Raw genomic sequence first — 144,179 nt, 5'->3', positions numbered from 1 at the left:
CCCACAAACTCCATTTCTAGCAAAACCAGGAGAGAGTTATAATCCATAGACTTCAGAGTATGTGTGAAATTTTCCAAAAGCAGCTTTGAAATAGGGCAGAAGTCATACAGGAGGTGGTGAGTGGGTTCAGTGGCGGCAAATCTCAGAAAACATCAGCAGAAATGTACTTTCTGGGGATGAGTCTTGCCCTGAGGTGAAAAGCTGCATTCCTTATTTATAAAAGTGAACGTAGGAACTGGGGTGAGTAGCAGAAGCCCTCTGGGATCTGGTTTGATTCTGAGAAACAGAGATGGTGTAACAAAGAATGAGAGAGAAGACATATTTGCAGGGAACAGTCTGTCTTTTTGGCAGAGAGGAGAGAACCTTTTAGTTACGAAGTCTAAGAAAATACCCTCTTTCTTCCCAGCACCCACAAGAACAATCAGCAAATAGCTGACACAGGAAAATCAAGCCCTTCCAATGACAAGTTTTTTAAAATAAGTGTAGGGACTTCCCTGGTGGCGCAGTGGATAAGGCACCGTGCTCCCAATGCAGGGGGCCCGGGTTTGATCCCCGGGGAGATCCCACACGCTGTGGAGCAACTAAGCCCGTGCGCCACAACTAGTGAGCCTGCGCACTAGAGCCCGCAAGCCACAACTACTGAGCTCACGTGCCACAACTACTGAAGCCTGCACGCCTAGAGCCCGTGCTCCACAACAAAGAGAAACCACCGCAATGAGAAGCCCGAGCACTGCAACGAAGAGTAGCCCCCACCCGCCGCAACTAGAGAAAGCCCGCACAGCAACGAAGACCCAACGCAGACAAAAATAAATTAATTAATTTTTTTTTAAAAAACCTATCTTACCTAGTTTTGTAGGCAAATCCTATGAAACTTTTAAAGACTAGATCATTCTAAGGTAGTTAAGTTGTTTGAGAGCAAGGCAAAGAAAGAAAACGTTACAATTATTTTTATGAAGCAAGTATTATGTTGATACTGAAGCCTGACAAGAATTGTACAAAGAAAGTAACAAACTTCGCTTGTAAGTATCAATGCAAAAAGTCTAAATAAAATGTTAGTAAACACAACCGTAAGCACAATAGAAAGAATAATACATCATGACCAAGTGGGTTTTATTCCAGGAAAGCAAAGCTAGTTCAATGTTAGAAAATCTATTAATGTAATTTATGAGGAGAAAGGTCATATGATTCTGTTTAGGGCTAAAAAGACATTTGAGAAAGTCCAACATGCATTCTTGATAAAAACTCACGCACATGTATTCAATAAGAATCATGAATACTCAGTAAAATAGAAATAGATATTTACCTCTTTAACGTGGTAAAATATATTGTGGAGTACATCATGCTTATTGAAAAAACCCTAGGGGCATTTCCACTAAAGGATGGAGACCAAAGTTTCCAGTTTAACACAGAGCTGGACATTTAAGATAGTACTGGGGGACTTCCCTGGTGGCTCAGTGGTTAAGAATCCGCCTGCCAATGCAGGGGACACAGGTTCAATCCCTGGTCCAGGAAGATCCCACATGCCACAGAGCAAGTAAGCCTGTGCACCGCAACTATTGAGCCCACACACTGCAACTACTGAAGCCCACGCGCCTAGAGCCTGTGCTCCGCAACGAAGAGCAGCCCCCGCTCACCACTAGAGACAGCCCTCACACAGCAATGAACACCCAACACAGCCAAAAGTATACATAAAATTTTTTAAAAATGTATTTAAAAAAAGATAGTATTGGAAGTACTAGTCAGTACAATTGGTTGGCAAAAGAGAAAAAGAGATACAAAAACTGAATAAGTGAAAGTAAAATTGCCAGTGTTACACATATGAAATGATTCTGTGTGTAGGAAACCCAAGATAATTCAGTAAGGTATCAAGATACAAATTTAGCATGCATAAATCAGTAGCTTTCCTATATTCAAGCAATCATCAGTTGGAAGATATATTGAAAGAAGTTTCCACTTAAAATAACAAAATTAAGATTACATATCTGGCAATAAAATTAAACAAAAGATGTGTAAGACCTACATGAAGAAAACCTGAATTCACTATGGAAGGATACAAAAAACTACTTGAACTGAAAAGGTACATGGTAATTTTGTAAAGTTTTTTATTTATTTATTTATTTTTAATTTAGTTATTTTTGGCAGCGTTGGGTCTTTGTCGCTGCGCGCGGGCTTTCTCTAGTTGCGGCTAGTGGGGGCTACTCTTCGTTGCGGTGTGTGGACTTATCGTTGTGGCTTCTCTTGTTGCCGAGCACGGGCTCTAGGCACGCGGGCTTCAGTAGTTGTGGCTCGCGGGCTCTAGAGCGCAGGCTCAGTAGTTGTGGCGCACGGGCTTAGTTGCTCCGTGGCATGCGGGATCTTCCCAGACCAGGGCTCGAACCCACGTCCCCGGCATTGGCAGGTAGATTTTTAACCACTGCGCCACCAGGGAAGCCCTACACTGTGATTTTGGATGGCAAGTTTCATCATGAAAACAATGTCTGTTATTCCTAAATTGATTTATACGTTCCTTGTTACTATAATAAAAGTACCATCAGCCTTTTAACAAGAGAAAATAATTTTAAAATTAATCCTGTGAAAAATTAAACAAGCAAAAATATCCAAGAAATCTCTGGAAGAGAGGGAAACAACATTATCAAATGTTAAACCATGTCATAAAATCTCAATAATTCAAACATTGTAGTACTCGGCTATATCAATAGACAGATTGATGAACAAAACTGAAAGCCCAGTCATAGATCCAAATCCATTCAGGAATTCAGGATGTAATAAAGTTAATGTGGAAGGTTGTATTTTCTAAAAATATTTGGAGGGCTTCCCTGGTGGCGCAGTGGTTGAGAGTCCGCCTGCTGATGCAGGGGACGCGGGTTCCTGCCCCAGTCCAGGAAGATCCCACATGCCGCGGAGCGGCTAGGCCTATGAGCCATGGCCGCTGAGCCTGCGCGTTCGGAGACTGTGCCCCGCAACAGGAGAGGCCACAACAGTGAGAGGCCCGCGTAATGCAAAAAAATAATAATAATAATAAATAAAATAAAAATAAAAATATTTGGAAAGGATAGTAACAGATCAGCTCCAGGGACTTGAGAAGCAGAGAGAATAGGAGCCACAGGATGGGGTCTTCGGGGTACCAACTATTTCTCTTCTTAGCGTTAGTTCCCCTTGAGTTTCTGGTTCTCCCAAGAGAGAGTCGGATTCACTGAATTTGGGTCATATGCCCACCCACTGATCTGGATGGACAGTCAAACAAGATGGTAGTCCCCAAAGGAGGACCAGAAAGTGGGGTGGGAAGGTTAAAATTTGGACAGGGATGGCCATATGCCCATTTTACAGATGAGGAAAGGGAAGCCGAGAAAAGGACAGGGATCGGCAAGGCCACAGAGCCCAGGGACAGTGGATTCTGGAATCCAACCAGAGGCCCCAGCTGCCTTTCCCCTCCTGGGCTCCAGGCTGGCAGGGGAACAAGAGGACACTGTGCTGCTGGCAGGGATGAATGGCTGGCTCCTGGGGACGCACCCTGACCCAGATGAGGCCTCCATGGTTCAGGAAACCACCTCAGACTGAGCTGCATTCAGGAGTCGAGGTCTCCTCTTCTGGCTCCTCCTACGGTGAACAGACCCCCCCCCTTCAAATGCGGCCCTGCCCCTCAACTCCAGCCCTAGGGTTTTTAGGAGAAGCCAGCGAAAAAAGCCTATTTTTCCAATATGTAAAGCACTGCATGGACCAAATAAAACATGTCCAGGTTGGAGGCAGCCCAAGGATGGCTAGTTTGTAAGTCCTGGAATGCTCCTTTCTGCACACAAAAATTAAAGCTCTGTTTAAATAGATACTACTAGGGTTGCACCAGGGTTGCAAACTTTCTCACTTTGAATTCGGATATGCGAAGAAAAATCTAGTGCCATGATTAGGAGTGAGGGATTTTCTGGAGCCAGAGGACCTGGGTTCAAGTTCCAGCTCTGCCACTTACCGTGTGGCATCAGGCAAGTCATTTAACCTCTCTGGGCCACAGTTTCCCTTGGGGGGACACATGTAATCAGTGTCTGGCATATAGTGAATACCACAAAAAAACTCTGCTACTGTCCTTGGTCCTCGGTCTGATCTTTTCATGAGCTTCACGTGGTAAAAGATACAAAACCTTAAACCAGGCTAATCATTTAAACTGTTCAGGGTAGACCAGCTTCACTCGGGTGTTTCAGGGACAAGTGTGGCTGTTCAGTTCCCCTCCCTCCTTGCTCCTCTCCAAGATGGCATCTGCCCGCACCTTATCCGAGGAGAAAGGTCAGGTTCAGAAGTGACATTTAATGAGTGTCCCCTCTGCACTAGCAGATGCAGATGCCCGAGCTCTGGGAATCCTCATAACCACTCCTGAGCAGGAGGAATTGAGACTCCCTGAACCAGTGCTGGGGAGCTTGCAAGCAATGGAAGCACATGAGACTTCACGATGTCCGACTCCGAAGCCCGGCTTTTCTCTGCTCCTATCAACTCTGTTCCCATTCCCAGGCATGGGACAAGATTCAGAAGCTTGTATGCGCCAAGTGACCCATATCACTTAATCTCTAAAGGAAAAACTTTCTCTACCTAAGCACAAAGTGTGATCATTTGTCTACATTTCTCTTTGCAAATGATAGGAACTCAACTCAAATTGGCTTGAGGCAAAAAAAAAAAAAAAAAAAAAGTAATTTATTGGCTCAAACAGGGAAAGTCCAGGGTTGGAATCCTGGCTTCAGGGAGTTGGGGATCAGGGGGTGGGGGTGGGCAGACAGCTTCAGGTAAAGCAGGATCCAGGAACTCCAAGGATGTTAGGAGTTGTTTCGCTCCATCTTTCAGTTCTCTTTCCTCTGTGTTGGCTTCACCCATAGACAGCCTGTCCCTGTGTTGTATCATGATGGCTCTTAGCAGCCCTTATATCCTGCCAGCTCAGCAATCCCGGTGGGAGGAGGGTCTCTTTGTCAAGTAGTTTTAGTGAAAGTCTGAGACTGATTCAGTTGGTCTTATTTAAGTCAGATGCAAATCCCTTTAGTAATCCCTGAAGCCGTATGGGATGCTCACATGGGCCAGGCCCCGATCTCCTGCCAACTTCTGGAGGTGGAGCTGGAGACTGGAGTAGTTTCACTACAATGTTGAGTAATTAACGGCCTCCCTGGACTCAAGTGTGCAACATGAGCTTATTCCACATGTTCTGGCTTTGAGACTTGCTCTGACCGATGGAATGCAGGGAAGCGATGCTGTACCTGTTCCCAGCCTTGGCCTCGAGAGTACTTGCAGTTTCTACTCTCTCTTGGAACCACCGTGAGAACAAGCCGGCCTATGCTGGAGGATGAGAAGCCACATGAAAGAGAGCCCAGTCCCCCACAGAGGCTGTCCTAGAACAGCAGACAGCCAGCTGACCTCCCAGAATGTGAGCAGGCCCAGCCAAAGTCAGCAGAGCTGCCTACCCAATCCGAAGCTGACCCCAGACGCATGAGACCAGCTGAGACCCAAACTGCCCTGTGGATCTATTCACTTGTGGGCAACAATAAATACTTATTATTTTAAGACACTGAGTTTTAGGACAATTTATGTACCCAAAACTGACAGATACAGGAGTTGGTCCAGCAGAACCATGTGGATTGAGTGGAGGAGGACTGCTTTTTAAAAGGAGACATGGGTTCTAGTATCAGAAAGGCAGGATGAATCTTGGGGAATCTATTATTTATTGCTCTACAACTATCATCCCCATTTTGCAAGTAAGGAAACTGAAGCTCAGAGAGTCTCCTCAACTGGTAAGTGAGAGAGAGATGAATTTGAGCCTTGGCCTAATCTACCAAGTCTCCCAGAATAAGTGCAAACATTAAGTGATGAACCCAGATTCAGTGGAGCATGGACACAAATGTGACCATGCACCTGAGATGAATCAGTCGTGGCAGTTGAATACTGATTTTAGTTGAGTTTCCTGGCAGCCAAGGTGAAAAGGGAAATGTATTGAGTTGCTTCAGTCTGTTCACCTGATATTTAATGAAGGAGGAAGTGGGGAGGAGAAGGAAAGAAAGAAAAAAAGAGACTGTATACAAGGTTGTCTAAAGACAAATGTTTTTCTAGCCTTGACTCCAAGATGGCAGTGAGGGCTCCTTACATAAGGAATCTAACAGAAAAGAAAAAAGGTTCTTAAGGTAGAAGCTGCTCATTTTATTCCCCATAAAAGTTAAAGGCAGTCTGTGAATTCACAGGCATTTCTGGGAGGAACTCAGGTAATGAGGTCCTTTCCCTTTCTCTCTTTTTCTTGCTTTCCTCTCTCCTCCCTCCTTTCTTTCTTCCTTTATTTCTTTCTCTCTTTCTTTATTTCTGACAACATAGAAGTTTATTTCCGTCTCTAGTGTGACAATTTAGAGATCACTGATCCAGGGCTGGTGAGTTGGCTCAGCCGTTCGTCCCATGCGGCTTCAATCTCTGCGTTCAAGGTGGCTGCTCTAGTTCCTGCCTTTAAGCCGCTTTCCAACAAGCAGAAAATGGGAAAAAGCAAGAGTTTGCTTCTGAGTAATCTTATTTACATTCTGGCAGGACTGGGACTGACAGAAGCCAAGGGAAAAGAGGTCAAGTGCATTTGTAAAGATGAAAATGGAAAGGTTGCCAAGGTTCAAATGCTGCCTTGGCCATTTACTAGCTGTATTAGTTTCCTGTGGCTTGGTGACTTACAACAACAGAAACTCATTCTCTCACAGTTCTGGATACTAGAAGATCAACATCAGTTTCACGGGGTCAAAACCCCATTGCCAGGAGTTGGCTGGGCAGAGCTCCCTCTGGTGGCTGCTGGCATTCCTTTGCTTGTTGCCACATCACTGCAACCTCTTCCTGTCTTCACGTCACCCTCTCCTCTGCATGTTCATCTACTCTTCCTCTGCCTTGCTCTTATATTGACACATGTAGTGGCACTTACAGCCCTCCTGGATAATCCAGAATAATCTCCTCATCTCAAAATCCTTAATTTAATCACAAATGCAAAGACTTTACCACAACATTCATAGGTTCCGGGGATTATGACCTGATAACTTGGAGGCCCACCGTTTAGCCCACTGCACCAGCTGTGTGAGCTCGGGCAAGTGTCTTAACCTTCCTGTGCTTCAGTTTCCTTACTGTAAAATGACAGTAGCCACCTCTGTAGGTTATTATGAGGATTAAATAAACTAATCACGTAAAGCACTCCAAAGGGCGACCAGCACATGACAAGAGCTTTGTGTCAGCTTTTAATACGATCAAGACGCTTCTGCCGTGACTAAAATCCCCGTAAGGACAGTTCCCATCTTTGTCCTGTTCACCACTGTCTTCGCAGCACCTGCCACAGGGACTTACACACTGTAGGCGCTCAGTAAATACTTAATGCACACGTGCAACTGGCTGGCTGCGTGGCTTTAAGGAAGTTGTTTTTCCTCTCTGGGCCTTGGTTTCCTCATGCCTCCATGAGCGCTGCTGTTGGGGAAAGTACATTTCTCTGTCTGGAAGGGTGTGTCCCTGTCGGGGGTAGAGGGTTTGGGGGTCAGGGGACGGCTGCAGCTGCTTTCTCTCTGAGTCACCGGATTTCTCAATTTGAAACCGACTGTCTAAATATTATGAGCAAGCTGGTTGTAGATAAGGTGGGGAAACACTGATTTAGCCAAAGCTGTAGCCAAGGTGCTTGGTCTGGACTTCCCCGAAACTTTTCAGCAGCGTGGCTTGGAGCTTAGCACCTGCCAGGAAAACAGGCCGCTGACCCACAACCAAGAGGGACGGCCCAGATGCCTGGCTTTAGAGTCTGCTCTGGCCGTCTCTGTTCACAGAGCCAGCATCTACTCAAATCCTTGTGGCTCAAGTGGAGAAACTGAGACCAAAAAGAGTGAAGACCTTGTCCAAAGTTATGCTGCCCAATGAGGCTAAGATGCAGGATCCAGCCAGCATCTGCAGGAACCAACCAGGCAAAGGAAGGGGGAAAGCTGCAGTCATGTGCAAATGACCAGGGGTGAGAGACGGGACTTAGAGTCAGAAGCTAGGGTAGAGGAGAGAGAGGGGGCTACAGTACATGCCCAGGACTTTGGACTCAATTCTGAGGAGAAAGGGGAACCATTGATGGTTTTAGGAAGAGGAGCAACTAGATCTGAGAGTCTTTTTTTTTTTTTAATAAATTTATTTATTTATTTTTGGCTGCATTGGGTCTTTGTTGCTGCACGCAGGCTTTCTCTAGTTGCGGCAAGCGGGGGCTACTCTTCGTTGCAGTGCATGGGCTTCTCACTGCGGTGGCTTCTCTTGTTGCGGAGCACGGGCTCTAGGTGCGCAGGCTTCAGTAGTTGCAGCACGTGGACTCAGTAGTTGTGGCTCGTGGGCTCTAGAGCACAGGCTCAGTAGTTGTGGCGCGTGGGCTTAGTTGCTCCCCGGCATGTGGGATCTTCCCGGCCCAGGGATCGAACCCGTGTCCCATGCACTGGTAGGCGGATTCTTAACCACTGCGCCACCAGGGAAGCCCTGAGAGTCTTTTTCCAAGTGTGGTACACAGACCATCAGCATCAAAATCACCTCCAGTGGGGACAAGGAGGAGGCTGTCAAAACACAGACCTCTGGGGTCCCCCAGAATGGGCTCTTCATTTTAACAGACCCTTCTCCAACAGACCCTTCTCCAACAGACCCTTCTCCAGACCCTGAAGCACACCCACTGTTTTAATGAGTCCAAAGATGCTGGGTAACATTCCAGTTTAAAGATCTCGACTCTGCCAGACCTGGTTTCAAATCCCAGCTCTGCCACTCACTTGCTGTGTGACTTTAGGCCAGTTACTGCACCTTTCTGAGCCTCAGTTTCCCCTTCTCTGAAATGGAGACAATCTTAGTCTTTGCCTCTCAGGGTTCTTCTAAGGACCAAGTAACATAATGTGCAAAAAGTGCTCAACACAGGTCTAGAACCTTCTTAGTGCTCAAAAAACACTAAGTGATGTGGTGATTAGGGATTCACCGTGGTGGCCATGTGGAGGAGGGGACAGAAGGGAGCAAGCGTGGAGGCAGGGAGACCAGTGAGAGGGTGGCTGCAGGATGTGCCTGTGGTTGGGATGTGGAAACAGCTTGGATGGGGTCCTCTTTGCATAGCACCAGGTGGTGCTTTCAGCTACACTGCACTGTGAACGGTGCCGCCCGGCATCCTGCTAGGAGATGGTCTGGGGCTGGAGAGAAGAGTGGGGAGTGAACAGAGGAGAGTAATAATAACTACATTCGAAGCCACAGACTCGGCGCTTAGCATGTGCCAGACCCCATGTGAGCTGGTTCGGGTACGTCATCTTCACAACGACCCTATGATGTGAGGATGGCTTTATCCAGGGGTTTTTCAACCTCCACACTGCTGACATTCGTACTGGGTCACTCTGCGGTGTGGTGCCAGGTTTGCACTGTGGGATGTTCTAGCAACATCCCTGGCTTCTACCCACTAGATGCCCATAGCACCCTTTGCGATGTCTCCAGACTTTGCCAAATGTTTCCCAGGTGGCAGAATCACCCCCAGTTAAGTCCCAGTGCATCATCCTCATTGCACAAGGAGGAGACAAAGGCTCAGAGCCAAAGCATCTTGCCCGCAGTCACTCAGCTAAGAAGCAGCAGGATTCGAATTCTGGCTCAGAGCCCTGAGTGTTGACCTCTGCTGTGAAGGAGGTCAACTCTTTGCAGTGGCAGACCCAGGTTGTATATATGGAAGCGGCTGGGGGGTGGCGGTCTGGTCCAAAGGGGCAGCCTGCTAGGGATGTGAGTTGCATTAACTTAGATTGTATGTTTATTGGTGGTGGCTTTGGGAGTGGTGACGGAGATTATGGGGGAGCCAGATTCACCCATCGCCACCGAGCACCCTCTAGGTGCCACCACTGACGGCCCTGGACGGTGGGGCTGAGGGAGATGGGCGTTGAAGGGGCAGAAAGGACCAAGATGATGCCTCTGGGAGAAGCTGTGAGGTCATTGGGGCCTGGAACCTTGCTGCCAGGAGCCTCCCAAAACTCTGTCTCAGACCTTCAGGCTAAATATTTATACTGTGAGCTCTCTTTTCCTTCCTGCATGGGCAGATGGACGCTTAGAGATGGGTCCAGGAGATATGGGGAGACAGAATCCAGGGAAAGGGAAAGAGTCGAGGCTAGAGGCCAGGAGATTGGAGACCAGAAATAAACGTCCGTTCCCCAGCTTGACATCCAACGCCGTCCAGAGCAGGACCCGGTGCCAACAGTCTTCTCCCTCAGGGAGGCGTGGAATTCAAATGTGTTTTTGTTTTCTTAAGAGATGTGGAAGAAAATGATATGTTTCTTTGGCCCAGTCTTGATCTTTTTAAGCATGGGAGTTGGAGATGAGGGGACAATTAAGTCAAAAAATTATGCCCAGAGAAGAACCACTTTTCTAGACCCCAAAATACTTTGTTTATACAGATGGTTGCTGTCAAAGGCCTGACTGTGAGCACTTGAAGAAGGTGGATTTATGTTGCAGGGGCCTCTGGGTGAGCTGGGCAATCATAGTCAAGGTCCTGGCACTTTAAGCCACGGTGGGCTCTGCTCTCCATCGGAGATGACAGGCCCCACCAATGGGTTCTTCTTCCAGGCGGTGGAGACCGATAAGGGCCCTCATGCTGTCAGTTTAAATAAATCAGAAAGAGAAAAACAAATACCATATGCTAACGCGCATGTATAGAATCTAAAGAAACGGTACTGATGAACCTAGTGGCAGGGCAGGCATAAAGACACAGACGTAGAGAACGGACTTGAGGACACAGTGGGGGAAGGGGAAGGTGGGATGAAGTGAGAGAGTGGCACTGACACATATACACCACCAAGTGTAAAATGGACGGCTAGTGGGAAGCTGCTGCATAGCAGAGAGATCAGCTCCATGCTTTGTGATGACCTAGCGGGGTGGCATGGGGAGGGTGGGAGGGAGGCTCAAGAGGGAGAGCATATGAGGATATATGTATACATACAGCTGATTCACTTTGTTGTACAGCAGAAACTAACACAACATTGTAAAGCAATTATACTCCAATGAAGACATTAAAAAAAAAAAAAAAAAAAAGCAGATCTGACTCAGTAGGTCTGGGGCAGGGCGTGAGAGTCTGCTTTTCCAGTAGGCTCCCCGGTAAGGCTGATGCTACATTTAGAGAGGCGGGTCCTTAGCACACGCTTGACGCTTGAGGTCATTGCCAGGGGCGAGCTTTACCATTGTTTACCAAGTGTGCTGTGTGTGCCCCTGCCACTAGACCTTTGCTCCCACTGTCCCTGCCACCTGGCACGCCCTCCCTCTCTCTGCTAAGCTTCTCCATAAGACAGAGCACCTCCTCCAGCTGGTACGTGCTCCACTTAAGGATTCAGGAAATGTCTAAGCTCGAAGGATCTTTGAAATAATCTCCTTCAACTCTCTTTGGAGTTCCAGGTGATTTTGTGGTAAGAGCTAAAACCCCAGCTCAACCCGGCCAAAGCAGAAAAAAATTTTTAAAATAATGACTTACTGCCTCATGTAAATGAGAAACCAAAAATATTTCTTGAAGCAATGTTTGTCATAATCCCAAACTGGAAACAATCTACATGTGTCCTGCTGTTTAAAAGGTTGGGGAGGTTTGCGTATGCCGACCTGAAAAATCTCCAAGATGTATTATTAAGAGAGAAAAGCAAGCACAGAATGATATATACAATAGTATATCACTTATTTTAAAACACCAAAAAAACCCTTGGTATCTTCTACAAATCTGTATAAATTTGTGTGGCTGCATAGAATAAGAATCAGACAAGGTTTCTCAACCTGGCCACCACTTGGGGCGGGATAATTCTCTGCTGTGGAGGCCATCCTGTGCTTTCAGAATGTTTAGCAGCACCCCTGGCCTCCACCCACTAGATGCTGACAGCATCACTCCCCCAGGTGTGACACCAAAATGTCACCAGGCATTGCCAAATGTGCCCTGGGGGGGGCAAAAGCACCCCTGGTTTAGAACCACTGGAATAAGATCTGGAAGAGCCCATTTCAAAGAAATAAGATCAGTTACCTGTAGGGGTGTGGGAAGGACTGGGATGGAGATGGAGGTTTTTCATTCATGACTGATTCATTCATTCATCTATTTCATACATTCTGTCTCTTTGGTGGAACCTGACTAATTCAGGAAGGTTAAATGAAATAATACTTAGAAAGTCTGGCACAAAGTAAATGCTCAAGAAATACCAGCACCATTGTGGTTGCTTCTGTCACTCCTCTTCCCTCACCTAAAAGGGCAGATCTCGTTTTGAGGTCATTCTGAGACCAGCAGACATGGCTGAAAAAGCACTGACCTGGGAGCCAGAGGACATCAGCTCAGGCTCACGCCCGCTCCCTTCCTAGCGAGATCTCCTCTGAGCCTCAACATCCTCCATCCGTAGAATGTCAGTAATCTTACCCCTCACAGGCTTGCTGTGATTAGATGCCACCCTGACTGTATAAGCACCTGGGACACCAGAGATGGCTGATGAAGCTTCGTGGTCTCCAGATGAGTGTATTTACTTGGCATGTCACAGGCACGAATGCATTGTACTAGGTATTGTGGGTGATTATAACCCACACAGAAGCCGGGGCGTCACATGGCTCAGTCTCTGAAGGAAGACACATCTTCACCCTGGACATGCTTGGACTTGAGGGAGCCAGGAGGGAGGGGAGTTGCAATGGGCCTGGATGAGTCCGTGGTGGGGATCATGATGGCCCAGTAACTTTCCTCCGAGATCAGTGTTCTTAGGATTAAGTCCTAACCATCCATCCGCCCACCCACCCACTCTCCTTCCCTCCTTCTCATCCATCCATGCATTGAACATTTATTGAAGACCTACTACTGTCTACACTGTGTGAATGAGGGACAAAGTGGGGACCAGACAGGCCTTTCTCAGCCCCATCCTCCCTCATTCCTGCTTCTTTCCTCTCCTTCTCCGGAAAATCCCTGTCCTGGGAGACCCAGGGATGGGGAGGGCCTGAGGGGGCTGCATCAGGGCTTCACGGTGTCTCTCTCAGAAGTCCTGGCCCCTCTCACCACGTGGAAAAAGTGAAAACCTGTGGTTTTCCTCCCAGGACTGAGGCCAGTGGGGCTGGGCTCCTGAAGCATTGAAAGTGAAAACATGCATGGTTGGGACTTCCCTGGAGGCCCAGTGGTTAAGACTCCGTGCTTGCACTGCGGGGGGATGCAGGTTGGATCCCTGGTCAGGGAACTAAATCCCGCATGCTGCGTGGAGCTGGAGCGGCCAAAAATAACCCGAAAATAAACAAACAAACAAAACATGGATGGTGAAAACATTTCCTCAGGGAGCTTCCGGGTGGGAGTGCGGGGAGAGACAGCAGAGAGCCTCGCACCGACCCCAGCCTCCTGTCTGCCCAAGGGGCTGCCTGGGCCCCCCTGCTGTGTTGGGAAATTCCTGCGGGTACAGTCGATGATGGGTTCCAATCCCGCCATTGTGCATGGGCTCCCCCAGCGATGTGTCCCACATTCCCCCTTCCTCCTGCTGCCCCGTCCTCCAGGGATAGGATACTCTAGTCTATTCAGCCTCTGGACTCTCCCCAGTGGAAGGACATTCTGGTCACACATCCCCGTGACTGAGCCCCAGCTATGCCCCAGGCGACTATAATTCATCATTCATTTCATGTCACCACCAACGCCCTTGGGTGGTAGACACCCATGTTGTCTCCATTTTACAGACTTGGAAACTGAGGCAAGTCCCTTGTCCAAGGTCACACAGCAGGTAAGCAGCAGTGCTGGGACTCCAGAGCCACAGGTCACCATTATCTTAGTGGAAAGTCAGCTCATAGAGTAGGACAGGTCTCAGCAAAGTGTCCACGATGGACACGAGAGGAGGAAGGGGGACTTTGGGGCTCTGGCTTCAAACCCTCACTCCGTGGGAGACAGCTACAGCTTCACCTCCTCCCTCCCATGTCCCTGGCCTATCACCACCCTGTTCATCTACGTCTCTCCCGAAAGCCCAGGTTTTCCTTGTTGCTCACTGTGGCTCCAGGAACGACATCAGCCCATGAAGGCAGGACCTGGTCTGTCCAGTTCAGGGCCATGGCCCAGGCCCACGTCAGGATTCAATACATTTTGGGCAAAGACCTTTGGGATCAGTTGTCAGTTGATCAGTCGCTTGCGGCTCAGAGACAGCCCCAGTGCTGACTCTGTGAGCCTAGTAAACTACATTCCCCCACCCCACCCCTGCGAGCCTCCCTTCCCTCATCTGTAGAATGCGCAGTGTAAAGCTTATCTCTTAGGTCCTACAAATACTAAATGCTCAAGCAATGAGCTGGAAGGGCCATAGGGTCGAGGGGTGTGAACTCAGACATCCCAGCATCCCAAGACACAAGTGAGAAATGATGGAGTGGGCTGGCCGCAGACTGTGATAGCCCCTAGGCAGCTCCAGTCACCAGCTGCCAGATCGTCTCATTTCTTGAGAGAAGAAGAAATCTAAAGTTTACGAGAAGTTTACAAGAAGAAATCTAGAGTTTACGAGAAGTTTCCCAACTCTTGAGTGCTGGCAGCTAATCTAAAACATTTAAACACTTCTGCGGGAAGGATGTGACTGCAGGCTGTCAATCTGAGACCCCTGATTAATCCAATGTGCCTCAGATGTGGAGATTGAGGCCCAGAGAGGGTGAGCCCCCAGCCCCAGGTCACAGAGCACAGGAAGTAGAGGGGAAATGGCGACCTTTATCCCCCAGCTGCAGCCCAGCTGCCCAAGCCTAGGGTATAGGCGGGCCCGCTCACCACGATCCCAAGGGAGGCACCGCAACCTTCACCTCCCAGGCCTGGCAGTTCTGGGGTGAGAGAGAGAGGTCACGGTATCTCTGCCCAACCTGCCTAGACCAGGCTGTATCAGGCTATGAGGTCCAGAGAATAATTCCAAGCAACAGGCTGGCCTAGGAAGCAAGACCTGGGGTGGGATTGGGGGTGGAGGGGAGTATGCTCCTCCCTCACTTCAGTGACTTGGAAACCATGTCAGCAGGCCTGGGCAGAGCTGGGCAAGGGGCAGATCTTGGTTCAACTCCTGTCTGGAGAAGCATGTGGACCTTCAGCCTAGCACTGCCCGTAGAGGTCTTGCTGACAGGCCAACAACACGTGCCAGGCCCATCTCACCAGAACTCACCTGACACCCCACGATCTCCCTGAGCCCCCCTCCCTCCAGCCTCCCACCACAGTGGCTGCCCTGCTGTGCCTGCAACATACCAGGCATGCTCTCACCTCAGGGTCTTGGCACTTGTGGGTCCCTCCACCTGGTACACTTTCCCCCATTATCCATATGGCTCATGTCCTCACCTCTTTCAGGCCTCTGTTGAATGTGACCTTCTCAGGGAAGGTCACATTTTAAGCGGGGTGAACCTGCCTGTTCACTGTGCTTAAAATCACAAGCCATCCCTACATTCCTTATCCTCCATCTGGCTTTATTTTTCCCCACAGCACTTATCACCACCTAACATATTATATGTTTCATTTCTTTATCATGTATTAGTTTCCTCTTGCAGCTGTAACAAATCACAATTTGGTTGCTTAAAACAATACTAATTTATTATCTTACAGTGCCGGAGGTCAGAAGTTCAAACTGGATCTCCTTAGGCCAAAATCAAGGGGCAGGGTTGACTTCCTTGGGGAGATTCAGAGAGAGAATCTGCTCCCTTCCTTTTCCAGCTTCTACAGGCTGCCTGCATCCCTTGGCTCGTGGTCCTAGCCTCCAGCTTCAAAGCCAGCAGAGGCAGGTCTAGTCTGTCTGCTGCTGCATCCCTCTGGCTCTGACTCTCCTGCTTCCCTCTTGTACTTACAAGGACCCTTGCAATTAAATTGGGCCCACTGGATAATCCGGGACCATCTCCCAGCTCAAGGTCAGCTGCTCAGCAACCGTAATTCCACTGCCACCTTAACTCCCTATGTAACTAGCATATTCACTGGTTCCAGGGGTTAAATGGACGTGGATGGGGGTGGGGGGGGGCATTATTCTACCCACTACACACACATACACACGCGCGCACACACACACACACACACACACGCGCGCGCGCGCGCGCGCGCCAACAGAGCTCCAGGAGGGCCCGGATTGCTGTCCGTCTGGTTTACTACTTTATGCCTAGTGCCTGGTGCTTCATCAGTGCTCAATCACATTTGGTGACCGGGTGGGTGGATGGAGCAGAATGCGGTGACTGACAGAAAGGGAGGCCCGGGAGGGGGGCTCAGACACCCCAGGGGTCCTCCCCATCTCACTCATGGGACCTTGGCTCAGAGGAACCCAACACGCCTAGGGCTGGGGCACTGTGACTTAGCCCCTAAGTCTGTCACTTTCTACTCTGTCATCCTGAGCCCACAGAAAGAGGACGGATGTGGGTGGTCTCACTCCCTCACCACTTAGCTCATCCCCTTCCTGGACTGAGCTTTCATTTCTCTGACAGGCCCTGGGCTGCACGTGGGAGGCCCAGAGAAAAGGCCTGAGCTCTGAGTGGCTCCAAGAGGGGTAGTCCCGGCCGTGACCCCCTCTCTGCCGGCGCCCCCCACCCTCAAGAGCTCTCCTCCCAAGGCCGTGCCAGGCGGCGTATGCAGACAGCTGCCCAGCGCCAGCCTGTCCATGGCGGGGGGGGGGGGGGGGGTGTGCCCAGCAGGACCCAATTAGTCACGTAGCAGCTGGAGCTCTCTCCTCCTTCCAGCGGTGCAGGCCCTCCTGCCTTCAAAGGAGACAGGCTCAGGGCCCAGGTTTTCTCATGACAAAAAAATGTTCTGCCCCCAAAGGACATGAGCAAACAGCCTGCTAGGAAGGCAGTGGAGATAACGGTGTTTCACCGTAGCAGGAGACACTCGTCCCCAGCAACAGGCAGAGAATTTGGAAACAGAATGTTGAGTGAAAGGAGTGAGAAACAGAAGAAGAACTTGTCTGTAAACTAAAAGCACCCACGTGGAAAATAATAATACTTGTTTCACGAAGACACATACACACCCAGAGACAGATGTCACAGGCTTGGGCATTAAGGATGAAGGGAAAAAATACGACAAAATACAACAAAGTGAAACCATGGCGTTCCCTGACACAAACCAACTGATAGCATGCTTAACGCAACAAATAAGAGGTGTCTGCTTCACTCTCAATTTAAGAAGAGAGGTTTAAACTATACTAAGATATCTGCTTTCATCTATTAGAGTGACCAAAAAATCCAAAAGTTCATAACACACGGTATTGGCAAGTTTGTGGGGAAAGAGGAAGCCTCACATTTCATTGGTGGGAGAATAAATTGGTACCATCTCTGCCAAGTGCAATTTGATCATACAGATCAAAATGTAAAATGCACAAATGTGTCATAAAATCTCACACACAAAGAAAGATATTAAGGAGAAAGACACTTACTACAGTATTATCTGCTAAGAGCAAAAAGCTAGAAATAACCTGAGGGCCCAGCAATAAGTGAATGATTAAGTAAAATACAGTCCAGCCACATAATGGAATACTACGCACCTGTGGAAAAGGATGATGCAAGACATCATCATCCTATTTGATGAATTAGGAAGATCAACAAGGTATGTCAAGAGGAAAAAGCAAGATGTGAGACATGGGTTGTATTATGCTTCTATTTGTGTAAATAAAAAGTGCCTGTGGTCGTGTCATGGTCAGACTTTCCCTGGAGGAGCCCACGTGAGACTGGAAACAGGGCTGCCTTGGGAAAGACAACTGGGAGAGCTGGGAGTCAGGGTGGGGAAAAGACTTAATTTTCACTGCTTACCTTTATGCGCCATTTGAATTTTTATCATTTACATGTCTTGCCTATGTTTTGAATGTAATTTTTTTAAATGGAAAAGCAACACTCAATTGATCACAAAATTTAAACAATGAAATACAACCAGTATGAACCAATTGTTCCTAACTCTTCCCCTGAAACCACTACTATTACCCACTTTCCAGATTTAATATACGATCTTAAATTTTGACATGCTTCTGTATTGTTTGAATTTGTACGACAGGCTGCATGACTTGAAATTAAACATGAAACTGCTTTCTTTTTAACACAAGAGACCAGCAAGGAAGCAGTTGTAGTTGTAAAGGTGAGAAAAGATGGTGACCTGGACAGGCTGTTAAACAGTGAAGTGGCCGGTTTCCGGAGACAAGTATAAGAGCCAGATGTGAGGGCAGGTAGGGACAGGAGGGAGGATGTGCCACGATCTCATGTCCAAGTGGACACCAGTGTGTCGGTCCCAGACAGGACTGGGAGACTGGAGCCAGGGTCAGAAATTCAGTGATGGGGGTCACGGAGTACCAGGAGTGGGTACAAGGGTCCCAGATTTTAGGGGCTGGGACTCTTGAGGTCAGAGCAAGATGCCTGGATAATGGACTCAGTTTCTAAGAGTTAAACTCCAGATTTACTTGGAGTTCTTGGGACTTCCCTGGCGGTCCAGTGGTTAGGACTCCGTGCTTCCACTGCAAGGGGCACAGGTTCAATCCCTGGTCGGGGAACTAAGATCCCACATGCCTCGTGGCCAAAAAACAGAAAAACAGATTTACATGGAGCTCTGGAGTCTGGATTCACTGCTGGGAAGTTTGGAGGGAAGTGATGATCCCAACAATAAGAGTAACAGAGGCCAATACTTTGTAGCACTTACTAGAAGCCACATGCTTTACACGTGTTAACTCCTTTAATCCCACAGCCACCCTCTAGAGAGGTGCTGTCGTCCCCATTTCACAGATGGGAAGACTAAGACACAGAGAGGTGAAGTAACTTGCCCAAGTCACACGGCTTATGGGCAATGGAGAAGGGCAGGGTGCACCACTGAGCCAAAAGGAGGTCCCTTCCCCCCAGAGTCCCAAATTCAACCTTCCTCAGTCCCTCCATCTCTCCTGCCACCACTGCATGGACAACTGCCACAAGCCCCTCCTCAGCCTCCCTGCTTCTGCCCTCATCCCCCAGCCCCTCTTCCACCAACTGATCGAATTTAACATCACCGATAAATGATAATGACAATCAATAATTATTTCAATAACTGGCCTGTACTCCTCAAAAATTATAAAGATTAAGGACAGAATCTGTCAGATTAAAAGAGACGAAAGAAACAACAAAGTCCTATTATATAGCACAGGGAACTATATTCGATACCCTGTGATTAACCATAATAAAAAAGAATATGAAAAAGAATATATGTGTATAACCGAATCACTTTGCTGTGATTAACATAACATTGTAAATCAACTATATGTCAATAAAAAAATTTTTTTTTAAAGAGAGAGACAGGGCTTCCCTGGTGGCGCAGTGGTTGAGAGTCCGCCTGCCGATGCAGGGGACACGGGTTCGTGCCCCAGTCCGGGAAGATCCCACATGCCGTGGAGCGGCTGGGCCCGTGAGCCATGGCCGCTGAGCCTGCGCGTCCGGAGCCTGTGCTCCGCAACGGGAGAGACCACAGCAGTGAGAGGCCTGCGTACCGGAAAAAAAAAAAGAGAGAGAGAGAGAGAGAGAGAGAGACAGAAGAGACATGACGACTAAGTATGACGCACAATCCAAATTAGACTCTGGATGGAGGGGGGCGAGGAATTGCTATGAAGGACACCACTGGGACAGTTGGCAAAATGGTTATGGGCTTTGGGTAGCATCTCTAGTAAAGCTGCTGAATCTGATGGCTACAGGGCTGGATAAGGGAATGCCATTGTTCGTAGGAAATACACACTAAAATATTTAGGGGTAAAGGACCATCATGTCTGCAATGTATTCTCAAATGATTCAGGGAAAAAAAAAAAAAAGATTTCTCCAGAAGAGAGAGAGAAAGAGCGAATGATAAAACAAATGTAGCAAAATGTGGTTAACAATTGGTAAATCTGGGTAAAGGGGTTTTTAGAGTTCATTATACCATTCTTGCAACTTTCATTTCTTTCAAAATTAAAAATCTTTTCCAAAGTCCTCAGCATCCCCCTGTGGTGGGTAAACCCTCCACGTCATGAGCTCAGGCTACACTGTTCAATTCCTCTCTGCTTGTAGCCCCTGAAGGTTTATTTCCCTTCAATTCTGCAAGCCCAGCCGTCCCTTTAAAGGGCTCCTTGCCATGTTTTATCCAGAATCCCTAGGTGTCCTGGGGGGAGGGGGTCCCCATCCCTGACCTGTCCCAATGCCCAGCCTCTCAGCACTGTGAGGGCAGGAATGCGTCTCTCTCACTCCCAGGCCCCTGGCACAGACCACGGGCTTGGCAAATATATGGTGAATAAACAAGCTTCGGGTTATAGGCTGGGCTCAAATCACAGCTCTCTACTCACCCATGGGGAAGCCACTTCACTCCACCAAACCTCCCTTCCTTCATCTGCATGGGGACATGTCCGTGGTTTTTTTTGTTTTGTTTTGTTTTATTTTTTTTAATAAAACACAAATACAGAAAGCCACACAGTACAGACATATACCTTAATGATTTATGATAAGGCAACTAAACTTCCTTGTGGCCACCTCCAGGTGAGGAAACAGAACTTGGCCAGTTACCCCAGAAGCCCCTGCAGTAGCCCTGTCCTACTCCGGGACAGCCCCACCCTCCTTCCAAAAGGAACCACGACCCTGACTTTTAGAGTTAACTCTTGTGTTTCTTTATAGTTTTATCACTTCTGTTTGTATCCCTAGGCTATATTTTTTCTTGCCCATTTAAAAAAAAAAAAATTGATTGAGAATTCCCTGGCAGTCCAGTGGTTAGGACTCCGCACTTTCACTGCTGAGGGCCTGGGTTCAATCCCTGGCCGGGGAACTAAGATTCTACAAACCGCATGCAGCATGGCCACTCCCCCCCCGCCCCCCCCCCCCCGCCAAATTGATATGTTTTCAGTCTTTTAATTTCTGTTTCCCCTACCATTTGTTTCTTTTCCTTACAGTTCACCTGTTGCAAAACCTGGGTTGTCTGACCTGTTGATTGCCCTGGGGCTGATTGTAACACAGCACACTCTAGCCTTGGCGTTTCCTGCAAAATGGCAGAAAGATTCAGATGCCTGATCAGGGATATTTGTGAGGAATGAGGATGGGAGAGGAGCCTGGCACCAGGGGGCAGCCCCTGAATGCAGGAGCCTAGAAGGTTCAGGTGCCCATGTAACCTGACCGCAGCTCAGCCAGGCGAGACATCCAGTCTCAACAATCCATCTTGGCTTCTCTCCCCAACTCAGACCAAGCTTCCCCACCTCAGGAAAGTTTCAGGACCGAGGCTGGCTCGTCCCAGTGGGAGCTGGCAGCAGAATGGCCCATAATTTTAGCAGTTCCTCTTCCCTAAAATTATTTCCAATCTGGAAATGGATTCCAAACCCCGCCCAGGAAAGAGTTGGTGGTGCAGGGAACATTTTTCTATTAAAAACAACAAAATGAGATCAGACACCGAACGTTGAGTTATTGTAGGCCAGGCTCTGGAGGCCTGGCTGAGTGCCAGCTGTATACCCTCCTTGAGGGGCTCTGCCAGGGAGGAGCAGAAGGTGACAGGGACAGTCAGGCTCTGTTCCCAGGATCCCCCATCCCACCCTGGGCACAGACTCTGCATGCAGGGCCTGGGAGGGCCTGGATGACCAGAGGAGAAGAGTTTGGGCTGGGATCGAGCTGTGGGCTGTTCTAGGTCACATGGGACATCAGGTCCCAGAGAGGAAGGCGGTTTTCCCCACAGGGATTCTCTTGCTCTGAGCACCTCAAGGAAAATGCTTCTTGCTGCTAACAGCTCCTTATCATCTAGCTAACCCTCCCATCCCTTCTAACAAAGTTCCAGCAGGCTCTGTTTCCAGACTGGGCGAGGAAGCATCTGGCAAGGATGCAATGGTGTTGTTTAGCTCTCATTGTGTTTATTTTCATCATTATCTTCAATTCATTACACAGGTTTTCCATTTCTGCTAATGATATATAGTTTCCTTTGTACAGAAACAGGTTTAGTTTAGAAGAAAGGTGGGTGGGCAGTCCCTTTAAAATATAGATTAAGGAAGGCAGGGAGCACATATAACACAAAACTCAGAGCCGACCAGAGTTTGGGAGACTCTGGTGCCACGGTTAAGAGGGCAGACTCCAGAGCCTGAGGGCCTGGACTTGAATCCTGGTTCTGACGCTTGTGGGCTGTGTGATCTCGGGAAAATCACTTGCCCTCTCTGAGCTCTGGGGTTTTTAATCTGTAAAAGAAAGGAAAATAATAGCACTTCCATCACAGTTCTTTCTTTTTTTTTTTTTTTTGAGGAAACTTTTAGTTTATTTTAGTAATTTTTATTGGAGCACAGTTGCTTTATAATGTTGTGTTAATTTCTGCTGTACAGCAAAGTGAATATATAAAACCTTCCCATTTAGGTCACCACAGAGCATTGAGTAGAGTTCCCTGTGCTATACAGTAGGTTCGCATTAGTATCACAGTTATTTCTGAGGATTCAATAAGACATTGCTGGGAAAACACTCAGCAGGCACACGAAGGACCCATTCTATTCATTCAGCCAAAATTCATTGAACGTTGCTCCTGAGTTCATGATGTTTCCTGAAAAAGCAGGTTCAAATCCCAGCCCTCGGCTTACTGGCTGGCTGAGCAAGCTGCCCTGCCTCTCTGAGCCTCAGCTTCCCCATCTGTAAGAGGGGGACATTGATAGTCCTTTGAGGTTCCCGCAGGAGGTGGAGGGTGGCCTTCTGAGACCCCATGGCACACTGCGTGTCCTGTGTCTGTCCCTGCCTCTCAGTCACAGTGAATTGAGCCCCAACATCTACCTCATCCTGACTCCCTGCCGATCTTTTTAAAAATTATTTATTTATTTTATTTTTGGTTGCATTGGGTCTTCGTTGCTGCCCGGGGGCTTTTCTCTAGTTGTGGCGAGCGGGAGCTACTCTTCGTTCCGATGTGCGGGCTTCTCATTGCAGTGGCTTCTCTTGTTGCGGAGCACAGGTTCTAGGCATACGGGCTTCAGTAGTTATGGCACGTGGGCTCAGTAGTTGTGGTGCACGGGCTTAGTTGTTCCGTAGCATGTGGGATCTTCCCCGACCAGGGCTCAAACCCGGGTCCCCTACATTGGCAGGCGGATTCTTAACCACTGCGCCACCAGGGAAGTCCCCCCCTACCCCGCCCCATCTTTTTGATGTTATTTTAGACAGACTTGGCTACTGAGGTTCCTTGAGCCACCCCGGGGCCTTTGTATACACTGCCGCTTCCGTCTGAAATATCCTCCTGCTTCCAGATGGGTAACTATTGCTCCTCCGGAAAAATCAGGTAGGCTTCTTGCCCTCCCCTGAAGCATCCCCTGAGGCTTCCCCTCTCTGGGCCATCCCAGCTCCCCAGTCTTCCCATAGTTTCTGATTCTCTGATATGGAGGGTCCATGAATATTTTAAACAAATAATTATGCTCTTGGCACAATGTCTGCCTCCCTTTTTTCACTGTGTGGATACACTCACTCCCTCCCCAAAGGAGACCACGCAAATGTCTAATGAGTACGATCATAGCTTATGATCCCAAGGTGCGCGATCTGCCTCCATACACTGAAGACGCATTGTGGAACAGCATCGCCTCTGCTAGCGACCTCAGCTGTCCAGCCTCAGTTACCACCTCTGAATAATGTGGCAATAACAGTGCCCGCCTCATTCGGGCTGTCCCAAGGGCTGTTAACCTATGTGGGAAGCCCTGAGCACAGCGCTCGATGCAGGGGAGGAGAAAGACATCTCTTTGGTAGGACAGGACCTCGCAGACCAGGGCTGGGACTAGGGTGAAGCAAGCGAGGTGCCTAGGGTGCGAAATGTAAGGAGGTGCTCACTCTCAGAGCCACGAAGACCCAGTTCCCAGGAGCCTCAGAGGAGGCCCAGATCTCTGCTGCCCCCTGCTGGTCACTCTGCAGAATGACACTCCTTCCCTCTGCTCCCAAAGGTCCCTGATCCTCATCCTCAGAGCTGGACGGGAGGAGGGCACCTTGCCAGCTTCGAGGGACAGGTCCTGCTTCTGCACCTGTGGGAGCCTCAGTTTCTTCACCTATAAAATGGGGTAGGAGAGCCTCACAGTGCATGGCAAACAGGAGGCACTCAATCATCTATGCCCTTCCTTCAACACCAGCATTTAAGGAGCACCTACTATGTGCAAAGGACAAAGAAGGAGACTGAAATTCAAGTCCTTCCCTTCGGGGGCTGAAGGGGTGGAGGGGGAGGATGAAGGAGGCCGGGAATGGCGACTGAAGTACAGGACTGTCCCCATTAAGCACCCACTGGGCACCACACACTGTTCTAAACACTTGTGGAGGAACACATTTAATGCTCTCAGAATGCAATGAGGAGGGTACTGTTTTTACTCGTTAGGAAACTGAGGTCCAGAGAGGTTAAGGAGCCTGTCCAAGGTCACACAACCTTGGTTGTGGAAGTGATACTAAACCCCACAAAGTTCTAGTGCAAGGTGGGAAGGGTTGTGCAGATTCATCCATTCATTCATTCTACAAATATTTGTTGCACACTTACTGGGTACCAGGCACGAAGCTGGATGCTGGAGAGAGAACAGTGACCAAACAGACAGCCTCTGCCCCCAGGGAGCTGTTCACATAGAGGAGATGGGCAAAATAAATATATATCACTTGGTGATTCTTGCTGTATATAAAAAATGGAGTGAGAAGGGAGGGAAAGCAGGCTGGAGTGTCTTTTGATTTTAAACAGAAGGGCAGGGGCCTTTGGGGCCATTTAGGGACTTTGGATTTCTTTGTGAAGGAGAAGTGGGAACCATGGAAGGTTCTGAGCAGGAGAGGGACATGGGGGTGACAGACAGAGAGAAGTCAGAGACAACTGATTCCCTGAGTGTTTGGGGGAAGAGTTCAGTTTCAGATGTGTCCGTTCAAGTTGCCTGTTAGTGTGGATGTGAAGTTTGGGCTCATCTGAATAAAACATCTTGCATTGACCTGGCACACCGTGAGCCATGGGCAAGCGCTTGCTCGATACTATTGGCATTATTATTACAGGAATGCTGGAGGGATCATTTCTGAAGTCTTGGTTCCTCCGGGAGCTGCTGCAGTGTCTCACGAGGCCACCAGGTGGCACCAGCGCACAGTAGGCAGGCCTGAGGCTGCTTACCCGGGGACACAGCATCCCAGGCCAGCATCTCTCAACCAGCCAGGCTTGGACAGGCTCATTCTGTGGTGACAGCTGTCCTGTGCACTGCGGCATCTTTGGCCTCCGATCACTCGATGTCAGCAGCACACCCCGATGCTCCGGGGGACCAGCAAATGCACCAAAATTGTCTTCAGACATTGCCAGGTCATCTCCTAGAGGGAAAAATCTACCCCTGCTCTTCTCTCAACCACTCTGTGCCAGATACATTGGCCTCCTCGAAGCTCCTCCCACTCATCTGCATATTCCTGCTGCAGGACCTTTGCACTTGCTGTTCCCTCTGTCTGGAACTCTATTCCCCCAAGATATTGTCATGGCTCCTCCATTTCATCCAGGTCTCTGATCAGATATCACCACGTCAGGGACTTCCCTGGTGGTCCAGTGGTTGGGACTTTGCCTTCCAATGCAGGGGGTGCGGGTTCGATCCCTGGTCAGGGAGCTAAGATCCCACATGCCTGGCAGCCAAAAAACCAAAACATAAAATAGAAGCAATATTGTAACAAATTCAATAAAGACTTAAAAATATACATATATCACCACCTCAAAGGCCCCCTGTCCCAGACGCTCTCTACCCAATTACCTGAATATTTTTACAGCGCATTATCACTAGCAGAAAGGATACTGTTAAAATGTTAATTCCTTTACTGTGGATCTCCCCCACACAACAGACACACCCCTGCCCTCTTAGAGCTCAAGTTCTGGTGAGCCAGATGGTCAGGAAGGGCCTCTTTGAAGTGGTGACATTTGAGTTGTGACTTGAAGGATGAGAAGGGACTGGTTGCGGGAGAAACTGAGGAAACGTCTCTCCTGACAGAAGGAATAGCAAGTGCAAAGGCCCGGGGGCTGATGAACCCCTAGAGCCTGCCTTGGAGCAGGCCTGTCTGCTCACTGGGTGGTGAGCTCCCAGGCCACGCACAACTGACAGCACTTGAGTCATCAGGAAGCCTGATGGTGTGGACAGGGACTGGGCTACACCTGGTCACACAAAGGCTAATTCACGGCCAGATGGGAACGACACAGGGCAGCCCAAATGGTTGGCTCCCTCTTGTCAGCTCCCAGGAAGCTCTGGCTGGAAACAATTGAAAGTCTGGAGCTTCCCAGGAGACTCAAGTTTCCCTGGGTCGGGGAGAGAAACACGGGCAGCCTGGTCACTTGGACACACTGGGCAGCTGTGTAAAGGCTTTGAGGTCCCACGGCCCCATTCTAAGTCCAGCCCCCCACCCCTCGCCAGCTGAGCGACCTTGGCCACATCATCCCACTCTCTGGGCTTCAGTTCCCTCACCTCTAAAATGGGGTGAAAAACAGGACAGTGTGAGGCCACGTGGGAACCAGGTGTTATGCGGTAGGAGCTTGATAGCAGGTGGCCGGCCGTGGCGGTTGGCTATGGTGGTACTAAGTATGAAGACCAGCAGGGGAGCATGGCATGGGTTTCCGGTTCAGAGAGCCCGGGTTTGACCCAGCTCTCCTGCTTTCCAGCCTGGGGCAGGTGTGATCTCCCTGCTCCTTGCCTCGGTTAAGGGATAATGAGAGCCAGACACAGGACGATGGCTATAAAGACCCCAGCATGGGGGCCTGTGGTTATAGATGTGGGGTCCAGGGCTTCAGAGGGCAGCCTCAGGAGGGCAGGTGGGAAGTGTAAGGGCATGTTCCCTACAAGCTGACAACAGGAACGGTTTCTGGAAAGGCCCGGCTAAATGGCTGATATGGCAGAAGAATGATGCATCTGGGTCAGCCTGCTGGGTTCAAGTCCCCCGTACTAGCTGTGTGTCCTCGGGCAAGTTACGAAACCTCTCTGTGCCTTGGTGCCTTCTTCTGTGAAACAGGGGTAAGATCATCCCCACTAGGCCATGGGGTGGGTGTAAGGTCCTGATGGGAGAAGGTTCATACAAAGAATGGCTGACAGGCTAAGGGTCCGCTTTGATGACCCATCACTGAGGAGGCGTCAAGGCTCCAAGGAGCTGGGAGGGGAACGGGGAAGCGAGCAGGACCTGGAAGGGCCATGGGGCAGAGGAGGCAACACCCGCGTGTTGTGTGAACACATTGAGAGCTCGGCCGCGGACCAGGGTGAGAAGGCATATCTCAGGCCGGGGAGCAGCAAGAGAAGAGAACCTGAGGCTGGAAAACTACACAGTGGCCATGGATGCTTCAGGTCCTACTAGAAAAGCTGGCTGCACCCAAAGAAAGGAGAGCGGACATGTGGAGATAAGGGGTGTGGACTCGGCCTGGGGCACTAGGGAGCCATGGAAGGTTTGGGAATTGAGGGCCCAACTGCTCTTTGCATGAGACTTGACGTAGTTAGGATCCTCCGCTTCAGAGCTTCAGCCCCTGCACCCAGCTTGGAGCCTGCCACCGGTGGGTGCCCAGGGAAATGGTTTTGAATGAATAAACGAAATAATGAGCACATGGAACGCAGCCACTTGACAGCTGCCCTTATTCTGCCTTTCCCCACCCACACAGCACTACATACCTCGAGGGACTTAGATATAGCTCTAGAAAAGATTATAGTAGCTAACACATGCAGGGCATCTATTATTGGGTTTTAGGAAGAGCCGAGAACTAAACAGGTCTAGTCACTGCGTTTGTGGAGCTCACATTTCGGTGACACACCAGGAACAGGTAAACAAATAAATGTGCGTCTGACGTGATGTGCTCTGGAGTGGATGAAACAGGAGTGAGACAGAGTGATCAGGTGAGGGTCAGGCCGGCCTCTCTGAAGAGGTGGCTCTGAGGGGATAGTTGAAGGAACAGCCATGGGAGCAGCTGAGGGAAGGGCATGCCAGGCCGGGGGACCAGCAAGTGCAAATGTCCTGAGGTGGGAATGAGCTCAGTGAGAGGGAGTCGCAGCGAGGAGGCCCTAATGGCTCAGGAGGGAAAATGAAGGGGACAGGAGGGCCTGCAGGGCCTGTGGGGCGAGGAGACAGGGCTTCCCTCCGTATGCAGCGGGTGCCCTGGAGGGCTGTGAGCAGGGAACTGGCTTGGTCTCCTTCACCTTTTATATCCTCCTAGTCAAAGGGCTCCACCATTATCATCATCCCCATTTTACAGATGAGGAGACCGAGGCTCCACAGTTTGCATGATTTACCTTAGGTAATATGGCCAATAAGAGGCAGAGCCAGGGCTCAACGCCCCCCTCCCCACTCCCCACCCCGTCTGTCTCTGGGGCCTGCAGGGCTGGAGGCGGATTGAAAGACACCTGCTGGACCCAACACAGGTCTCCTGAGTCACCAGGTTGGGCCCAGAGCTAATTTCTAGCAGCCAAGAGCTGCCCCGGGGAGGTGTCCCTCACAGGGTCACTCCTTGGTGGCCTGCCCCAGTGGCTGTGAAGTGCATCCACACCCTTTTGATTCCCCGGCAGTTCCGGCTACACTACCTCAGCCCTCAGCGCGCGTGTTGTCCTGTGTGGAGTCCTGGCCCATTGCTGATACTGGGCCCAGGCCTGAGGGCAGAGGGCAGGACAGATAAATGCAGGCAGTGGGAAGCCCCTGTGGGCCCCACTAGGCCAGACTCCTGTGGATGAAGCAGAGGCCAAGGCTACCTCATCAGAAGCTCAGGGGCCCAGGTCCCACACAGATAACATGACCCAAGAAGAGGGAGACTCCTGTGGCAGAACTTGGCTTCTATAAGCGAAAGAGGGAAGGAAGAGAGAAGGGGAGGGAGTGAGGGAAGAAAGGAAGGAGAGAAGGAGAGAAGGGATGAAAGAAGCGATGGAGGGAGGAAGGAAGGATTCTAGTGCTATCATCTCATTTAATCCTCATAACAACCAATGATGATGATGATACCCATTTTACTGATGAGAAAATTAAAACCCAAAGAGGAAAAGTTTTCTCTCAAAGTCCCAGAGCCAGGAAGGGGGAGAGCCAGCATCAAATCCAGGCCTTTCTCCTTCCAGAGCCCCTTTGACTGGGCCTGGTAGCCCCTCAGACTCTTAAGCTTTCATTTTCTTCCCCACAAAGTACAGCACTCTGGACTGAGCCTCCAGGGGCCAGCCAGGCCTGGCTGTGGACCTTGGAGCAGGGCAGGGTTGGTCAGTGCAAGGTGGGCCTGGGGGAGCCTGGTGGCCTCCCTGGGGTTGTTGGCCATCATGCTGGAGGCCACTCTGTCCGTGGGACCCAACCCACCCAGAAGGAGCTCATCTCAACATAGGAGTCATCTGGGGCCTGTGTGGCCCATTTTGGGGTGGGAGGCCCAGAAGTTGCCTGTAACTTGCCCAGGGTCACACCAGGGGAGAGCAGACACAGCCAGGGAACAGGGGGTACAGGTCCTTTCTTCCTGCCCACTCAGGATAGTCTTCCAACAATTGCCTCTTTTGTGCAGCCTCAGTTTTCCCCACTCCCAGGACCTCATGTTAAAAAACATAAAATGCCTTCCCTTGACCCCATCACCTTACCATGAGCTCCCCTCCCTCCACTCCCCCACATACCTGGTGAGAGTCCACACTCCCTGGCCCACTTCCACACCCTACCCCCTCCTCAGTGTCCCCCAACCAGGCTTCCACCCTCTGTGCCACCAAATGGCTCTCAATGTCACAATCCCTGTTGCCAAGTCCAATCGTGGCATCCGTGCTCAGCAATATCATTTCTCAGCAACATCATTTCTCAGCAATGTCCTCCCAGAGTCCTGTGTTTGGACCCCTGCCGGCGGCGCTCCTCTCCCTCCCTTGGTGACCTCACCCATTCTGCTGCCTGAAATAAACATGCGTGATGAATCTCACATTCCTATCAGCATCCTGATCTCTCCTGGGCTCTGGACTGGAATATCGAATTGCCGACTTGAAACATCCTAAGAAGACATCTTGCGTTTCTCCAAACACTTATTCCTCCCCCATCCCCACTCCAAACCTCCAGTCTTTGCTCCTGGTGACACCACCCAGTGGCTCAGGCTCCAAAGGCATCACTATTTTTTTGTTTTTAACTGGGGTAGAGTTGCTTTACAATGCTGTGTTAGTTCCTGTTGTACAACGAACTGAATCAGCCGTATGTATACACATATCCCCTCCCTCTTGGACCTCCCTCCCACCCCACCCCCCAGGCATCACTCTCGATTCCTCTGTGCCCCTCACTGCTACCTCCAAAATGTGTCCTGAATCGTCCGCTTCCGCTGCCACCACCTCGCTCCAAGCCACCGCCATCCTCACCTACAACCTCCTTGCTTGCTTCTCCGCTGCCACAGAGCTCCCTACAGCAGCCAGAGGGAACTTTATTTTTTAAATTGTTTTGGCCACGTCGCGCGGCTTGTGGGATCTTAGTTCCCCGACCTGGGCCCTCGGCAGTGAAAGCGCCGGGTCCTAACCACTGGACAGCCAGGGAGCTCCCAAGAGGGAACTTTTGGAAACGTAAATCCAAACATGTCACTCGCCTGCTGAAACCTTCCAGTGGCTCCTGGCTGCCCTTCCGCAATCACCAAAGTTCTCACCACGGTCCGCAAGGCCCCGTCTTTGCCTCCTCCTCTCCCCTTCAGCTGCTCTGGCTTCCTTCTACTTCTTCCAACAAGCCAAGTTCTCTCCTGCCTCAGGACGTTTGCACTTCCTCTTTCCCATTCCCCTGTTCTTGTCATAACTGCCCTTCTTTTAAACCTCAGCTGAACTGTCACCTTCCCAGGGGTCTCTTCCCCGACCATCCAATTGAAGGAGCCCCACCCTGTGTCCTGGTCATTCTCGACCCCATCTCCGTTTATTTCCTTCACAGTTCTAAGCACATCTGGAACTCAGTCATTTATTTGTTTACTTGTTTATTGTCCATCCACCCTTCCTCCCCAGAAAGTTGGTTCCACGAAGGCAGGGATTTATATCTGTCTTGTTCGCTGCTATAGACAGAAGCCAGGTACCCAGCACAGTGTGTAGCACAGAGCAGATGCTCAGTAAACATCTGTTGGATGGATGGATGAATTCATACGCAACCAGAAAAATGAACCTAAACTACACATTTAATCTTGCCACTCTCCCACTCAAGAACCTTCCTTGGCTCCCCACTGTCTACAGAGTAGACGGCAAACCCTTCTTTGTGACATTCAAAGCTTTCTGAACTGGTCCCACATTGGGTACTCACTGCACCCCCAGAAGATAAATCATTCATAGTGGCCTGTTAGGAAGTGGATCGGTTAGGTGTCCGTCTCCCCACACCCTGCCCAGAGCCATCTGAGAGCGGGGTCTTGGCGGTCTTCATCTTGGCCTATTGGCATTTAGCCCTTTGTCAGCAGCATCAGAGACGTTTGATGAATAAATACAAGAATTAGTGAGTGAGTGAGAGAAAGTGGCCTCACTGTGACTTGGGGAGCCAGCAAGGGAGAAGGCTCAGATGCAGGAAGCTTCAGACTCAGAGAGCGGCACTTTCCAAATTTAGAATATGGGAGTAGTTTCACTGTTTCAGGTCACTGCTCCTGGTCAGGGTTTCAAAAGTATGTAGAGGTGGGGCTTTGTGGTAACAGGGAAATTTTGAAAACTACCAGCAATCAGCCCAGCAGTTTCTCTCAGGAAGGGATGATTTGTTTTTTTCTTCTTTTTTTTTCCCCTAAATTATTTATTTTTGGTTGTTTTGGGTCTTCGTTGCTATGCGTGGGCTTTCTCTAGTTGTGGTGGGCGGGGGCTACTCTGTTGTGGTGCATGGGCTTCTCATTGCAGTGGCTTCTCTTGTTGCAGAGCACGGGCTCTAGGCGTGCAGGCTTCAGTAGTTGTGGCACGCGGGCTCAGTAGTTGTGGCGCACGGGCTTAGTTGGCCCGCAGTATGAGGGATCTTCCTGACCAGGGCTCGAACCTGCGTCCCCTGCATTGGCAGGCAGATTCTTAACCACTGCACCACCAGGGAAGTCCCAGGAAGGGATGATTTGAATGATAATTATCAGATCCTCCAATTCTAAGAGCTGTGCAGCATCAGATTAGTAAAAACACACTCTCATGTGATTTTGACCAAAACCATGAAGACCCACAGCCCTGGCAGTGAAGGTTGTTGGGACTTACGGTCTTGCTGGCAAGACCCTTTCAAATCTCTTGATTTGCAGGTGGGATGGGAGCAGAGCTGGGATGGAGGAGAAGCAGCTATGCGAACCCACTGTGGCTTAGCAAACTGGTCTTATGGTGCGTGTGTATCTGGAGTGGCTTTGGAGGCATTGAAATTACGGGGAAGAGACAAAGGCACTTCCCACAGCCCTTGATGCCAGCCCTTGACACTACCACTGACCATGATAACACCCCAGGCCTGACGTGACAGATGCCAACGCTCCCTCCTAACCTGGCCCCAGGACCCCACGCTACAGTGGGGGGTGAGCTGTTCCTTTAACGATCATGATGGCTGATTAACGATTCATATTTACCATCACCTGTGAATTAGCTTCAAGGGAAACTTGTTAAGGGTAATTTATGCCACTTGTGAAATGAATTCTGCTCCCCATTCTGGCAGAAAACTTCCTTGGGAGGTTATGAGCTGTGCAGCTCAAGAGAGCACAGCTCTGCGACCTTCTCTCCCTCCCTAACACCTTGCCCTGCCCCCCTCAGCTGCCCACTACTACTGCATGTGGCACTGACAGGCGCTGTGTGATTAATCTCCGGGACAATGGTGGGTGGCTTGGTGAAGTAGCCAAATGGGAAAGAGGTCCCTGCTTTGCGGGGGAAAGGAATAGGGGAGAGGGAGATGTAAATCTTCTGCTCTTAATTCTAGAAAGAAGAGGGACTGGGAAAGATGCTCTATAGCTGGATTCCACTTCTACAACTAGCTCCATAGCTAGAACTCCACAGCCTGGGGAAGTCATTTCACGTCTCGGGGGCTCCATTTCCTTAGCAGTGGTTCAGATTTTTGTAAGAAGGACAAATTGAAAAGCCAAGAAGCCTGGGTAGCTGGGTAGGCATCTCTCTCTCTCTCTGTCTCTCTCTCTCTCTCTCATTCAACAAATATTTTAAGACCATCTACTGTCACACCCTACCCTGGATGGCAAGGAGACCTGAGATTCTTGCCCTCCAGAAGTTTACAATGTAGAGGGGGAAGAAAGATAATAAACCAGTGAACACATAAATGAACAAGCAGATTCATCTAGTGAAGAGGTATAAAGAAAAATAACACACAACTGGGACAGTCGGCTGCTCCAAACTGGGTGTTTAGGGAAGACACCTGAAATTGATGGAGTGCTCCCAGCAGAGGGAGGAAAAAGAGAAAATCTTCCCCAAAGCTAACGTCTCCAGCGTCACCTTTAAATGCACTCCAATTCTTGACTTACTACCCTACCTAAGATATGCCAGATATACCTACAAAATTTAATCTTTTAAACTGAATTAATTAGCCAAGTATCTCTCATCTTCTATGATTTTGTCTACTCTAGGAAGCTCATATAAATGGAATCGTAGAGTATTTGTCTTTTTGTGAGTGGCTTATTTTACTTAGCATAATAGCCTCAAGGTTCATCCATTTTATAGCATGTGTCAGAATTTCTGTTCAAGGCTGAATAATATTCCATTATATGTACCACATTTTACTAATCCATTCCTCTGTTGATGGACACTTGGGTTGCTTCCACCTTTTGGCTATTGTGAACAACACTGCTATGAACATGGGAGTACAACTATCTCTCTGAGGCTTTCAATTCTTTTGGATATATACCCAGAAGTGGAATTGCTGGGTCATGTGGTAATTCTATTTTAAATTTTCAAAGAAAGACTGTTTTCCATACCATTTGCACCATTTTACATTCCCATCAACAGTGCACAAGGGACGCAATTTCTCCACATCCTTGTCAACACTTATTGGAGGCAAAACAATTTAGAACTGAAACCTTAGCTGTACCCTGTCACTCCCTAACATGATATATTGATAGATACTATGAAGTGGGTTTTGTTTGTTTGTCTTTCTTCCCAACTGGATTGGAGAATATGGACTCTGTTTTGCTCACTGCTCAATCCCCAGCACCCAGTCCAGGACTTGTATACAGCAGGACCTAAGGTATCATGTAGGTGCTCAAAAATTTCCTGAATGAACAAAAGAATGAACCATCTCAATTTGACATGGAAAAAATCAGATGAGATAAGGTGAATGTAGAAAGAGCCAGACACACCCATCTCTGAATCCCACTCAGGAGCTTGGGGCCTTAAGTGAAGTCACATTTCTCCGGTCCTGATTTCTCTTTTGCAAAAGGGAGGTCACAATACTTTCCATATGATGTCATTGTGAAGGGTAAGTGCAAAGACATGTGAGTTACTTAGCACAATGCTTGACGCATAATAGGTGGTCAGCCAACGGAGCGTCCTTCATCATGGCAGCTTCACCATGAAGCGCGGTATATAAATCTAAGGTGTTCTTACTATTAGTAAATCCTAATTCTTAAGACCAACTTACCCACAGAAGTAACTTGGAGCCAAGATTTCTAGCTGGTGACAAGACCACAGACATATCTGTCAAAAGAAAAATTGTAATGGAATGAAATACAAAATAATACAACAAAATAGAAAGATGCCATCAGATTTGTTTGCCTATCATTTAGGGATTTTTCTTTTCTCATAGTATTTTTGCTGTGAAGCCACTGACTAATAAAAACATAGTTGCAGGGCTTCCCTGGTGGCACAGTGGTTGGGAGTCTGCCTGCCGATGCAGGGGACGCCGGTTCGTGCCCCGGTCTGGGAAGATCCCACATGCCGCGGAGCGGCTGGGCCCATGAGACATGGCCGCTGGGCCTGCGCGTCCGGAGCCTGTGCTCCGCAACGGGAGAGGCCACAACAGTGAGAGGCCCGCGTACCGCAAAAAAAAACCAAAAAACAAAAAAAACCCATAGTTTTAGGATCATGAGTTGGTCACAGCTAGAGGGAATGGTTCATGTTTTCTCTGAGCAAAAGGATTTGGTAATTCTGGAGATTAGAATTAATACTGTAAAGATACTAAGACTTCCCAAATTAATACTTCAATGTCATGTCAATCATAATCCTATATCGATTTTTTAATAGAACTTGACAAAATGAATCTAAATTTCACTGGATTAAGAAAATACATAAAAATAGCCAAGAAATTTTTAATAATAAACAATCATGAGGTTATATGGATATGTTCACTCTAACAATTCAAAGAGCTATTCACTTATGATTTATGGATTCTTCCGTATGTAAACTCCACTTCTAGGAAACTCCACTTCAAGAGATACTTGTCTTTTGAAAATATACTATAGGGATAAATATGAACTATGTAAAGCAGAATGAGACAAAGAACTTGGTGGAATGCAAGAATCTTGCTAAAGGGGACTTCTCTGGTGGTGCAGTGGTTAAGACTCCAAGCTCCCAATGCAGGGGGCCCGGGTTCGATTCCTGGTCAGGGAATTAGATCCCACATGCATGCCGCAGCTAAGAGTTTGCATGCCACAACTAAGGAGCCAGTGAGCTGCAACTAAGGAGCCCATGAGCCGCAACTAAGGAGCCTGCCTGCTGCAAATAAGACCCGGTGCAACCAAATTAATTAACTAAAAAAAAAAAGAATCTTGTTAAAGAATTTAATGTATGAGACATAGTATTTCAAAAACAATGAGGAAATTACATATTATGATAAACAATATTGGGACAATTAGCAGTCCATTCAGAAAAAAAATTTGGACCCTCCCCCCTACCTCATCTCATACACAAAATCAATTACAGGGGATTAAAGATATAAAGGGCATGGTCATTCATAGATGGTAGAAGGGTTAATTCAGACTTCCTTTTTGTAGGACAAATTGGTGTATTCCATCAACATTTAAAATGTGCAAATTCTTCGCCCCAGTAATTCCACTTTTTGGACTCTCTCAAGTTGACCTGCTTACATATATGCACCCGAATTTATGGGGAGCTGTGTTCACTGTGGTGCATATCATGTGATAGTGGAAAATTGGAAACAGCCTCCATGTCCCTCAGGAGTAGAATAGGTAAATAAATTACATCCATCCATACTACATGTGACCATTCACAGGAATAATATAGGTTTGCTCATTCATTCATTCAACAAATATTCATTGAGCACCTACTATGTGCCAGGACTGGTTCTTGGCACTGGGGATAGAGCAGGGAATAAAACAGTCTCTACCTTCATGGGGATTACATTTGGGTGGGGCCAACAGTCAGTGAACAAAGAACGAATAACCATAGAGCAGGATTCAGAGTAAGAGATCTTGTGAAGCAAAAGAAAGGTGAATGAGGGCTGACGCACAGTAGACTGGGTGCCCATGGAATGCTTCCCGGAGGGAGTGACATTTGAACTCTGAGACAGCTCTTCATTCACAGAGAAGAGGTCACCAAGAAATAGTAATATACAAAGTCAAAAGTAATACAATTTAAGTTTCTTTAAAAGTATACATGTCTTAAGCGAGAGAGAGGCATGGACATATATACACTGCCAAACGTAAGGTAGATAGCTAGTGGGAAGCAGCCACATAGCACAGGGAGATCAGCTCGGTGCTTTGTGACCACCTAGAGGGGTGGGATAGGGAGGGTGGGAGGGAGGGAGACACAAGAGGGAAGAGATATGGGAACATATGTATATGTATAACTGATTCACTTTGTTATAAAGCAGAAACTAACACACCACTGTAAAGCAATTATACTCCAATAAAGAAAAAAAAAGTATACATGTCTTTATCTCCCTATACATGCACGTAGGCATATAGGTACATACAGACACCAGCTAAACTGCTAAAATTAAAGGGAGAATTGAAACATTTTTTTCAGCAAGCATGTGCTCATGTATTACTTTTATAATAAAAATATTTGTGAGTTGTGTTTGTGAACAAAAGCTAGTAAGAGCACATATGCAGAAAAAGAAGTTGCATCACAAGTAGCCTAGGGGTTAAGAGCATTTACCTTGGGGTAAAAATGACCTGGTGTTGAAATCCTGGCTGGCTCCATCTACTAGTTTTGTCACCTCAGGCAAGTGGTGGCTTGGTGGCTGCCGTTCCCCACCTCTAGCGCAATGGTTCCCAATTGGGGATTTTGCTCTCCCCAGGGTCACGTGGTAATGCCTGGTGACATTTTTGGTTGTTACAACTGGGAGGAGGGAGTGCTATGCTACCAGCATCTAAAGGGTAGAGGCCAAGGGTGCAGCTAAATAGCCTACATTGCAAAGAGGATGCCAACCCTCCCCTCTCCATCCCGTACAAAGAATTATCCGCCCCCAAGTGTCAAGAGGCAAGACTTGAGAAACCCCACTTTAGAGAAAGGGGCAGAGCCTACCTTGCAGGGCTGAGGATTAAGAGTGCACAATGCACTTAATTAGCACAGCACCTGACCCAGAAGCAGCACTCAATAAATGGAAACTACTATTTTTATCACTGGACTTCCCCCAAATTAAAAAAATTTTTGAGTGGGGAGGAAGTGGTAGAACCAGAGATCAATTCGGCCAAATTCCGATTCTCGTGACTTACTAGAAAGGATCCTGGATCTTTTAACAGCAACATGGGTCTTCACGGGCTGTTTGCCAATTAGAGATGGCATAGGAAGGGCTCCTAATTCCTCCTGGTGTTTGCTTTGATCTCACCCCCTGCTACTAGTTCGGGAGCATTCCTGATGGAGTATTCCTTGTCTCACGTATATTCAGCCATCTTTCTCTGGTGGGCATCTCCCTGGGGTTCAAAAACACACTGAAGTTTCTCCTGTTGGAAAGCCAAAATCAAAACCTGCCCTGAGCCTCACACACTTCCTCCAGGTACCAGCCTTCTTTTTTCATCCCTTTATAGGAAATTCAAGAAACGCCTGCACTCGCTGCTACTCCACCCCCTCCTTTCTTGGTCTTCTCCAGTGTGGTTCCCCTTGCACCTCCACTTCAGCAGAATGGCTCTAGCCTCGACCAATGTCCTCCCCGCTGCTAATCCTTAATTTTCACGCCTCATCTTGCATCACTTCTTTGCTGCATTCAGTGCTATTGACCACCCCCTTGAACATGTCTCCTCCCTTGACCTTCCTGTCCTATCCACTCCTGTCTTCCTCCTATCGCTCTTCCTGTCTGCCCCACTGGCTAATCCTCTTCTTCCCAACTGTTATTAATGGAGATCTTAGAGTCTTGGGTCAAGACCACCTTCTGTTCTCCCTCTATGCGTCCTGTTCTACTCCGTCCCTAAACAATCTCATCCACTCCTAGATTTTCACTAATCTCCTACCCCAGAGACTCACAAATCCATCTGTGGTCCCGACTATTCCTTTGAGTCCCCGAGCCAGCATACGCAGAACGGCCTGTTTGCTGTTTCGGCTTGGTTGTCTCAAAACCCCCTGAACTCAGCACACTCATGACTGATCTCATGACCTTCCCCGTGAACCTGGTCCAATGCCATCCAGTGCCCTCATCTCATGAAAATGGCCTTGCCATCCATACAAGTGGCAAAGCCAGCTTAGTGGATTCCTCCATCCCAACAGCAATCCATGTCCAGGTCTTGTGAGTATTACGTCAGCATCCCTCCATCTCCTCTCCTCCGTCCTGCACACCACGCCCCACCACGACCGCATTCACCTACCTGGTCCTCCTCCTTCTTTCTCTACAATCCGCCATTCTCCCTGTGGCCAGAGGCCTCTGTTCAAATTACTCTCAACTCACATCACACACAGCCCTACCTACTGGAAGCGCTTGAATCCACTGCTCTAAACATAAAACCTGAAAGCTTTACCTTGGCTCACAGGGCCCTGCACTGCATGGTCCAGCCCCGTCCACCTCCCCAGTCTAACACTGCCCGCTGCGCCCCTTTGCCCTTTCTGCTCCCGCCTTACCGGCTTTCTGTTCTTGCAGCTCCCGGGGTACCCTGTTCATCTCCCCTCAGCTCACCCACCGCACCTCAGGGACGCCTTCCCTACCGTGCACTCATGGTCCGGAGTTACCTCCTTTATAGCACTTACCGTGGTTGTAGTTAAATCATACCCTCCATCTGGGAGTGCAGGAGGAGAAAAGGATAGTAAACTTTATGAAGCCACTGACCCTTTATTATTTTGCTAATCATTATATCCCTAGCACCTGGGCACAGAACTTTCCACGCAATAAATATTAGTGAGTGGTAAACATTCAACAAAAAGAAGCTACGATTATACTCCACGCAGTATCAGGCAGACGGCAAACTGTGGACTGGCCCCAGAGGACCTCCTGGAGGCAAACTCCATCGACCCTCACCCCACCCCTTGCCCAGGTGTCTTATTCGACTTGATGGGCATCGCCTGGGCCAGTTCTTGAACGAAAACCCAAGTGTGGGCGGATGCCTGGTAGCACAGTGGGGTTCGATGCTTTGGCGACATGGGCAGAGTTTTTCACTCAAGTGGTCTGACTGCAGGGCTCGGGCTGGCAGTATTTCTCTCAGGACTACCTGTAGGTCAGCCCGGCAAAGTGGAAGCCAAGGCTCTAAGAAGTCAAACTGTCCCAGACAAAGACAGACAACCACCAAGGTTTGGTTCTTGAATATGTATTTTTTACTGAAAAAATCATTCATAAATTAACATACAAAAATGTACAAACACATGAGTAAATAATGTAATGACAAAGGACTATTTTCTGTGAAAAGTGTTTTTTAAAACATCTTTAGATTTCAGTGCAAAAATGTACCCCTGGCACCTCTTAAAACATAAGAGCAAGCTCAAAAAACTCGTAGTGATGGAAGTAAGCGAGCTACGTTCAATGTAATGGTCATTGGTGAGTGGATACAATCAGTACGTGTGCTGCTGCTTAGCTCTTAATGTCTGTGGTAGAGAGGCTCTCACAAGAGGCCCTGTAATGTCAGAATGAATAGTTTTGCTGATAACCCCCCCCAAAACAAAACAGCGTGAAAGGAAAACTTCTTCCTATACGCAGCAATCAAAAGACAAGACTGATTTAAGGGGTCATTCATTGGTAGCCTTAAAGAATTTCAGCTGTCAAAATATATGCAAGGTCACATTTGGTTCTTATTGTTCTTTTTTTCTTAACGTGAGAATTTCACACTATTAACAGCACACAGGCCTGGCTGTGTTTTTAACTTTTACCTTTCCCCACACGATACTCAGCTTGGTGGATAAATGACTTACAGTGCACAGCAAGAGATTTCACATGAATAAAACAAACTCACACATGACTGCAAGATGATTTAAATGACCCTACTTTGAGCAGTGGAAAGAGACTTTTCCTTTTGTCCTCAAATCAGCATTTTCTTTTTCAAATCAGGTGTTAGCCTTTTGCCAACATTTTGTTCTTGATGGTAAATGTGTTAATGAAAGGCTTCAAACAATATCATTTTACAATGCTGCCGAGTGTACACGAGCCATTCTTGACCAAGAATCAGTCTGTCCTGGCAAATTCTTCCAAATGACATCATAATTTTGTCACACTGAAAGCAGCTCACAGCCCTCAGAGAGAAGAGGCCAGGCTAGCCCAGAGGCCTGGGGGTGCTCAAAGGAAGGGGGGAAAGAAATCTTTATTGCTATTTGCACCATACATCAAAGGAAAGCCAAAAGAACGTCTGTGTGTCATGTTCCTCGTGAAGGTCTTTTAAAGCAAGAAATGCTCAAAAAAAAAACAAAAAAAAAACTCTTTTAAAACATTATGATACAACTTACCAGCGTGTTCAAGGGCAGGAGTCTGCTCTCTCATATGAGCTGGTAAGAGGTTTGCAATGCAGTTTATTTTCTAAATAGCATTCTCCTCTTTGAAGGAACAAAAACACAACAAAAAAAACAAGGCCTGGCCAATCACTCCCACAGCGTGTGGGGATCATACGTCCATGGAACCAACACATGCAATGGAATAAACCCCCAACCCATGTGTATATAAACAAATACAGCCTCTACACACACCCATGTAAACCATGAAAATTAAGGAAGTTGAAGGCAAACAAGGCAATTAAAAAAAAACATGAAGTACTCTTCAGAAAGTACTCCTAATAATGATATATAAATATGTTTTATGGAAAAGGAGGGGAAAAACCTGGCATTTTTCAGAATTCTGCAGAAGCCAAAGGGGACTATGAGGTGAGGGATTCGGCTCAGGCGAAAACACAAAGGCACAACTTCAAATGTGATTGAGAATCTGCCTTCAGAAAGCACATGGGGGTGTGAATGGAGCACTTGGGCTCCTGCGGCCGCCGTCCGGCAGCTTTGTTAGTCTAATCCCAAAGCTTGGATTTGGTCTAACCTGGATCCCAGCTGACCCATAGCACACGAGTGTCACCTGCTCCCTGGCTGAATTCTTCATAATTCAGTTGCTCATCATTCTATGTCCTAGTTAATAGTGTTAACGACAAAGCTTTCCAGAAACCAAAATGGGAAATATTCAAAGGAATCGCTGAAGCTGGTTGGTAATTTAGGCACAGACTTCAGAAACTGTGGCCAAGTTCCATAAGAGCAAGCGAAAGAAGGAGAGAGAGAGAGAAAGAGAGAGAGAGAGACGGAAGTAGGGAAAACCAACACCCACACTCTCTCTTTACGATGATGGAATGACAAGACAGGAAGTCCAGAGATCCAGGGGTGTGTGCACAGTGGGCCCACCTGACGGGTTTGCTTCAAGCGGGAGAGCAGTGTTCTAACACAGCAGCTTCGTGTTCAGCACAAGACTGGGATGAGAGTGGACGTGCCCAGCAGGGCAGAGACTCCAGAGCCAAAGTCGGGAGCAAGACTTTTGGAAAAGGGGACAGGGGTGGGGGCACAAGAAGTTAGCTACCGGTGATAAAGATTGGACTGTTTTGCTCTCTTGTGACATGCCCTATAACCACTCCCTTCCAGAGTGACAGCAATTTGGGAGACAATGTTATTCCACTTGAGCTGAGTTCCTGCATCTGCCAAACAAATACGGGATCTAATTTATAAACCCTCGGTTTGAATTGGAGCCAGCTAGAAAATTAAATTTAAAAAAGGCATTTTACATGGCTTATTTACAATTATACTTCTTCAAGAAGTGATTGTTATATGTCTATTTATCTTCCCCAATCCCTCCCCCACTCCCCCCTCATCCCCACCCAAAGCAGGTAATTTTTTTTTTTTTTTAATGAAACCAAAGAGAACACCAGAGATGTAGAAGAATGGTTGTGTGGAGTTGCCTTTGCTCTTCCTAAAACACAGCTGCCCTGTGGTGGGTCTGCCTCTTTGCTCTGAAGGGCAAGAAGCTCCCAAGGCCATTCGTGGCGGGATGGTGGCGGATCACAGTTCCGGTTCTGCAGATTGTGGAGGAGATGGGACGTCAGGGCAGAAGATGAGGGAGAAGAGCAGCAGGACAGACGTCTGTCTTGTGAAAAGAGCAAGTCAGTTCCCGGCTGACTCCCTCAAGTCCAGTGGGTCCAAACGGTGAAGGCGTTATGTGCGTGTGCTCTGTTCACATTTTTTCCTTGAACCCTGTGATCCCTCATGGATCCACACTGGATTTCTGTTTTCTTCCTCTGCGGAGCCCCGAGACATGTCGTCAGGCTGCTTTCTTGGGGGCGGTGGGTGAAGCAAACATATATTCTCCCCTCGTCTCAGTACTCAGTCACCTGAGCCAGCTCGGGTGTCAAATTGACAGTAATGTTTTTATACAAGGCGTCATATGTGATGTTTGCAAAGTAGTTCAAGTTGTTGAGGCCATCCAGCCCTTGCCGTTCTTTGGACTTCCTCAGCAACGCATACCTGTTAAGCAGAGAACAGAGGGGTGGCTCTGAGCGAGGGTCCAAGCTCCTCACGACACGGACGGGGCAGGGCAGACCACAGGAGGCGGCACAACCCAAAACGATGTTCCTGCCCCACATGGCGGTGACTGGCCGTTCAGCTCCTCCAGGCTACACGTCATCATTAGAATTAGAAACATGTCCTATTTCATGCGAGGTGTTTTACTTACAGCATTATTTCATTTAATGTGCCTGCCCCTTTGCAGATGAGGAAACCAAGGCTCTCAATATTAACTGGCTTTCCCAAAACCACAGAGTGGGGAAGTGGGAGGTAAGCTGCTAAACACATGGGATGAGAAAGTTCAGTCTGTATTCAGTGCCTGCTTACTCCCATGAAAACAGAGTTCACGCAGCCAGATCGACTGTCTAGAGAATAGTGCTCCCCACTACTAACAAAAGACACAAAGAGCCACTCCTGAGGACGCAGAGACGTACTCCACCCACATGCCCCGCTCAGTCCGATCAGGAATTTCTTTATTGAACGTACAGAGGGTAATAAAGCAGCTGCAACCACACAAACAGAAGCTGAGGGACACCCTTCCAGAACCAGAGCTTGCAAAGAGGGTGCCAAACTTTTTGTCATGTGACTGTGAGTTACACAGAAACCTTTACCGGAGTGGATTCTTCCCCAACTCCCTGAAGGCTACAGAGGAGACGACAAAGCTTAAGACACAGAATGAGTGATTTCCTTAAAAGATCTTACTGTCAAAAATTTTCACCAATGGTATGATTTTGCCCCCAAACGCCTGCCTCACACTTAAATTAAAATATATATAGGAACTCTAAAAGAGCTGTCTGAACAAGACCCTGGAGAGGGGTGGGGAGCAAGACAGGGGCTGCAGTGCTCGGGGACACCTGGAAATGCGAAGTATACAGGATATTTGTACAAGGAATAAATAAACTGCACCAACCTTCCAAGAAACTGGACTTCTCCGCGGTGGTGATGAGGAATGGACTTGTACTTCCCCGCGTCACCTTCTGGCCGACTCACAGAATAGCCTGCATTCTGCACTCTGTCCAAGACAAAGAGGGTGGGCTTTTGGGTAAAACGATCAAGTCCCATAGGTGACCAAACCTATCCCGAGGCTGAAGGACCCCAAGCTGAACAACAGAACTTCTGCATCTAAATATTCATGTTGCTTCCCCTCTGGATAAGTTCACAGTTTTAGAAAAGAAGTCTACAATACAAAAACGTTTTGAAGAAGGAAAGAAATTTGAAATTCAAAAAGAAATTCAAAATTCTTGAGGTGTGACACAGGGTCTCCGTGACAGGTACAACCACTCTCCCTCTGGGCCGGCTTGTTTGGGTCCTATCAGAAACATGTTCTGCCCGGTGGGCACACCTGTCTTCCATGACCTACCACAGAGCAAGTCAGCAAAGTCAGAGTCACTGTGTGTCCCCCCTAGAGAGACCTTATGTCTCCGCCCACCTCCCCCATCACCAGGGAGATGAGCTAATTTATATGTCCTCCGATATAGATGTAAAACTTCACAATTTATGAAAAGTCACCATGAGGGAAGAAGAATTTAGAGGAGGTGTTCAGGATATTTATTCTTAACATGATAAATATAAGATTTCCCAGGCTGGGTTTACTGGAAACTTGACAGGACTCCAAGAAATACGCAATACATGGGGTAGACTTTGGATATCTATGCGATATTTATGATCATTTTCATATTTCAACATCCTCCTCGACTCCAAATTATACTCTCATTTTGATATATAGTCAGCCCTCAGTCTCTGGGTGGGGGACTGATTCCAGCACTGGGCCCACAGATATTAAAATCTGTGGATGCTCGAGTCCCTTATGTAACATGGCATAGTATTTGCATATAATCCACTCACATCCTCCAGGATACCTTAAACCAAACCTAGCTAACTTATCACACCTAATACAATGCTATGAGAATAGGTGCCAGCATGTGGCAAATCCAGGGTTTGCGATTTGGAACTTCCTAGAATTTTTTTTTTTAATATTTTCATTCCGTAGTTGGTTGAATCCTCAACTTCAGAACCCATGGGTACGGAGGGCCGCCTGTGTGAAGATGTGTTCTCACTCTCACTTGATAAATATATATGAAATGCCTACTGTGTGTTTGGAATTGTGTGGGGCGCTGGGGAAAATCAGCTGTAGGTTCCTGCACTGAGGGGCTCCTTGCTGAGCTGAGGAAAGAGCAAGACGAGAGTTATGGCAGATATCCTGGGGGAGCTCAACTGGATTCAAAAACCAGTCAAACTTAGTTAAATGTCTGGAAAAGCTGTTCATCCTCACTAGGTTCCTAAGAAACCCAAGTTAAAAGGATGAGATGCCACTTCTACCTAACAGACGGAGAAAGAACTGTCTGGAGCTGCTTTGCCTAACAGCAGCCACAAGCCACACGGAGCTACTACAGAGCTGAAACACGGCACACATTTAAAAGGTTGCTTACATCCAATGTTGCTGGTGGTGTAAGAAAACTTGTACGCTAATGTGCTGTTGGTCAGAATATTTTTGCAATCTTTTCTGGAGGAAAATGTGACAATAACTATCAAAATTTAAAAGTGCATTTACTTCTTGGGACTTCCCTGGTGGCGCAGTGGTTAAGAATCTGCCTGCCAATGCAGTGGACACGGGTTCGAGCCCTGGTCCGGGAAGATCCCCCATGCCGCGGAGCAACTAAGCCCGTGTGCCACAGCTACTGAGCCTGCGCTCTATAGCCCGCAAGCCACAAGTACTGAGCCCGCATGCCACAACTACTGAAGCCCGTGTGCCTAGAGCCCATGCTCCACAACAAGAGAAGCCACCGCAGTGAGAAGTCCTCGCACTGCGTCAAAGAGTAGTTCCTGCTCACTGCAACTAGAGAAAGCCCACGCACAGCAACAAAGACCCAACACAGCCAAAAATAAATTAATTAATAAAAAAAAATTTTTTTTTAAAAGTGCATTTACTTCTTGACTCTGCAGTTCTGCAACTAGGAATTTAATCTAAAGATATATTTGCACATGTGAACAAAACATGTTCAAAATTAAACAATGTTCATCAACAAGAGAGGATTAAAATAAATTGTTGTCTATCTACATAAAGTAATACCATGCAATTGTTAAAAATAATGAAGTGGCTCTCTAACATGGTTGGAAGGGGAGAAGGGATGTGTCTGGGTTGTTTATGTATGAATAGAAAGAAGTCTATAGAAAGAAACAGCTTGTTCAAATGGCTACTTCCTGGGAAGGAAACAGGGTAACAATGGGGATTAAGACTTATACTCCCTGGCTTAGACACATCTGTATCATCTGAATTTTTACCCGAAAATATTATTTTGTATTAACAACCAACACACCCTTTCTTTTTTTAAAGCTGAGATAGAAAGTGGATACAAGGTAGAAATTCTTTTGGTTATTTGTTCCTTATTAGGTTACTATTTACTTACTCTGTAAAAATACTACTTTACACTAATCACACACAGGATTGTTCATACAAACTTACATAATACAAGCCTTATCTGATGGCATGGACAAATCTGTGTACACATAACAAACATCTGACCTCTGGTTTGGGGAGGTTTCAGTAAAATGTGCTGTGAGTGTAAAGTACACACCAGATTTCTATGATTTAGTCAGAAAAAAATGAATGTAAAATATCTCATTAATAGTTTATATTGATTACATGTTGAAATGGTATTATTTTGGATATGATAAATATAATTTTAAAAATATTTTTATTAATATAATAAATTAATTTCACCTTTTTCTTTTTTAACCTTTTTAAATGTAGCTACTAGAACACTGAAATTTACATACGTGGCTTAGTACATCATATTCCTATTAGACAGTGACAGTCTGGAGAGTCTAAGGTAGCATTTCTAGAAGACATCGAAGAAGGTAGTACCTGTTCCACAGGTCGTCATCTTCTCCACCCCAACCCCAGAAAGCATTAGGAAAGCCATTGATTTTCCGAAACTGTTCCACTGTTAAGCCGCTCACTCCACCAAAGAACTCAGTATAAGGAAGCCTAAAAGGAGATGTATGGTATCAATCATCTGTGCATTAAAGGGTGAGTTTTTTCCCCTAGAACAGGCCATCTCACTGGAGAACTAAGTCTTAAGTAAAACAATACTCTCTGTGCTACTGCCCTGAACCACCTGAAACTGTTTCCTCAGGACGAGACGCATCAATCTGAGTAGCTAATTGAACTTTTTCCTAATTGATTGTTTTAATAACAGCTTTATTGACGCAGAATTGACATACCATATAATTCACCCATTAAAAGTGTATAATTCAATGGTTTTTAGTATATTCATGGAGCTGTGCAACCATGGCCACCAACAATTTTAATTAATTTCATCACCCTCCTGAAAGAAGGCTTGTACCCACCATCAACAGTCACTCATTTCCCCCTATTCCCCTCAACCCTATGCAACCACTATTCTCCTTTCTGTCTCTACAGATTTGCCTATTCTGGACATTTCATATAAATGGAAGCATATAACATGCAGTCTTTAGTAGTTGGCTTCTTTCACTGAGCATAATGTTTTCTAGGTTCGTCATGTTGTCTCATATATCAGTACTTCATTCCTTCTTATTGCCAAATAGCGTTCCACTGTATGGATGGATATACTACATTGTGTTTATCCATTCATCAGTTGATTGCCATTCGGGTTGGAGCTAATTGGATTTTGTCATCTTTGCATCTCTCACCATCCTTTTAGATTTAACCTCTTTAATTAAGGGGAAATGATACTCACAGATACATATACTTATCCAGTTTAGTTGCAAAGTGCCTTGGCATCTGTCCACATCCATAATAGTTACGATCGCTCTCTGGTATATGATCCACATCATGAAAAATAAGACAGTCCCAGTCCAGGTCCTTCATTGCTTCTTGAAAACCCACATTAAAAAGCATGGCTCGATTAAAGGGCTGGGTGCCAACCTAAAAGAAGCAGACCTTTATTTTTAAAAGGACTCTTGAAGCACAATCTTTGCTGCCTCAGCCCCGCCTAAGGGAGAGCTTATTGAGAGATCCTGGGCCAGAAGGGAGGTGGGTCCTGCCCAGCTCATCACTGACTCACAATCACTTGACCTCTGGCCTTGACTTCCTCGGAAATAAAAAGGGGTGATAAAGATAAACCCAAGCTCCTCTCTCCCAAGGCTGTTGTAAAGGCAGACAGTCAGCCATGTAACAGCATTTAGAAGGGTACCCAGCCCCATATACGGAAGGAAGGACAACACTGCCATTTCGACCTGTGGCTCCTTATCTTAAGGGGAATTTCCTGGGTCTGGGGCCTAAAGACAACACTTAAAGCAGCTCTAGCAAAACCAGCCCACAAGAGGCCTTTGTTCAGGGTAAACAAGTTCCAGGCTGCACTCAAATCTGCTGATATTGAGCAACATCTCAAACCAGAAGCAGGACTGCTCTCTGCTCCCCTTCCTGCCGCAGGGCGACTCAGTCGACTGTGAGCTTTCAGCTTTACTGGATCTTTCCACCAAGGATGCATTAGCTTGAAGCTCTCTAAACTGCTGTCTCAGAAGAGAAAGAAGAGAGAAGAAAGGACCACTTACTTGCTCCACCACATAAAATGCAAACTGTAGGCGCTGGCGTTGGAGCATGGGAATCAGGTGTCGGAGCAGGACCGGGAGGTGCTCATGGCGGTTCCGGAAGGGGATAAGGATTGCCACCTGCAATGGGTCACAGCAAAAGAGGCCGCCCTGTTAGTCCCCTCATCTGTTGCTTTGCAGCAGGGCACTTCTGCAGAATCGGGGACCAGCTCTTGGGGAGTTCTGGGAGCTGTCTTATCCTCAGCTTCTCTAAATGAAGACCTATGGTGGCAAGTCGACCCTTGGAAGTAAGTGGACCTCGTTCTTACATGTGCCATACCATGTACACAGTGGGCCTGCAAATGAATTCGAGACCACAACCCAGAGAAAGACATTCATTCATATGAAATATGAAATATGAAAGACATACATTCATATTCACTGTGACCCAGTACACAAATATAGAGACATACAACTAAAACACACTTCACAGAACAGTACTTCCCCTTAAAACATGCAATGCACTTTTATATATATACATAAATTTTTTTAAATGCTGCTCATTAAATTGATTTTACAACCCAGTGATGGGCTGGAAACACTGATCTGTTCCAGACGTGCTTTGATCACTGCTGCACCACAGCATCTCATAGGGCTGGCACAGAACAGGCACTTTACTAAATACTTGTTGGAAGAATGGACTTAAGCCAGTGCCATAAGCTTGATCCACACTACCGATGTCTCCTGATTAGAGTCACGCAGAAAAAAACTAAACAATTCTCAGTGTCAGGCTAGATAACTCCACTTTTTATTCCACTAGACTCACGGCAACAATGCCAAATAAGGCATGAAGCACTGAATTTGTGAAGATGGCTTCTGCAAATGTGTCACAAGAGACCTACCACCCCCTACCCCCTGCTTAGCCAATATTCCTGTAAGGAAGAAAAAGGGTCCTGGCTCAGTCATCAGAACAATGTGAATTTCTGTGGCTACAGAAGAGTCCTCAGGGAAATCCATTCCTCCAGTATGTTCCCATCAAATGCAAATATTTTGCATTAAGTAGTAAGTAGGGTGCAAATTACAAAAGGTCAGAGTGAAACCCATGGTGATTCAGATGATGGCAGGTAGGCTTCCAGCACTTGGGGTCTGACCTCACCCCCTACCTTCCATCGAGGAATGCAATCCGATGGCTTCCAGTGACCTCCGAGCTTGATGGTTGGGTCTTTAGAGAAGAGTTCATGGATGGCATCCATTCCAATTTCACTCATGTTTATGGCTATGGGGCCCTCTGAACAGAGGAGGGAAAAAAATAATAATTAAGAGGCCAGAAAATGGTATTCTTATTCCTATGTTCAGGGTTGTAATCTCTGGAGCAGTTCAGTGCTTTTTCAGTGGGTGGTGTTTTTAACAGGGATGGGGGTCCCTTCCTCTGCTTTCCAACTCATTGCATTTCAGCAAATCACTATTACTATTACTGTGTAAAGCAGCAAATCAAGAAATTGAGCCTTTGAGTTCTGCTTCTGCCAAGGGTGTACAGCAGCTGAACTTCTGAAAATGGAAGGAGGAAAGTAGCTGAGCTTGGCACCGTCGCTGTGTGCTCCTGAGGCATGTATAGACACGCTATCCCAATTCATTGATCAGTGACCCCGACTGGTCACGTCCAAACTCAGAACTCTCATCGTCTCGGACTCAAGTCCAGAAGAGGACTGTCCAAGAAGCCCCAAAGTACAGAAAAGGTGTAACAGTACATTGTCATTGTTTCAGATTATACATGAGATTCTAAGAAGGAAAGGAAAGGAAAGGGGAAGAGGAAGGGGAGAGGAAGAAGAAAAAGGAAGAGAAAGAAAAGATCCAAGAATTTCCTAAACTAGCACTTTGTTAAGAAAATAACTTCCCTCATAGCGAGCAAGTCATATAATCAGTGTGAGATTTATACTAAAAGACAAAGCTGGTTGCCTACACTTTCTCTAGGACATCTTAACAGACCCCGAGTTACAAAGGAGGGGGGCATGTGTAAAGCAGAGAGTGAAAAATGTGGTAGAAAATGGCACCAGGAACACAGGCCACCCTACAGAAGTGCTGAAGAGGAGCCAGGGCACAAGTAACTTTCAGAATCCCCGTTCCCAACATCCGGGAGGCGTTTACAATCTCTGTGTAAGTAGACATCGACAGCTCAAGAACACTCTCCCTTTTAGTTTACTCAAATAAGAAGGCATCAGTTTTAAAAGCAGAGGAAGATAAGCAAGAGCTCTACTCACTCATGGAAGGGAGCCTTTCGGGGCAGGTATGGTTTGCAAAGTAGGTGAAGTCTTCAGGAAGAAAAGTTGTGGTTTGTAGGAAGGTTTCGCTGTGGTTCAAGTCAAGAGGATAATCTAGAGAGGTAAGAAAAAAAGGCAACTCAGACTGGTACATGTCATCACTCCTACAACTCTTCGATGCCTACCAAAGGAGTATTTTTCTTAGATATCATCTTTTGGGGAGGCAGGCCGCTGGCCTAGCTCTTCAGCTAAAATCTGAACCTGTCAATAAAAATGTTAACCAGATGATACTAGTTTACCAGTATTTCTATTCTTACTGTTGTTATAGCTTTATATGCAGGTAGTTCACAGTCAAATAACCTTACAACGTAATTAAAAACAACAACACAGGGCCCCCTCGCATGTCTTTCTCTAAAGGAGCCGCTCTCACTTCCTCGCCTACCACCTCAGTATTTATCTCCGTCAGCCTGCACACCCAACCTCGATGCTTCGGTTTTAGGTCCATCTGTTGACTTCTCACTGCGGGAGCTGAAGACTGCGCTCCCTCCCTCCCCTGCCCCCGCCACACACATACGCTTTCCATCCTCCAGTCTCCCTCCAGTCAAATATGATAATCGTGGTTAGGACAACCTTCAGTATTTATATTATGACGATTCGATAAATACTCGCTGTAGCTGAGAAATGTGGAAAGTTACGATTACTTTTCCTTTCCTGCATAATTATTTTTTCCTGGGGCGACTGTCTTGTTTTCCTGTTTGCTTAGTTTTATGTGAAATGATGACAACTTGACGTCATGCCCTTTGCCACTTCATTTCCCCTGAAGACACAGGCATCAGGTCTTCCCTCAATTTCCTCTTCCTTAAGAAGGTCCAGCACCTCCTGATCCACTCCAGTTTGGACAGGCTTTCCTGTGAGCCTGATGTGCACCTGCTACTCTGGGATCTCCCTTCCTCAGCGTCCTGGGGAGTCCCTTCATCTTCCTATAGTATCGAACCTCAGTTTTCCTAAGTTCAGCTTCTCCCTTGTTCTCACTTGATAGAGCACATTCTTCCAGTGGCTTCCTAAGAAGGGGGAAAGGGCAGTGATTTTGAAACCCTGTATCGCTGATTATTTTCATTCTTCCTCACTTGATACACGGTTGGTTGGTTTTATAGAATTCAAGGCTGGAAATAATTGTAAAGGTGCTTTCCCACTGCCTTCTAGATTCCCCTGTGCCTGTTAAGTCCGAAGCCATTCCCATTCTTTATCTTTGTAAAAGGTGAAGTAATTTCTTTCTGGAAGTGTGAAGAACTTTCTCTTCAGGAAATTTCATACTGGTGTGCCTAGCCCACCGTGTTGACCTTTTGGTGGGCTTTTAAAGTTTGGAAATTCATTTTCTGTTCTCAAATTTTGGGGTGAGGAGGAGGTATTACTGTGATGATGATTTCCTCCCTTCTGTATTGTGCTATCTTTCTGGAGAACAGAAAATAGGACTCAGATGTTGGACTTCCTGGCCCTACAATTTTCTCATCTTTTCTAACTGACTTTCCATCTTGCTATTCTACTGCTCTACCTTGAGAGATTTCCTCAAGTTTACCCAGTCCTACTTTTAATTATCATTTTCTGCTGTTAGAGTTTTTATTTCAGTGTCCCTTTAATTTTCTGAATGTTCATTTTTTTTCCAATGTCTTGTTCCATGTTTGCAATCCTTTTCCTCTGACCCTTGAGAACATACGTGATAGTTAAGTTTTTTCCTCCCAGTATATTCTGTTTCTTTCAATTTGCTGCTTCTTATTTGTTTTGGTCTCTAGCACAGTGATCCCTGGCCATCTGCTAATATTTAGGAGTGGGGAACGAAAGCTAACTGGAAGGGTCTGGACTGAGGTTCTTCATTGGAGGGTGTTCTGGCCAAAAGTTTGGTTTGGAAACCTCCAGTGTCAATATCTTTGGGTCTTTCCTCTCGGTCCAGTCAGGTTCCCCAGAGAAGTCCATTCTAATCTCCTGCCAGAATCATATGCTCTTTGCTGCAAGCACCCTAAAACTGAGGAAGAGGAAAAGGCTAGGGTACCCTAAACCAAGCCAGGTCCCCCAGATGAAGGACCCTCTATTTTGCCATCTCTGGAGGTTATCAAGTCTCTAGTACTTTGCCAGGACGGGGGAAGGAATCTGGGTATCTGACTGCTTTCTAAACAGCTTTCAACCAACCTTTATCTTAGTTGCCTCCTTTATTCTTATCTCCAAAAGTACTTGATGTTGCTGATTCCTGAGCTTCTGAGGGATTCTGGGGTATAAACTGCAGTGGTTGCTGGCTTTCCTTGCTGCCACATTAGCAGTCAGTTTTCTTGGGTCCATTAAGTCCTTTATCATTGGTCCATCTGCTTTCCAACTTGCAAAATTTTTTGCTGTGGTCTCCTTTCTTGTTCTCATTTTCAGGGGTTTACGCCATTAAACACACACACACACACACACACAAAATCTACTGTCATTTTAGTGATGTGTTAAAGAGTAAAGCAGAGGCCTTTTTCCTAGGGGTAGGTATGAAGGGGGTCCTCCAACCTCTTTATCTTTTGACAGATAAAGAAAGTGAGGCACCGTATACACAACTCGTACAAGGAGACCTGGCTAGTGCATAACAGAGACCCGACTGAACTCTTTCCATTACACTGCACTATTTTTTCAGAGTATGAAAATCTCTTTCTCCAGTCCTTTTGGATTCATGCTGATTCTATGAAAATTAAAACTTCCTATTCACATTCACTTTGCACCCTGGAATTCTAGAATCTTCAACATGGATAGTTTTTAAAAAGCACTATGAAAAGGCTTCCAAGAATCAAATGGCTAATACAGTGAGTCCTTTTATACAGACACATGGCTGCCTATTCTACAAGTACTCGGAGGACGAAACTCAATGAGAGGCAACTTGAAGAGAATTTGAAGTCTCTTTTTTTTTTATATTATGAGTATTTATTATAAATATGGCTGAATACAAGGATTCATATATATATAATAGGTTTCATATCATCTCGTAAATACAATAATATTTAAGTCTCTTAACAGGGCAGGAAAGGACAGAATGCTTTCTGTCCTTTTTAGTTGCAGCTTTCCTGAAAAACAATAAGCTTGCATTTATATAAAGACATAAACCAAGTCAGCATGAACACTAAAGGTAAAATTACATTTACACAGAAATTAGCCCAAAGTCCTCAGTTCACACATGCAAATCCATCCTAAGTCCAGCCCTTTCTGAAGGTATTAACATTTCAAAAAGCTACATCAAGAACCTCCAATGCTAATCATTACTCTGGGTGATTCTCATTTTGCTTAATTGTATACATATATATACACACATATTTTTTTGTACATAAAATGATTCTTTTTAAGAAAAAAAATTAGCAGTTTTCATGTGTTCTAGAAAACGTGTATGTCTGTGATGTGTGCATGTGTGGAGGGAGAAGCTGGTTAGAAACGTCATCACAAAAATTATAGTCATCCTCATCAGTTCACTCAGTCCCATGTCAAATATACAAATCAATTTTCACTGCAAAGTAAAGGCGCTGTTATTGTGGAGGATTCCTGGACTGAATGTCAATATTATGACATAGTGTGAGTGTGTTTCGTGTTTGGTAATTGCAATCATTTTTGCTTCTGTTGTGGTCATCCATTTACAATGCTTGGTGTCAGTTTATTTATCTCTTGTAAAAATAAAATACAGTGTGTGTGTGTGTGTGTGTGTGTGTGTGTGTGTGTGTATGTGTGAAATAAATACATACATAAATACTTTTTAAGGGAAAAAAAAAGAAACGGCATCACAGTAATTAGGCAAAGAAATTCCCAGAAGTATTACAACAGGCATTTTCATAAGCAAATCAACAAAAACAGAATAATAATTCTGGGCAAAGGCAGAACCAAGCCTTAGAGCTACAACCTAAGTAGGGAACAAGAAGTTAAAAAAACATGTGGGAGAGGAGACAAGACACCGTCTAACCTTAATGATCCTACTTTGGGGGTCTGTTTGGGGACACAGATAAATTCCTTTCTACTTCCTTCCAACACTGATATATATATAATAGGCCTGGTAGTGAAACTGTACAACCCAGACTGGGACTTGAACCCACTGTCTTTTGTCTTTTTTTTTTTGGCCACTCCCATAGCATGTGGGATCTTAGTTCCCTGACCAGGGATCGAACCCGCACCCCCTGCATTGGAAGCGTGGAGTCTTAACCACTGGACCACCAGGAAGTCCCATGAACCTACTGTCTTTTAACAGAGATCACACACCTGGTCTCAGGACTTACTGAAGCTCAGGTTATGTCTCAGCACAGAAATTCAAATTCGGTGACAGACAAAGTGATAGGTAAGAAGTGGATTTGTTTAGAGATACACATTCCATAGGCAGAAGAATGCAGTCCATTGCAAAAGGCGAGAATGGCCTTGGAAGAAACACACACCACAGACAGAGTGTGGACCATCTCAGAAGGTGCGAGGCCTCGAAATACGGGGTTGTTGTTAGTCTTTCTGAGCCGGGTAACTTCATAGGCTAACTAGTGGGAGGATAATTCCAACTTTTGGGGGGAAGGGGCAGAATTTCCAGGAATTGGGCCACCGCCTAATTTTTGACCTTTTACGGTCAGCCTCGGAACTGTCATGCGCCTGTGGGTGTGTCATTTAGCTAATGTATTACGGAGAGTATATTATGAGGCTCAAGGTCTACTGGAAGTCGAATCTTCCGCCATCTTGGACCTAGTTGGTTCTAACCAGTTTATGTCATATCCCAAGGGCTATGTCATTCTTTTAAAGGTTGTGCCCTGCCCCCTTCCCTCCTGTTTCGTTAGCAGCTAGCATGAAACAAAACACCACTTATTCTTTTCTTCTGGTTACTAAATTAATAATGTCATTTTAAAAAAAGAAAACCTGAAACACACAACTCCTAAGTGAAAGTCCTCCATAACCTTGCCCTACACCGTGGAGAACACCCACCCCCAACAAACACAAATTTCCTCATTTCTAATTTTAAATTCTTTACATAAAAATTTAAACAAAATCTACCTTTCCACTAGTAGTAGAAGCCTTTTAAACTGGAAGAGGCAGAGGAAATTAATTGCTTACAACCTGGTAAAACTGTGCCTGGTTATTGTGGAGTCCTAGCTCTCCTCCAGCCGCCTAGAAATGGGAGGACTATACTGCATACTCTCTTCAGGGGTTCCAAACACCCATTTCTTTTTTTTTTTTTTTTTTCAGTACGTGGGCCTCTCACTGCTGTGGCCTCTCCCGTCGTGGAGCACAGGCTCCGGACGTGCAGGCCCAGCGGCCATGGCTCACGGGCCCAGCCGCTCCGCGGCATGTGGGATCCTCCCAGACCGGGGCACGAACCCGCGTCCCCTGCATCGGCAGGCGGACTCCCAACCACTGCACCACCAGGGAAGCCCCAAACACCCATTTCTTAGTCTTCTAAAGCACAACCCTACTGAATGAGGGAACTGCTGAGAGAAAAAGCCAGCCTGCTGAATTTCTATGGTCACGGTTTTACTCTTTAATTTAAATCTAATCCATTTCGAATCAGGACATGTTCTTCCAGCAAGGGAGGTAGACGGCAAAGAAGGCAGCTGCTTTTACATTTATAACATGGGACCACAACAGACATCCTTCCTACCTGCAGATCCAAATGGCCTGCTCGGTCAACTTTGCTTTACATCAGCGGTTCAGCAGCCTTGGCTGCATACTTGAATCATCTAGGAAGCTTTTTAAAAATCCTTATGCCCAGGATATACCCCAGACTAATTAAATAAGACCCTCTGGGGGTCGGGGGTGGGGGCAGGCATCAGCATCTTGTAAAGCTGCCCAGGGGAGTCCAGTGTGCTTCCAGGTTGACACGGCTACCCCAGTCCACGGTGGTGGGAAAATTCTGCTTTCTCCCTCAAATTACCAAATCCAGCTGAGCGGGGACTGAAAAGTGCTGAGTAACAGATGCCAGGAAGAATCACTACTTTCTCCTCCCATTTGAGAAAAGGCCAAACCCTTGCCTCTCTTGACTGAAAAAAAGTGGAAATATATATATATTAGAAAGATGCCATCAGGACAAGCATTTGTAAAATATAAAGAATTTGCATTCTTCGAGAGTTAGCTCGCTTAAGGCTGACCACCTGCTGGGAGAGGAGACGAAAAGACAACTATGGGCTGAGCAGGCAAAAACCAGAGAGAAAGAGGTTAAGAAAGAACATCGACCTCACGGAATAAAGTATGAAACATACTGGCAGTGACTCAGTTCATTTTATTTGTCTACCACAACAGACCTGTTTTGAAGGATGTGGGCAACAGGATACTTTCCTGAGTATGTGACCAGAAGGGGACTGAGGCCATCAGCACGGGAAGGTTTGTGTGCATATGCACGTGAATACAGAGGGAAGAAATCTCCCTCTGGGTAAAAGTGACTGCATAGAATGACACCTGGAAATTCGTACTTAGGAATGAGAAACACCAGGCCACCCAACCACTCACCTCAAATATACAACTAAGTGGCTGGACTGGATGAACCCAGGGATTCTCTTCTGATGCCAATATTCTCTTGAGCGTCTCCCCCCGGTGCTCTGGGTAAATTTTACAGGACTCACAATTTCACATACCAAAGGCTTTCAGTGACAAGAAGCTTCTCCAGGTCATTATTTCAGGCTTAATTCCAGGTCACAGTCCTGGTCCCTCAAAGTACTTTCTTTTTAGGCAGTAGCCATTTTAGCTTTCAAGGATAAAGAAAGCTAGCATTACTTAAACGACACACTAGCTTTTTAGCTACCCTTGGCCTCCTGAAGGCCTTTGAACATGGGTGTGTGCCACAGCACTTTTTTTCCAGAGCGGGGCAACACAGTTCATGAACTACCTCAGTCCAGGCTACTCTTACCAAACCCACGGTGCTCCTGGCGGGAGTGGCCGGGGTCAGCGGTGGTGGTCATCTGGCTATCTCAGCAGCTTTAGGCCCCAAATGCTCTTTCTGACTGTGCTAGGCAGAAAATTACTTTGAAATGAATAAAAATAGTTGGTTTTTACTGGATAACTTCCAATGAAATGATGTTTCCTCTTCAACACTTACTCACCAAGGATGTGCCAATAAAATAAAAGCCAATCAAGATGGTAATCTCAGAACTAGGTTACAACACTTAAAATGTGTTTTCCTGTTAAATCTATCCACTCACACACTCAAAAATCATTTACTCTATGCCTCCTATGTGCTAGGCAGTGTACCAGGTACCAGGGGTAGTACAAAGGCAACACAGGCAATGAGGAGCGCTGCTGGGGTTCAGAGGTCAGCAAGTCCCAACCCCACTGCTGCAGAGAATCCTATAACTCCGAGCCCTTCATCCCTGAAAGGGGGACACAGTCATTATCTTACTGAGTTCTTGTGAGGAGCCTATGAGATAATGCAAGCAAATCATCTACCCCAGGGCGTTTATGCTGACGGACCGGAGCCAGCAGCGCCAGGATGGTGCCGCTGGAGAGCGAGCAGATGATGATAGAACTAATAAAGCCGTTCCAAGGAAGGGTTCTGTGGAGGGCTTTGAGTCCTCAGATGACAAGTGTCCGTTAAGAGCTACTGATGGGAAAAGGAAGATCAGCACTGTGGTGAGCTCCGAAGAAATGATTCAGTTTCAGATGGCTTGTTCAAGCCTACTGAGAGCTAACATGGGTGGGCTGGAGAAGGGGGACAAAAAGAGTAAGAAGAGCAAAGCAGCGCAGTGAAGGGCACCAGATCTCCCATTTTCACCAGCTAGCCACTGAATCGCTATTTTTCCTTTGGTTTTTACTTTGGGCCACAAAGCTGGGTTTCTGGTTCCCCTACAGTAACTGTTTTCATGTGAGATTAGGGTCATTTTTGGATGGAAGAAGGGCTGTAGTATTTACAAGAAGCCAGTTTATTTTAGATCTGGCTAAGTGATCTGTGTTGTATGGTTGTAAGTTTCTGGATAATAGTTTATAGTCTCTGTAGCTGTCTGTGGAGAGCACTGTATCATTAAACCTGTATTTATCAGCACTGACCATCTTTTATTCCTTTTCCCACCCCATAAAAAGTTTCTGGCAATAGCCCCTCATTCTGGAATGATGTGACTATGAATTGGCTTTAGGCCCTGTCTTATGGGTTACTGGAATTGAAACCTGACAATTTTATAAAAAGTTGTGTTATTTCACGGGTATTTTTCCCAACTTGTTGTATAATTTTATCATCATAGTTCCTTTAGCAAATTTGAAAGAGTTCTCATAGCCAAATTAGAGTTTGCTTAACCAAACTAAGGATAAGCTATTACAAAATCATAAAGAATAAAGATTCCAAGTTAAAAAAAAAAAAAAATCATCTACCCCATCATAAGCAGGCCCCGACAGCAAAGACTTCCGATTTATGAGGAAGAGAGACACATTAAACACAAAATGGATGATCAAGTAGTCCAACCAGAGGGATGCTGGGAAGAATTATTTTAGTGTATGATAATTTGAGGATAAACACATGCAAATTCAAGTAACAATGGGTCCCTGGATAGGACTTCCAAGGGTGCAACTCACTCTCTGCTCAACTTCCAGGGACAATAACCCCTCAGGGAATTAGCATGACCTGTGTTGCAAGACCAGCAGTGGTGCAGGGATGGAGACCTGCTGCGCACCCTCTAACTTTGAGAGAAAACAGGCTACCTCGCCAATGGCTCAGAGAGAAGCCCCAGCAACCTCTAACCTTGGAGAGGCATGAACACATGGACTGGGTAAAGGTCACGACAGCACACATGCTCCTTTATCTGGAGTGATACAGGGGAAAGAGCTCTGAATGGCGGTCAAAGTATTCCCGAGTTTTATCACCCAACTAGAAGCAGGTTCGGGCGGGGTTTAGGGAAAGTCACATGACCAAGCCACTCCAACACCCCCAAGATTACCTGTACATGTGAAAAACGGAAGTAACAAAATCCTGCCTACCCGATGGAGCCATATCCGAGTCCAGTGAGACAATGTGTGTGGGATCATCTGTTAAAACTGAACACCACACAGGATGAATTAGGAAACAAAAATCTGCTTGGCCTCCTCCCTTGACTTCAGGAGCTGCAGGGACTCCTCTTCCAGGTACGGTACAGAGCTCAGGCAGTTTGTCCCGTGAGGCCACAATTTGGCTGAAAAGCTCTGAAAAGTTGATCGTTCGCTCTTTGCGAACAAGAAGAAAGGAAGTAAGTACCAAAGCTTATGGGTTTGCTAACTGTAGTGCTTGGTTGCTGCTAAACTGGCCAGCAGGACAGACTGATAAATTAGGGCGTGGTCAGTTCCTCTCAGGATTTAACTTCCCTTTCAGAGGCAATGCTTTCTCTTGATATCCCAACACCCCAGAATAATTCTCACTTGCAACGGTTGCAAAGCAATTTCACATTCTACGGTGAGCTCTGGACAATCTTAGAACTTACTCGAGAAGAAAAAAGGATTGATTTGGAGGAAAGAATATTTTTAAAAATATACATATTTTATAATACTAGGCTTGAGTGAAATCACTAAGAAGCCACAGGGGAAGCACATTAGTCCTCAGTTAAAGCAATAAGTGGCAAATCATGAATGCGAAGCAAAATGAAATCTCAGAATCTGTTTTCTAAATAAAAACCATCCCTGGCTGGAGACTGGAGAGGCTTCACAACAGACCCATTTAACCATCTGGAAATACTTCCTCTGTTCAACTTTTGGAAGAGTTAAAAAGAGAGACATAAAAAAGACAGCCTCCTCTCAAAGGTGAAGAACTTGCTATGTACAGTCTTTTGTAAAAGTAGTTAAAGTGAAAACTACGATTCGGGAACAAGTTCTTACAATATAATGTCGGGCAAAGCCATCTAACCTCGATGTTCTTTTCCCCTCTTTATATACTTAGTGCTTATAAGATAATAAAAGTTACAGGTAAAAGCTCCAAAGACTGAGGCAGAAATGTTCACTCCTGGGTCCATCATTACCGCTTAGCTGAACTCCTGGGAGGAGGCCCTCTGAGCAGACCACCTCTTTACTAAAAATATACCTGAGTCATTCACGCTGCTGTTCCTCTTGGCATAAGCGCTCCGAACCACCTGCTCGTAAACCTGAGCGCCGATCGTCCTCATGTTGTCCCGGATGAGAATGCCTTGAGCCTGCATCATGAAGAGGTAGGTGTTCACTGCAGGAAACAGACGGGGAGGGAAAAGAGGTTAATTCAAAAGCAATCAGTAATGTAAAACACACAGAAAACCCCACATAACTTTGGGTTTCTTTCTTTTTTATCCCCTTTTCTTTTTGAAACCTCTTTCAGTTCTAAAACCCTACAAATGCTGTAACTTCTATTTTCCATACTGGGTTCTATGTTTTCAGGACACCAATATTCCTTGGGTAGCTAGTAGAACTTAGGGGTATTTCTGTCCATATTCAGCAGTTTTAGAAAAACCATAAATGAAAAAAAAATTATATTCTACCTGGTCTTCAAATACCCAAGCTGTATTCTAGCACCGTTATGATCAGAAAGACCTTTATGGATCAGTTAAAACATTCTGAAAAAGATCTCCGCTCTCTTTAAGTTCACATTCTCAATACTCAATCACTATTCTCAGAGAAAGGAAACCACCAATTGCCCTGCCTTCTGGAAACACTTAGATGTAGGTCTGGTCCTGGCTATCTTTCGAAAGTGGTGATGAAGTTCCAGCTCTTTTTCTTTGCTTTATTTGGAGAGAAGAAGAAAATAACGAAAGAATGTTAGCAGTCCTCACTACCCACCCACCTCAGCCCCCAAGTTCAAAGCAATGGGAAAGGAGCAGGGGGCTTGGTCCAGGTGTCAGTTAAAACATATTCCCTTCATGATACATACAAATATCCAATCATTATGTTGTGCACCTGAAACTAAAATAATGTTATATGCAAGTTATATCTCAATAAAAACAAAGCGAAACAAAAAAAAACCCATATTCTTAACCATATTAACTGCCCAATCATCGTCATCTTTGGAAAGCAATCTCAGGGGTGGCACATTTATAAGTCTAAACTCTGGCGTGTGCTAGGGATCATCTGAACACTTGACTGACCTCTAACCAGGCCCCAGGCAGGTATGCAGCAGAGAGGCTGGGCCACTCCTCCAGACTCAATACACACAGCCTCGGGCGGTCCTGGTTCTTCAGCAAGACATATTTTGTGGACACTGTCTCATCATTATTATCACAGTGTCCTGCACATAATGGGCAGTAAATAACGACTAAATGGATGAAGCTTAGAAGTCTATTTACTTTATTTCAAGGTATTGTGTGTGGTGCTTGTACTTGTGATGGGGGTGGGGACAGGGACAAATCAAATGGCACAATTCTCAATGTGGAAAACATCAGGTGGCCCACATTAAACGGGGACATAAACTCTTTCAAAAGATTTCTAATCATCTCTAAGATAAATCCAGAGCCGTAAAATAATTAACAAAAGAAATCAATGTTCAGAATGCTTTTAGAAATGAGGGAGCAGTTTCAGATTAGGCCAGCTGTGACTGGAAGACAACTGCATGCTTAACTCCTGGCACTGGCTGAGAATAGATCAGATACAGTGTTTACTCTCTGTAGCAAGAAAAAGTTACAGGAAAAAAAATTAGCTTCAAATCCTTAAAGAAAGTACCATGCTGTGAAGCCTCTGAAAACAACAGTAGCATCTCATTTTCTATTTACAGCAGAGAGCACTGTACCCGGTCATAGTAGGTAGGTAGGTAGTTAAGCCTAAGATTTAAACTTCTTCCAATATCGTATTTCTAATATGGTTCTGTACTATATTTTTTAATCACTTAGACTTATGTATATTATACATATTATATTAAATCTTCCTTCTATCCCCAACATACTACTTAAACCAGTTGTCTTCAATAACATAGAAACAAATATTTATTGAACATTGTGTGTAAAGCTGTCAGGCACTGCAAAAAATACACTACCTCTTTTCTCCCGAATTTCATCTTCTCTGAGCTTTTTATCTTCTACACTGTAAAGGGCAATGTTGTTAGCCCCTCTTTTAAAAATTCCCTCCCTTTCTTAGTTCTGTAGGATTCCTCTAGGGCAGTTCTCAAACCTTTCCCTGCCTATTGCCTGGAGAGCTTTCTGAAGCCTGCTTCTACGCCTCCCACCCCCAGAGACCCTGATTCAGTACGTCTGAGTGGGGCCCATGAATTTGCACTTGTAACAAGCTCACAGGTGATACCAGTGTGGCTGGTCAGAGGACCACACTTCCAGAACCAAGGCTCTAGGGAGACTTCAGCTACCTAATAAATAATAGTGAGTAACATTTATTGAGCACTTAATTACCTAATTCTTTATCTTGTTTAATCCTCATAACCTAAGAGGCAAGTAATACCATCCAACTTAGAGTCAACTTCTAGGCTTCAGTTTCTCCACCTTGCTTCACCAAGGTCACTGAGGGATGGATTTGAACCAGGTGGACCTACGCTCTAACCACTGAACTTAAGAACTTGCTCATCCATATTCTAGCCACAACCTGTCCCTCAAAGATTTCACACACCTACATGACTTAAATGATTGCTCTTAAGGAGATTTTTTTTTTTTTTTTTTTTGCGGTACGTGGGCCTCTCACTGTTGTGGCCTCTCCCGTTGCGGAGCACAGGCTCCGGACGCACAGGCTCAGCGGCCATGGCTCACAGGCCTAGCCACTCCGCGGCAGGTGGGATCTTCCCGGACCGGGGCACGAACCCGCGTCCCCTGCATCGGCAGGCAGACTCTGCGCCACCAGGGAAGCCCGGTGGATCTTTCTTAATTACAGATTTAGCCACACTGCTCCTCAAAAGCCTTCTACGTCTCTTGCCTGCATGCCTGGGCTTCTGTTGATCTGCAATGCTTCTGCTCTCCTTTCTGCCATCCAAATCTCATTAATCCTTCAAACCCCAGTTTATATAATTCTCCAGTCTTCCCCTTCTAGAATGTCTGTGGTAATGTTAAAGATTGTCAAAATTTTGCCTTTTGTTTACATTTTGTCTTAGTTTGCTAACTGTCTCGTGTGTTAGTCTTGTCATTCAATTAACAAATTTACACAAACCATGTATTATCAATGCTTTTTCTAATTATCCACAGGAATTAGCACAAGGCTGAAAAAACAAAAGGCTGAAGACATAAATTTTGCCAAACAAAAGAAAATAATCAGAAATTCACAGACTCAGGGTTGGATGGGATTTTAAAGAACACTTTTCAATACCTAAAAACTATGAAAAAAAACTATGCCTTCCAAGAACACAGAATCATAAGTAAAATAAAGCCATCTTCAAAGAAAATTCTACTTTGGGTTGGGTCCAAAATGTTTTCCAGCCACTTTTACCCACTGGTTCTCATCCTGCCCCTTGACAGAACAGTAAAGTCCCTTTCCCACACTTCAGATATTGGAAGACAGGCATTTTCAACCTCCCCCCACCCTCACCTCTACCCCACCTAACCTCCTCCTGCAACCCCATGCTAGATAGCCCCACTTCCTCTGTGAGCCCCCTGCCCTTGCCATCACCACACCTTCCCTCCCCATCCTGGCTGCTGTCCTCTGAATACCCGCCCAGTGGTCTACACTTTGACAAAGAGTGGTGCCCAGGCTGACAGTGGTCCAGGTGCAGTCTGATGGGCCCAGAAACAAGCAGAACTACCAGCAGCCCTATTCCATCTGTTACCAAAGCGCTGTCAACTAAAGCCTCCTCTTGGAGATGCAAATGCACAATAACTCAAGGCCAAAGAAATCCTACAGGGGAGAGGCTGAATAATCTAATCCACCATTTCCCAAACCAGCCCCTTTTCCCCCACATAATATAACTAGTAGCATCAAGTGATTCTCTGCAGAATTCACTTTGGGCAATTCTGTTTTGGGTATTTTTATTAATAGAATTTAAAACTTCCATTACATGGTAGATAATCGATCGATAATTGCTGAGTGTTGTTAGTAAATAGCAGTCACACCATATTACTGATTCACATTAAGCTTGCTAGAGGCAAAGTACTCAATCTTTTTAGCTGCTAAGCTACACTTCCTCTGTTCTGTGCTCATGCAGTTGGTTATAGAGATCAAACTGTAGGACCTTTACAAGTGTCCCTATTAAAAGCCTTGTTACTAAATTTAGCCCATGGTTCCGGCCTAAACTAGGAAGTGTATATGTGCGCTGCTTTCAATCTAAATGATCTCATTTAAAAGTCACATCTTTGTGAAGCAGATATCATCTTGATTTCCTATTTAAGATAAAGATGTAAAGTCCTCCAGAAGTCATTTACCTAAGGTCACACGGTTAGTGAAGTCAAAAACAGAGAGAGGTGAGGTTAGGTGTTCCATACCACTTTGCTGAACGTTTCTTTGAAAAATGGTACTTTCCAATAATGTGTTCCTGATCAACTGTAGCTGAATCACAGAAAAAAAAAATTTTAATTGGCACATGGTTGTTAAATCCTTAATTGTGTCAACAAGTTACCTACTGAGCCCCTACTTTCCTGTGTGCTTTTTATTTTTTTACACACAATTCTAGGCCACTGTGGGCCAAGGATGAGCAGGACAACACAGAATAAGGTACAGACACAATTAAATAAGAAGGTATAATGCAGTGTGATAAATGTTAAAATAACATTTACTACCAATTCAGGCTTTACCAGTAGCTTTTTTACACTTTCACGAGAAATGGTAATTATTATCCAGCCCCTGTTTCTAGATTGAGGCATCTCTTATGATCATAACTTAGCTGAGAAAAATAAGCCCCATTCAGGTTTACATAATTGGAAATTTCCGTCCAGATGCCAATGTAAGCAGCCTTGGGCCATGGCTTTAACTGGAGAGTTTCCGGGAGCAAAGCACCGGGCCTCCTAACAGGAAGGCAACCATCTCCTCTCTCCATCAGAATTCCAGTCAGCCTCCATATCCCTATGAATCAAGTAACACGATTTTCACTTGAACACACACATTAATAAATGACTCTGACTCATAAAAAATTCCTCACTAGATAATGAAATCTGACATTCCCGATAAGGAGCAGAATCATTTGACACAACTGAACCCAGGAGGAAATGACAATTAGAAGATTCTATATACTTGAGAGTTCACAATTTGTTTTAACCTAAACATGTGTATCCTTAATGTTTGTTACATCTGGCTTGGTAAGCTAAAACAGCATTAAGAAGTAGAAAAAGAAAGCCATTCCTTTCCTGAGCACTGTCTAAAATCTGTCTTAACACCAACACCCAGACACTCCCGGCTTTATTTTTCTATTACACCTTTTCTTATTTGTCTTGTTATCACCCTCTAGAATGTGAGCTCCATGAGGGCAAGGATCTATGCCCCTGGTGGCTAGAACAGTGTGTCTGGAACACAGAAGATGCACAGTGAACACTCGAATAAATGAGGATCTAAGTCAGGACAATGAACAGTGGAGACCTCCAAACTCAGCTGTGCCCAAGAAGGCGTGGATATGGGATTTCAAGCCTTTCTCTCTCCTTTATGAGAGGAACTCAAAATGCTTTGAGTAAACCAGCTTCATTGCACGAAACTGTTCTTAAGAAAAGTTCAGCAATTCCTTTTCACCAACCGAGCAGAGCTGCCAAATAGATTAGCTTTTCCCTAAAAATGTTCTCTGGTACTCTCACTCGTCACGAAGTTGTTTGTTTTTTTAATGTTCCTTAATATAACGCACAAGTTTATTCAAAACCTTGTGCAATATTATTTGTAATAGGAAAACAATAGGGAAAAAAACTAAATGTCACCCAAAGGAGACTGGTTGAATAAATTACTGTACATCCACATGGATGGAGTACCGTGAAGCTACACAAAAGAATGAGGAACCATTCAAAATAGCTCCAAACTGGCAAGAACCCAGACGTCCATCTATAGTAGAACAGATTAAAAATGTGTAGCCTATTTGAATCTTGGAAAACTATACAGCAACCGGAAGAGACAAACTGCAACTATATGCAACTACATGGATGAGTCTCATACATCACATGGAACAAAGACACCAAAGGGCACAGATGGCGTAATTCTATGTACACAGGGCCCCAGAAGAGGCACGACTAACCTGTAGTGTCAGAAGCCAGGGAAGAGTTATCTGTGGGGCAGGGGAGGAGGGTTGGAAAGGGGGCTTCTGGTCATCTTTTATTTCTTGACCTGGATACTGGTTTCATAGGTATATTCATTTTGGAAAAAGTCATCAAGCTGCTCACTGACTTGTGCACATTTTAATATGTATGCTATACTTCCATAACATTTACCAAAAAAAAAAAAAAAAGAATGAGGAAAATCTATGAACTAATTCCCAGGATATATTGTTAACTGGAAAAAAGCAAAGATCAATAGTATGTGTGTGTGTGTGTGTGTGTGTGTGTGTGTGTGTGTGTGTGTGTGTGTGTGTGTGTGTGTGTGTGTGTGTGTGTGTGTGTGTGTTATGCTGGCTGTTCAAGACATAAGGTGAAATTTTATACACATATTTTTATAGGAAGAAACGGGAAAGGCAAACCAGGTAAACATTCATTATACACCTATTGTGTGCCAGGAACTGCCCTTCACTCTGTGAATAAAATGATAATTATAAATAAGATACAGATCTTGTCACTATCTTCAGTCAAAGAGCCAGACAAGGAGACTGTAGCCAGTGCTGTCTGTAAGGGGGAACAGGAGAGTGGCTGTAACTCATATAGTGACGCGGGGGATCAGAAAATACTCTCAAGAAGAGGTGACTCTAGGATATGGTCTTGAAAGAAGAGCGCTGAAATAGGAAAGGGAAGAGCAAATGAAGGGGCACAAAGGGAGAAAATACATTTGAGGAACTAAAAGCAGTCGGGTATGGCTGGAATGAAGGGTATGTATGGCCAAAATGCGAGGACGCGGTGGGGTGGGGATGGAGTTAGAAAAGCAGAGGGGCGCAGGAACACAAAAGGCTTTATGTGCTATACTTAGGGGCGTGACATGGAAGAAACAGTCCAGGATCAGATTTCAGGTGGGCCAACTAGTAGGAATCAATCAAAACAAGTGAATACACCCCTACTCAATTTCAGGGCTCCAGATAAAAGACTGAGCGTTTTAGTATCCAGACCCAAGTTCCTTAAAGGGAGAAACTTCTTTGGATGAACTGAATAAGGTGCTGTACGTAGAATCCCATTTGGTTACTACAAGCTGGGTGCCAAATCTTACCAAAGACTGTATTTTCGCTCTACATGAAGCAGCAGGAGGAATGCCCTGTCTGCCAAATCTTGAAGCAAGCAGATGGAGTGAAAGACATCAAGATATAAAGCCAGTACTACTGATACACAGCCGGGGAGAGCTGGGGCAGGGGCGGGCAAAGGTGGGCCTGGCATTCAGTGGGCCCATCAGAGTAGGTGTTCTTTCCTGGGATTGACTCACATCTGGTATCTTTGTTCTGAACACCCCCTACAGGCCAAACAATGTATGATTTCTAACAGGGTCAAGTACATTCCAGGAAAACAATGGAACAAATCAATGGACCAAGGATTATACACCATTCACATTCATATGATTTCAAAATAAAATAAAGGATGGGGAAAGGGAGAGCATATAAAAGGAACAGAAGTAGAAAAGGAATAAATAGAAGAAAACAGGAAGGCTGCTCACTCTCTCCTCCTGCCCCCATATATAAAATACACCAATGAGATATAATAAAAATCAAGGGGAAACAACGAACAGCATATGTCATAGGAATGTTGAAGTTTGATTTCTGCCATGCTAGAATATCTGAAAAACCTGCATGGCTTTTTTGGACCAATATTTTCTGAGAAATACCAGAACCTGAAAAATAACTGATCTCTACTCCCCAAATCAGAGATTATCAGTGTTCACTGTTCCGCACAATAGGTGTTCTGTAAAGAATGAACCCACTTATTCTGCTTATAAAGAGACAGATTCCTGTAAAAAGCAATGCATTTCTTGAGTCCCCTATGTGCCAGTGCCTTTCTAAATACCTTCTGCGTTATCCCATTTCATCCTCACAATAAACCGAGAGGTAGGTCATTACTCTCATTTTATAGATGAGGGGACTGAGGTCTGGATATAAGTAACTTCACTATTTGGAGCCAAGATTTCCCAACAGGTCTTTGTTTCCAGAGTCCAGGTTTTTAACAAATATGTTCTATCATCTCCCTGGTTCTGGATGCCCAGGAGTCCTGTGAACCCACAGCTGTCATCACCACACTCTGCTCGCTGATTCCTTTCATCTAAATCTTTACCTTGAACTCATACATGATTGGCCTCCAATATTCCACTTCAGTGGTGGTGCCAATGATCATGGTATAGTCTGGTACATCCCTAGAATTTTATTAAAATTTTATCAGTTTGAAGCTTTAGTATGAATCACAAATTTCTGCATTTCAGATCTACTTAAAATGTTGGATACTCATACTATACAGAGAGAGATGAAGACCCAAGGTGTGGGTACACAGTGACAAACATTGAAGAAAAAAAGAAAGCTGTTTGGGTTTTTTTTTTAAGATGCAAGGAATTTTTTGACAATAAATTTACACCCTTCGGCACATCTATTTTAACGTTCTGGAGCAACTGTGTGACAATTTTCACACTCCTCTGTACGAATGCTTTCTGGTGACACCTGTTCATACTAAGCTTTAATGGCTCTTTTCACGGCTTTTCCTGATATCATCCCACCCCCAAGATTAGAACTGTCTTGACTCCTTCCCAGCTGATAAACTCTTACCATGACCCCTATAAATGTGAGCCTATCTCGTCCAGCAGGCTGTAAACTCCTCACGAGTACAGACTGTCTTACTCTTTTTTTCATCTACAATATCTGATAAACAGTAGACACTTAGCTACTTATTAAATTACTGAATTACAGCTCAGCACACAGCATGCTGTTATGGCCATTTGGTGGAGGTGAGCCTTGTTTTCTCAAATGAGAAGTAGACTATTTTTTCTGCAACCATACAAGAAAGATTCTATAAGCCAGAAGACAGCATAGTGAAACTGATACTTGACTAACTTTTCTGGTGTAAGTGTAAAGTATAACCTTTTGGGGAAACTATTTGCAAATTCAACAAAGAGCCATAAAAATACCCGTATCCTCTGGTCTAGCAATTTCAAGGAAATTATCCTAAATATGAGGACATTCTATGCACGAAGTTTTTAATTAAATTATTCCTAAAAACAAAAACTTGGGAAACAACTCAAAAGCAACAATTAAAGAACAGATAGGTTAACAGTAATACATTTTCCTGGTAGAATCTTATACAACTTTAAAAGCAAAAGCCATGAAACCTTATAAACAGAATAAATGTGGAACACCTAGCATAGACTATCATACTCTTAAGAATATGAAAAAAAGTTCTGTTATATTATGGTAATTATTGCTAAAGAATAAGCACATGCATAAGGCAAAAAATGACTAGAAGCAAATTTACTAATATGCTTAGATGGTAGGGGGTAACATTGATATGAATTGACTTTTCCTTCTTCTGTTTTTCCTATTTTCTCTGTAACAGCTTTTTGTTGTTGTTGTTAATATACAGTAGGGAAAAATAAAGGATTCCTCCAGCCAGACTGAATTTATCTAACATGACATTTATAAACAAGATATTCACAATTCCGTTCTTTGCTTCTCAGGCTAATGGGAGAGGGGGTAGGTGGGTGTATAAAGTGCGCAGCTGCCACACTTGAACTATCTCCACATCCACATTCTGTTTTAGAAAGGTTGCCAATAACGGCTGCCACATTCTCCTTAAGTCCTCCCTACCTTGAAGGCCAGGAGAGCTTCTTAGACTAGAATTGCCTACAGAAACCAAGAATTTACGCATGGACAAGGTGTTCTAGTTTTCTCTCTTGGGAGTAGAGTATATCTACACTGCACAAACAACAGACCTGAGGGGAAGGAGAAGAAACCCCTCATATTCTAAGGGAAAAAGGTAGAGGTTCGAGTCCTGTCCCTGGCTGGCTCTGTGGTCCTCTCCGGACCTTGACCACCCCATCTGTACGATGGCATTACTGAACTGGATACAGTTTCCTTATCCTTTTCTACCAAGCCTGACCCCCATCATTGATATACATAGGAGATCTTCTGCAAATAAAAATGTTTATATTTACACTGAATATCTTCAAGACATAAACTTATATAATATTGAATGTGCTTTTGCAAATCACACAAACCCCTGTAAATTCTGATTCTTCTCCCTTCCCTTTGGATCTTGAGAATCACTAGACTGCAAAGTCTCTTTCAGCTCAAAATACCACAATTATAAACTCACTGTCTTCTCCTCTCTTCATTTGGGAAAAACTGACTTACAAACACCTCAGATTTACATTTGTCTACCTTCTCGCTCCTTCTTTTCCATAGGGAGTAGGGTTTGGCTGTCCTTACACCCCGGTCTTCCTTTCCAGAACAACGGCGCTTTAGCCCTCTTCATGATAAAGCTGGGAGTGGAGCCTGAATGAGATGGGAAAGCACATTCCCAGAGCCACTGCCTTCTCCATACACACTGGAGTGATCTAGAGGGAACATGGGTCCACACAGGGCTTCTAATTCCCTATATTTCCTCTCTTCCTCCCTGACCACGTTGAAAAATTGCATTTTCATGATGATTTAAAAGAAAACAATTCTATAGTAAAGAGCTGAATTTCTTTAACTCAAATGCTATCTGCCTACAACTCAGTTTCTTCGATCCCTTTGCAAATATATAACATAAGATTTTAGGATCAGGCAAAAGTTGCTTGTCTAAAGGATTCAAAAGACTGACAATAATGAATGTTGGTGAGGATGTGGCAGAATAGGTGTCTCCTACCTTGCTGAAGGGAACATCAATTGATATAACCCATAGAGGGCAACCTGGCGATGTACTATGTCAAAGTGAAATGATCACTCTCTTTAAACCCACTTTCAGGTATTCATCCTAAAGAAATAACTTGACAAATATGAAGTATGTCCAAGGATGTTTATCTCAGTATTATTTATAAAAGCAAAACACAAACCTACCTAAATGAGCAACAAAAGGACTAGAGGAAAAAACTGTGGCAGAGTCATACCATGGAAAACTAAGCAATCATTACTTCATGAAAAGAAATCATATTGTGTAACAATGTATACGGGACATCACATTTGTGTTAAAGTAAAAGACACAGAGGAAAATACATGCATAAAACAATTTTGGAAATTGTACATCAAGAAGTTCACAGTGTCATTTCTGCTCAGTAGAATTATGGGTCTTCTATAGTTCCTTTGCTGCTACGAGGCAGCATTTCCATGACAGTCAGAAAACCCTTGTATGATAAAGAGAGTCTCTGTTCCAGCAGTGGAAATTCTTGCAGTAACCAAATCTGTTTGAGTTGATCCAAAATTTCAAAGTTTCCAGAATTACTAAGAATGCCTTTTTCACACAGCACCTATTTTTAATATCTAGGAACAAACTCTAGAAATGCTGCCTTAGGACATGGTCTTTTTCTTTTCATTTTTTTAAACAATGATATTTTCATCTTTTTAAACAATGATCATACATTTTTATATGGGGGAGGGACACAAAAACACATCCAAGCTTTTGCCTTCTTAAGGATCCCCCCCTCTTTACTGCTCCAGACCCAAATAATTTCCCCAACCCCAAACCATTATTCTACTTGCGCCTACCCCCATATGATTCATAATTATCCTAAAACTTCTGGTGCTTCTAGTTGTAACTTCATCAAGCAAGTTTTCTCCATCCATCCCACGATCCCAAAGTATTTTTCCGTAGACAGCTCTTTGGTCTCCCTCCTGATCCTCTTTTGGAAAGGAGATTATTCTCCATGTCCTATGGGGATAATATATGATAATCATATTATTTTTACCCTAGAAGATTGTAACAGACTAATAGGGTTATCTACTCTTTAGGAAGTTAAGTGTTTCCAGAAGGCATCATTCTAGCTGAAATTAGCAACCCAGTTGTCAAACACATGAAATCAGAGCCATGATTTCTACAGAAAGACAAAAATTACTAAAGAAAGCACTTGAAAATGTCTTGACTCTGAGGCATAAACACTCAGCAAAACAAGGTCTTCCCTTAACACCCTGTGGGTATGAAACCCTCCCTCCAGACCAGATGGCTTGTCTTTAGCAAACATCAAACTGTAGTCCTAGAAAGGGGTCTTCTGAGCCACTCATTTGCTGTCATCTATAATATCGCTTTGCCTTTCACTTGATCCAGAATGATCAGACAATAACTCTTCTTTCTTCAGCTAAGTGATGCTCACATGTTACAGCAATGCAAGGCCCACCAAGTCCACAGAAACAGAAGGGCCAACCTACTCTACAAGGGAATGCTGTAAAGTGTAAATCGTATTCAAAACTTATAAGACTACTCTGGAACATTAAAAACAAATTCTTCCCACAGATTACTTGATTGCCAAGGGCAAAGTACACATTTACAATGGGGAGATTAGACAGGCATCCTTGACCAAGGGATCAAACTGGGCATTGCTAACATTAAAACAAGGTAACATTACCTTCAAGAGAATTCCTGCCAAAAAACTTTTAACCTACATCTAATCAAGATTTTAGATCTCTGGTTTACAAAAAATACAGGGGATTAAGGAAGACATCAAACTCAAACCAGGCAATTCCACATTGTAGGACAGTCTATGAAACAATTGGCCTGGACTCTTCAGAAAGTTACTGGGGGGTTGGAGGACCGGGCAAGCAGCTACAGACTGAGACCAAAAAGACATAGTCAAATATAATGATATAATAATGTGAGTTGGGGGGAGGAAAGCTATAAGTAACATTTTCAGCACCACTGGGGAAATTGGGATATGGACTGGATATTAGAAGATATTATGAAAGTACAGTTAATTTTGTTAGTTGCAATAACAGTATTGTGGTTATACAGGAGAATATCCTTATATTTTAAAGAGATGCCTGCTGAGGTATTTAGAGTTAAATATCTTGATGCTGGGAATTCCCTGGCAGTCCAATGGTTAGCATGCCACACTTTCACTGCCAAGGGCGCAGGTTCCATCCAGGAACTAAGATCCCGCAAGCCGCACGGCATGGCAAAACAAACAAACCAAAAAAACTTGATGTCTACTTACAATTTAATTGTACATGGCTCAGAGGAAAAAGAAAAAAGAAAGCCAGAGTTAAAATAAATAAAGCGAAGTGGTAATAACTGTTGACTCTAGATGGAGGGTAATGTGTTCACTGTGTTATTCTGTATACTTTTCTGTATGTCTGAATTTTTTCATAATAAAAATTTGGGGGCGAAGTCTGATTTTGGATGTATCTCAACTGCCAACTACATCTAAATTAAAGTATACTAATGCTATACTAAGATTCTGTAAGTGGGTCAAAAATTATAATACAGGGAGTAAATACCCTTAGTGATGGTCACATAAAAACTTAAAGCATTCATTGGCTATTCTTTTTTTTAAATTTATTTTATTTATTTATTTATTTTTGGCTGCATGTGGGCTTTCTCTAGTTGCGGTGAGTGGGGGCCACTCTCCGTTGCGGTGCAGGGGCTTCTCACTGCAGTGCCTTCTCTTGTTGCGGAGCACAGGCTCTAGGCTTGCGGGCTTCAGTAGTTGTGGCTCGTGGGCGCTAGAGCACAGGCTCAGTAGTTGTGGCGCACGGGCTTAGCTGCTCTGCATCATGTGGGATCTTCCCGGACCAGGGGTCGAACCCGTGTCCCCTGCATTGGCAGGTGGATTCTTAACCACTGCACCACCAGGGAAGCCCCTCGGTGGCTATTCTATGCCCCCCTCCTTAATTCTTTACTTTCTTTTTGGAAACAAAAGTTGCATTTACTCTTTTCCTCAGGAAAGCTGAAGAGAAATTATAAATAAATCTTCCTGCTCCCTCACTTAATCTTTGAATGGCTTTCTACCACCTTCAAGGTCAAGTTCAAATTCCTCATGCTTAGCATGACTTTTGAGTCCATAAAACCTCTCCCCTGTCTCTGCAATTTCAGATCTTGCCACTCCCCAATTCCAGCCACAATGGACGTCAGCAGTTCTCCAGGATCTCAGACAACTCTGCTCCTACTGCCTGGATCTTAAAGGCACGAAAACAAGGAAGGCTTCCCAGGAGAAATCAACTATCACAGAAAAAGCATGTGCTTGGGATGAAAATAGAGGGGAGGAGAAAAGATTCCAGCGAAGACCAAACCCAGCTGTGCCTCCCTCTCCCTTCACATATTCCTTAGGTTGGCTTGTTTGCAGTTCTCTTCAATTACAGTTGTAGGGTGGCCAAAAGAAAAATGGCTAATTCCTGAGATTGGATTTATTAACAGACAAAAGACAATTCCTAGGCCTGCACACCCCACAATCAAAAACACTACAGTACGTCCAAAGACCTTATGACACTGACCCTCTGCCGGCAACCATACAGCACTGAAATGTCAAAAAATTAAATTACGGTCCTTTGTAATAGATTTAGCACTTTATTTTTAAGTATTAACAAGACTGCCAGAGGGAGTAAGTTTATCAAGGGATAAGAATCCTATCAGAGGCCAATTAACATTTCTCACCACGCCCAACAACTCTGCTCTCCAGGGTTCAAAGTTGCTTACAACCCTGTGGGTTTGTCAGCAGGTGCCTCTGACCAATAACCTATTACGATGAATGTACTAGGGGCTCAGTGTACAGGGAGGAAAACCTGAACTATTAGAAGTAACTACCTGAGCAAATTTAGAATTGCCCAGATTTTGTTTTTTGTCTTTTGCTGACAATCCACAATCTAACGCAGCCATTTGATTTTTAGTCTCTCTTCTCACCTTGGTTTTCCCTTCTCACAGTTATTTTTAAAATCAGCAAATGCCGGGACTTCCTGGTGGTCCAGTGATTAAAAATCTGCCTTCCAATGCAGGGGACACGGGTTCGATCCCTGGTCAGGGAACTAAGATCCCACATGCTGTGAGGCAACTAAGCCCGTGCACCACAACTAGAGAGAAGCCCGTGCGCCACAACAGAAGATCCCACATGTTGCAACGAACATCCCGCGTGCCGCAACTAAGACCTAATGCAGCCAAATAAATAAATATTCAAAAAATAAAATAAAATAAAATCAGCAAACGCGTAACATTCATAAACTGTCGGTGGCCATCTGTGCTTTTCACAATTAGATCACTATTAAAGAGGAGCAAAATTTTCAGCTCTAGACTTTACTTCGACGATCGAGCAAATCATTAAAGGGGTGAGTGAGTGACTCATCTTTAGAGTAGGGTTGCTGTACTCTGAGGCCACCCTAAAACAAACCTAGTTCTTGAACTCAACTGTAGGCCCTGAGGCTTCTGGCTAGAGTTTTATTACTGCCTCTCCCCCGCACCCCAACTCTAGCTCCTCAAACAAAGCCTGGCACTTTCTGGATCCCTGCTCATAAAATGACTCAGTCTACTGATGGGGTCATTGGCAAATTTTTAAGGAACTGAAATATTATCAGGTTAAAAAGTGAGTTAAAAAGAAAAAAACTGTTCTAGGAGAGCTGTGAAGTACATAAGAATAATAGAAAAATTCACCTAAAAGAAAAAAAAAAGATCAGGCAGCACCAACCATAACCTTCTACCCACATGACCCCTCTAAGTGGATCCACAGAAGACTGTCTTGAAGTGTCTTTTGCTAATTTGTGGTTAGAGCACAACACAAGAAAATGATGCTCACAGCAGGACACTGATACTAAGTAATTTTATGAGATTATGCCTGTGTTTGTGCTAAATAATTTATGCTGGGAGCAGTAATAAAAGCGGAGATGAAGTTAAGCTATTAATTGAAGACTGTGCCAACCTCATTCTTCCCCCCAACCAAAAAGAGAGAGAAGGATGAATGAGTCCCTTCAAGACCCTGTGCAAATGTACCTGCCAACTGATCTCTTCCTTCTTTAAAAAGCCCTGCTGCTCTTCTGGGCACACTTTTTGCACTTGGCAGTTGTGCAGTGGCTGTGAAGTCTGTGAAGGCCTCCTGGTACTAGGACTAGAGCTGGCACACATAAAACTAGTAGGAAGCCAGCTGAAGGCAGGGGAGGCACAAGGGACAGAAGACTGTGAACGGCCTGTCCTGGCCCATCTCGAGGGAAGGACAGAGAAAAAACCAAACAATAGTTTTCACTCTTTAAAAGAATAAGGTTCAATGACATTCATCCTCTGTGTTTAACATGACTAGCTGCTGCTGCTTTCTGGTGAGTAAGGAAGGGGAGTCATCCTGAGAAACAAAGAGTTACTTCTGTGTTCCTCTACAACATAAAAGCCATCATCATTCTAATTATGGGACTCCGGTATCCTAAAAGCACCCTATGAGGTGTGTGCCTAGCTTTTAAAAGTTGCTACAGTGTTGATAACTTCTTTGTTCCTGGAGGCATTTCTGCAATCTTTTCAGAAGAACCTTAAGAGTATTAGCCAGAAAGTGCTACAACTTTCTGATGTCAGTCAGGGAGCATGGGCTAGAAGGGGAACCACAAGGCTTCATGGATAACCACAGCCTCACCACCTATCATGCAAAGATGATCCACACTCAAGTACAAGTTCACCCTGAGTATGAGAAGTCTTAAAGTAATCTCCCTCCCCAAAGTCTGGCCCTAAGATCACACCTTAGACACTGAATAGGGTAAAATGCTCACAATCTCCTTCTACCCCACCTCCCCCCACCTGCTCAGCACCACACCTCCACTCCAGTTTCCCCAAAGCAGCATTTCCAGGACAGCACGATCTTGAATCCACTGAAACTTCAACACTGGCTAAAGTGTACTATTATTTCTTTTTTTTTTTTTAATTCCCTTTCACACCATTTAGACTGTAAACACACAAATCTCTAATCCCAAATGCTAGGTGCAAACCCTTGGTGATTATGTTAAAGTCAGGCTTTTTAAATTCTATTTGATCTTTATCTGATTTCTGAAGTGGAATTCTCTGCAGAGGAAAAGAGTTGAAACTGCTTTTTTTATGATGCAGCTGAACAGATAAAACAAAAATTAAATATAACCAGAACACAATACAAGAGTCATACTCTCCAAAATTACATATGGATTTGGCTAACGTGGTAGGTGAAATATCTTTTAAATCAAATGTTAGCATATGCTCTAAAGACATTTTCCATCTTAGGACTCAGGGTAAACAAATTTTATTTCTTCAGAGCAGAGGAGAATGGCAAGGTGGAGAATCAGATGACATTGGAAGAGAGCCTAGATCTCACCCCTCCTCAGATGCCAATCAGATACAGCCTAGGGCTCCTGGGCTAAATTAGAAGATGAAGGTCAACTTGGTTACTAATCTCCCAGAGACAGCCCAAGGGAAGCAAGACAGAAAAGCAGAACCAACCCTGGGACTCAAATAGGATTAAATGCATATCATAGCATTATTTATAGCCCAGGACAGGTGGGTAATAATTTGGCTGGACAAGAGTTTAGGCCCTTTCCTGAGTTATTCATCTACTGTTCAAAGAATGCAAATGCCTTCCTATTGTAGCCACAAGCTAGACACCAGCCAGGAGTCCTTAAGTGGATACACCCTCTGGTATAGGCGGGCACTACCTCTGAAAGACAAGACTTATAATCAGCTGGCCATGAGGTCTTGAAAAATGCCTACCAATGTGTACTTGATAAGATACATAATCGCTGAGCCCTGGAAGCCATCCAGGAGCTCACCAGGTCTTTGGAAGGACAAAGTGAGACAGATATAACAGTGTAACAAGGACACACTCCTCTCAAACTTCGTCCTAGCACAAGCCTTGATGGAGAAGAAAATTAAGAGACAAGGGGTTTCATTTAATTTTGATGAAGTATTATTATTTCCATTTTATAAAAAAACAGGGCTACCCTGGTGTCGCAGTGGTTAAGAATCCGCCTGCCAATGCAGGGGACACCGGGTTCAAGCCCTGGTCCGAGAAGATCCCACATGCCGCAGAGCAACTAAGCCTGTGTGCCACAACTACTGAGCCTGTGCTCTAGAGCCCGTGAGCCACAACTACTGAGCCCGCATGCCGCAACTACTGAAGCCTGCATGCCTAGAGCCCGTGCTCCACAACAAGAGAAGCCACCGCAATGAGAAACCTGCGCACTGCAACAAAGAAAAAAACGGTAGCCCCCAGCTCGCCGCAACTAGAGGAAGCCCATGCACAGCAACGAAGACCCAACGCAGCCAAAAATAAATAAATAAATAAATAAATTTATTAAAAAAAAATAAAACCTAGGGCCAAGACCCAAAGCCAACCACAATTCAAAAGGAGAGAACAATGGATACTTTGATCTTCCTTTTCAACTCTCATCACAGCTGACTGTTTTCAGCACTGCTGGGATGGCTCAGTGAACTATGGGAAATGACCTGAAAGGCCCACTGGTAATGACTAAACGGGGACTGCGTCTTGAAAAAGACTTCTTGCCTCCAATTTTGTTAATTTATTTTATTTTTTAACTAACAAAGATTTTTCTGCAATTGCCAGTCCCGAAGTGAAGCTGAACATTAATTTTCATTCTATCCTTAGTCATTCTCTCACTCCAGGCAGGAACATCACTGAGTCTTGCCTATGAGACCGAATGTTGGTTAAACAAACATCACCATGTTCACATGTCAGCTAAGGTTGCAGCAGACTCAATCCCCAAGCCCAAAGGAGAGCCAGATTTTTCCTCAATGCACTCACTGCCATAAACACTGCTGCTATCAAGCAGAGTGAAGAGGTTATTTAGGAGATATGGCAAATAACACTGTAATTGCTTTGAAGGGAGAGGCAAACTTACAGGACTTTGCCCCAAGCTCAGCAATTTGTCAAATGAGCCGGCGTAAAATTACGCTCCCCCAAATACCTCTCCGCCCATTACCAGAAGGAATCTATTCTGACTTGGTTGCTGCCTTTAAGCTGCCATTTTTTCAGGTTTTCTATCTATCCCAAATGAGACAAGCTTATCCTTTGATTAAACATGCCGTATAATATCAGAAAATCCATCAAGTCATGTAGGCCAGAGAGTAAGTCATCCGGCTCCTCAGTATCAACACCATTGTTTCACTAGCTGCACAAGCAAGAAAGAAGGATGCATGGGCTGAAGAGGCACTTCACAAACTCTTAAAGCTTTCCAGACACACAGACCATGAGTATTTTGGGACACAAGGCTGGGTTATTGAGGTTGCTCTGTAGCGAAGAACTCCTCTTAGAAATAAGACTCAGTATAAGAGATATTAATTATTCAAAGAAGTTTTAAAAAGTAATAAAAGCACTGACACTTGCTACAACATGGATGAATCTTGAAAACATGCTAAATCAGACACAAAAGCACAAATATTGTATGATTCCACTCACATGCGGTACCTAGAACAGGAAAATTCATAGAAACAGAAAGTAGAAATGTGATGACCAAAGGCCAGGAGAAAGGGGAACTGGGGAATTGTTGCTTAAGGAGTGCAGTTTCTGTTTGGGATGATGAACAGGTTCTGGATATGGACAGTGGTGATGGTTGCACAATGTGTGAAGGTACTTAATGCCACTAGATTGTATACTTAAAGTGGTTACAATGGGAAATTTTAAGTTTGCTTATGTTACCACAATTTTTTAAAAGCTGTATGTAAAAACTAGAATTATAACAATAAAATTACAGGTGATAAATAATAAACCTAACCAAAGGGGCATAAAAGTTCTGTATTTAAAATCCATTTAAGATAACCAACAAGGACCTACTGTATACCACAGGGAACTATACTCAATATTATACAAGAAAAGAATTTCAAAAAGTATACACATACATGTATAAATGAATCACTGTGCTGTACACCTGACACCTACATGATATTGTAAATCAACTACACCTCAACAAAAAAATATTTTTATTAAAATTAAAATAAATAAATAAAATCCACTTAAGAGTCAGAAGGATCAACACTCCCAAAGCGCCAAAACAGTGCAGACAAAGCTACCGCTGCTCCCCTGCTTCTCTCATCCAGTCTCAGGACTTTACGTACCACATCTATGCTGATGACTCCCAGGTTTGTAAGGCCAGCCTGGACCTCTCCCCAAACACCCTGTCTGTATACCAACTGCATCCTCCACATCTCCACTTGGATGTCCAACAGTCCTCCCAAACTTAACTGGTCAAAAGCCAAATCACTGTCCTTCCCGCCCACAAACCTGCTCCACTGTAGTTGTCCTGTCCTGGTTAGTGGTAACTCTACCCTTTCACTCTCACCCCCTTTTACAGTCATTCTCAACCAGGCAGCCAGCAGCATCCTTTTGAAACAGAAGTCAAATGGTCTCACTCCTCCCTCTTCAAACCCTCCAATGAATTCTCATCTCTCTCAGAGTAAAGTTAAACTCTGGACAATGGCCTACAAGGCTCTAAATCAGGAGTCAGCAAACGTTGGAGGCCAGATCCTGTCCACTGCCTATTTTTGTAAACAAAGTATTATTGGAACACTGCCGCTCCCACTGGTTTAAGTATTGTCTATGGCTGCTTCAGCGCTACAAGTTACAGGGCGGGCGGAGCTGAGTGGTTGCTATAGAGACTATAAGGGCTAAAACATTTACAGCTGGCCCTTTACAGCGTCAGTCTGTCTTCCCCTGCTCGCAATGATTTGCACCTCTCCTCGCCCCTTTGCCGGCATCTCTTTCCACTGTCTGCCTCACTCACTCTGCGTTAGCCACCGCGGCTTCCTTGTTGTTCCGCGGGTACCCCAGGCAAGCTAGCACCTCAAGGCCACCGCCCACACGGGGCTGCTCTTCCGCAGACAATGGCACGGTTTTGCTTGTGCAACTAGAGCAAAACCTTCCCTAACCCAACTATATTTCAAACTGCAGCCCTTGCCCCACCCTCCAGTTTATCTTCCCCCTCTCAGTTTATCTTTCTCCATAGCACCAATCACCTATTACGGTACGTAATTTTCTTTTTTGTCTGACTTGACCTCAGTACATTAGAATATTAGCTCCATGAGGGCAGAGATTTCTGTATGTTTTGTTCATGTATCCCAGTGCCTAGAACAGTGCCTGGCATACTGTAACAGCCCAATAAATTTGTTAAATATAGTTCAAAGAGTATGCATGGTATAGTTTGTGAGCCTAAGGCTAAATTCAAGATTTCTATTCTAATCGTAGGGAGTAAAAATCAAATGATTAACAAAAGAGATGGGAAAAACTAGGATCTGTACTTTAAAAGAATCTGAAAACACAATTTTGGCTTCTAACACATCCAAATACAGTTAAATTTCTCAATTAAAAAATCAAACACCAGTCTAGAGTTGCAATTAAGTAATAAATATCATATGTGCTCACAATGCGAAACCTGTTTTAAGCTGTAATCTCCAATTTATTCATATCCTACTGAACTTTATTTTTAATCTTCAAAAGTTGACATTTTAATTAATATTCGATACATTTCCTATTATTCTATTCCAATATCCCATTAATACTGCTTTTCATATTACCCTCTTAGCTGAAAAGACCAGAAGTAGTAAAAACAACTCCTGCTTTGATGAAGTAGGTTAAAGAAATGATATGTTTGCAAAATAAAACCAACCATGTGCTAACAAAATTGGCAACTCTAGTTTTTATAAGCAATATTTTAAAGAAGAAAAATGTATCATGCAAGTAAAGTGAAGGATGTTAGAATGATAGTAAATTGTTTGCCCCACTACCAAGAATACCAAGAAAACCTGAAAGGAAATCTGTAAGAACTCCAGGTTTTGAATTTACCAAGTAACAAACCAGCCCTACAGGCAGAGAGTTTAACAAATACGATTTTGATATTTAACAACACTAGTATACCTGAAATGGCTCAGAAACTAATAACACATTAGTTTTTGTTTAGAAAAAAGCTTAGAAGAACATGTAGCAGGCTGTTTAAATAGAGGTTACCTGGAGCAACAGGTGGGATTACGCAGAATTTTTGACTTTTTAAGATTATATATTTCTATAATGTTTGCATTTTATGTAACCTTATATTCCTTTGTAAGAGAAAAATAAAGATATAGAGAAATGATATAGAAATAAGTTTGTATACAGCAGATAAAAACTCTCAACTGAAAATGATTAATGAAGCAATTATCCTAGAAATAAATTGTTTTCATCTCACAAATAGCTAACGTTCAGATGAGAAGTTGCAAACTACACACAAATGTGTTTTGTTTGGCCTATCAGGTGTCTTCCGGTTTTCCTTTCACTTTCAAACTGTGAATTAACTGCCAGAGAGTTTAGTGGTTAAAAGTATCAATTTTGGAGCAACTACCTAGGGATAAATCCTAGTCAGCTGAATGACCTTGGGCAAATTACTTAACCATTCTGTGCCTCGGTTTCTTCATCCATAAAATGGGGATATCAATATCCCTACCTCATTTAGGATTAAATGAGTTAATATTCGTCACATACTAAAAATAAAGCCTAGAACATAATAAGCACTATATTTACTTAAATATTTGCTATTATTATTCACAGAAAAGTCCAGATTTCTAGATTTTCTTGAAATATTGGAAGATCTAGCAAAAATGGACATGCAATTCCCACCTTAATGCAATCATCAGGTGCTGAGTAGCCTAGTGGCTCTCTCCTTTTAACAGAAAACACCTTTTTAGTTGACTCTAATCCTCACCAGGGCCTGTCTAGTGCTTACAGACACCAGCATTTGAGTTTATACCCTCTGATCTAAACTGAAAAAGGAAAATACATTATAAAATCAGAATTTCATTGTTTCCACCCTCCAAGGAGTTGCTTTTATATTCATTAATTTATTAATCTAACCACCCATCAACATTTACGTGTCTACTACGAAGCAATGGGGATCCAAAGACATTAAAATGGGACTACAGCTTAGTGTTTAAGAGCCTGGCCTCCAGAATAAGACTACCTGGGCTTGAGTGCTGGCTTCATCACATGGTAACTGAAGAACCTTGGTCAGGTTACTTAGACTCTCTGTACCTCAATTTCCTCACCTATAAAATGAGGGAAATAACACCACCTACCTCATCGGGTAAGGAAAATGAGTAACAAATGCAAAGCTCTAAGACCAGGACCTTGTGTATGGCTAGCACTCACATGTTAGCTTAGAATTAATTTTAATTAGAAAAGAAAAAAAGAAAAAGTTGGTCCCTGAACTGATGGAGGCCACATACCGAGAACATGAGCATGCAAATCAATTATGTGCCATGCAATATTAGTGGCTCTGTAACAGAAAAAAATCAAGGCTTATGTGTAGACTTAAATGACACACTGAAGAGCCACTTGTTCGAATAATTCTATCCTCATTCCCCGGTAAACAGAGAGGAAGCGAAATGGGGTAGGATTAGTCTTTCATTCATATAAGACCAAGGTCTGAGTCTGGACCCTGCACAGCAGTGTGGTCTTAAGATCAAGACTGAACTTCTCACAGTCTTGTGAAGGTTGGATATAACAAATGTCAGACCCAAAAGTTAGTGATTAGAACAGAGTGGCCCTTTGCTGAGTCACAGTTATTATTATTTTCATGAGCCTTTTGTTTTAGAATAATTTTACAGAAAAATTGTGACGATATTACAAAGAGTTCCCATACAATTTTTCTTTTTTATCCATATTGTTATTCTGATCGTGAAGAGAGGTAAATAACCTCTAGGCTACCTTGAAAACCCATGGCAACAATGAGGACTACCACTCTGGGAAAATCCCAATTTAAGCACTCAAAGCACCACAGCACATCAATAAACTGATTTCACAAGTTTGTTAAGATGTGTCATGGTTTAAAGGCTGACCTGAGTAAGAGGCTATGATGCTCACCACAGACCTCGCTACACGTTCTCCACGTGACCATCTCCAACAGGAGCTTCAGCAGGTGTGCGGGGTATCCCCTCAACCCGTACCACAAACCCAATGGCTTCAAAAATTCCTTTTTTCTCCAGGGCCCATCCTAACATAGTTACTTCCTAACCAACCAGAAATAAAACTCTGTGGCCCAAACAGACCTGCATTTGAAAACAGCAGGCACAGCAGCGGCTGGGCTCTTGAAGGTCAGGCTCTGAGTGGCCATCCAGAAGGCTGTGGGCTGGCAAAGGCAGGGGAGAAAAATGTTGGCTCCAAGCCTGGACCCTAGTGCTCACGGAGCAATGAATTACTTGTTCTATTCTCTTATATCTGACTCCTAGCAGCTGCCTATCATAAAGGTAATGTGAAAAATATCATTTTAAATTTTACAAAATAGAAATTAGGAAACTCAGAAGAGACGTATCCAGACAATAGCTAGAAAAGTGGGAAAACAACAGCTATTGTCCCAGAAATTGAATGCAGTTCACACTAACATTCAGACCAATTTTTTTTTCTTTTTTCAGACCCACTTTTAAGAGCTCTCAAAAACCTTATGTCATAGACGTTTCTGGATAGTTTTTAAAGCCTTTAAGAGTAAGAAAAAAGCACCCTCTGAATTGAAGCTTTAGAGTAATTAAGGTGGAAAAGCTGCTACAAGATATGTGTGCATGAAAGATGGCAGCATTTGAGCACTGCAGCGGGGTTTCTCCTCTTCACCGGTGCTGAGCTGCTGCTATAACAATCTTCTCTGACTCAGCACCTAAGAGGCACGATGGGAGTACCATAAAAAAGCCATGCATTATTAATAAGAGCCTTGGCATCAAAGCAGAATGATTTGGAAAACAGGGAAATGTCTGCAGAGAAAGAGTAGCAAACAGCTTAAATCATTTTTGCCAGTGTCAGAAATGTCCACTCCAACTCACTTTTCTTCTAAGCTGTCTTTTCCACTTTTAACCCTTAGTTTTAGCCCTAATTCTGATCTCTTTATGCCCTGTGTCCCTTAAATTCCCAGTGGTTATTTACATTCCGAGTGGACTTCTCTGTGTTAATTTGCTCCTGTCAAGATTAGACTGTACATGTGTTAGATCACCGTGAAACCAGAGGGCAACAGTACTGCTCTGCAGAAGCCCAAGGAGACACCACACACGGGCTGGACAGTTACTACCACCTGAAAGCCAAGTCTGTCTTCTCATGTGACCTAAGCTCCAAATTCACAGCAGGCAAGCTAATGGTGGCAAAATCTATTTACTCTTATAACGGTTTTAGGGCCCCAGTGTCTACCATCAAATGAGCAGGCAAGAATGAAGTTGGAAGTTAGTCCAGTGGTGAAAGACAGTAACGGGTAACTCAAAATTCAATTCCACTTCTCTGGTAATATATCCAATTAGGAAAACTAATCCCTCCTCTCAGACCAGTGGCTCTCAACCAGGGGTGATTTTGCTCCCCAGGGGACAGCTGGCAGTATCTGGAGACATTTTTGGTCGTCACAGCTGAGGGAGGGGGTGCTATAGGATCTCGTGGGTAAAAGGCCAGGGATACTGCTAAACACTCCACACTGCACAGGATAGCCACCAGCGACAAAGAATTACCCAACCCGATATGTCACTAGTGCCGGTATTAAGAAACTCTACCTTAGACAAATCATTTAATTTGTTTGTGCCTAACACTTACTTTTAAATTAACCATTAATATTTTTAGACAAAAAGCATAGTAGTAATGTACAAGTAAGTTTATTAATGTCTGGTTCGCTCTTAGATTTTTTTTAAATTAATTTATTTATTTATTTTGTATTTGTTTGGCTGCGTTGGGTCTTCATTGCTGTGCACGGGCTTTCTCTAGTTGCGGCGAGCGGGGGCTACTCTTCATTGCGGTGTGCAGGCTTCTCATTGCGGTGGCTTCTCTTGTTGCGGAGCACTGGCTCTAGGCACGCAGGCTTCAGTAGTTGTGGCTCATGGGCTCTAGAGCGCAGGCTCAGTAGTTGCGGCGCACGGGCTTAGTTGCTCCGCGGCACGTGGGATCTTCCAGTACCAGAGCTCGAACTCGTATCCCCTGCACTGGCAGGCGGATTCTTAACCACTATGCCACCAGGGAAGCCCCCACTTTTAGATTAATAAACAGATCATATTTCTTTTCAATTCCCTTTGAACTGAACATGTCTTCCTTTATAAATGAAGCAAACACTAATACCATCTTTTCTACAACGTAAGGAAAAAGCACATGAGCAAGATTTATATAAAGTAGTGTCTGCTTCTATTACTGAGTAGCTTACTGTAGACCAGGGATTCCTCAGAGAACAACTAGAAAAGCCAAATAAAATACAAAAAGAAAAAAGTTTGAAGACTTTGGAGAGTTGCTGAGGCAACCAGGACTTGAGGAGACAAAATCCTGGGGAAGGGAGAAACCCTTGGCGGTGAGCCACACACTGCAGTTGGTTTGTTCCTCCAGGTATTCACCAATTCTGGGTACCAAGAACAAGGCTGAAGAAGCAGGCAAACAGTCTGGGCACAGGACTGAAGCCACTACTAAGAGGCAGAGAAACCAAGAGAGCTTTTGGCAGTTATCTCAGGTCTAAGAAACAAAAATGGAGACTTAAGGGGTCAGTATCCTAATGAAAAGAACTGAGCCAGTTTTCCCTTTACGAGATTTTGTAGAATCCCAACACTGCATAGGTCAGGGGGCTAAGAAACCAAGCCGAAAGCCTCTGAAGAGCACAGCTGGGTTTTTTAATCCATCCCACGTGCTGAGGAGGCAAAGATTAAAGTTCAGGACACACCATGGAGGAAGGGCCATGGTAAACAGCCCAGGTTCTCAGCTGTAACTCCTGCAGGGCTACTCCCTAAGAGCAGGCAAAGCAGAAGTAAATGGAGCCTTACAAAAACCACACCCTAGCTTTGGTCCGCCCAATAGGATAAATGGGATCAGCTCTCATCCTATTTGTGTAGCAAGTGAAGTGAGCCTTCTCTAGAAAAGAATAAAATCATGTAAGGCCAACTACAATTTTTTATACACAACATCCAGTTTTCAGTCAAAATTACCAGGCATGCCAAGTGGCAGGACACCAGATGACTGAATATCAAAAGAAGAACCAGACAATAGGAAAAGACCCACAGGTGATCCAGGTATTGGAGTTATCACTCATGGGCTTTAAAAATAAGTACATTCGAGAAAAGAGAGGAAAAAAATTAAGAAAAAAGATGGGGAGAAAAAAGAAGAATTTCACCATAAATGGAATCTATAAAAAAGTATTGGGACTTCCCTGGTGGTGCAGTGGTTAAGAATCTGCCTGCCAACGCAGGGGACACGGGTTCGAGCCCTGGTATGGGAAGGTCCCACATGCCACAGAGCAACTAAGCCTGTGCGCCACAACTACTGAGCCTGCACTCTAGAGCCCGTGAGCCACAACTACTGAAGCCCGCACGCTGAGAAGCCCACACTCCGCAACGAAGCGTGGTCCCTACTCACCGCAGCTAGAGAAAGCCCGTGTGCAGCAATGAAGACCCAACGCAGCCAAAAATTTAAAAAAAAAAGTATCAGATAAAAATTCAAGAACTAAGAAATTAAGAATTTAGTAGACAGGTTTAATATTGGATTAGATATAGCAAAAACGAAAGGAGAATTAGTGAACTAGAAGTCAGGACAATAGAAAACATCCAGATTGAAGTTTGTAGAGTAGGGGAGGAGAATAGAAAACTACAGGTTTGTACTGAGCACTAGCCTTAGAAAGTGCCGTGGCAAAGTAGTGTTTATGTACCCACTGGATACTGTATGTAGAAACGAACACAGGTGCTACCTTTGACAATTATACAGGATTTATGTTACTTGCTCACATCCAAGACAGTACAATAATCAGAAAAATAATCTTTGGACTTAAAGAGAAAGACTGTGAGAGCTTTAACACAGTAAAGATGGAGAATCTAACAATTCTTAGCTTGCTCTCTATCAATCTCAAAGTTAAAATGATCAAGTCAGTGGTCAGATTCAAATGGCTCCACTTCTGCCCTATGGTAACTAGAACCTTAAAGATACTAATTTATGGGACTTCCCTGGAGGTCCAGTGGTTAAGACCCTGCCTTCCAATGCAGGGGGCACAGGTTTGATCCCTGGTTGGGGAACTAAGATCCCACATGCACAGCAGTGCAGCCAAAAAAAAAAAAAAGATACTAATTTATAACATTTTTAACCAATATTTTACTATGAAAAATTTCAAACATATAGCAAAGTTTAAAGAATTTTACAGTGAACACCCATATACTCACCATCTTGATTCAACTCAACTTTTTTTTTTAATTGAAGTATAGTTGATTTACAATGTTGTGTTAGTTTCTAGAGTACAGCAAAGTGATTCAGTTATACATATTATTTTTCATATTCTTTTCCATTATGGTTTATTATAGGATACTGAATATAGTTCTCTGTGCTATACAATAGGATCTTGTTGTTTATCCATTCCATATATATTAGTTTGCGTCTGCTAATCCCAAACGCCCAAACCAATCCTCTCCTGCCCCCCCCTTACTCTTAACTTTCTCATCAAAAATACATCCATCTATCTATCCATCAATTCATCTTATTTTTTCATGCATTTCCAAGCAAATTACAGAGATCACTATATTGCCTTCTAAATACTTCAACATACATATCATTAATAAGAGACCGATATCCGTATAAATACTCTCCTTTTGGTGTAAAATTCCATAAAATGAACAAGTATACACTTGCTGAGTTTTGACGAATGCACACACCTGTGTAACCCAAATCCCTATCAAGATATGAAATACAACCATCACCCCTGAAAGTTTCTCAAGCCCCCTCCTAGTCAATCTCCATGATCACTTCCCCCTCCCAGAACAAGTGTTACTTTTAACCCACTATGTTACAGAACTGCATTTTAAACATTTTCAAGTCTCTAGTGTAAAGAGTGAATCTTAGAAATGTAATGTTTAAAAAGGACAAGCATTTTCATTATAAAATATTAAGTGGAAGCACATTCCTGAAGTTAAATTTAATGTATCTATACATGTAAAGTAGGAAAGAAAGTGACATCTTTCAATTCCTATAAACCGACTTAAAGTGTGGTATTAGTAATAGCTAATTTACTGCCAGTATCTTTCAATGTAATAATATTTAGCTCTGAAGAAGGCACATTGATTGGTATGTCCAACATATGTAGCCATTATTTAACAACTGTTCTTGTTTTCTGAAATTCTACTTTTATGAATTCATGGAAGCACAAAATATTCTAGGGAAGAATCCTTACTTTCAGACTTCCATGTTATCTGTAATTTACATTCCTTAAATATTTGGCTTTCCTTTCTGCATATGACCAAAGTGAATCTTTCTTGGCAAGAATGGATTGCTCTCTCTGCTGTGAACTGTAGTTACCTGGCATTATCTAGCAACCAGTTAATTTAACACAAATTAACAGATTATGCCTGTATTCTGGTCCTAGAATATTATTAGACAGATAGCAGATAAGACCTAAGTAAGTAAGCGATCAAATGGTGCTAGCTGAACCAGGCAAAACTTCCTTGAGAATTAATTACTATTCTTTTCATTTCTGAGATTTCCTATAGGTGGGGAAATATGAGTCTTTCTGATAAAAGTGAAGGTGCATCACAATCAGCCTGCTTTAGGCATTACTACTGCATGAAACACACACCAAAGAACGTTCTTCTATGGCATATGGTAAAGTCCAGATTTTCTTACAGGACTGAAAATGTGACAGTCACTTTGCCTCTAGATTGTTTTAACACTTTAATTATATAAAACTGTACATAATGTGAGCTCAATTATGTTTTTGAAAAATTACACACATACCAAAAAAAAAGAAAGAGAAGAAAGAAAGAGCACCAAAATGTTAATAGCAAATTATCTTTGGGTTGAGATTTTAAGCTGTCTTTATTTTCTTTATACTTTGCTGTATTTTCCAAATTTAAACAGTGAATGTATTAGTTTTATAATCCAAAATACATACTTAAAAAAATAATAATACAAAAACCCTAGCAGCAACTGACCTGTAATGATCCCCATCTCACTCTGATTACAGTGCCCTTTGTACCCGTTTTATCTTTCTGCTCACCCCAAAGATGCATATAACCTGGTTCTCCCAGCAGCAAAGCACCTTGACATCCCACTTACCCCATGTTTGTAAGGAAAACAGATGGTAATTCAACTGTTTTAAACCTATGCCCCCTACAATCATGCTTTCTCACTATCTTTGGTATATTCCCACCTGCCAAGTTTTTTTTTAAACTTATTCGCTGTAGTCTGCATTATAAAAACAATAGGTATGTTGAGTGTGCTTTTTCTATTTATACACAAATGTCTCTCTGCCTTATCCCCAACCAAAAAAAAAAAAATCCTGGTATCATCATATCATCATCATTCAAGGCCAACTTTATAAGAATCCCTGATAAGACTGGTGAAAATCCCTGGTAGTACAACCAGACTGGGAATCAGCTCTAGTCTTGGTATTGCCTGGGAGACTGAGTAAATCCTGTAACATCTCTCAGATTCCATTTCCCCACCTGTACAATACAGAGTTTGTTCCAGTAACCCTGAATATCCTCTTCTCTTAAGTTGTGATCCTATATGGGTGACTTAGTCCTGAAAACACATCTAAGATTACAATCTCCCAATAGGCAGACTATCAATCATAGTAGCAGCTAACATTTACTGGGCATGCTCACCATTGCCGGGGACCTTGCTAAGCACTTCACTATAAGGTAGGAACTGATATTATCCCATGAGGAAACTGAAGTAGGTACAGAATGGTTCAGTAAATTGCCTGAAGTCACAAAACCAGCAAACTGCAGAGATGGGACATGAGCTCAGAAGGTGTGACTCCAGAACTTATTGCGGGTTTACATCTCCCAGGGGCAGGCGAATTCCCCTTGTCCTAAATAGAGCACAATGGGCCAGTACAACATAACTTGTGTTTCTAAAAGGCCTGCAAGCCAGATGATTGATTGACGATACAGAAAGAGACAGGGAGGCAGGGAGGGAGGAAGGAAAGGGGGGGAGAGAGAGAGAGAAAGGAAAGAAAGAATCCTATACCTCTGATTTTTAGGACTCTAGGAATTCTAAGTATAAACATCCTTACTATTCTCATGGTTATACATCATCAAGAAACAAGTTTACTTTCCTCACCAGTTTCAAAAAGCCTGACTGACTTGACTGTGTTTATGCTCAGATATGATTAGCTCAGTTCCATGGTTAGAGAGCAGCACAAATGCAGTCCTGCAGCTTTGCATAGAGAACAACTCTTTGCATAAGGAGTAGCCTGGGGGGAAGTTCCCCAATTCCTGACAGCTGCCTCACACCAGTTACAAGGGAGAGCTGATGTAAAGGGGGACAAAGGCACAAAGCAATTGTCTCTGTACCTGGAAAATAACTGAAAACCACATGATGGAAACCCACCTTCAACATAACAATTAGGACTTCCCTGATGGCACAGTGGTTAAGAATCTGCCTGCCAATGCAGGGGACACGGGTGTGGTCCCTGGTCCGGGAAGATCCCACATGCCAGGGAGCAACTAAGCCCGTGCACCACAACTACTGAGCCTGCGCTCTAGAGCCCACGAGCCACAGCTACTGAGCCCGCGTGCCTACAGCCCGTGCTTTGCAACAAGAGAAGCCACTGCAGTAAGAAGCCCACGCACCTCAATGAAGAGTAGCCCCCCCACTCCCTGCAACTAGAAAAAGCCCGCGGGCAGCAACAAAGACCCAATGCAGCCAAAAAAAAACTACGGGAAAGCAGGAAAAATGATGTATGAACAAAATGAGAATATCAAAAAAGAGATAGACAATTTTTAAACAAACCAGGTAGAAATTCTGGAGCTGAAAAAAAAAAACCCAACAATAAAACAAAACAATTAGCCACATCATTCCATTCACCAAAAAATGATGGCACTGGATGGGCTGATAAATAAGCAGACGTCTAAACTGCTCTTCCTTAAAAAGCAACAGACAGCTTAAGTATACTTTATTTTTTTTTTTTTGATGTGGACCATTTTTAAAGTCTCTACTGAATTTGTTACAATATTGCTTCTGCTTTATGTTTTGGTTTTTTGGTGGCATCTTAGCTCCCTGACCAGGGATTGAACCTGCACCCCCTGCATTGGAAGGCGAAGTCTTAACCACTGGACCACCAGGGAAGTCCCTAAGTATAACTTTTAAGACCTTAATTTTCACATTAGTTTCCCAAAAGAAGTTCAAAAAGCTCTGATCCTCATACTTCAAAGTGCCTTTTCTAAGTACAAAGACATGAACTGTGCCCAGATAGGGGAGGGGGTGGGGTGGGGGTGGGGAAGGGTTTATCTAGGCTTCACACCTACCACTTCTTTGGGCCTATTCCAGTAATACAGTCAAGCTCTGTGACCGTGAACAGTTTAACTTCTCCAAGCCTTGGTCTCCTCATCTATAAAACATCTAGGTCTCACAGAGCTAGGGTGTTAATAGGATAAAATATGAAAAACACTTCTAGAAAGGCTCAACAAATGGAAGCAGCACCTGCTGCCACTGTCTCGTTGGGAGACAGAGGAAGACTGCTGAGCTAGAAGAAGGGGAGACGGAACACAAACCACTCACTGAGATAATCACTTCTGGGAAATAGGGTTTCTCAAATACCAGTCCCTAAGACTCAAGAGGGAAGGAAGAGTCATCATAATTACGTGGGCTAAATGTCACTTTGTCACCATCTAGTTAGTGAAAAATGTGGAGTCTATAGGAAGAAATCAAGAGTAACCTGTGCATCAGGAGACACAGAAAATAGCCTAAAAAGAACTTCAGACAGCTATGGTGACTCTACTTTCAGAATGCAAAACTAGGTGACATGGTCAGGGCAAATAAAATTTTCCCCCCACATGTGAATTTACTTATCAAGAAGTTTTATATAGTGCCTTCCCCTTTTCCTTTCTTTCTGAAAAAAAAAAAAAATTTTTTTTTTCAGTCCTAAAGGAAGCTATTAGGTGGGACCAAGCTAGGTAGATGTCCGTGCCAGGGGAGACAGGGGAGACACGGACGTATGTCTGAGCACAGCAGGATAGGGGCTGGCCTGCATGGAGTGTCAGAGCCAGGAAGGGTGAGAAAAGCATGCAACAGGGAAGAGGGGATGCCACGGTGGAGTTCCAGAGTTGAAGCAGGGGTGAGAGGAGGAGCCACACAGGGAGGACGGAGTAGCCTGGTGCAGGCTTGTAGGAACCCAAGTGGGATGAAGAGGGAAGACAGCCCAGCTAAGAGAGTTGAACTACATTTGGGGTGAGAAACATGCCCAAACAGGGACTGGACAAGAGCAGCATGCTTACGTATGGGGAAATTAATCAAATAAGTAAATACCGTAAGGAAAATGGGAGTTAGGATTCTCACTGTCAGAGAAAGGAATTACAAATATGGAAAGGGAAAAAACTAGAATGAACCCCTTAGCTGTCAGATTTAAATTGTGGGTATTGGTGTGAACTCACCATTTTCTATATACATAAATGGAGAAATAAATATAGATGTAATGTGTGGGTGTGTAAGAGTGTGTATATACATACATATATTCCAGAGCTCTATACATTGATGAGAAAGCCTAGAAGTCACAACACTCCAAAAGCAATGAGTACATCCAGAACCAGGATCTTGACTTCTAAGTAGCCATTCTCCACTAAAAAAGAATCAGAGTTTTTTGGAGAAATAGCTGATTCCAGGTCCGGGATAAAAAAAAAGCATAAAATGTGCCTAGAACACCTTGCTATCCCAGAAAGTAAGGAAGCGTTCAAGAATGAGAGGGACAGGGACTTCCCTGGTGGCTCAGTGGTTAAGAATCCGCCTGCCAATGCAGGGGACATGGGTTCAAGCCCTGGTCTAGGAAGATCCCACATGCCACGGAGCAACTAAGCCCGTGTGCCACAACTACTGAGCCTGTGCTCTAGAGCCCGCGAGTCACAACTACTGAAGCCCGTGCACCTAGAGCCCGTGCTCCTCAACAAGAGAAGCCACCGCAATAAGCAGCCCGCACACTGCAACGAAGAATAGCCCCTGCTCCTGCAACTAGAGAAAGCCCGTGTGTAGCAACAAAGACCCAACACAGCCAAAAATAAATAAATAATTTTTAAAAAGAAAAAAAAAAGAATGAGAGGGACAAAAGGACAGATGCCAGGGCAAAGGGGTTCCCATTGGCCTAATGAGGACAGTTGAGCATGAAGATGATGACAGTAAACAGATTAAAACCACAAGCCCATGCTGGTAATAATAAACTCTTTAAAAAGCATGGGTATAAATAAATAAATACACTGAAAAGTCTGATGAAGAAAAAGATATTTTTATAGTTTTAAAGTACCTCTCCACAAAATACATACTGATTACAGAAGGGAAAAGAGTCACTTTATGGTGGAAACACGAGGCAGATACCTCCTCAGTCAAGTGATCAGAGCAAACATCCTCAGCAATGGGACAAATCACAATCCTGTGTCACCTGACATGCATTGGAAGGATGTAATACACTTCTGTGATTTTGCTGCCAAAGATGCATAACCTGAATCGAACTGTAAGGAAACATCACACAAACTCAAAGTAAGGGACATGCTACAAAGGAGCTAGCCTGTCATCCTCAAAAGTGTCAAGGTCATGAAATTCAAAGAGAGACTGAGGAACTTTTCCAAATTTTCCTGAAGGAGACTAAAGAAACATTACAACAAACACAATGGGCGATTCTGAACTGGATCCTTTTGACATAAAGGACATTACTGGGGCAACTGGCAAAACTTGAATGGAGGTCAGAGGATTAGATGGCCATAAGGGTGAAGTATCAATGTTAACATTAATGGTTGTATTGTCCTTGGTTGCAATATCCTTCTTTGTTGAAAAACACACTCTAATATTTGGGGGTGAGGGGCATAATGTCACCACATGGTTCAAGAAAAAGTCACGGGACTACATGTGCAACTTTTCCGTAAGCTTGAGATTTCAAAACTTTTTTTAATCATTTTTTTTAAGTTTCACATATTTATACAAATTACATCATATTTTGTCTCACAGTCAGTTACGCTATAACGCTTATTTTGGAAGTACACATTTGTTCCAACACAACTGACATATTTGGGAACAATCTGAGCGTAAGTGGACTTGCATCTGCTTATGTGCAATTCCACCCATGAGTGACACCCAGAAAACTACAACTCGCTGAACAGACACACACCTATGCACATACTTCAAATGTCTACCAGTGACCTCAGTTCACCAAGTGAGTATCCCATACACATCTGGATATTACAACATCCAGTACTATTTTAGAACAACTCTCCTTCCTCCACAATAACGCACAAGTTGCAATCCTTCTGATGTCCACTTCCACAAGCAAACTTCAGGTCTTTATCAACATAAACTGCCCTACTTATGGTGTTTCTTAACCATTTAACATGTGTAAAACTGTACTGGTTTCATTAGGTTCCTTTTTTTTTTTCTTTTTTAATAGGACACTAATTTAGTTTTTAAGTGTTGTGTGCTTAACCCCATTTTTCCCATAAGCTCTAGGTTTTTATTCAACAATTTTGTACAGCACAGTGATTTTTAGAAACACTTAAGTCATGTCAGAGCAGAGCTAATTGCATTTGATATAATCACCTTTACAGAAAAGAATAAATTGCATGACATCAATGGTGTCCCCCTTCTGTACATATAGGTATGGGGATCTCCCAGGTGGGATCTTCCAAAGGGCTAAAGGAAGCCCAGGTCAATCTAGAGAAGGCCATACAAACTAACTTTACATATTTAATTCCTTTAACTATAGATATAGAGTGCAAGCTGTGTCACACAGCTTACACTTGAAAAACAAAGAAAATAATGGCAATAATGTATATAATTATAGTGTGGCCACGGCAGTCCAACCTACCCACTTTGGTTTCTGCTCAGTTGATCTGATCCGTCTTTGAACAGTTTCTTACTCATTCAAAGTTTAGTTACTCTTGACAAACTGGAGAAAAAAATATCAGACTGGAGAAAAATAACCACTAAGTACAAATAGGTTTCTGAGAAAGACTTTATTTCTACTTTGTGGAATCCAATCAAGGGAGGAGACAGATCAAATACTACACTCTCACATTAGATTAGCCACACTGTTATAACATTTAATAAAACTTAAGGTTCTTCTATTTAACATTATTAATAGTATTTAAGAATGAGATTATATTGACTTGACGCCATAAGGGCTAGAATTTCCCATCAAGTTTTCCACATATTGGTAAAGAAAGCAAGTAGGTTTTCTTTAGAGCTTTCATTTCAAGAGTCCCTTGCCAGAAATAATCTTATATCAAGACACTACGTTTAGACTCCCTTTTGCAAGAACACCAGAATCATAACTAACTGCTGAACAATCATTGACAGGAAGACACTGGAACTCACCAAAAAATATACCCCATGTCCAAAGACAAAGGAGAAGCCGCAATAAGATGGTAGGAGGGGTGAAATCACGATAAAATCAAATCCCAGAACCTCTGGGTGGGTGACTCACAAACTGGAGAACATTAATACCACAAAAGTCCACCCACTGTAGTGAAGGTTCTGAGCCCCGCATCAGGCTTCCCAACCTGGGGTGCCGGCAATGGGAGGAGGAATTCCTACAGAATCAGACTTTGAAGGCTAGCGGGATTTGATTGCAGGACTTCGATAGGACTGGGGGAAACAGAGACTCCACTCTTGGAGGGCACACACAAAGTAGTGTGTGCATCGGGACCCAGGGCTAGGAGCAGTGACCCCATAGGTGACTGAACCAGACCTACCTGCTGGTGTTGGAGGGTCTCCTGCAGAGGTGCCATTAGCCCCACCAAAGAGCTGAGTAAGCTCTAGTGCTGGGTCGCCTCAGGCCAGACAACCAACAGGGAGGGAACCCAGCCCCACCCATCAGCAGACAAGCAGATTAAAGTTTTACTGAGCTCTGCCCACCAGAGCAACACCCAACTCTACCCACCACCAGTCCCTCCAATCAGGAAGCTTGCACAAGCCTCTTAGATAGCCTCATCCACCAGAGGGCAGACAGCAGAAGAAGAACCACAATTCTGCAGCCTGTGTAATGAAAACCACATTCACAGAAAGACATACAAAATGAAAAGGCAGAGGACTACGCTCCAGAAGAAGGAACAACATAAAACCCCAGAAAAACAACTAAATGAAGTGGAGATAGGCAACCTTCCAGAAAAAGAATTCAGAATGATGATAACGAAGATGATCCAGGACCTCGGAAAAAGAATGGAGGCAAAGATCGAGAAGATGCAAGAAATGTTTAACAAACACCTAGAAGAATTAAAGAACAAACAAACAGAGATGAACAATACAATAACTGAAATGAAAAATACACTAGAAGGAATCAATAGCAGAATAACTGAGGCAGAAGAATGGATAAGTGACCTGGAAGACAGAATGGTGGAATTCACTGCCACGGAACAGAATAAAGAAAAAAGAATGAAAAGAAATGAAGACAGCCTAAGAGACCTCTGGGACAACATTAAACACAACAACATTCATATCACAGGGGTCCCAAAAGGAGAAGAGAGAGAGAGAGGACCCCAGAAAATATTTGAAGAGATTATAGTCGAAAAATTCCCTAACATGGGGAAGGAAATAGCCACCCAAGTCCAGGAAGTGCAGAGAGTCCCAGGCAGGATAAACCCAAGGAGAAACACCCCCAAGACACATAGTAATCAAATTGACAAAAATTCAAGACAAAGAAAAATTATTGAAAGCAACAAGGGAAAAATGACAAATAACATACAAGGGAACTCTCATTAGGTTAGCAGCTGATTTCTCAGCAGAAACGCTACAAGCCAGAAGGGAGTGGCATGATATATTTAAAGTGATGAAAGGAAAGAACCTACAACCAAGATTACTCTACCCAGCAAGGATCTCATTCAGATTCGAAGGAGAAATCAAAAGCTTTACAGACAAGCAAAAGCTAAGAGAATTCAGCACCACAAAACCAGCTCTACAACAAATGCTAAAGGAACTTCTCTAAGTGGGAAACACAACAAAAGAAAAGGACCTACAAAAACAAACCCGTAACAATTAAGAAAATGGTAATAGGAACATACATAGCGATAATTACCTTAAACGTGAATGGATTAAATGCTCCAACCAAAAGACACAGGCTCGCTGAATGGACAAAAACAAGACCCATATATACACTGTCTACAAGAGACCCCATTCAGACATAGGGACACATACAGACTGAAAGTGAGGGGATGGAAAAAGATATTCCATGCAAACAGAAATCAAAAGAAAGCTGGAGCAGCAATACTCATATCAGATAAAATAGACTTTAAAATAAAGAATGTTACAAGAGACAAGGACACTACATAACCATCAAGGGATCAATCCAAAAAGACATAACAATTATAAATATATATGCACCCAACATAGGAGCACCTCAATACATAAGGCAACTGCTAACAGCTATAAAAGAGGAAATCAACAGTAACACAATAATACTGGGGGACTTTAACACCTCACACCAATGGACAGATCATCCAAACAGATAATTAATAAGGAAACACAACCTTTAAATGACACAATAGACCAGGTATGTTTAATTGATATTTATAGGACATTCCATCCAAAAACAGCAGATTACACTTTCTTCTCAAGTGCACACAGAACATTCTCCAGGATAGATCACATCTTGAGTCACAAATCAAGCCTTGGTAAATTTAAGAAAACTGAAATCATATCAAGCATCTTTTCCGACCACAACACTATGAGATTAGAAATCAATTACAAAGAAAAAAACGTAAAAAACACAAACACATGAAGCTAAACAATACATTATTAAATAACCAAGAGTCACCTGAAGAAATCAAAGGGAAATCAAAACATACCTAGAGACAAATGACAATAAAAACACGACGATCCAAAACCTATGGGATGCAGCAAAAGCAGTTCTAAGAGGGATGTTTATAGCAATACAATCCTACCTCAAGAAACAAGAAAAATCTCAATTAAACAATCTAAACTTACACCGAAAGGAAGTAGAGAAAGAAGAACAAAACAAAACCCAAAGTCAGTAGAAGGAAAGAAATCATAAAGTTCAGAGCAGAAATAAATGAAATAGAAATGAAGAAAACAATAACAAAGATCAATAAAACTAAAAGCTGGTTCTTTGAAAAGATAAACAAAATTGATAAACCTTTAGCCAGACTCATCAAGAAAAAGAGGGAGAGGACTCAAATCAATAAAATTAGAAGTGAAAAAGGAGAAGTTACAACGGACACTGCAGAAATACAAAACATCCTAAGAGACTACTACAAGCAACTCTGCCAATAAAATGGACAACCTGGAAGAAATGGACAAATTCTTAGAAAGGTACAACCTTCCAAGACTGAACCAGGAAGAAATAGAAAATATGAACAGACCAATCACAAGTAATGAAACTGAAACTGTGATTAAAAATCTTCCAACAAACAAAAGTCCAGGACCAGATGGCTTCACAGGTGAATTCTATCAAACATTTACAGAAGAGCTAATACCCATCCTTCTCAAACTCTTCCAAAAAATTGCAGAGGAAGGAACACTCCCAAACTCATTCTACGAGGCCACCATCACCCTGATACCAAAACCAGACAGAGATACTACAAAAAGAGAAAATTACAGACCAATTATCACAGATGAATATAGATGCAAAAATCCTCAACAAAATACTAGCAAACAGAATCCAACAACACATTAAAAGGATCATACACCATGATCAAGTGGGATTTACCCCAGGGATGCAAGGATTCTTCAATATATGCAAATCAATCAATGTGATACACCATATTAACAAATTGAAGAAGAAAAACCATACGATCATCTCAATAGATGCAGAAAAAGCTTTTGACAAAATTCAACATCCATTTATGATAAAAAACTCTCCAGAAAGTGGGCATAGAGGGAAACTACCTCAACATAATAAAGGCAATATATGACACACCCACAGCAAACATCATTCTCAATGGTGAAAAACTGAAAGCATTTCCTCTAAGATCAGGAACAAGACAAGGATGTCCACTCTCACCACTATTATTCAACATAGTTTTGGAAGTCCTAGCCACGGCAATCAGGGAAGAAAAAGAAATAAAAGGAATACAAATTGGAAAAGAAGTAAAACTGTCACTGTTTGCAGATGACATGATACTATACATAGAGAATCCTAAAGATGCCACCAGAAAACTACTAGAGCTAATCAATGAATCTGGTAAAGTTGTAGGATACAAAATTAATGCACAGAAATCTCTTAAATTCCTATACACTAACAACAAAAGATCAGATAGAGAAATTAAGGAAACAATCCCATTCACCACTGCAACAAAAAGAATAAAATACCTAGGAATAAACCTACCTAAGGTGGTAAAAGACCTGTACTCAGAAAACTATAAGGCACTGGTGAAAGAAATCAAAGAAGGCACAAATAGATGGAGAGATATACCATGTTCTTGGATTGGAAGAATCAATATTGTGAAAATGACTATACCACCCAAAGCAATCTACAGATTCAATGCAATCCCTATCAAATTACCAATGGCATTTTTTACAGAGCTAGAACAAACAACCCAATCCAAAAATGGGCAGAAGACCTAAATAGACATTTCTCCAAAGAAGACATATAGATGGCCAAGAAGCATGTGAAAAGCTGCTCAACATCACTAGTTATTAGATAAATGCAAATCAAAACTACAATGAGGTATCACCTCATACCGGTTAGAATGGGCATCATCAGAAAATCTACAAAACAACAAATGCTGGAGAGGGTGTGGAGAAAAGGGAACCCTCTTGCACTGCTGGTGGGAATGTAAATTGATACAGCCACTATGGAGAACAGTATGGAGTTTCCTTAAAAAACTAAAAATAAAAAAATAATAATAATAAAAAATAAAAAAAACTAAAAATAGAATTACCATATGACCCAGCAATCCCACTACTGGGCGTATACCCAGAGAAAACCATAATTCAAAAAGATACATGCACCCCAATGTTCACTGCAGCACTATTTACAATAACCAGGTCATGGAAGCAACCTAAATGCCCATCGACAGACGAATGGATAAAGAAGATGTGGCACATATATTAAAATGGAATATTACTCAGCCATAAAAAGGAATGAAATTGATGGATCTAGAGACTGTCATACAGAGTGAAGTAAGTCAGAAAGAGAAAAACAAATATCGTATATTAACATATATGTGGAATCTAGAAAAATGGTACAGATGAACCGGTTTGCAAGGCAGAAATAGAGACACATATGTAGAGAACAAACGTATGGACACCAAGGGGGGAAGGTGGTCGTGGTGGTGGCAGTGGGATGAATTGGGAGATTGGGATTGACATATATACACTGATGTGTATAAAACAGATAACTAATAAGAACATGCTGTATAAAAATAAAATAAAATTCAAAAATTCAAAAAAAACAGACACAATGTTTAGTTATAGTGAAGAGAACAGAACTAACCAGGAAAAGATGTTACAGCAAAAAGACTGTACAAGATTATTCTAAATCATACACTCACAGCGTTTACTAAATTGCTGCCACCCTTCTAACATCAATTCTCTCAGCCTAGCAATTCCTATAAGGTACAAAACTTTCAAATATCTGTGTGTGTATACAAAGATGAGAAGGAAACAATGAAATGAAAACACCTGAGGAAAAGATGATTATGAATAAATTACTGTAATTTCCTTTATTATCCTTAAAGTTGATTTAATAGTTTAAAAATATTGCTTAACAGAACAAGGGTGGTAACATTTGTTAGATCCTAACTAAACATGATTCATTCTGGAATGCTTCTGATGACACAAGCTTACATAAATAATCTACTGGTAAGTTTGTTCAAAATTCACAATGGAGAGAGTTTTTCACACATACAACCCGAAACTATAGCTTCAATCTATGCAGACTGTTTTACTTTTTTAATTATAGAACTAATAAATTAATATAACTAATAATACTAAAATTAAATCAGTGTTGTTGTTCACTTGTTACTAAACACAAAGCAAAAAATCTGTGCCAACACAGATCCTAAAAGAGGTATTTTTGCCATTCTTTCCCTTGCAAGCTTGGCACTTGGCTTTGGTCAAAGCTGATGTAAATAGCGACAGAATTCAGCAATATATTCTCAGAAAAATAGGCCAAGAGAAGCAAAAGAACACAGGTGTTACACACTCGAGCAGTAATCATCTGCTCCCAGGGCACCTCAGAGACTTCAGCATCCTCAGCCAGAGCACCTGCTCCTCAAGCTAAGGAGTGCCTTCGAGGTACCACCACAGTACAGAAAGGTTTATTCTTGGCAAACATTTAGAGCTGTTTTTCCAGCTCTAAACTTCAAGGGTTCAAATGAAGGACAGGGTAATAGAAAAAATAAATAAATCCTCTGGAAACTTCGCCGTAATCAACTCTCTACCGTGTACCAGTTCATCCACGTGTCCCTTCCCCTCTCTACTCCAATTGAGCACTGTGATTGAGGAACTGTGAAAGGGCAAGGAGACATTTACCTGTTGAGCATCTAACTGGTACCAAGCCATGGAAACATCTGACAAATACTCTCTCCTTTAATCCTCACAATAAGCCTATGTTTATATACTTTTAGTCTTCCCTTTTGACATATTAAGAAACTCTCATTGAGGTAAATGGATCAGCAAAACATCTGAACAAAAATGAAATCCAATTATCCAAAGGTTTTAAAAATACAGGTTATTAATTAGCCTAAGCTTGTACTTTTGTTTTGTTTTGTTGGGGGAATGGGGGCTGTCTATGTGCCCTTTCACATTTATATTTTTCACAAATATAAAGGTCATATCAAAATACCTTTGTTCATGGGAGTCCAGTATACTATTCACTCTACTTTTGTATGTGTTTGAAATTTTCTATAATAAAATAAAATAATTAAGGGAAAAAATTATCTTTAACATAAAGCCAACCCAAAAAGTAGCTCTTACCTAAAGCTAATTTCCCATAGTGCCAAATGAAATTCAAATAAATCCAAATCTTCTAATTCACACATATCTTAAGATTTCTGAATACTTAAAAGCAGAATGAAAAAGCCAGGCATGCCAAGTCAACAATGAAACAAAAATCAAGCCAATACCAAAACCAAACATTTCACTTCCTCCCACTCACATTCACACACACATACACAAAATGAAGGATTCCAGTTGTCCCTTCCAGACAAAGCAATTGATGGGTGCCAGCCTAGCACGAGTCAGCTCAAAAATAATCTCAGCAACAGAGGCAAGGTTATGTCCACCTTCCATCCAACAGCGTAGAGCACAAGAGACTAGCTGTTTATGAATAACAGACTTACTTTCCATACCATCCATATGGTCTTCCAATTCCAGAATTTGTTTCTTCCTCATTGCTCTTTGGAAGAAGTAAAATATACAACAATTTCTCATTTCCTAGGCAAAGACTACCTCTCAAATTAAAGACTGACAAGCATATTCAAGACATAAAAGTATAGCTTTTATCATAAATTTGAAAACACCAAAACCATTAACCTAAATATCTGTCTAATTAAAAATTAGAAACAATGTTCCTAGCAATATATAAGAATTATTGTACCTACTTCTTCCTAAATCAGGACTGAGTGTTTTCCTGTTTATTAATTTTTATTTTATTTTTATTTATTTATTTTTTTGGCCACCCCATACGGCTTGTAGGATCTTAGTTCCCCAACCAGGTATTGAACCTGGGCCCACAGCAGTGAAAGTCCCGAGTTCTAACCACTGAACTGCCAGGGAATTCCTTGTTTATCAATTTTTTCATCTAGATTTCAAGTTGAGGAACAAGACTAACCATTAATACATTCATTTGTGATCTGCAATTTCAAAGCATTATCATACACATACTATGTAAAATACAAAAAGCACTTAAAAGGGTTAAAATCCATGTTGAATCTTAAATGGGTAAAACTTTAAAACTCCTACTTGTCATCTGTCCACCAAACCAGGCCCCCACAAAAACAAACATCTGACTGGATTGGACATAATTAATCTGAGACTGAGCTAGGAATCATACTTTCAATTACAATTAATATTTTTACAAATCCATTGTGTTTTTATTTGATCCTTTTTAGTTCTTCACCTTGAAGTCCTAGCAGTTAGCACAGCAACCTTCAACATACCCAAATGAGCAGGGAATTGGCTAGTTGTACTTTTCAGGACCTCAGATCTGTCCACCTCCACCTTACTTCCCTGATTTAACAAATAAATATTCATTGAGCACCTACAGTGTGCCAGACCAGCGTTCCAGGCAGGGATACAACAATGAACAAGAAATGAGGCCCTTGGGGCTTCCCTGGTGGCGCAGTGGTTGAGTCCGCCTGCTGATGCAGGGGACACGGGTTCGTGTCCCGGTCCGGGAAGATCCCACATGCCACGGAGCGGCTGGGCCCATGAGCCATGGCCACTGAGCCTGCGAGTCCGGAGCCTGTGCTCCGCAACGGGAGAGGCCACAGCAGTGAGAGGCCCGCAAAAAAAAAAGAAATGAGGCCCATGCATTCGCCACTGATTTAGAAGTCTGAGGATGGGCAGGGATATTTGAGTTAGCTAGTGAAAAGCTTAAGGATAGAGCCTAGTCTATGCTGGAAACCAGGTGGGGAGGCCCATGTGTCTGGAGGGAGAGAAGTGGCATAAATGAAGCTGGAGAGGGAGGTAAAGGTCAGATCACAAAAATTCTTATAAACTACAATAAGTAATCTGAACTTTATCCTAAAAGCAATGAAAGCCACTGAAGAGTAGAAGACAGACTGATCCTGTCTGACAAATGCTCTCTGAGCACCTGCTCAGTGCCAGACCTCTATTCTAAGACAGATACTCTTCCAGGTAGAAGGGAAGAGGCCTCAGCATCTAAATGCATCCTTCCGCCACTGGTCCAGAGAGCATCTATGTTACTAAGAAACTTCAGGTCACTGTTCACCACCATTGCCATGACTCTGTTCAGGAGATAAACAGCAAAAACATTCATGTAAATATGAATACCACCAAGAACATGTACAGCCAATGGGCCCAGTGGGGTAAAAAATTAAACTAAATGACTCTTCAAGAATTTCTTTAAAATTTTTTTGCTGTCTTAAATGTCTACAATTAAAATACATTCACTGTTATTCCTGGCAATTAAGGCACGTTAACATCAACTGAACTGACCCTCAATTAAACACATCTTCTGGGGATATAAAATCACTCAAAATTCTGAAAATTTTTTACTAAAATGAAGCCATGCTCCCTTGCTGAAGACTTAAAAAATAACAGAGGTACGGTGTCCACATCATCCATCACTGTACCCCCAAACCTAGCACACTCTAAGGGTTTAACACATAAAGATTAAGTTAGCTCTAAGAAAACAGCCAAAACAGGCAAATGCAAAGCAAGTCTGTAAATCTTTTCTTTTATCACAGGCCCCAAAGCACAAACATTTTCTAAGTACCCACCTGTCTTTAATCACTACCATTATCACTCACATTTAGATAAATACATTTGAAATTCAGCTGATACCAGGGAAAAAAAATCAAAGTGCCAAATTCTACCATGTCACAGATGCAGAAGTCCAGCAGGTTTTTACACGTTAGACTTTTCTGTTTCCTCGTTCTTTAACGTTCTCTTCACTTTCTGATAATGTTATAAAGGGAAAATGTTATAAAATAATTTTTTAAAATGTTATAAAGGGAAAAAACAAATCCTGTGTTCACATCACACACCTCCTAGTCAGCCAGGCACCATCTTAGCAAGCTGTTTCTCATCACTACCTGCCATCCTGTGCCTGTGGTGGCCTGGGGAGGTATGGGGAAACAGAGTGCTCTGTTTCAAACAATCAGAAGGAAAAAAATCATACTTAACACCAAACGCAAAGTCATGCATCCGGGTCTACATTCTAAGTATCACCACTTATTAAACAGCAAAACATAAAAGGTGCTGGTTAATGGAGATTTGAGGCTAACAAAATGCCAAGTGATATATACTTTTCCCTATCTTCAAAATCATCGTATACTTTCATTTCTGTATGGAAAAAAAAAATAAGTCCAGTGTTTCATGGACTATATTCATCAATCTATAATATTTTCTAAATTTCTCTTCTATATCATATGTTTAATCAGTAAACTGTATTGTCCCCAACAAAAATTTGGTGTGCCAACTTCTGGCCCTGTCTTACATGGACTTTCAGAGAACTGCAATTAGAAACAGAAAACATTTAAATTTAAGTTACATTTCAGTCCTACTGAACAAAATAATCAACAAAGACATCAATAAGATTTGGACTCTTCAAACACTTGAAATATTTAATGGAATCTGCAGAGCATGTCAAGTTTGGCAAAGACAGTAACCATTTTAAAGACCAAGAATCAGGGCTTCACCGGTGGCTCAGTGGTTAAGAATCCGCCTGCCAATGCAGGGGACACGGGTTCAAGCCCTGGTCCAGGAAGATCCCACATGCCGCGGAGCAACTAAGCCCGTGCGCCACAACTACTGAGCCTGCGCTCTAGAGCTCGTGAGCCACAACTACTGAGCTCACAAGCCACAACTACTGAAGCCCTGCAAGCCACAACGAAGAGTAGCCCCCACTCCCCGCAACTAGAGAAAGCTGGTGCACAGGAACGAAAACCCAATGCAGCCAAAAATAAATTAATTAATTTTTAAAAAAAGAAATCAAGAAACCAGCATCAAACTTAAACAGTGAGAGAAAGATAAACCAAAAAACCTTGCCTCCTGCTTCTCAGAAATCAGCTCAATAATAGCTTGTGTAAGATATGCCTATCAGTAACTTAGGGAAAACTTTCACGGGCAGAAAAAGTAAACGACTACAATGTAGGGAGCAAAAGTTCAGTCAAAAACTTACCAAGTAGTATATTTTTTAAAGTACAAACAAAAGGGGCTTCCCTGGTGGCGCAGTGGTTGAGAGTCCGCCTGCCGATGCAGGGGACACGGGTTGGTGCCCTGGTCCGGGAAGATCCCACATGCCGTGGAGCGGCTGGGCCCGTGAGCCATGGCCACTGAGCCTGCGCGTCCGGAGCCTGTGCTCCGCAACAGGAGAGGCCACAACAGTGAGAGGCCCGCGTACAGCAAAAAAAAAAAAAAAAAAAAGTACAAACAAAAGAAAAATATAAATAAATTGAACCTCGTTAAAGTCAAAAGCTTTTGCGCATCAAAGGACCCTACCAAGAGAGTGAAAAGACAACCCATAGGATGGGAGAAAATACTTGCAAATCATATATATCTGGTAGTGGTTTAATATTCAAAAAATATAAAGATCTCTTAACAACGGACAATCCAATTTAAAAAGGGCAAAAGAACCTGAATAGACAGTTCTCTGAACAGGATACACAAATAGCCAATAAACATATGAAAATATGCTCAACCTCATTAGTCATTAAGGAAATGCAAACCAAAACCACAATGAGCTACCATTTCACACCTACGAGGATGCCTACACTTTAAAAAAAACACACACACTCAGAAAATAAGTGTTGGCTGCAAGGATGTGGAATATATTGCTGGTGAGAATGTAAAATGGTGCAGCCACTGTGGAAAGTCTGGCAATTCCTCAAAAAATTAAACAGAATTACCATATGACCTAGCAATTCCACTCCCAGGTAAATACCCAAAGAATTGAAAGCAGGGACTGAAACAGATACTTGTATGCCAACATTCATAGCAGCACTATTTACAACAGCCAAAAGGTAGAAGCAACTCAGGTGTTCATCAACAGATGAGAAAAAGTGTGGTATATACAAGATAGGATATTATTCATCCTTAAAAAGAATACAGTTCTGACACATGCTATGACATGAATGAACCCTGGAAACATTTTGCTAAGTGAAATAGAGCAGACACAAAAGGACAAACATTGTATGATTACACTTATATGAGGTACCTAGAGCAGTCAAACTTACAGGATGGAAAGTAGATTAGCAGTTCGGGGGGGTGATGGATGGGGAGTTACTGCTTAATGGGAAGAGACTTTCTGTTTGGGGCAATAGAAATTTTTGGAAATAGCTGTAATGGTTGCAAAACATTGTGAATGTAATTAATGCCACTGAGTTGCACATTTAAATTACCAAAATACATGGCAAAGTTCATGCTATAAATATTTTACCACAAAGAAATAGGGGGAAAAAAGACAAAGTAGTTTTGGGCAAAATGAATTCAAAATCACTTCAAAATCAGGATTAACAGAAGAAGCAATCCTTCCCCCAGATTAAATGCAATCCAACAACAAAGAGGCTAGCTTGACCAGGCAATAGTTTCTTCATTCATTTCAATAAATATTTAAGTGCATATAACGTGCTAGGCAAAAGGACATTACAACCCAGAGAACTCCCCTATCATTACTCTATAGATTATGATGATGTGGATAAAATGAGTTTTTCTTTAAAAGCTAAACGATTAAATGGTTTTATTTAAAATATAAAGATTCATAATAAGTACATCAAGAAAGTCAGTCTACTATCATCTCTGATCCATCTGATTTAACTTCCCTAAGTTGGCAATGTTTTCATTTTTCTGCAATGGAAGAAAGAATTTTTTTTTTAACTACACAAACATGACCCCAACACAGCATTTAGGAAAATACTATTTTCTAGCCTTCAAAAGCCAATGGTCTACCAATCTGAAAACACATACATTATAATCATGAGTATAATTTAGGCTTAGTGCCTAAAAGCACAACTCCTCAAAATGGGGTAACTAGTTCTATGAGTAAAAAAAATACTCCTGCTTTTCCATTTTCCCAAGCATACCGTTGTTCAACACATGAGAATTAAGCAAAAAGTTTAAATGACTATTAATCACACTTTTAGATGGTGAAAAAAGTTCCCTCTTTACTGGTATTTAAATGTTTTACAGCTCTTTAATAAAAATAATAAACAGCTGTGCTCACTAGCACACCTCTAATTTAAGTTTTAAAACACAACACTGAGCTTTCCTACAATCTACACTTCCCTGTACGTGTCACTCCACAACATTTTTCATAATCATAATTATGCCACTAATAAGCCTCAGAGAACTGTTCATAATTGATGATGGTAACTAAGGTACTTCGGAAACAATGCCCAGCTTCCCTTCTAGTCATTGCAAAGTACCTGGCTATCTTTGTAACCTGGGAAGGAGGCGGAACAATACTTATAGTCTAATAATTACTCAAACTAACAAAAGGGGTGGGGGGAGGGAATCTAAGAAGAGACAGCACTTTAAATTATTCAATGTGATTCCCAGGCTTGGGAAAACACTGGATTCATGGGATCAGTAGAGGAGGTATGAATGCTCTTCTATATAAGCCACAATATTAAAAAGAATTACTGTACCGTGAGAAAACCATAATTCAAAAAGAGTCATGTACCACAATGTTCATTGCAGCTCTATTTACAATAGCCAGGACATGGAAGCAACCGAAGTGTCCATTGACAGATGAACGGATAAAGAAGATGTGGCACATATATACAATGGAATATTACTCAGCCATAAAAAGAAGTGAAATTGAGTTATTTATAGTGAGGTGGATGGACCTAGAGACTGTCATACAGAGTGAAGTAAGTCAGAAAGAGAAAAATAAATACCGTACACTAACATATATATGGAATCTAAAAAAAAAAAAAATGGTTCTGAAGAACCTAGGGGCAGGACAGTAATAAAGATGCAGACGTAGAGAATGGACTTGAGGACACGGGGAGGGGGAAGGGTAAGCTGCAATGAAGTGAGATAGTGGCATGGACATACATATACTACCAAATGTAAAATAGCTAGTGAGAAGCAGCTGCATAGCACAGCGAGATGAGGGAGATCAGTTCGGTGCTTTGTGACCACCTAGATGGGTGGGTTAGGGAGGGTGGGAGGGAGAGGCAAGAGGGAGGAGATATGGGGATATGTGTATATGTATAGCTTTTTCACTTTGTTATAAACCAGAAACTAACACACCATTGTAAAGCAATTATATTCCAATAAAGATGTTAAAAAAAAAAAAAGAATTACTGGGTCAAAATGTAATATTCATTTCTCATTTAACATCCAATTACCTAGAGGAATGAAGATGGGGCAGGAGCTAATGAGTCCAGGGCTCTATTTCATGCTTAAAAGCAAAAGTGTGAGGCTAGAGGTAAAGACTGATTTAGCAGATTAAAACTTAAAAGGATTACCCAGGGGACAAAAAGCAGAGAAAAAAAGAGGAAAAAAAAAAAGTCTTAACATCCCAAAGATACTTCCATAAAATTCTTTTAGTATTTTTCCTTTGACCAAGACAACACACATTTTTTTGTTGTTTCTTTGACACAATGATTTCAAAGATAGACTTCAAGGCAGACATTCTACGTCTGTCTCATTTTTAGGGCAAATGTCCTCAAACAATAGCATTGCACAGTCTGAATTTCTCCATTCACCCTACAGAGTGAAACTGTTAAGTCTGATGGTTATACACCGACACTTCACAGAATCCATGGCTCAGTATTTCACTAAAGGTGGGAAACTAAGTGAATGGGAGATGTGAATTTTTTTTAATGGGGTGTCTTTACTTGACAGAACTCATTATTCCTTCTTCTCCTTCAAGGTTCAACTCACACTTGCTCAGAATCATGGAACTTCAGATCTTAGAGGGACCCTAGAATCTGTACTTTAGTCCATTGCTTTACTTTACAGATGAGAAAACTGAAGTAAAGGTTTCCATCTAGTTATTGGTAAAGCTGGACTGGAGCTCAATCCTCCTCTCAGTTTAGTACTAGCATTAGGCCAAGAGGACATCTCCTATGGTTATAAATAATAATTATTAACATATGGAGCTTTGTGTCAAGCTCTGTGCTAAGCCCTCTTAAAGGCATATTCCACTCAATTCTCACAACGACCCTGAGAAAGATGGTATCCTCCACTGGGCAGATAAGAAAATTGAAAATAGTGTGCCCACTCAGTCAGAGTTGATTCAAACCCAGATCTGGCTGATTTCTAAGTTAATGTTCACTCCTATCCTACAGCCCTTACCATGGCCTATAGGGTCCTACAAGGCCTGACCCCTACCATCTTTCTAAGCTCGTTTCCTACCATTTCTCACTTATAAAAATCCAGTCAACCTTCCCTCAAGTGCATTTCTGCCTCAAGACCTTCACGTATGCTTGACACGCCCATCACCATCCCAATCCCCAGACCTGTGACCTGTTCTACCCCTTCAAGTCAAATATCACCTCATTAATGAAGCCTTCCCTAACCACCCTATCTAAAACAGACCCTCAGGGACTACCCTGGTGGCGCAGTGGTTGAGAATCCGCCTGCAAATGCAGGGGACACGGGTTTGAGCCCTGGCCTGGGAAGGTCCCACATGCCGTGGAACAACTAAGCCCGTGAGGGCCCCAACTACTGAGCCTGCACACCACAACTACTGAAGCCCATGTGCTCTAGGGCCTGCGTGCCGCAACTACTGAGCCCATGCACCACAACTACTGAAGCCCGCGCGCCTAGAGCCCATGCTCCACAACAAGAGAAGCCACCGCAATGAGAAGCCCGCGCACCACTACGAAGAGTAGCCCCCACTCGCCAGAACTAGAGAAAGCCAGTGCGCGGCCACAAAGACCCAACACAGCCAAAAATAAATAAATAAATAAATAAATAAATAGACCCTCAGTCACTCCTACCACTGTCTGAAATTATATTGTATATTGGCTGTCTCCCCATCAGAATTAAAACACCACAAAGGGCAAAAACGTCCCACTAGAATGAAATCACCAGGATGGCAGAAACATTCTGCCTTACTCATTTCTAGATTGCCTGATACCCAAAAGAGTATCTGACAAGAGGAGGCACTCCAAAAAAACTACCTATTGAATAAAGGAATGAGTGCCTGTGTCTGAATCTCTCACCTCATTAAGGATCAGTATCATACAAGTCAGCAATTGATTACATACTATTTTCTGTTTTCTCTAGTTATTTCTTATGATTAATCTTGTATTTTCAACCATATAGTATATGCTGCAGAGGTATTTTATCTTATTTATTTATTTATTTATTTATTTTTACAGCTATTTCGTAATTCTCAACTTTGGGCAAGTTAATGACTCAACCTGGGCTTATACAATCATCTGTAAAATGAAAGCAGCAGTCAAAAGTCTAGAATCCAAATATCTCCCATAGCTGGTAACATGATAGGAAGACACTCAAATACTGGATTATTATTGACCCACAGATCTTAAATTCCTTTAATTTTCTCACAGCTTTCTACAAAAATACACACAGTGTGCAAAGGAAGGCATACTCTTATTTAGCTAGTATTAGAAACTAAAGAATAACTGTCCTTTCACTAATAGTACACACAGGCCTGCCTCTTCTCACGATAACTCCTTTAACTTCTTCTAAGCCAACACCCAATCTGTTTGCTTCTGATTAACCTTTATCTTGACCAATGTTAACCACTAGTTTTCTCTAGTTCTTTGACAGGCCTTTGCAGCATCACATTGCCTACTTCTTGCTTACTAAAGTTCTGTTTGCTTATATAGTTGGATGTGTACAACGTATCTTCCATGATCTAAAACGCTGCAAAATTAGGGAAGCAAGTAAGTCAGTAGCACTTTGGCTTCTACGTCTTTTTCCTCTCTTAAAGAGCTCTAAAGAGTCATGGCAACACAAGAAGACCCTCCTTCCTGGCGATGTTATACGATGTTATACGCTGCTCTCACTGGCCTCTTAAGCTCTGGGGGGAAATGTCAGAGTTGGGAACAGAATTATCTACTGGCTAGAGTAGCGATGCCTTGGAACAGCAACTGATATTGGCCAAACGGCTGCTTCCAAAGACTGTCCAAGACTAGCACATTTTCACTGTTAAGAGACTTCAATTCCAAACCCAAGACTTTGTTTCCGACATAGCAAACTGCGGCAGAAAGGACATAAAACATCACCAAAATCCTGGTCAAAAGTGGTGCTGTTTAGTTTTATAACTTCAATCTGTTCTCCAAATATGGTTTCCTTCTAAGAAGACTGACACGATGCAATACTCAAAGGAAACATCTGAGTGAGTGAGTGAGTCCGTACAGGCACACGTGGGGAGAAGGGGGTCCTTAAACAGGGTAAGGCTTTTTAATTTTCTAAAATAAAATAACCCACATTCACAATATGACATATTTCACTCCAGAAAAGCTCAGAAACTAAGTGCACTGAAGCATTTAGAGGACACTTTCATGTGAGGAACAACAACAAAAAGGCTGTTTTCATACTACACTTAACAAGGGGGGAGATGGGACTTCCCTGGTGGCACAGTGGTTAAGAATCCGCCTGCCAAATGCAGGGGACACGGGTTTGAGGCCTGGTCTGGGAAGAGCCCACATGCGGCGGAGCAACTAAGCCCGTGAGCCACAACTACCACAACTACCGAGCCTGCGCGCCGAGAGCCCGTGCTCCGCAACAAGAGAAGCCACTGCAATGAGAAGCCCGCGCACCACAACGAACAGTAGCCCCCACTCGCCGCAACTAGAGAAAGACCGCGCGCAGCAACAAAGACCAAACACAGCCAAAAATATATATATATATATACACATATATATATTTAAAACAAGGGGGGAATCTGAAATTTTCCTGGGGTTATTAGAGAAAGTTGCATTCAGTTATTTAAAACATGTATCTTATCTAAAATCTTAGGTCCAAAATTTGCATAAGATGTGAATGAATTATCAACTTTCTATACATAAATACTTCTGACTATGCTAACACATATATATGGAATTTAAGAAAAAAAATGTCATGACGAACCTAGGAGTGAGACAGGAATAAAGACACAGACCTACTAGAGAATGGACTTGAGGATATGGGGACGGGGAAGGCTAAGCTGTGACAAAGCAAGAGAGTGGCATGGACATATATACACTACCAAATGTAAAATAGATAGCTAGGGCTTCCCTGGTGGCACACTGGTTGAGAGTCCGCCTGCCGATGCAGGGGACGCAGATTCGTGCCCCGGTCCGGGAAGATCCCACATGCCGTGGAGCGGCTGGGCCCGTGAGCCATGGCCACTGAGCCTGCGCGTCCAGAGCCTGTGCTCCACAACGGGAGAGGCCACAACAGTGAGAGGCTCGCGTACCGCAAAAAAAAAAAAAAAAAGATAGCTAGTGGGAAGCAACCGCATAGCACAGGGAGATCAACTCAGTGCTTTGTGACCACCTAGAGGGGTGGGATAGGGAGGGTGGGAGGGAGGGAGACACAAGAGGGAAGAGATATGGGAACATATGTATATGTATAACTGATTCACTTTGTTATAAAGCAAAAACTAACACACCATTGTAAAGTAATTATACTCCAATAAAGATTAAAAAAAAAAAAAACTTCTTACTAAAAGTTTGGCTAAGATGCAGTTCTAGTGTTTCAAACAGCTTTGTTTTCTGGCCAAGTATAAGATCAGAGAATCAAGTGATTTGCTCAAGGTCATTTGGTCAAATCAGGTGGGATTAGAATTACTGATTCCTGTCTTCCAAAAGCCAGCCATGAATCAAACTTTTCTTGGAACTAAGCAGGCCAAAAGGGAAAAATCATTCCCCATTTCCTTTCCTCAATAATCAAGACAAAAGAAAAATTAATTTAAATAGTGGAACTTTAATAAAATTTCATCAGTATATAGACTACTGCCTCTAACCATGCACAGGCATCTCTCTCAAAATCAGTAACTAAACAATTTGCAAAGGTCAGTAACCTCTATACAACCTTGCCATGTGACAGCACCATAAAGTTAATAAGATTTTTAAAATCAGCCCTTCAAATGTATGTCCATCTGTAAATAGTTCACTTCTCTTATCTTCCAAAAGACCTGGTCAGACTGGAACATGGAGGTACTCCAAGCTCTTAGATTTTTTTTTTTTTTTAAGTTAAAGGATCATAAATAAGTTCAAAGTTCTCTTCAGAACCCTGAAAGGAATAGGGATATTTCAACAGTGCAGGTAAAACAAGTGATGAAATAAACGATAATCACTCAGGCTGTGGAGGGCAGGGTGCTACAGAGAAGAGGCACGTATGCATTTTTGTGTGTGTGTGTGTGTGTGTGGTACGCGGGCCTCTCACTGTTGTGGCCTCTCCCGTTGCGGAGCACAGGCTCCGGACGCGCAGGCTCAGAGGCCATGGCTCACGGGCCTAGCTGCTCCATGGCATGTGGGACCTTCCCAGACCGGGGCACGAACCCGTGTCCCCTGCATCAGCAGGCGGACTCTCAACCACTGCGCCACCAGGGAAGCCCACGTATGCATTTTTATAACCATATTCCCTTCCTCTTCCTTTTTCAAATCCACCACCTCCCTCACACTTTCTGCCCCATCCTTTTCATTTCTACTTTTAAACTGCTGATATAAAACACTACTTTTGATTTAATAACAAAAACATAATGGCCAATGAAGTCATATTTTTAAATTACTTAACTGGATTGGCAGGGGTTTATTTAAGTAGCTATGCGCACTTTGTATTTGTTACAAACACATTATAGTCAGATTTAGTAATATTCCTCACATCCAATTTTCTAAGCCAAATGGTACCACTACCTCCATTTCAGATGACCCTCAAGTCCAGGAAAATTTCCCTTTGCTGTTAGACTATGGGACACTAACATTAAGAGCTAGCATTAGATCTCAAAAATACCAACAATAGTTAGGTTGAAATTGTAGCTGGGCTATATTACACATGAGCAACTTTAAAACATTTAAAACTAACATGGTTTTTCTCATATCTCAAATTCAAGTCTACATAATTCCAAATATAGCTGTAACACACTCTCAGGTTGATGATTTCTCTTTAGCCGTAGAGCACAGCGTGGCCACAGGGTATACAAAGTAAATCAAAAGCAGGACTGGAAAAATATTAAACCTGGAAGGAAATACAAGTCTGACACTTCCCATTATGCCAGAAAACAGGATTGTCATTATTTGGAAATGTATTAGATTGAGTTATATATCAAACTGCCAATATACAACTGGTTTTGACCTGCAAAAAATGGAAATTTCATGTGGTTCAACCCAGTATTATTTTCTAAGCTCATTTTAACAATTGTCTCAAATAAGGTCTTCATAATCCAAGGCATATAAAACCTTCTATTTCTCTAGACTGCCTTAACTTTTTGAAAAGATTTGCCACCCTCTGTCCAAAGCTGATTATTTAAAAAATTAAGCTCCTAAACAGGAAAGCCAAGATAAATAAAATCACCAAACTGCTCAATGTATCCTTCTAAAACCACTTCACATCCTTCCCACCACTCCCCTTTCCAACTAACAAAAGTGAATCTTAAGTAGATCTGCCCTTTAGAAGACCCACATTTAAGAAGAAATTAGTGAATATTTAAGTGCTTTGCATCTTTCTCAGTTATCAGTGATGTAGGAATCTAAGTGTGGTAGAAGCCCATTGCTTTATTATTTTTTTTAAATTTACTTATTTATTTATTTTTGGCTGCGTTGGGTCTTCGTTGCTGCGCGCGGGCTTTCTCTAGTTGCAGGAGTGGGGGCTACTCTTCGTTGTGGTGCGGGGCTTCTCATTGCGGTGGCTTCTCTTGTTGCAGAGCACAGGCTCTAGGTGCGCAGGCTTCAGTAGTTGTGGCTCGCGGGCTCTAGAGCACAGGCTCAGTAGTTGTGGCACACAGGCTTAGCTGCTCCGCAGCATGTGGGATCTTCCCAGACCAGGGATCAAACCCATGTCCCCTGCATTGGCAGGCGGATTCTTAACCACTGCACCACCAGGGAAGCCCCAAGCCCACTGCCTTTCACTGGGGTTCCACTGACCTAAAAATCTACTGCTGAAGAGTTTTAATTAAGTTGTTACGTTCCATCTCTGTTTTAGAATCTGACTTCTAATCTTTCTAATCAAGAGGGTGTTTACTATCCCAGTGGGATATATTTTTCCATTTCGACATAGCTTATTTATGCACCCATACCAGAAAAAACCCATCACTTTCACAAAAGGGGATATGGCTTCAAGACTGCCTCTAGGTTCAAATCCATCATTTCACACCCATTTTTATTAGCCTAATATCCAATATGCTAATGAACTCTTTTCTCAATTAATTCCACTAATTACTCACCTGTTCTTATTCTGCCCAGACTCCTATCCCCTCATCTGATCCATCAGGCCACATACAACACCTTCCCAGAGGGATGCTTTTCCTAAGACATTTCATAAAATGTTACGGCAGTAGGATATTACCTGTTCTATCTTTGTAGTACAAACTAGATCTAGTTTGTACTACAAATCATCAATATTTACCATCAAATGAAATATGCTCTTTAAAAAAAACAATCAGGAGAGGACTTCCCTGGTGGTGCAGTGGTTAAGAATCCGCCTGCCAATGTAGAGGACATGGGTTCAAGCCCTGGTCTGGGAAGATCCCACATGCCGCGGAGCAACTAAGCCTGTGTGCCACAACTACTGAGCCTGCTCTCTGGAGCCCACGAGATACAACTACTGAGCCTGCATGCCACAACTACTGAAGCCCGCACGCCAAGAGCCCGTGCTCTGCAGCAAGAGAAGACACCGCAGTGAGAAGCCCGCTCGCCGCAACTAGAGAAAGCCCGAGCGCAGCAATGAAGACCCAACACATCCAAAAATAAATAAATAAAATAAATAAATTTATTAAAAAAAAAAATCAGGAGACAATCTCCGGCTCTATCTGGAAATTTCTCTATTCAGCTAGTTCAGTGTTGACAGGTCAACAGAGAATGGCACTAATCATTACTACAATCCTAAAGGGTATTTCCCTAGAGTTAAACCATCAACCCTTTCCTAACATCCAAATGATCCAGACTTTTTACAGCAAAATTTACTCTCCTTGCCCCACCCCCAACAGCATTTTCTGATCATTTTTCACCTTAAACTGAGGTTTTCTCTAGGGCCTCATGGTGATGCCAAATCAGGCAAATACATACCTTAAACCTTCCATCTACTCCCTCCCTTCTTTCTTGAAAGCTACATATAATAGCTTTTTTTTTTTTGAAAACTCTCTAAGCATCAGGTACAATGATAAGTGCTTTAAAAGGGAACTTATCTACTTCCATCCTTAAAACCCTATAAGGTTAGGATGAGTACCCCCATTTTACAGAGAAGAAAAGGTGAGGCTTAGTAACTTGCTCAAGGTCATAAAGGGCAGCGATTAGAATCCAAATCTGACCTCCATGTCCTCTGACCTTAACCCTCATGCTGTTATTTCCTTCTAATGTTTCTTCACATCCTAAATGTCTGCTCTATGCTCTTAGACAGCCTATGCTTGGTCAGGGTTCAGTTTCTCCAGGGCTGTCTTTCCTTTAAAGGACATGCCTTTGAGAAGAATGAGTCCCCATTCCACCTTTTCTCCATGCTCCTTCCCACCTGCACCATTTCCCCAAGGCTCTTGTCATATCTCCTCCTCTAGGACCAATTTAAATGTACACACCCCCGGCCCCATAGGATACTACTGAAGGGCCACCTTCTACCGTCAAGGCTAGGAGAGGGCAGAAGTTAAAGAAAGGGGAGAAAGGAAGAGCCCAGACAGCACCCCTTCCCCAAGTCTTCAATCAGAAAGAAACTGTGCCTGAGGACCAGAGGGGGGTGGTGAGGATTCGGGGAAGGATAGGAGATAAGGGAGAGGAGACGACAGGGAGTGCCCTTGGGGGTAGGCGGGGCAGGGGGAGGGGATGGAGAGGAGGCGTGGCACACTCAGGGGTTCGTAGACTGAATGGAGGGGGTGGACCTCCCTGGGGGGTGGGGGATGCCACCCTGCTAGGAAAGGGATCTGGCCACTTGGAAGAGGAGAATGTGTGTGTTGGGTAGGAGGACCTGAAGGTGGATGTAACAAGGGAAAGTCGAGGGAAGAAAGGGTAGGAGGAAGAGCAGGAAACGGTGGAGTCACCAGGGAGAAGAGAGGGGAAGGATGGATGGGAACCAGGAAGGTGGGACTCCTGGAGACCCCAGCACCGGGGCTCCGCGAGGAGGGGAGGGCGGGCCGCGGAGGTTCGGGGACCGCGGAATGCCCGGAACCGGGGCTGGAGGAGATCCCGGAGGAGGGAGAGCGCCAGTTCTCGAGCCGAGGAGCGTTAAGTGGGGGTTCTAGGGAGGCCAGGGCAAGAAAGGAGGCGTCCCAGCACGCGCGCGCGCGCGCTCGCGTGTGTGTGTGTGCGTGTGTGAAGGCATGGTCGGGTTCCCGCGGGGAAGGGGTTAAAGGAGGGCAGGGGGTGGGCGGGAGGCTGACGGGGGGAGGGGGGTTCTGGAGCCCGTCGGGGTGCAGGGTACTGGAATGTCCTGGAGCCCCCCGAGGGCCAGGCGTGGGGTCTCCCGAGGGTCGGGCCGGAGTCCCCGTAGTCTTCTGAGGGCCAGGCTCGGGGTCGCCTCCCAGCCGGGTGTCTTCTGAAAGCCAGGGTCCCCTCAGGGCGGGGCGGGGGTTCCCGGGGTCCCCTTGAGGCCAGAGAGGCACCCCCAGGGTCCCAGGCCCCCTTCCTACCTATGCCGGGCGCCACATAGACGAAGTAGAGCAGCGAGGACGAGAGCGAGAAGAAGAAGAGCGCGGCGAGCAGCGAGCGGCGCGGCAGCCGCAGCAGCCCCCGGCGGACGCGCATGCTGCAGCCAGGCGGCCGCTCGAGGGCCGGGCCGGGCCTGCTCCCGCCGCTCTCCGTGCGCCGCCTCCTTGGCCGCCGCCGCCGCCGCCTGGGCCTCCGCCACCTCCCGGGCCTCGCCGGCCGCCGCTCCCAGCCGCCTCGCCGCTCCCAGCCGCCGGCCGCCGCTGGCCGGGCCACATGAAGCGGGCGGGGGCCTGAGCGGCCCGGTAGAGAGCGCAGCGGCGGGGGCGGGGCGGGGCGGGGCGGGCCGCGGGGGCGGGGAGGGGGCGGGGCTAGCGCCGCTGGGCACCGTCGCAAAAGACCCGCGCGCGCGCGCGCTCACACAGCGATCCCCTGTTTGGCCCCCGCGGCGGCGCAGTGGCCCGCAGGGAAAGTCGCCAAATGGCGACAGCCCCTCTACCGGCGCGGCCACCGCCCTGGCTTTTGGGGAACGTCGCTCAAGTGCCCGTCGGTCCGCTCTTGGACGCCCCCAACCTGGGAGCCAAGGGGCCGTATGCAATGTCTGACTCGGCTGGCCACCCACTGCGACAGAAGAGCAGGGATTGTAGGCATGAGGGCTCGGTATACACCTCCATTCATTCATTCATTCATTCAGTTCACCATTTATTGAAAGCCAGACATATGCCAGACACCGTTCTTGGCGCTGGGGATGCTACATAGAACAAAACAGACAAAATCTCTGTCTTCTTGAACATAACATTCAAATGGGAGGAGAAAAAGAAACAAATCAGTTCATAATGTCAGGTACTGATAAGTGATATGAATACAATAAAACAGGAGAATATGTTTGAGGCAGACTAATGTGGTCAGGGAAGGCCTCACTGAGGGGTGACATAAAACAGTGAACATCAGATGCAAAGGTCCTGAGGTTAAAAAGCCTGATGTGACCCCAGCTTAACTCAAGGCCAGCATGGATACAATCCAGTGGGTCAGGGAGAGCGACAGGGATGAGGTTGTAGCTCTGGGCAGGTTCCATATCCCAAAGATTCCTAAGGAGCTTAATGATAACAGTTATCAATATGAAGACTTGCCCTTGAGAGACACTGGGCTTTACCTACCTCATTAAATTACCCCAACAGGCCTGAGATGTGTGCTCTTATTATTCTTATTGTACAGCTGAGGAGACTGAGGCTCCTAGATGGAGAAGTAATCCACCCAAGCCTTGCAATAAGGGCTTAAATAAAAAATGAGCTGTCTCCCAAGGCACCCTTGACCACTAGGCTGTAAGTGCCTCAGCATTCCATCTGAACCCTAATTTCCATCCTGCAGACAAATCGGTACCCTGCTCCGTAGGATAGTGTGCGGCCATATCCAAAACAATGGTTTAAGATCAGCCCCAGGCCAGAAGACCTCTGATGGCAGTAGGCAGTAACTAGAGACTCAGGTGAGGGCCAATAGAACCTGCCTCGGCCTCAACTCAAGAAGTTGCCAGCTGAACTGGGGAGGCAAGTGTCCCCTTGGAATGCCATAGCAGTCAGGAGAAGAAAGGACTTTGCAGGGATTCTGTGAGAACCAGCAATAATCCTGCTTTGTATTCCTGAAGTGATTTATCTTTTTATGGTGTTTCTTTGACTCTTTATATTCGGGCTCTAGAGCCAGACTGTCCTGGTTCCTTGTTCCTGTTCATTGTTCCCTGTTCCTGTCTCTTCCATTCTTAGCTGAGTGACCTTAAGCAAGTTACTTAACCTCTCGGCCTCTCAGTAAAATGACATGTGTTATTAGTAATGACTGCATCGGGTTGTTGTGAGAATTTGAGTAATACATGCACACAGGCTCTCAGCTGACCAACACCCCTGGGAAACGGAATGGGAGAGAAGAGGCTTAAACAACAAAAAAGAAAAGCAAATAATTTTGACTCAGGCAGATGTGAGTTCAAATCTTAGCTTGGTCTCAACTGGCTGTGTGACCTTGAGCAAGTCACTTCACCCTCTGAGCTTCTATTCATTACCTGTGAAATGGGCCCAGTGTTGCCTACCCCATAGGGATGTGATGCAGAGTAAGTGAGATAGCAGAGGTGAGGCCTTAGACCAGAAATCTCAAACTAGCTGGAATAATCTGACCTGCCACTACTTTTGTTTGGACCATACAATGGCCCCCGCCTCCTGCCCAGCTCTGTCTTTAACAAATATTTTCAAACATACAGAAAAGTTCAAAGACTAGTACAAGGAGCACCTGTACACTCTCCACTTGGATTGATATTTTTCCAGCTTTTTAAATTTTTTATACAATTTTTAAATGTTACTTTCCATTTACAGTTATTACAAAATATAGGCTATATTCCCTATGTCATACAATACATCCTTGAGCCTATCTTACATCTAATAGGTTGTACCTCTCACTTCTTCATCCCTATATTGCCCCTCCCCCTATTTTTTCAGATTTATCTATCTATATTCATATGTACAGTTTTTTTCTGAATTATTTAAATTAGTTGCTGCCTTATTCGTACTTCATGCTTCAATACTTCCACAGAAATCCTAAGAAAAAGTACATTCTCCTACATAACCACAATAACATTATCACACCTAAGAAAATGAACAATCATACCACAATGACCTGTAATATCCAGTCCATTCCCAAATTTACCCTTTGCTTTAAAAAATGTTTTTTATAGCTTTTTTTTTAACAGTATCAAATCAGGGTTTACACATTGCATTTGAAATTATTTCCATAGTATTTGTTTATCTACCATAGTCCCTCTACCTTTTTTTTCATCATCCCTCCCCCAATATGTTATTTAAAACACTTTTAAACCCATTGGGAAGTTGAAAGGATGGTACCATAAACACCCATACACCACCATTCCATGTTTTGTTTAATTGAAACAAAACAATTGGTGCTGGGTCAGTTGGACTTCCATATGGGAAAAAAAAAAGACACCACTCCTACCTCACACTATCCATGAAATCAGTTTAAGATGGATTGTAAATCTAAATACGAACGATAAAACAAAAGAACGAAAGCTTTTAGATGAAAACATAGAAGAATATCTTCCTGTCCTTGGGGTAGGCAAAGATTCATCAAACACCAGCCAAAAAGGAAAATTTTGATAAGTTGGGCTACATTAAAATAAGAATTTCTCTTCATCCAAAGACACCTTTAAGGGGAAGCACAGGCCGCACAGTAGAAGAACTAGAAATATGTGGCTGATAAAGAATTCGTATCCAGAATATTGTTTAAAAACACACGCAGATTTATAAAGACCAACAAACCAATAAGGAAAAAAAAGGAAAGGGCTTGAACACACATTTCATAGAAGAAGATATGCAAGTGGCCAATAAGCACACATAAAGTTGCTTGCGTTCATTTGTCCTCTGAAAAATGCAAATTAAAACCACACCTCAATACCATCTGTGGGCTGCTGATTCAGAGGATAACAGGGGGGGCCTAGAGCCGAGCCTGGAGGAAGTCCGCCTTGAATGGCAGAGCCAAAAATTATGACTCTGCCAAGGAAACAGAGGGCTCTGGAAGCTGAGGGAAGAGGTGCCTCTGCCTTTGTGCACGAGACCAAGGTCACTTTTCATCCCTGACATTATATTATACATGTATGTGTTTATTTATTCCTTTTCTGTCTCCTGTATCGAACATAAGCTCCATGCAGTCAGGGATTTTGTTTCATTCTCTGCTGAATCCTTGCATCTAGCACTGTGCCTGGCATACAGCAGGTGCTCAGTAATTATTGAAGGAATGCTGAATGAATAGCAGATGTGCATTGAGCACATCTGAGCATGGCAAATGCAGAGGTGACCGAGAGGAGGTGCCTGCAGCCCACTGGCAGGAATGACAGGAAAGTGAGGTAACTGTGGTACAGTGCGATGAGGGCAAGACTCATATGATCAGCAGTCTGGGGAAGTGTTCTGTGAGATTCTAGATGGCCTTTGAAAGGGAGGTGAGACATGCTTGCTCGAGGGGCAGTGAGAGGAGGCCAGCCTGCCTGGAGCAGCTGGTGACTCCAAGGAAAAGGAAAAGGGATGGGGTGAGATCAGAGGGGCCTTAACCCTATAGCTCAGTAGGGGCCCCAGAGTCAGAAAGATCTGATGACCAACCAGTCCTGCCTCTTCCTCACTCTCGCTCTGTGACCTTGGCAAGTCATTTCACCTCTCTGAGCCTCCATTTCCACATCTGTAAAATGTGGATCATAGTTTTTCCTCCTGGGGTTGCTGTGAGGACTAGAGATAGTACGTATAAAGTGCCTGGCATGTAGCAGGCGCTCAATCAATGGGAGCTGTCCTATTCTTACACTTTCTCCTGTGGGCCATAGGGAGCCCTTGAAGGCTTTAGAGGAGAGGAGTGGCCTAAAGAAAGGTGTGTGTGGGGGGGGTGGTCCCTTGAGAAATTCCAAGAGAGCATGAATTGGGCCTCACATGCTTGTCAACACTCAATTACAGACTAGCCCAAGTAAAACACGTGAAGAAAAGGATCCAGAGCGTGAACTAAGTCAGAAATAACACTATGCCCTCCCCAACCCCTCAAACTCTCCTGTTCCAGGCACCTGCCCCGAGGAAGCCATTGCACAATCCATAAATGCCAATCACCAGTATTGTGATAATATTACAAAGCAGTGACTATCTGAATTCAAACTCCCAGAGGCAATGAGTAGATAAATGTCGTTGACATTTCATAACTGCTTTCCAGGCCCCAGGAGACTTGGCATTGATTACTTCTGGTGCCAGAAACTCCTGTTGACTGAATATTGACTGTGACGTTCACCCTGGTAAACTCCAGCCAGGCAGTCCTTTCAGAGGAAACTGAGGGTCAGAGCAGAAGCTTTAAGAGCCGGTGTGTCCTCTTATCCCTCTACCACAGTGACCATCAATGTTCCACAGAGCAGCTGCCCCACCAGCTGAGTCCCAAAGGGAGGAGAAAATTCCCCCGAGCCCATCAGGCCAGTGATGAACATATAGCATGAGCAAGAAATAAAACTTGGTTTTAAGCATCTGATTTTACTGTTTATTTTACTACAACATAACCTGGCTTATCCTAACTGATCACAAATATATTCTTGCGTCATGAGTATATGCTTTCATGACGCATATGCGTGCGTCAGGCTTTCTCTCAATATATTTTTATAAGGTATAGCCTCAATGAAACATGTAACTGAGGTTTATTCATTTCTTGATGATGTTAATTTGTTTCTTTTTTTTTTTTCTATTACTGGTCCATAGATCCTTAGCCACAATTCAAAATCTAAAAAATCTGAAACCTAAATGCTTTTTCATAATTTATTTGGCAGTTACGACCTGACCTGACCTGAACTTCTTTGGTGGCAAAACTTGACCTCAATAGACAGAAAGCTATCTATAATCTTTATCATACTTAATATGAATAATCATATGTTCCACTGAGAAAATATTTAGATTTTTACTTACAGGGTGACCCATTCCTCTCAAGGGGTGTTATATAAATATTCAGTGTATGTACCATGTTACCTTTCAAAATTCTGAGATTTTTTTTTTTAATTTCAAAACATATCTGGCCCCAAAGGGGTTTGGATGAGGGATGGTGGCCCAGTAAAAACGTTGCTGCAATGAGCATCTCTTGCAGAATGTCATTTACAAAGATGGCCTCAACAATATTTCCCATTCCCATGTTCTTCTGGAACTTACTTTAATTCCTCTCCCTTTGAACCTGGTGGGATTGTGAATCACTTATAGCCAATAAAAAGTAGTGGAAATGCCAATGCACAACTTCTGAGGAAATGCAGCTTCTGACTTGTTGGTTGGACCATCCACCTTAAGAGCCTTTAGCCACCACACTGTGAGGAAGCCCAGGCCACGTGGAGAGGCCGCTTCCAGGTGCTCTGATCAAGGCCCCAGCAGAGGTCCCAGCTGACAGCCAGCATCAATCACCAGACACGTGAGACAGCAAAACTTTAAACAGTCTAGCCCCCAGCTGTCAAGTCATCCTCCACCTTCAAGCCTTCCTGGCTGAAGCCCCAGGCAAGCAGTCCTCACTGTGCCCTTTCCAAATCCATGAGCATAATAAAATGGTTCTTGTTTACACCGCTAAGTCTGGGGTGGTTTGCTACGCAGCAATAGTACCTACAACAGTGCTCTTCTGTATATATCCTGCGCACCAGGGCAAAAGTTTCTCCAGAGCACAAACATACAAGAGTGCATTTGCTGAGCAGTAGGATATGCACATCTTCTGTTTAACTGACTGTTTCCCAATTGTTCTCTGAAATGGGTGTGCCAATTTACACTCTCTGCAGCAGTGAACAAGGACTTCCTGCCTCAACCGTGGCTGCTAATGATGAGACTTTTCCAGGGCTCTGTCTCTCTGCCACGAAGCCCCTCCGAAGAAAGAGAGTAAGATATGAGGAACTGGCATAAAAAGTTAGCAAAAGACCTTCAAGAGCATTGATTCTACAGAGACCTATGGCTTTGCAGTCAAAAGACTGATTTATATCCCTTTTCTAAATTCTGACACTATCTTTTCTATCCTGGACAGGAAGGCCTAGGGCATGACCAGGTGGCTCCTAGGGAGTATCAACTGATGGAAGTGATTCTCTTGTTCAGCAAGTATTTATATCTACCAAAGTGGGTGCCAGGCATTTTTCAAAATGCTAAGAAAAGAAAGAAGAGGAGGAGGAGAAGAAGTATAGGTACCAGATATTTATTGGACTTTTTTAGATATTTAACTTCCACTCACTTCTGCAATAGTTCCAATTTCCTCCTCCTCTGCTTTCAGTCTGTGGGGTTCTCTGAGGTTGTTGACTCCATTTCTGCCTCCAGACTTGTTAGGTGAGCCAGCCTGGCGAGTCAGAACATTGTATTCCTCTGGTAATAGTAATTGATTCAGCGTTGGGTAGACCAGTCAGAGCCAATGAGACTCAATTCCCAAACATTTAAATTTGTGCTTTTGGAGAAGCCAACTTTCTCTTTCATGCTAGATATAAATATGAAAGGTTGTGAGGCTGACGCAATGGCAGCCATTTTATCCACATGTGGAGCCTGGGGATGAAGCCGGCACATGGAAAGAAACTGATGCAAGCAACAAAGAGAAATCGAGTCCTGATGACATAACTTGAGTCCTGGATCCATCTAGTCCTAGCCTGCCATTCTTTCCGCCCCACCCCCCACCCCCCCCCACACACACCAAGTTTTCTACCTGCTGAACTTTTTCTGTTTTGTTTTATTTTTAATTGAAGTATAACATACATACAGAAACATACACATATCACAAGTGTATAGCTCACTGAATATTTGGAACTGAATATACCCATTTAACAAGCACTCACATAAAAAAGAAGCAGCACATCACTGGCACTCACTTTGTACAAATAGAATCATATATTCTTTTATGTCTGACTTCTTTTGTTCAGCATTATGTTTGTGAGATTCAGTCATATTGAGGAGTGAAGTTGTAAGTCACTCATTTTAACTGCTGAATAGTATTCCATTGTGTGACTATACCACATTTTATTTTCCAGTCAACTGTTATCAGGCATTTGTGCAGTTTTTAGCTGGAGACTGCTATGAATAATGCTGCTGTAAAGTCTTTAGTGTAGTGGCTCTCGTACTAGTAAACTACTCTCTTGACATAACGCATTAGTCAGGACTTTCAACTCAAACTGGCTTAAACAAAAATGAAATTTATTGCCTTAAATGACTATAATGGCCTGAAGCAAGGTTACATGGCTTCAGGCATAGCTGAGTCCAAGGGCTCATGTAATATCAGCACGCAATTTCTCTCCACATCTTAGCTCTGCTTTCCTTTGGGTTGGCTTCATCAGATTCACCTGCTCCCCCTAAGGAGGTGGTCCCCACAGCTAAGGAATCCCTGCCAAAAAAAGAGTGTTCAGGGCTTCCCTGGTGGCGCAGTGGTTGAGAGTCTGCCTGCCGATGCAGGGGACGTGGGTTCCTGCCCCAGTCCGGTAAGATCCCACATGCCGCGGAGCGGCTGGGCCTGTGAGCCACGGCGGCTGAGCCCGCGAGTCCAGAGCCTGTGCTCCGCAACGGGAGAGGCCAAAACACTGAGTGGCCAGCGTACCGCAAAAAAAAAAAAAAAAAAAGTGTTCATGATCAAGTCTCATTGGCTTGGTTTCAGTCACATGGCCATTCCTGAACCAATCAGGGACTAAGGGAATGGAGTGTGCTGATTAGCTGGACCTGGTCACATGCCTACACCCAGAGCCAGGGGGCAAGAGGAACTTCATATGAACTACCTGACTGATGGTGGAAAGGCTGACTCCCCAAAGGGAGACCAAGGTGCAGTTACTCCAGTGGAATAGATGCTGGGTAGGCAAAAACAATAGACGTTTGTGGACCATACCAAGCTTTTTTTATGCTTTCATGACTTTACATACTCTGTTTCTGCTACCTGGAAACCCTGGGTTCTCATTTCTCTTCATCCTTTAAGACCCAGCTCAAATATTTTTCCCCAGTGTGATATCTCCCAGAATTCTTGGTCTGGATACTCAGATGGGTGCTCTTGACCTCCATTTCACTCTCCTTCTACTGGAAGAGGCTCAAAAGCTTAAAATGACATTCCCCAGGCTCCCTTGCAGCAAGGAGGCCAGTGGTAAATTAAGTTCTGTCAACTAGATGCATTTGCATGAGATCTGAAGGGTGGGAGGGAGGCAGTGGTCCTCTTCCTGTGGCTGTGGCCCCTGACCAGCCATTCCTGGAAGATGGGAGGAGCATTGGCAGTGGAGTCCTCCGTCTAGTCCCCAGTTTGAAGGGTGTGAGGCAGGAGGATGTGGCAGTGGTGATGGCAGGAGAAGCAGCAGTTTGGTGACTTCTGAAGCATGACCAGAAGGAACCTTAAAGTGGAGGAACCTTAACATCAAAAGTCCAAAATGGGGACTTCCCTGGCAGTCCAGTGGTTAGGACTCTGCACTTCCACTGCAGGGGGTTCGGTTTTGATCCCTGATCAAGGAACTAAGATCCCACATGCCACACAGCATGGCCAAAAAAAAAAAAAAAAAAAGAGAGAGAAGTCCAGAATGGTCACTCCGATCACTCTTCCACCCCTTCTGGTGACTTTGCAAGCACCTAAATCCTGTATCAAATCCTGTTTTGACTAAAGTACCTGGAGTGGTTTCTATTTCCTGAACTATATCCTGACATAAAATTCTCTGATGTAGAATAATCATAGACACCTCTGTGAGAGCACCAATTACACTGCTTTATGTGTACGTACATACATATGGGTGTATTTTCACATGTGTACATAATAAAACAAGCAATTAAATAGCACTTACGCTGCATCAGGCACTGTTCTAAGCGTTTTACTTAAGGCTTACAGCAACATCTTGAGGGAGGTATTATCACCACCCTCATTCACAGATGAAGAAACTGAAGTGTAGAAGGATTAAGGAACTTGCCCAAAGTCACACAGCTGGTTTTTTTTAATATATAAGTTATGCGTCAGTTATGGCTGGATTATACATTTCCTTGAGGGCAAGAAAATGTCTCTTTTTCATCTTTGCACCCTTTGTGCCTAAATCAAGGCCTGGCACATGGTAGATATTTGGCAAATATTGGTTAAACGAATGCATGAATAAAATGGTTATGAATTCACCTGAGTCTGCTGTAAGAAAACAAAAAAATTCCCCCTCAAAGTCCAATCATTAAAAAATGTTTCAAGGTATTTCTTTTCCCACTAGAGCATGGGTAAGTAAACTTCTTTTGTAAAGGGCCAGATAGCAACTATTTTTAGTTTTGCAGGCCATACAATCTCTGTCACAACCACCTAATTCTGCTAGTGTAGCACAAAAACAGCCATAGACATGCAGCTGTGTTCCAATAAAACTTTATTTTCAAAGATAGGCAGTAGGCCAGATTTGGCCCATGAGTTGTAGTTTGCTAACCCCTGCACTAGAGAATGAGTCTCTGTTGTATCAAAGTATTTACTACAGATTATTGCACTTAGTAAAATCCATCAGTACCTTAATTTTTACTTCGTTTTGAAAAATTACTTTTTAAGCTACCACCCTTCAGCTTATCCCATTTACTTCCTTCAGTACATTAAACTTCCTGGCACATAATTTTCATCATGTCACTCTCCTTATCAAAAACTTTTGTGGCTCTCTATAGCTTATAGAAGAAAGCATAATCTTCATTTGACCTTCAAGACCCTCCATGACCTGGCCATGACCATTTGTATCACTTACTTCTCTCCAACATGTAAGTGGGGATAGAGAATAAGTATTTCAGGTTCTATACTGAGGAGTGTGCTTAGTAACATTCCATGATTCTACACCGTACAGGGCTCAGTCAACATTCCATGACTCTACACAGAAGAAGGGGGTTCAGGGCTTCCCTCGTGGCACAGTGGTTAAGAATCTGCCTGACAATGCAGGGGACACGGGTTCAATCCCTGGTCCAGGAAGATCCCACATGCCGCAGAGCAACTAAGCCCGTGTACCACAACTACTGAGCCTGCACTCTAGAGGCCATGAGCCACAACTACTGAAGACCGCGCGCCGCAACTACTGAGCCCATGCACTGCAACTACTGAAGCCCGTGCACTCTAGGGCCCATGTGCTGCAACTACTGAAGCCCGCATGCCTAGAGCCCATGCTCCACAACAAGAGAGGCCTCCGCAATGAGAAGCCCGTGCACCACAACACAGAGTAGCCCCCATTCGCCACAACTAGAGAAAGCCCACACACAGCAACAAAGATGCAACACAGCCAAAAAAAAAAAGAAGTGGGTTCAGCTAACATTCCTTGGGTCTATACAGACGAGGAAGCTCTGTAGACATTCCATAATGATAAGCAAAGAGGCTCTGCAAACATTCAATGATTTTATAGAAGCAGGTGTCCTGCAAACAGTACAAGATTTAAGCCACAAAAAGGGGTTCTGCAAACATTCCATGATTCTGTACATATAAGAGTGTTCCTCAAAAATAGTTCATAATGCTATATACAGGAAGGAAAAGTTGATCAAACACCCTAAAATTCTATACTCAGGGAGTGCTCTGTAAACATTTTATGATTTTATACCTAGGAAGAGACTTACAAATATTACATAATTCTATAGATAAAAAAGGGCTGTGTGAGTCTTCCTTGATTTTCCAAGGTGTTTTGCAAACAGTTGGTGATCCTGGAGAGGGATCTACAAACAATTAATGATTCTACTCGGAAGAGGGTGTTCATTTCCCTGATTCTACTGAGAACAGGAATGCTCTGTAAAGATTCCACGGTACCAAACATAGGAAACTCTGTGTGCAGTTAATGATACTACAGATAGGAGAGTATTCTGTAAATATTCCTTGATTTCACACAGAGGAGGGGCAGTCTGCAAATATCTCATGATTTTATATGTAGGAGAGGGTTCGGAACACATTCCAAGATTTTACACAGATGAAGGGAGTCCAGCAAACACTCCTTGATTCTGCTGAGAAGACAAAGAATCCCTACAAATGTCCCTCGATGTTACATACAGGAAGAGGATTTGGAAGCAGTTCATTACTTAATACACAGGAGAGTGCTTGGCAAGTGCTTGGGAATTCTGTGGGCTGTAGTGGGCTTGGCAAATCTGATCTTACAAAGGAAAGCTGTGGGATGGGCAGTTCTATCAATGGACCCCAAGGGCCAGAGCCCAGAGTCTCTAAATGTTTCAAGCACACATAAAGATGTTTGAGACCAATACTGACTCCAAAATATAAAAAGGAAACTGCAAAAATTGAAATTAGTCTAAGTTTAATAAAAACATCTACAAAATATAATGTTAGGTCAGCTAGTCATCTACCTCTGAACTCACACGATTGCATCTAACTGTATCTACTGAGCCATGGGGATGCATTCTGTTATGCTTAATATGATGTGGATGTGGCCTTACAAAGTAACAATGCCAGAGGCCCAGGAATATCCTAAAATGACCCTAGATGGGGAAGTTGCTGGAACGTTCCCGTGGGAAGGTTAGAGGACTCTCATCTCCAAGCCACTTGCTGCCCCTACCAGCCCAGCTCCTGAGCAGAACGCTGACATTCCAGAGCTGGGCTCAGTTCATTCTCTGCTGGGGTGAGAAAATATCCCAACTCCCAAGGGACGGACAGGGCTCCAAATATCACCCACTGATTGGAGGAAAGGCTGCCCATGTCCGCAACAGGGAAAGCCAGTGAGCCAAGGACATTATGTTGTGGCATGTGCCTGGAGCAATCAGATATTGTCATGGTATCAGGAAGGAAAAACAGCTGTGTCTGCTTCTCCCCCTCCCATCCTCTGAGCCCGCAGCATGACTCCCAGCAGAGTAATGGGGGTCAGAGGAAGGAGTTGTGGCGGCAGCTAAGCCCCAGGGTCACAGGCAGGAATCAGGAATGTTGACCAAAGGCAGTGAGAGAACGTCTGAGTCTAGGGTCTAAACATCCCAGAGCCCGGCTATAATCAATCAGCCCATACGACAGCAAATGCAATATTGCCCTGAGCTAGAGGCCACAGGATGGGCAGAGGTCAGAGCTCTGTTCTTCCATTTTCTTAACCCATACCCCTCCTTCAATGAACATAAAAGCACCTCAGTCTCCTTTGGCATCATTTCGATTTCAAAAGAAATTTTTTCCCTCTAACTCTAAAATGATTAAAGAACACACAGAAGAATATCTTTATGACCTTGGAGAGAAAAGGATTTCCTAAACCAAGCATGAAAAGCACAAAGTATAAAGGAAAAGATTAACCAATTGGACTACATCAAAATTGAATATCCCTCAATGACAAAAGACCTCGCAAAGGGAAAAGACAAGGACAAGCCAGAGAAGATACTCACAACCAATATAACAAAGAGATTATATCCAGAATTTATAAAGAACTCTTACAGATCAATAAGACAAAAGACAATCACCCCAATGAAAAAGGACTAGAGGGTTTTAAAAGGCATTTCTGTGAGAAGAGGTAACCCGTAAACACATGGAAAGGTGCCCAGTGTCAGGATTAATCAGGGAAATACAAACTAAAACTAGAATCAGATACTGTTTTACATCCAGAGATTGACAGAAATTCTACTTCTAGATACGTACTCCAAAGAAATTCTGGCAAGTGAGCATAAGGGGATATATACAAGGGTGTTCATTGCAGCATAGAGTGTAACAGTGAAAAATTACAGGCAACCTAAAGCCATTATTAGGGGAACGGGGGAAAAACTGGTTTTATCTGTCACATGATGGCATACCATGCAACAGTTAAAATGAATGAACTAAAGCTTCTCTATATATCAATAATGTGAGAGAACAGCAAGCTACAAAATGAGACATACAGGGGGATAACATTAGGCTGAATTTAAAACATATAAACAATGAAACTATAAATACTAAAAGAAAATATGAAAGAGGGCTTTCTAATTATGATTCAATGACCAGAAGCCATAAAGGACTGATAAATCTGACTATGTTAAAATAAAAACTTACGGCAAAAAAAGAGAGAGAGAGAGAGAGAGAAAACACCCACAAATGACAGGACATCCCTGGTGGCTCAGTGGTTAAGAATCCCCCTGCCAATGCAGGGGACACGGGTTCGATCCCTGGTCTGGGAAGATCCCACATGCCACGGAGCAACTAAGCCCGTGCACCACAACTACTGAGCCTGCGCTCTAGAGCCCGCAAGCCACAACTACTTAGCCCGCGTGCCACAACTACTGAAGCCCACACGCCTAGAGCCCGTGGTCCGCCACAAGAGAAGCCACCTCAATGAGAGGTCTGTGCACCACAATGACGAGTAGCCCCCCATACTCGCCTCAACTAGAGAAAGCCCATGCGCAGCTATGAAGACCCAAAGTGGCCAACAAAAAACAACAAACAAAAAAAACCACACAAATGACAAGCCAGAGAAAAATTCTTGCAACTCATCCCACAAAGAGCTACTCTCCCTCATGTAAGAAGAGCTCATAGAGACAGATAAGAAAAATGGACAAAACCCAATAGAAAAACGAACAAAGAATATAAACATACAGTTCATAGAAAAGGAAATTCGAATGGCTGTTAAACATATGAAAAGCTGCTTAGCCTCTCTCATTCTAAGAAATGCAAATTAAAACTATAGGAATCTCCATGGTCCATCTATCACTTTGGCAAAGTTCCAGAAGCTTGATAACATGCTGAGTGATAAGAGTTTGAGGCAACAGGAACCTTCAATTCCTGGTGGGGTATAAATTGGCCCAACCTCTCTGAAGGACAATTTGGCAAAATCTATCAAATGATAAATGCATATACATTTTGATCCAGCAAGTTCATTTCTAGGAATTTGTCCTACAAATAACCCTGCATATGTGAAAGATGACATTTGTATGAAATTATTTAACAAAAACATGGGCCATAATAGGAAAAAAAAAAAAAAGGAAACAAAAACCCATTGTCCATTGAGAGGAGACTAATAAAGTAAACTGTGATCCATCAAATAACAGAATACGACGCAGCAGTTAAAAAAAAAGAATGATGAAGCTCTCTATGTACTGATATGGAAAAGTCTCTAAAATACATTGTTATGGGAAAAAATAAGTGTGATGATACCTACCTTGTATAAAAACTGTAGGAAAATAAGACTGTATGTTTGTATTTGCACATGTATTCAAAAAGATACTCTAAATGCGGCTTCCCTGGTGGCGCAGTGGTTGGGAGTCCGCCTGCTGATGCAGAGGACACAGGTTCATGCCCCAGTCTGGGAAGATCCCACATGCCGCGGAGTGGCTGGGCCCGTGAGCCATGGCTGCTGAGCCTGCGCGTTTGGAGCCTGTGCTCCGCAACAGGAGAGGCCACAGCAGTGAGAGGCCCGAGTATCGCCAAAAAAAAAAAAAAAAAAAGATACTCTAAATGAACACATACAAAAATAAGATAGTAATTACCTGTTGCAGGGGGAGGGAACCATATGAATCATTCATTACTCATTTAGGAATTAAATGTTGAAACAATGAAAGTGCACATACATATATACACCCATGCAAATCAGTTTATGCTTCTTCCCTGCTTAAAAACTTCCAAGAGCCACGCCCTGAAATAATAATAAAAGTCAACACCTCACTGAGGCCTACGGACCCAGAAGGATCGGGTACCAACCAGCCATCCTCTCTAACCCCCTCTGGTCACCCTATCCTCACCTTTCTTCATCTCTTTCTCTATATGTTCATATGGTTGTGTGACTGAAAAAAACAAAAAGTATAAAAAGGTATCCAAAAACTGGAACCCTCATACACTGCTGGTGGGAATGCAGAATGGCGCAGCCACTTTGGAAAACAATCTGGTAGTTCCTCAAGCAGTTAAACATAGAGTTACCACATAACCCAGAAGTTTTACTCTGAGGTATACACAAAAAATATATGAAAATATGCGTCCACACAAAAATTTGTACATGAGTGGTCATAGCAGCATTAGTCATAAAAGCCCAAAAGTGGAAACCTTAAATGCATATTACTAAGTGAAAGAAACAAATCTGAAAGGACTGCATACTGTATGATCTCAGTTATATGACATTCTGGAAAAGGCAAAACTATGGAGACAAGATAAGGATCAGTAGTTGCCAGGGATGGGGGCAGGGGGAAAGATGAATAGGCGGAGTGCAGAGGAGTTTTAGAGCAGTGAAAATAATCTTTATAGTATTATGATGGTGTATATAGGTCATTACACATTTCTCCAAAGTCATGGAATGTACAAGAGTGAACATACAAGCCTAAGGTAAACTGTAGACTTTGGGTGATTATGATGTGTCCATGTAGGTTCATCTTTGATTTTAAAAAAATGTACCATTCTGGTGAGTGATATTGACAATGGGCAAGGTTATGCACGGTGGAGGGGGGAGGTTATGTGGAAATCTCTGTACCTTCCTTTCAATTTTGTTGTAAACCTAAAACTGCACTAAAAAAATAAAATAAACAATTAACACGTACACAAACACATTCCTCAAGGGGGAAAGAGACACAATTTTAAAATATATATGTTGTTTGAGTTACTGATGGAGGTGAAACTGAGGGTCACCTGTAGCCAACCATGAGCAGCAGCGTGCCCCCAGGAAGGACTGAGTGAACTGGGGAAAAGCAAATTCAAATGTGTCCTTCCTCTGCTCAAACCTTTTTCCATAGCTCCCCATTGCCCTCAAGAGAGAATCCAAATATTCTTAACATTTGCCAAGACCTGCATGAACTGATCTCTGGGCACCTGTCATTCCTCCTCCACCTTTTCCACTCAGTCTCTTTTCTCAGGAACATGGACGTCACTGGTTTTCTTTATGTCCCTTGCATGAGCCCTGCCCCCCTCTCTCCCCCAACACACACCCCTTTTCCCTGAAAACCTCCCCTCCCTTTCCCACTCTCTGAGGCTAAATAAGCCTACACACCCTGCCAGGTGGAACGGCAGGGAGGCAGCCAGTGTGGCTGGAGTGGGCTGCGGGGGCGGGGTGGTGCAGGAGGACCGAGGTCAGAGGTAACATGGGTGGGGGCCATCACAGAAGGCCTTGCTGATCAAAGAAAGGCTTTTACTCTGAATGAGCTGGGAGCCGTGGGAGATTTTGTGCAGAGGGACAGGATCTGACTTAAGATTCCTTTAGCTTTTGGGGAGTGGCTAGCAAGGGCAGAAGTAAGAAGACCCAACACCCTCAATCAGAATTAATCCCCATTTCGTCTATGCCCCCAGAACACACGCATGGACTGCTTTCAACAGGCAAAAGCCTTTACTTCTCTTTCATGTTCTAGTTGACTATAAGCCACAAGAGCTGAAGCACAGTAGATAAGACCTCTGGGGTTGAAGTCCATCCCTCTCCACCTAACAATCGGGTGTTATTTAGTTTGTTGGAACCTCAGGTTTTTCATCTGTAAAATGCGGTTGATAAACTGTACTGACCTCCATAGAGCTGTAGTGAGGATTAAAGGAGTTAATCCACGTAAAGTGTGCCTGCAGCATGATCAATCTCAATAAACATTAGCTATGATTATAAAGTGTCTGTCTGCACTACTATAATAAGAACTCTGTGTTAATTTAACCTGGCTATGCAGAAGCAGCTCTCAGGCTGAGTTTGCTGGAAATCCAAGCCTCTGCTGACGGCAGGAGGTCTCCCCGCTTTCCTGTCTCTCCCCCACTCCCCCCATCCCGTCCTCCTCCTCTTCTCTGTCCTTTTCCTCCTTGGTTTGTTATGATTCTTGCAACAGGTTCGTGCAGAGTCTTTACATGTTAACACTTCCAAAGGACACCAGTGATCCATGGGCTTCCTGGACAGATGAAGAGACTCGTGCAAACATCCAACCACAGGATGGAGGGGTCGATGGGGCCTCAGAGCCCTCATCTAATGCACATCCAGATACAGAACTGGGGGACCAGAAAGCTGAAACCACTAGGCACAGGGCGCAAGGGTTAGGGACAGAACTGGGGCAGGAACCCAGGTTTCCTCTCTCCAGGGCTGAGGTACTTTTGTTTCCTTTTATCAGTTTTTAATTACACAAGTAAGGCAGTCTCCTCCTTTTTAAAAAATGCAGGTGAATGTAAAACATGTCTTTAATGACCACCCTGTGCCACCTGCCAACATTCTTTATCCACGAGCCTGCTCTATTTTTCACCAAAGCACCAGTTTCCACTTGACATCCCACTGGAACGAAAACTCCAAGAGGGCAGGGAGTTCAGTGATTTACTCATAGCCGTGGTCCCTGTGTAAGGACCACTCTGTGCCTGGCACAGAGTTAGTGCTCAGTAGATACCTGTTAAAAGAATAAATGATACCCTGCCATCCTTGCCCCCTCCATGCCAAGTTAACCATTATTATCAGTTTGGCTTTTTCAACCATTTAGACCAGTACCATCCGATAGAACGTTCTACAGTAATGGAGGTAGGCTGTATCTGCACTGTCCAATACACTAGCCACTAGCCACATGTGACTACTGAGCCCTTGACGTGTGACTGATGCCACTGAGAAACTGAATTGTTTATTTAATTTTAAATAAACGTTTACACTTAAATAAATAAGTAAAATTCAAAAATAAATAACTAAGTAAACTTTTACCTTTAAATGTAAATAGCTATGTGAGGCTAGTGACAACCGTATCAGACGGTGCTGTCCCAGACATTGTTCCGTGTGCATTTACATATATATATTACTCACACACTGCTTTGCATTTTTGTGTTTTACATCAGTGTTCAAGTCTGTAAATCCTTCAGCTTCTTGCTTTTTGTCACTGAATGCTATATTTTGGAAGTGAAAACACCTCAGGCCATATTAATCTGCCCCTTTCTTTTTAACTGCTGCACAGAAATCCACAGTGTGGGTGTACCATGATTTGTTTAGCCATTCTCTACTGAGAGGTACTTAGATGGCTTTCAATTTACCATTATTAAAAACAGTGCTTCAATAAAAGTTACTGTTCATATCTCCTTGGGCACAAATAGGAACTTTTCTCTCTGGTGAATAGCAATAATTATTATTATTGTAATTATAGTAAAATCACTTACATTTATTGAGCCTTTATTATGTGCAAGGCATAGTACTAAGTCCTTTACATGTATTAACTGATTCAATTCTTATTACAGTCTAATAAGGGAGGTTTTATTATTATCTCCATAGTACAGATATAGCAACTGAGGCACAGAGAAGCTCAGTAATTTGCCCAAAGTCACACAGCCAATGAGTGGCAGAGCTAGAATCTGTACTTGGACAGTTGCCTCTGGGGTTGTGTGTTCAACCTGGAGTTTTCTAAGCTCCTGCCACACTACCATGCAGAGGGTAGAGGGGCTATATCAGTGTACACACAGACATGGGTTCTTCACCTGCAGGGCTGAGCTGCCACCTCAGGGATCTCTTCTCAGGGCTGAGAGCCTGGGTTCCTCTGTCTAGGGTAAGACATGCATCCCTGGAAATGTTGGGGCTCGGTCAAGCTGCCATTTGGGTTTATCTGGGCAGCAATAAACTCCTGCTGAGGCACCCTGCATCTTGTCCCCTCCCCTTATAGGCCCCAGGTATTCCTCCCTGACCGGCAGTGAGCTCAGAGTGGCATAAATAAAGATGACAGCAAGAGAGAGAGAGTGAGAGCGGCAGGCGGACTTACGCAACCCAGTGGAAAGTGATACAGGCCGACTTGCTGATTGGAAACAAATAGAAAATGAGTCGGGCAGAACTTCCTGGAATCCAGGTCTAGGAGCTGCCAAAAATGGGCCTCCTCCCCTAGGAACAATTGAATGTCACTGGGGTAACTGCACACAGCTGGCAAGAGAGGTCTCCTGCCCACAGCCTCACAGAGCAGCCTGTGTGAGCTAGGCCGAGCTCCAGAGGGAAAAAGGGCCTGGCGAGGTGCCCCGTGAGGCCATCTGAGGAGACACTGCAGTCTCTCATGCTGGACCAGCCTCTGCTGTAACCAGGATGATGGGCCACAGGCTGGGGGTTCCCCAGGGTGAGTCTCAGGCACAGCTAACGAGGAGGATTCTAGGCCAGTGGGCAGGCCCAGAACTCAGAAGCTAGGATACCTGTGTTCCAAGACGAGCTTTTCCTGCTGCATAACCCTGGGCGTGGCATAACCTCTCGTTCTTCTCCTTAATAGAAAGGGAATAAAAATGGGATAGTAGATTAAAATGGGATTAGTACAAAGGGGATAAAAACATTATAAGACTCAAATAAGACAGAGGTCCACAAAACTTTTAGGAAAAGTCACTTAGTAAATATCTTAAGCTCTGAGGGCCATACAGTCTCTGCCACAACTGCTCAGCTCTGCCATCAGAGGCCAAAGCATCCACAGACAACAAAAAAACAAATGGGTACGGCTGTGCGCCAACAAAACTTTATTTTTGTACACTGAAATTTGAGTTTCATATAATTTTCATGTGGTACCGAATTTTGATTTTTTTTTTTTTTTTTTTGGCCTCACCTAGTGGCTTGCAGGATCTCAGTTAACCAGTCAGGGATGGAACCTGGGCCAGAGCAGTGAAAGTCTGGAATCCTAACCACTAGGGCACCAGGTAACTCCCAGTTTTTGATTTTTTTAAACCATTAAAAAATGTAAAAAACAAATCTGAGCTCTATGGGCATACAAAAACAGGTGAGGTCCACCCAAAGGACCTGGCTTTGGTGTGCAAGGAGGCCTTTAATTTATATTCAACTATAAATATGTCACTGGAGAAACAAAATATGAATTGCCCATCTAGGAAAACAAACAAACAGGCAGTGGGCTTAGGACAGAGTTTAACATAGTATCTGGCACATATAAGTGCTCCAGAACATTAGCAATTATCATATTGAGAGTAACACATAGAATTTGTAAAAAGTAGCTACAGGTGACTCTGTAAGACTTTAACAGGTAAAATAATAATAGCTAACATTTATTTTTCAAAAAAATTTTTTTGGAGCAGAGAAAGGTTTATTGCAAGGACCATGCAAGGAGTACAGGTGGCTTGCGCTCAAAAGACCTGAACTCCCCGATGGTTTCTCAGGGAACGGTGTTTATAGGCAAAATCTGAGGGGAGGTCTGCAGGGTGTGTGACCTTCCTCTGATTGGTTGGTGGTGAAGTAACAGGGCGGTGTTCCAGGAATCTCAATCACCAGCCTTCTGGTTCCAACCAATCTGGGGTCCAGTGCTTGTGCTCAGCCTGAAGCTACCATCCTCCACCTGGGTGGGGGCTTCAGTTCCTGTAGAACTCAGAGATATGTACCACATTGTTATGTATATCCCTTGAGGAGGAGCCAGGACCCTGCCCCACAGGACAGCTAACATTTATTAAGTCCTTGCTATACGCCAGGCCTTGTCCAAAGCACTTTACTTGTATGTATGTGTTCACTTTTCACAATATTCCTATCCTTAGGCCCATTTTACAGATGGGGAAAGAAGAGAGGTTAAGTAAACAGCAGGGCTAGAACCCTCACCCAGAGAGTCTAGTTCCAGAGCCCACATTTACTTACGCTCAGTGATATTTCTAGGCAGTCTCTGTTTTAACTCATTTAATCTTTCCTGAGAATGCTCTGTGGTGGGGACTATTATTATACCCATTTTATAGAAGAGGAAAGTGAAGCTCATAGCGATCAAGTAAACTAACTAAGAGTGTATGGTTAGTAAACAGCAGAGTTAGGATCTGAACTCAAGAAAGTCTGATTCCAGAGCCTATGACCTTAACCATAACCCTGTAATATATGTAAATATAGCTTTTCCTAGCATAATTTATTATATCATACTTGATCGAATCCCCATTTGGGGACATTTAGGTTGTCTCCAGTTTTCACTCACAACTCTCAGTTGTGAAGCATATCTTCAGTTCTTAAAATAAAACTTTGACATGGGATTTGCAGGTCAAAGAGCATAAACCTGGAGACTTTCCATGCATATAATGTTGGCAGGTGGTGGTACATGGGCGCGTTCTTGTTGCTGAGCAGCAACAGGTGGTGGTTAAAGGCCAGGCTTTGAAGTCATATAGATCAGGGTTCAAATCCCAGATCAGTGATTTACTACGTGGCTAATTTGGGGCAAGTCACTTCACCTGTTTGAGCTTCAGCTTCCTCATCTGTACAGCCTTGCCTTCATTGATCCTCAGCTCACTTCTGGCTGATTACAATCCCTTCTTCAGAGTTACCATTAAAATTGTAATCATTTGATGAATGGGCGTTCCCACTTCTCTTTTTCCCAGGCAGGTTCTCAAAAGAGAAAGGAAAAAGAACCAACAGTCACTGGGAAAGGAGTAGAAGCATGGTCATCAGAATAGAAACTCAATCCTAATCTTAGTCCAACATCTTTAGATCGTAAGTAACAGAACCCACTCAAACTAGCTCAAGTGAAAAGGAGGAGCTTACTGTGTGGAGTATTAGAGAGGAGCATTTCCTTTGTAAGTGACAGAAGAAACCAACTAAAATTGGGTTAAGCAAAAAGAGAAGTCATTTGGCTCACTTAATTTAAAAGACCAGGATGAGTGCCAGCTTCAGGCACAGCTGGATCTAAGGCTTAAATGATGGTCCAGGTACATTCTCTCTACCTCAGCAGTGAGCCTCTCCTCCTGGGAACAATATGGCACCAGTGGCTCCAGCCCTCTCAGCAACCACAGGACCAATAGAGTCTGTCTTCTCACTGTCTTCTCACTCCCAGAATGGAGTCCTCATCGGTTCTAACTGGGTCATGTGTCCATTTATGAACCACTTATCACCCTCAGGGGATAAAATGCTATGACGGGGCCAGCTTAGAGTCAGGTGAAGATGGAATCAGCTTTGCTGAACACCATGGACAGGAAGTAAAAGGGGGGTAGTTCCCCTGGGAAAATCAAGGTGCTATTTCTGGAAGAAGGGGGAATATCAAGACCTGAAAAGCTAAGACAATAGGTGTCCACTACGTCACCCAGCTATCCTTATGTTAGAACCACTGTTATCATATCAAACACAAGGGCAGGAAGAGCAGTAGCTTCAGACATTTCTGGAAATAGCATCTGAAAAACCACCAGGAATTGTGGGAGCAATATTCTGCATCCCTTTATCACCCTGCCCACAGATTCCTTGACCTCTGTTTCCCTTTTCCCCCTCTCTCTCTCCTCCTCTTCCCCAAGCCCATGACCAAACATGGCTGCCTCACAGCAACTGAGTGCACGACCCCTTCCTTTAAACAACTACCCACAAAAGTCACTAGGTCATAACCCCAGATTCACAGGAGAAAGGATCTGATTGGCTCATGTAATCAGGCACCCATCTTTATCCAGTCAACTCTGGCTGGAGGACAGGGTCGTGTAGTTGTAAGCATGGCTTCCTGGGGTGCCCACACCTGTTTCAAAGAGAGAGGTCACCAATGGACTGGGCAGGTACCACATGATGTGTCCATGATGCTCTGTATCCCGATGAGGTGATGTACAAAGAGATTGAAGCCAAGTTGCAGAAGCAGTGTGGAAACCAAGACTGTGTTTCCTTAGGACAGGACAAATTCTTGCCTCTGGGGAATGGATGAAGCTGCCTGGATGGACAAGTGGACCCAGCTGTTGCGGTGGAGCTCCACAGGGTCCCCAGAGGAGCATCCAATCAGAACAGGGCCAAGAGAGCCTGATCACACCAGGAAGTCACAAGAACACCTGCAGGAAATAATAATCATGGCAACAATACAAAACAGTGCTACTAGTAATCCTTCTTCGGCACCACTACCAGGCATCACTCTAGGTACTTTAAATGCCTAACTATTTTTTTTAAGATTTTTTTGATGTGGACCATTTTTAAAGTCTTTATTGAATTTGTTACAATATTGCTTCTATTTTATGTTTTGGTTTTTTGGCCACAAGGCATGTGGGATCTTAGCTCCCTGACCAGGGATCGAGCCCGCACCCCCTGCATTAGAAGGCGAAGTCTTACCCACTGAACCAGTAGGGAAGTCCCATGCAAAATGTTGTTAATCCTCACAGTGATACAATGAGGTAGGTACCTATTTTCCCCATTTACCGAACATTTGTTGACTGAATTAGCATTAACAGATCATTTGCCTCATTTATTCGTTTAGTCATTTACTCACTCTCTGAACAAATATTTAATGAATGCTGACTATATGCCAAATACGTGTGTCCTGAGTGTTGGGACCACAGTGGAGGGCAAAAATGATCCTGCCCTCAAGAAGGTTATGGTCAAATGTTGGAGGATCTGAAGGACAAATAGCCATTAATTAGGCAAAGAGGAAAGGGAAAAGAGTTGTAGGCAGAGGGGACAGCATGTGCTAAGGCCCTGTAGGGGAAGGGAGTAGGTGAGGCAGGAGAGATGTAGGTGGACTAATGGTGACCCAGGTAGGCGGAGAACCATGCAATTTATAATACATCTGCTGACTCAGTGAACCCTTACAACAATCCTATGAGGTAGCTACTATTTTCAGTGTCATTTTGCAGATGAGGAAACTGAGGCACAGAGAAGATAAGTAACTTGCCCAAGGACACACAGCTCCACCAGCAGTGGTAGAACTGATGTTAGACCTCTCCAACCAGAATCCCAAGCAGCTCTAATCCTTAAGTAAAGGAAGGCAGGAGAAATTCATCCATTTGGGGAAGGTGTGTAGTCTGGGGGCCTTCCAGGATTATTTTCACTTGCATCTGTAGCCACAGGCTTTGTGGTTTCCATAAAAGAGGGGAGAAGAGAGCACAAAGCCTTTCCTGGTCACAGACAGGAATCCTCTCAGGCAGTCAGTTACTGATGTTCAACCGCAGGAGGTGCCAGAGTGAGACATACGAAGGAGCCAGCCCTGGGAGAGGCAGGTGAGAAGACCAGCGTGTGTCCTGAAGCAACTCACTTCCGTTTCCATTAAGAGTGAGTCTGGACTTCCCTGGCGGTCCAGTGGTTAAGACTCCGTGCTTCCACTGCAGGGGACGCAGGTTCGATCCCCGGCAGTGGAACTAAGATCCCACATGCCACGAGGCATGGCCAAAAAAACAGAGTAAGCCTGTCAGCATAGAAAGAGCTTGGACTCCAGGGACAGGCCAAGCTCATTTCAAATGGCAGCTCTGTCACCCACTTGCTGTGAGACCTCAGGCAAGTTACATCTGAGCCTCCATTACCTTGTTCAAGCAGGAGAAGTAAGTCTCTCAGCTCTCTCCCGTGTCCATCCTGCTGCCCCCAGCTTCCCCATCCCCAGAATGCATGCACTGTTCCTAGGTTCATATAACACCTTCCAGGTAAATTTGAGAGAGAGAAAGAAATAGATTGATGTATATATATTTAGATGTATATATGTATACCTATACCTAATATACATATACACACGCATATATATGCATATATTGTATCTGCTGGGATACTTTTGGCTGCAAGTACAAAATAATAACCTACAAATGTATGATTTACTTATCAAGAAGTCTGGAGATAATAAAGG

At 43.8% G+C, this 144,179-nt stretch overlaps 1 protein-coding gene across 3 annotated transcripts; it reads right to left on the bottom strand.

The window, feature by feature from the left end:
• Positions 1-39,345: 39,345 nt before the first annotated feature.
• Positions 39,346-142,407, bottom strand: B4GALT5 (beta-1,4-galactosyltransferase 5). Of its 3 annotated transcripts, XM_033411201.2 has the most exons (10): positions 140,845-142,407; positions 138,847-138,912; positions 60,330-60,464; positions 50,336-50,449; positions 49,241-49,365; positions 48,102-48,218; positions 47,285-47,472; positions 46,429-46,551; positions 43,474-43,575; positions 39,346-42,524 (listed from the first exon to the last, which is right to left on the bottom strand). In XM_033411201.2, the coding sequence occupies exons 2-10, from the start codon at positions 138,893-138,895 to the stop codon at positions 42,377-42,379; spliced, it is 1,101 nt and encodes a 366-aa protein (XP_033267092.1). In that variant the 5' UTR covers positions 138,896-138,912; positions 140,845-142,407; the 3' UTR covers positions 39,346-42,376. The 3 variants fall into 3 exon arrangements, with proteins under 3 accessions (XP_033267092.1, XP_033267093.1, XP_004282937.1); XM_033411202.2 differs by lacking the exons at positions 138,847-138,912; positions 140,845-142,407 and adding an exon at positions 126,130-126,253; XM_004282889.3 differs by lacking the exons at positions 138,847-138,912; positions 140,845-142,407 and adding an exon at positions 119,364-119,687.
• Between the last annotated feature and the right edge of the window lie 1,772 nt (positions 142,408-144,179).

Source organism: Orcinus orca, chromosome 16, assembly GCF_937001465.1.
Source record: "Orcinus orca chromosome 16, mOrcOrc1.1, whole genome shotgun sequence".
In the NCBI taxonomy this organism is placed as follows: Eukaryota; Metazoa; Chordata; class Mammalia; order Artiodactyla; family Delphinidae; genus Orcinus; species Orcinus orca.
The sequence above is the reverse complement of the archived record's forward strand: the minus strand, read 5'-3'. Positions and strand labels throughout refer to the sequence as shown.

Coding starts and splice junctions, on each gene's coding strand:
- B4GALT5 (XM_004282889.3), bottom strand. CDS start 119,478: ATGCGCGTCCGCCGGGGGCTGCTGCGGCTGCCGCGCCGCTCGCTGCTC. Junction 50,450..60,329: donor CAGCAGCGTGAATGACTCAG/GTATATTTTTAG, acceptor TTACCTCTCTAG/ATTATCCTCTTGACTTGAAC. Junction 46,552..47,284: donor CTGGATAAGTATATGTATCT/GTGAGTATCATT, acceptor ATCTCCTTTTAG/GCTTCCTTATACTGAGTTCT.